The sequence below is a fragment of the Dipodomys spectabilis genome, unplaced genomic scaffold, assembly GCF_019054845.1.
Source record: "Dipodomys spectabilis isolate Male_0828 unplaced genomic scaffold, ASM1905484v1 ptg000019l, whole genome shotgun sequence".
Classification (NCBI taxonomy): domain Eukaryota; kingdom Metazoa; phylum Chordata; class Mammalia; order Rodentia; family Heteromyidae; genus Dipodomys; species Dipodomys spectabilis.
Window position 1 is genome coordinate 25253384 of NW_024870696.1, and position 139932 is coordinate 25393315.

The window sequence follows — 139932 nt, forward strand, 5'->3', positions numbered from 1 at the left end:
GGAAACCATGTAGTGACAGGGAAAATGTGGTCGCTGGGAGGACGGAGGGTAGAGGGAGTGGCCGCCTTCCCCTGCCCTGCACGCAGGAGCACGTATTGTAGGGCGCTTGGCGAACCTTGAGGAGGTCTGGGCATCCATTTCTGAAGTGAGCAGAGGAGCACTATCTACTGTCTCCAGTGAAGACAGCCACAGGGGCGTTTATGGGGCTTGGGATCATAGCCAGGGGTATGCCTGTATACCATCTTGGCCCATGAAGCTCTCTTGTGGTATCTCTTGCTCTGTCTTTTGTTCTCCATCTCTGTCTCTGTCTGCCTGTCCGTCTCTCCTGTGGTTTTGGAATGGGCACGGAGGGATGGGAAGGAGATGGCTACGTATGTCTCAGGGCCTAAGGTCTGGGTCAGCACACTTCAGATGCAGACCTCATTTGGTGGGGACTTCTGTGCCTCTGGTACATTATCTTCACAGCTCACAGTTTCCAGGGGCATTTGTTCAGATGAAATTGATCAGTGGCAGGAGGAAAATAGCCGTTGCCTAGGCAACAAGCTGATGACTCATCCTGCTTTGCAGCAGCCAAAGCCCTGAGACTGCAGTAATTTTCCAGATGCTTAACCTTCCCTCCTCTCTCCCTCCCTCCCTCCCTCTTCCCGTCTTCCGCCCTCCATCTTGTTATTGCTTCCTCTGTACCCGTTTTCCCAGGCCCCATCAATGCTGGATGCTGCCGCCCGGCCCTGTGGCCCCTGGTGGCCGGTATCACAGGCCCCCTCCCTCCAGCGAATCTGTGACTTGATCTGACGCTCACAGATGGGCAGGTGGCACACATGTCCCCCCAGAGACCCTCGGACCCTGCTGCTGGTTCATGGTGAGGAGCGCCCTGACCGAGGCCATTTCTTGTCAGCCGTGGGGCTCAGCGAGCTGCAGTGTGCTCCTTGGAGGACCGGCAGCTACTCCCTGGGCCTCCTCAGGAAAATTCCGCTCGTCAGTGTCCTTTTTTTCCCCCTTCATTTCTGTTTTTTGGTAGTATTTGGATTTGAACTCAGGACCTCTCCCTAGCTAGATAAATGCACGACCACTTACACCAGAAACGGTGTTTCAAGGTCAAAAATGCCCCTTCGGCGCCCCCCCCCTTGCTGGATTTTCACATCCTCTTTCCTGGCTTTGTTTTTTTTCCTCACTCATAGTCCGGGGTCTGATTTTCCAGGCCCTTCTTCATTTTCTGTCATAATCCTCTCTAGAATGCGGAGTGATGGACGCTTCAGACATTTCCTTTCCCAAGACCTTTGCGTTTCCATGAGGGGCTTGCAGAGCCCAAAGCATCTTTAATGAGCCTCACACGCAGGGGCTTGGGTGGCAGCAATGCCGAGTGAAAAGGTGTTTCCTCCACATCTGGTGGAGGAGGGAGGATGGGCGCTGTGTGTGGCATGCTGGGCGCTGTGTGTGGCATGCTGGGCGCTGTGTGTGGCATGCTGGGCGCTGAGGCCCCGTGAGGAGCAGAGCAGCGCTTGCAGCATGAGCTGGAGGCCCCAGCGCCCAGGCCTGACCAATGGGGACGAGGGCTGCGGTGTCAGAGCAGGGACCGGTGACCCTCAGGGGACTCTGGGAGTGGAGGGTGGCCGGCAGAGCTGGCCAGTCCGGAATGGCTTCCCCAGGAAAGGGCTGCGGAGGCCCCGTGGAGTGAGCAGGCAGGAGCCACAGTGGGAGAGGAAGAGCATTCCCGCAGAGGGAATAACAAATGATCTCCAGGGCCCACGGCAGATTGCAGAGAGGGGAAAGAGGCCCGTGGGGCTTGAGAATCCAGAGATAGGGTGACAGGCGGGAGATGTGGCTGGTGGGGCTGACACGCAGATGGGCTTAGCCCTAGGATGCTGCAGTAGAACCGGAGGATCAGCTCGGACTGGGGAGCAAGGAGGGTCTTCTCCTCCCCCTCCTCCCCTCCTCCTCCCCCTCCTCCTCCCCTCCTCCTCCCCCTCCTCCTCCTCCTCCCCCTCCTCCCCCTCCTCCTCTTCCTCCTCCCCCTTCCTCCTCCCCCTCCTCCTCCTCCTCTCCCCCTCCTCCCCCTTCCTCCTCCCCCTCCTCCTCCTCCTCTCCCCCTCCTCCTCCTTCCCCTCCTCCCCCTCCCCCTCCTCCTCCCCCTCCCCCTCCTCCTCCTTTCCCTCTCCTCTTCCTTCTTTTCTATCTGAATGGGGTTTATGAACATATCTTTTTTTTTCAGTAACTGTCTTCTGAGGACTAAAGCTTTCCATTCCAAAGCTACCAAAGTCCCAGGTGTCAAGTGAAAATACAGGTAGTCTTAGTAAATAGAATCGGCTCTGGCTGTGCTTACCTATAGCCCTTCAGGATGACTTCTCTGAGCATTGGGTGGATTCTGACTGACTTGTCATTTGTATCAGAAATGACAAAAGGGGCCTTGGAGTCACATCGTGATAGGGACAGTTTTCTGCCTGGTTTGACCTCTGTCCTGGTGCCCTTCGGCCTTCCTGGATAAGCTCTCTGCCCTTGCTGCTCGTCCTGGTCTGCTGCTTCTGTGCTCAGCAGCCAGGTTCCCTCCCTTTCCTCCTGGAGTGGGTGAAGAACCTTGCAGCTTTGCCTGGAATCACCGATCCTGGCTGCCGCTCCTGTCGGGTACACGGGCTGACCTGCACTTGAGTGCCCTCTGGGCCTGTAATGAAGGAAGAAGCTGGTGTCCCCGCTCTGCTCCTATTCATCCCGCAGCTCCTGGCTCTCCCAAGGTGCTCTCGCTGGATAAGACTGTGTGCAGGTTCACAAGGATGGATACATAGTCTGTCTTCTACCACAGAGCGCAGGAAGGGCGCCTGCCTACTGCGTTGGGAGTCTTGATTCTGCATTCATCCAAAAGGGAAGATAAAAATTCAAAAAGAAAAGAAATCCTCTCCTGCACACCAGTAGCTTGCTGCAAAACTCCATTTTGGTAAAAGATCTGAATAGAAATGCTTCATCACATCCTCGTTCCATTTCCCCTTTACAATCCCATTTCTTTGAGCAGATGGCTGCCTTCGGCCACCTAGGGAGAAAATGGCTTTTTGGGGAAGGCAAAAGAGAAAGCATATAGAGTGTGTGTATGCTCCAAAAGATGCCTGTTACTGTACTATAATAAGGACTTGGGGTGTTTTTCCCAAAGCACCGGGAAGTCATTGAAGTATTGCTAGCAAGGGAGTGATAGATGCAGATTTGCATGCTGATAAAGGTCACTCGCACCCCTGGTGAGAACAGTTGGGTGGAGCAGGCTGCGGGCCCCAGTTCTTCCAGCTGCTACTTAGGGTACAAAGGAGGCAAAGGAGGGTTGACAATACTGTGAGTTCAGCGGGATGGGATGGAAATACAAACTCCCAGGAACCCTAGAGCCGAGCCCATTGTGTTATTCCAGGACACACTACAATTCTTTCTATTTTTTAATTGTGAAAATACTGTACAGAGGGGTTACAATTACATGGGCAAGATAATGAGGACATGTCTTATCAAGCATTGTTGCCTCCTCCTTTGTTTCCCCTTCCCATCCCTTCCCAGCCTCCCCCCACCCCCCCCACCCAATCCTCCCCCCTCTCCCCCCCACCAAAGTTGTAAAGTGCAATTCTTGAGGCCATCCCAGAATCTCCTGACTCAAGTCTTGCCTGATGCTGTGCACAGAGGCGGTGACCAGTGCCTACCTCGGGAAGGATCTTCTAAACCACATTAATAGCAGTCTTCCAGAAGAGCAGCGCCCTTTCATCTTGAAGCGGTAGCTGAAGTGAATCTGTGCTGGACTCACTTTTAAAATAAGGTCTAACAGATCCCTGCAGGTCTCGGAATACTCTCATCCAACTGCGGAAGAAAGCAGGACAGGGGACTACAGATCTGTAGAGTGTCAGTTTTCAGTTGTGAAAACCAGGCTGTTTTCTACAGCACTTTCTCCTTCTGGGTAGCAGGGCGGCGTTAGGGCAAAGTTTTACTTTTGTCCAGGTGGTACCTCAGGCACCTTGCAGCTGGCTTTGTGGGGTTGCTGCTTTGACTATTATTATACTTTGTCTTAGGGTATCAGAGGTACTGCCGTCTATTTCAACAAGAAAAAAGAACAACAAAACCCAAATTTCTAAGCACTCAGTATCAATGGAGTAGAGCTCCACCAAGGCTCACTCATTGTGCTACGTGCACTTTGGCAAAATGATTAGTGAAGAAACTAAAACAACTAAAAGTGTAAACGTGAGGCTCACAAGGTAGACTCCCAGTGTTGGATGCCCAGAGTATTACAGTTGCATACTACCATGCACCTGAGTGAGCATGTGTCAATTCCTTAACTGAGCCTCAGTTTCCTTTACAGGAAAACACTTCTTAGACAGGATGGTTTTATCATAAAAGGCATTATACATGAATAGCACTTAGCACAGCATCTAGTATGCATTAAATATCCAGTAAAAGATGATCGATAATATTATTATTGAAGGCAATATTTAGGTATGTCATTAAGAAGATCGGGAGCTGATTTGATCAATAAACTCCTAAAAAGCCAGCAAGTCAGCACTCTTCTTCTTGGGCACTCTACCTCCCTCTCCATGGCATATGGTCTCCATGGCCGGGTACGATCTGGAGATTATCTACAATGAACTACATCTGCCTGCAGAGGGAGGAACAGAAAAACAAGCCACTGATCACGCTGAAGAAACGCACATTCACTTTTACAATGCATTCACTTAGACGAACCTGGACTCTGATTCAAGACAGGTGTCAATCAATGGAAGGGTTTAGAGGTGCCAACAAAAACAACCACTTGTCTATCTGTCAGAAGTGTCATTCTGATTAAGTTTATTGTCATTGTTATTTAGTACTAAAAGGTTCCTCTGGAAGGAATGAAATTATATTATAGGATAAATGTTAAAACGCTACCGGCTTACCAATCTTCTTAATGATATAATTAAATATTGCTTTCAATAATTATATTAGTTATTATCCTTTATTGGATATTTAAGGCATGTTAAATGTTATGCTATGTGCTATTCATATATAACCTATTTTCTATGTGTAAAACAATCTTATAAGAGAAGAAGTACTTACCCAGTTTTACGGTGAAGGAAACCGAGGATCAGCTGAGAATCTTCACCCAGGTGCATGGTAGTATGCCACTGTAATACTCTGGATACCCAACACTGGAGCTTCACATCTACACTTTTAGTTGTTTTGGTTGTTTCTTCACTCATCATTTTGTCCAAGTGTGAGGCTGGGTGGAGCTCTACTCCGTTGCTACTGAGTGCTTAGGAACTGGTTTTATGTATGTGTGTTTTGTTTGGTTGGTTTGGCTTTGGTTTTGGTTGTTGTAGGCTGATGAAGATGCCAGGGCACTGAGTATCAGGCAAAAGCTATAAAACCACGTTATTTGGTAAAGTTGGTGGGACAGCACTATACAATCTTTGAGGCAATGTAAATTCAAGATATCGGTAGGATTTAGGAAGTATGGAGATAAATTTATCCATGAGGTTGGGCGATGCAGGCCAGGATTCTTATGGCTAGTGCCTTTTCTTTTGTCCTTCTTTTGCAAGGTTCACATCTTTCCAAGTCCTAAGAGGTATCATCATCAATTGCACCGAGCAAGGTGGCACGTGGTCCATCCTGCCATTCTGGTACTTCTCTCTCCCAGGTTCCGAAGGGTTTGTGGAGGGGGAAGGAAGTAGTGTCTGCTGTTTATAGGCCTGGTGTCTCGCCCTGATTGGGCTATGAATTAGCTATGATATTTTGGAGAATTCAATTCATTTGTCTGGGCCTCAGTTCCTTGATCTGGAAACTGAAGGCATTTAATCCCTGGCTGTTGTAAGAGAACATTTTATAGGACGTGAAGACAGTCAGATGGAGAAAACCATTAAGCTCTGGCAGTGAACATGCAAGTAGAGACTGTTGGATGAATGGAGTACAGTTATGAACCACTGCACTAATTCCTGTGTTCCTATCATTTGAATCTGCTGCCTTCTGTTCAGGTGTCAAAAGCATGGGAGATGAGGGACTTGGGGCATGGATTGGCCATGGACTATTACTTATTGCTGATTGTTTCATCTGCAGGACAAGTGCATTGCCAATGACTTGAGGAGTGAGGGTCTCAAGTGGAAAGTGCATTCGCTTTCCTTATTAAACTTTATCGCCACTGCACAGGCTGTGGACTTCCATTGATTTTCCTTAAGTTTAGAGAAAAGTTAGACTGTAGATTAATTGCAGCATGATTCTTCCCGACATCTCTCATTTAAAAGGTGCTAAAAGTCTAAAAGGAACAAAAACAAAAATGTCTGCTTTACTCAAGGGGAACATTGCCTCTTTCCAGAAATGCTTTGTAAAGAATATTGACTTTTAATTTGATTAAGATGTTTGTCTGGACTTGCTTTTTTTCCCTCCAGGTATTTCTTCATACACATCTTCATTCTTTTCTCCTGTCAAAGGAAAAGATGACTTCCTTCATTTCCAAGGACCACCTCCTTTGACTGCACTCTTTTTAGAAGTGATATGTATGTATTATGGAAGAGTTGGAAAATGTGGAGATAGATATAATAGAAGGAGACAAATCACTCACAATCCCGCTGCTTAGAGAAAGCTACTGATAACGTTTAGAAGACTTTGTTTTCTGATTTTTTTCCAGTCATACATTTATGAAAGACAGAAATTGGGATCCATTATATGATAAAAAAAATGAATGGTTCTTTAAAAACTAAGATTATATCAAGCACTATTTTTTCTCCCACCAAATATTATGTGAGAACTTTGTTTTAATGCCCGCACCACAGTTTTACCGAGAGATGGGTTAATCCTTTGCTGATCATTCTTGTTTCAGTTGGTATTTAGGTTTGTCAGTTGCACTCTTATTCCTTTCAAGTCTTAGCATCCCAGATCTTTCCATGATACCTTCAGTCACCCATTTTCACACAGGTACATCTCTTTCCTTTTCTACAATACTCTTCCATATTTTCATATTTGGGGGGTTATCTCCATTTCAGTCGTTTTTTCTCTTAGTACTACAGCGCTATGCACAGAATGTTTCATGCCCCTACCTCCCAAATCTTACATTGAGATCCTAACCTCCCATGTAACCGTATTTGGAGATGGAGATTCAGGAGGTAATTAGGTGTTGAAGGCTGGCTCACTCGTGAATGGGATTATGCCCTTTTAAGAAGAGAGGGAGGAGAGTGTTATCTCAGATCTTAGGAAAAAACTTTCACTTGTTGCTCATTTATTACATGAACTGAGGGTGTATCTTATATTGCCTTAATTATGTTGATCAACATGCTTTCTGTAATTGGTTGGTTGGGAATTGTTGTTGTCGTTGTTGTTTTGGCCAGTCCTGGGGCTTGAACACAGGGCTTGGGCGCCTTCCCTGAGCTTATTTTGCTCAAGGCTAGCTCTCTACCACTTGAGCCACAGCTCCACTTCTGGCTTTTTCTGTTTTATGTGGTACTGAGGACTCAAACCCAAGGCTTCATGTATGCTAGTCATACTCTACCACCAAGCCACATTCCCAGTTGGGAGTTTTGTGGGGGGTTTTGTTTTTTTTTTCTTTTTAATCATGGGTGATGTTGAATTTTGTCAAAATGGCAGGGAATGTATGTTGATTTTGTGTCCCGTTCCTTTACTCAATTTGTTCATCAGGTCTAATAGTCTTACAGCAGAGTCTTTAGGCTTTTCTTTATGTAAGACCTTGCCAGCTAACTCTTAGAAAGAAACAATTTTACTTCTTCCTTTCCAATTTGGTGTGCTTTGTTTTTTATTTCTCTGGCTAGGATTAAAGTATTATGTTGAATAAGAATAGTGAAAATGAACCTTTTTAGCCAAGTGTGATGTTATGCACCTGTGTATGAGTTCTAGTTTACACTGGCTCATATAGTGAAACCTTGTGGCAAAGGTAAGCAAAATACTAAAAGAGGGGCTGGGAAGGTGGCTCAGTGATGGAGTGCTTGCCTTGCATGCATGAGGCCCTGGGTTCGGTTCCTCAGCATCACATAAGCAGAAAAAGCTGGAAGTGGTGCTGTGGCTTAAGTGGTAGAGTGCTTGCCTTGAGCTGAAGAGCTCAGGGACAGCGCCCAGGCCCAGAGTTCAGGCCACATGACCAACAACAACAAAAAAAAAATACTAAAAGAAAGTAGACATTCTTATCTTATATTAGATCTTAGAGGAAAAACTTTCAACTTTATTCATTTACTATATTAACTGTGCCTTTGTCATAAATTATCTTAACTATGTTGATGAACATACTTTCTGTATGTACATGAGTGATGTGGAATTTTATCAAAATGACTTCTGCACCAATTGAAATAATCATATGTATTTTATCATTCATTCTCACAATTGACTTGAGTATGTCAAACCATCCTTGCATTTTTCAAATGAATCCCACTTCTAATCTTTTAAGTATATTAGTTATAAGGACTTTCCTTTTTAAAGATTTTTTTTATCTCAAATGCAGTCATATCTGAGGTATTGATGGTTGTAACTTCAATATAAATTTTAGGTAGACACAATTCAGCCCTTAGCAAAATTTAGTATTTTAAAATTGTGCTCCCTTTACCAAAAAGTTCCTTACCACTGGAAAAAAATGAAAGTTATATTATTATTGTTACTGTTATTATTTCCAGTATTGGTGTGATTGAGCTCAGAGACTTGTACTTAGGGGAGCATTCTACCAATTGAGCCATGACCTCAGATCAAACTATATGTTTTTCATTCTTATTTTATGTCTTTGGGTAAAAGTATGAACTTAAGATCCTTGTTAAACAAGTCAAGGTATTTATCCCTGTTGCAAGTATGTCCTTGAAGGATGCTATGTAACCTAGAGAAATCTCTAGAAAAGTTTCTTTAAGTGGATTTTTTTTTTAGTGGTACTAGGTATTGAACTCAGGACCTCATACTTCTAGGTAAGCATTCTACCACTTGACGAGTCATACCCTCAGCCCTAGTAGATGTGTTACTCTTCCTCTCTTCCCCCAACTTTTGTCTCCCCACTCATCACACATATTGACATCTTATTGTTGTAACCCTTCTATCAAAACTTGTGCCAGTGTCTACAACTTATTCACACTGTAGTGTAAGGTAAGCACTTGAGTTATTTTCTTTTCTATATTTCATTTTTTTTAGAGAACCAAACCCTCAGCCAAAGGAATCATGCTTTAAAGGAATTCAGGAACCAGGCAAAGGATGAAGAGAGTATTTTCTGAAGTCCCTTTTATGTGGCTGTGGGTATAGGCCTACCTAGACAATTATCAGTACATCTATTCACAATGTCAGTCAGTCCCGACAGGAAGTCAAGATGAAAGATATGCTTAATTAGAAATAAAATACAACTCCTGAGTCAGATATTTTGCAATTTTTTTCAAGCCCTAATTTTACTTATATCTGTTGTTACTGCTAATATATCTTGTTTATTTGTGATTTGCTTGACTGTGATTCACAGGTAATGTGTTTTTACAAACTGAAGGTCTATAGTTTTTGGTGGGGGGGGGGTTGCAACAATTCAGATGGTCATTTGAATTTTTAGCAATAAACTATTTTTTGATTTATTAAAGTTTATAGAGTTCTGAAGGCACTATGGTATTTTATACTTATTAGACAACTGTATAGCAAAAACATGAATTTATGTACACTTGGAATCCAAAATATTCATGACTTGTTTTCTTGTGATAGTGTCTCTATTGTGATGGTTTGGGATTAAACACACTATCTCTAAGGCATGCCTATAAGGATGATGTAATCATTAATGTGGCGCTATAAACTGGCTCCCATTTTCAGCTTTCCTAGGTTTTTTTTTTATCTCCTACTATATTTTCAAGACCATTTCCACCTCCACAAAAGCCAAAACAGGAACAAAAACAAAAAAGAAAAAGAAACAGGCTTAAGATCACCTAAGTATTGGTTCTGTAAAACTGAGGATTATTTGGGGACATGGAAGGAGTGGGACCAAGAGTGGCCTTCATGTCGGTTTCCTGTCAGTGTCAATCATGTAATCTGCAAATTCCAACTTCAAAGGTGCCTGAAAAGTCATTCACATGAGCAGAGAGCACGCACACTGAGAATCAATGCAAAACAGTAGCCAAGGATGGGAGCATGGGTGTGTTTAATCCTATAGATTCCCTTTCTACTTGCTGAAAAGGTTGCTAATTCCCTCAAAATCCAGAATAAAATGATTTGTCAGAACTTCCTGATTGTATACAAAAGCCATGTTTAGTGTTACAACAAGAAAATCAGAATCTTCCTATTATAGTCTGGGAAACATTCTCAGAAATATAACAATTTAGAAGGGACAATGGATAAAATAGCTTCAGAACTTTCTAGTCTCAGGTAAATTAAATTTAGGCCTAGAAAGTGGAGTCTGGTAAAGAGTAGGTTTATGATGAAATTATTTTCTTCCCCAGGTATAGAGATGACTTAGAGTAAAAGGCTAAGAATCATTTAACCAGAGGTCTAAACCTCCATGGATTTTAGATTCAGAATCCTCATCCATAAAAGGAGGTCAATATCTCACTTGTTGTTGCAAGAAAAAATAATATGATAGAGAAAAGATCTGTTAAAAGCCTGAGACATAAATATTACATTGCTTTCCCATGCCTTGCTCCCCAGACTCTTAAAAACCTCTTTAGGAGGAACATTTTGAAAAGTAGAAAGAGAACAGTAAAATCAGCACTTGTTTATTTGTCATCTAAACTTAACAATTATTAACATTTTGCCACGTTTACCTAATTTCTTTTAGTTTTCCTTTTTGCTAAAGAATTTGAAGTTGCAAATATAACCTTATTTTAACTCTAAAATATTAAGCCCATGTCTTTACAAAAAAAGAACTTAAGGTACTTTATGAATAGTATCATTTTAATCTAACAAGGTAATTAGTCATTTTTGAATCTCAGCTAACACTTTGTATGCAGATTTTTCCAGTGGTTTGCAAAAGCCTTTCCAAGCTGGTTTATTCAAACAAGAGGCAAACATGTGCCTGCCATTGGGGAACCCTATTTTTCTCACTGCTTACCCACGTTAGGGGCCAGCCTGGCTTTGCTGCCAGCCAGTCAGCAGATTTTTAATTCCCCTGAAAGTCCCCATAGAATGCACTTTATGCTAACTCAGTGTGTAAACTTAGATCAGTGATTCACAGCAGTTGATTTCTCTCATTTTTTGGGGGGGATTGGCTCAGGATTTGAAGTGTCCTTTTTGGTACATCTCAGCGCACGCTCACAGATGGTTAGTTACTGGAAGGAGGGGAAGATAATTAGTGATAGCTGATCTAGCTTGAAGCAAAGAAGATGAAAGCTCATTAGATGGTGGTTGCCAGGGGCCAGGGGAGGGGAAGGGTGGGGGGAAGATTCATCAAATGATACAAAGCTTTAGTTATGTGGAATAAATAATGACTAGAGATTGAATGCATAACATGACGATGATAATAATGAACAGAACTATATTTTATGCTTGCGTGCTGCTGGTGGCACTAGGGCTTGAAAGCAGGCCTCTCACTTGATGTGCAGATACCTTTCCCCTCAAGTCATGCTCCAGCCCTTTCTGGCTTTAGTTATTTTTCAGAGTCTGTCTGTTTGCTTGTCTATCTGTCTGTCTGATTGTCTGGCTGTCTCTATCTCTTTGCCTGGGGCCAGCCTTGGATTCACCTGATTTCTACCTCCTGTGTAGCTGTGATTATAGGAATGGGTCACTAGGCCCGGCCTTCATTTTATTTTTGATTGGCAGACAGTGAGAGTGATATTTTGCATATGTACATTGTAAGGAATGATCCAATCAAAGTAATGAGCATATCCATCACTTCAAATATTTACTGTTTCTTTGGGATGAAAGAAGTAAGAATCTTCTTTCTCAGCTATTCAGAAACAGCACAATATATTAAGTCATCGTGGTTAATCTGGATTGAGGGATGTGCACATTTAAAGACCCCTTCTGGGTGTGTTTGTGAGGCAGGGTATTCCCAGAGGTGATTGACTTATAGCAGAACAACTGAGGGCGGAACCTACCCTGAATGTAGGCAGCACCAGCCAATCAGTGAGGGGCCCAGGTGGAACCAAGTGGAATGAATGAAGCTCTCGCAAGCACCTGTTCCATGGTGAGGGGTAAGCAAGCCCGCCATGCTGAGCAGCAACGCTGTTTGGGATACTCTCTTGTCTTGTATTTTTCATGGTGTAAGTCACCAGGCCTCACATTATAGACTTGCAAAGAGGAGCAAAGCAGACAGGGATGATCCGAGAGCCTGTAACTTATGAGAACCTACCAGAAGCCTTTGAGCAGAGAGCTGAGAGATGGGAGAAGGCGTTTGAGGAAGATGGATTTTGCGAGGCGGGCAAAGGTGCTGTACCCAAAACAGAATCAGACTCATATTGAAGCGGTCAGCTGAGAGTTTATTGGGCTGATTCGGGTACAATGGGAATAGAGATCAGGCTTTTTGAGAGAAGAGCTGTTGTAGTGACACCAATGGAAAGTTTAATCGTACGTTTCATTATTCTCCTGAATCTTCACTTTATTTATATTATTTGTGAGCATGTGTTATGCAGACCCTCCCTAGACTTTGCATTCTTATTCATGAAATCCCTAAGTAGAATCTTGTACATGGTAAATGCCCAATATTTTTTATTTGTATTCACGATGCAGACAGGGCTTCTTTATAAAGGGAATGCTTCTTCAGTATTTCTTGGTGATGAAGGTTAATATTCCCATTGGTATACAATCTGAAAACAAGCTGTATGGAGTATGAGAAGCGACCAAGAATAAAAACGAAAAACCTCCACACGCATGCATTCAGGGGAGATTAGAACTGGGGACCCAGAGAGACTGTTCCAAAGGCTCTGAATCCTCATTATCTAGGAAAGCAAAGAAACAGAATTCTGTCTGGATCTTGGGCCGACTACGAAGGCAGAGGATCTCAAGTAGGAAGGGGAGAAGCTAGAATTGGGGAAGCCTCTTCGAGGAGGTGGTTTTTCAAGGAGGATGTGCTCCAGCTACGATTACCTCATTATGTAAGTCTGACTTACCACATGTCACAGGTTGTTCGAAAGCTGCCTTCGCATCCCAGCTCCACCGCTGTAGCTGTATTGACTTCGGGACAATTACTAAACTTCACAAACTTTCCTTTTTTTCCCTTATAAGTAATAGTAGGAATTCCATTTGATTTTCACGAATATTGAAGAGATTGTAGCTCCTGAACCCAGAATTCTAGGTGCATAGTAACAACACCAATTGCTTCCTATAGTGGACAGTCTTCTACCTCCCAGTGGAAGTGTGCTCCAGAGGCCAGTGTGCTAGAATACTGAAACAGGTATTGGACTCCTGGATCTTTATTGAGGCATAGGGATTTAATGTCACTGCTACACACAGAATCTTGAGAGGCCCTTCCTCCGGGGGCCTCACATCCCAAGGTCAACCCTGGCTCTACCCCATAGGCAGAGGGGTTCTAAACGACAGCACTCTCAGTTCAGCTCTCATGAAAGAATGATTTCCCTCAATTTCCTTGAGACCCACACGATCTGTTTCCAAAGGAAATGTATTCCTACGGGATGTCTGTTTTCTTCCTTCCACTGAAAGGTTTTCGCCAAGGTGTATGGCAAGTGAAGGTTGACCCAAGTGATATGCAAATCATGGGTGTCTACTCTTGGAACCAAGTTCTGCATTCCAATTTTAGCCGACATGCAGATCACTTGGGTGTTTGAATGTCAGGTTTCTTGCTTCCTAAATCTGGGACAATGTCTTAGATAAGCATTCTGGATGATGGAAATGCAGGTGACTCAGGGGCTTAGAGAAACATGAAAGCAAGCCAGATAATAAAAAAAAAATCAATCTATGGATTTGACTTTCTAGGAATTGACCAGGATTTTCCATGACTTGACCAGGAGCTGAGAACCCTCTAAAGGAACCAGGGTTTCTTTTCAGCTCTGAGAACAAAGGTCTCCATAGCCACCATTGGTGCTAGATTATTCTCCTTCCCTTCCTTCTTCCCTCCTTAACTCTCTCCCTCCATCCCTCCCTCCCTCCCTCTTTTCTTTCTTTTGTTCTCTCTTCTTTCTTTCCTTCTTTCTTTCTCTTTCTTTTTTCCCTCCTTCTCTCCCTCCCTCCCTCCATTACTCCCTCCCTCCCTCCAAACACTCCTTTTGTATATTTATTCATTCATTAAATACTTGTATGAAAACTAGTTGTGTGACAGGAATTATAGCCGACGTGGGTTATACTTTCTGCAGATTACAGTGCTTATAGAGTTATTAAGTTTCTACAGAATCTTTCAGTATTAGTAGAAGCATTTATTAATCAGATCGCTATCAACAAGCAGGAAATTGGAAAGAAGATTGGAACAATGGAAATTCCAGAGAAACAGGATCACCGACTGATATTCAGGTAGCCAGTGGAAGGAAGGAGGTGCTTTCTAGGCTGTGGAACCGCCCGTGAAAGGCCTGCCGATGGAGAGCTGAGGGGTCTGAGACGGCAAATTGATAAGGTTTGAGATTACCTTGGATATAGGAGGTGAATTGATAGGGTTTGAGATTACCTTGGACAGAGGAGGCAGTAGAGAGAGGAGGAGGTTAAGGTTTTGAAGTTTACATTGGTGCCATATCTGTTATCATTCAGGAAGTAGGTCACACTAGAAGAAAGTCTTGTCCTTTTGTTTGTCTTGTTTGGTTTTGATTTTGTCTGAGAGATTGGGAAATGAGAAAGCAATTTGGTTCTGGTCCTAGCAAACCTGCGGTGCGTCTGAGCTTTTCAACAAAGGTTTTGGTAGCCGCTGAGCCAACGGGCACAGAGCCCAGCGGAATGTGGGCTCCAGAACAACAACAAAGAGAGTGGCGTGGGCCTTGTGGGAAGTGGAAGTGGTGGGTGAGCGTCTTCCAGGCGCAGAGTGGACAGAGACTCGTGAGAGTCTGGCGATGAGCCCTGAGGGGCCTCACATTGACAGGGCAGGGTGGAAAAGGAGCCAGCAAGACAAAGGAGGAGTCAAGTTCATTTTTTTCTCCACGTTTAGATATTAATGGGGAGAAAGCAGCTGTCAGAAGGAGGTTGCTATACAAGAAAGTGAAATGTGCCCAGCAAAGTAGGCAGGGTTGGGATCCAACATCCAGTGTCCCTGAAATGGTCATGGTGAAGCTGTCACGAAGCACTCGACTGAGTCTGTGGCAGGTAGCAGGGATCAGCAGGCTTTCCCCAGCGTGCTGGCTCTCTGCTTGGCCTTGGCTTCCCTCTTGATTGTACTTAGCAGAGGAGGAAGATGGTCTGTCCACACACAGAGCGAGGCAGGGACGGAGGCGCGTTGCAAGATGAGGAAAGGTTTTATCCTGAGGCTGTTTCTCTCCAGTATTCCCTTCATGCCGATCCTGTGTCCTGACACGGCTTCAGAACGAAGGAGCTGAGGAGGCCGAGGTTTGCTTTTCCTTCTTGTTGTTCTGTTTTCCACCGCAGAACCATTCGGGCAGCCACATAGCATTTCTGGTGGACTCTCCCGCGTCAGCCCTCCCCAGCATGGGATGCCACGTGGGGGGCAGCTTTTGTGGACGCGTTCTGTGGCATGGGAAGTGGCAGCTGCGTCTCATCAGACCCCCGGATACCAGCTACACGGGCAATGTGGGGCCCAGAAACTTATGAGACGGGACAGAGCCATGCTATAGACAGCAAATGACCAGGAAATCCAGTTCCACGCAAATCGCATGTCGATCCCGTGATAATGCTAGAGAAATTAGACCTAATTTCAGCCGTGGTTATTGGGGGTGGGGTAACCTGTTTCCAGAGTTTTATTCTCCCACTTGTACTTTTTGGTGTCAATAACCAACTTAACAGCTATCATGAAAGCACTTATGAGCTCTGACCTCCCGTGAGAGGCAGAGATAAACAGGACAGCGTCCACAGTATCAACATGCCGGGGATGGATGGGTACCCAGAAATCCCATGATACTGGGAAAACAAAGCAGTAATAGGGAAGCAGAGAAGGTGAGGAAGGTGACAGTATGTCTATCTGTCTGTCTGTCTGTCTGCATGTCTTTGTTAGGATGAGGTTGGGAGTCTGGGCAAAGGCTGTGATTGGCAGGTAGCCATATGCTAGATGAATAACAGATCGGCTCTTGACGCATGGGTAGGGCTTCACCCAGCAGAGATGGGGGTTGATGGGAAGGCTGAGGGAACAGCACAGGACATGTTTGGATGTCAGGCTATCTGTCAACCGGGCCAGGGTTGGGCAGTCCATGTGCAGAACTGGGCTTTATCACATAGGCCACGGAAGCTGTGGGAGGGTTCAGACCGGAGCAGCCCAAGGTAACTGCTCTGTTCAGCCAGGTTACCCAGACCGCCTGGTGAGAGGAGAATCGTAAAGAAGAGAGGTGGGATGCTGTTCTCAAATCCCAAATCATATGCCGAAAGAGAAGAAGAAGAGGAAGAAGGAGAAGAGGAAGAAGGAGAAGGAGAAGAAGGAGAAGAAGAAGGAGGGAGGAGGAGGAGGAGGAGGGAGGATGAGGAGGGGGGGAGGAGGGGGAGGAGGCGGAAGAAAGGGCTGTTAGCGAGGCAATGGCAGCTGTGCAGCTGTGGAGAGGGATGCTGAAAATAAGGGAGAAGTCCAAAGTGCAATTTAAGCCGCAGGCGAGGACTGAGTTTGGCCCAGATGACCTCTGAGGTCATTTATCTCAGTTCCGACGCTGTCTCTGTATCTCTCATCATCTAGCTCTACAGCTTGGTAGAAATGATCGCCTCAGCCAAAGCTGGCTCTGCCGCCTCCTGGGTGCGCTGACCCTCCCGGGCAAGCCAGCCCGGAACAGCGCGTTTCCAGTCACTTCTTCCCCAGTAGGCCAAGGGCTGCGAGCACGGCACGGCCGGGCAGCCTGGCCATAGCGCAGACACTGTGCCCTGGTCCCGAATTACGTTTGGAGCCCCAGGGCGGCCAAATACACTGCTGTACCATGTGAGGAAAGGGAAAAGTAGGGAGGGAACCACACAGATGGAGCCTAAAAATGGGTCAGCCTATAGAGGGGGAGACAGCCCCCCCCCAGTCCTCTGGAATTCTGGTCCTGGTGGGCCTTCAGGCTGCTCAGCTTCCTGGCAGGGGCGGAGCCAGCCGCAGCACACTGCTGAGAAGACAAATGCTTCTCTGCAGGTGGAAGGAAGGGCACTGCGGCAGGGAGAGCCCTGGAGCTTCCAGCAGAGGGGGAAAGGCTGGCGCTGCCCCCCCACCAGAGCAGCCACACGCCCACACCGCGGGCCTGGGGACGCTCTCAGACCCCGGGGCACTGGAGAGAACGCGGCCCGGTCTCTCCCTTGGCCTCTCTCTGTCTCTGGGTCTCTGTCTCTCGGTTTCTTTGTCTCTGTCTTTCTCTGTCTCTCTTTCTCTGTCTGTCTGTCTGTGATTCTGTGTGTTAGAGTTGAGGCCTTCTGCTTTTATGAACTCATGAGGCATGAGCACAATTTGGTACAACTTATTTTATTTTTAGCATGAAATTAATCCAACTCGAACTCTGGCTTTGCCTCTTAGCCGTGTGAACCTAGCCCACATAGACCTCAATTGTCTTGCCTGAAAAATGGGGCTGACACTATTAAAGCTAAATAAAACAGGTATGTGGCTGGGAAGGTGGCTCAGTGGTACAGCGCTTGCCTTGCATGCATGAGGCCCTGGGTTCAATTCCTTACTACCACATATACAGAGAAAGCCAGAATTGGCACTGTGGCTCAAGTGGTAGAGTGCTAGCCTGGAGCCAAAGAAGCTCAGAGACAGTGCCTAGGCCCTGAGTTCAAGCCCCAGGACTGGCAAACAACAACAAAATTGGTACCCATAGTGTCCTGGCTCTATGGAAGAGGCTCTCTGTCAGCCCCTTTCCTGGGGAAAGGGGTACACACGGTTTGGTAGTGAAATGGCAGCAGCTCTAGCAAGTTGCCTGAACATCTCTTTGCCAGGTGAATGTCACTGGGACGGAGAGAACCGGCCAGCTGGACACTCCCCACGGCCTGCATCATTGCGAGGCACAGCCTGGCGGGCCTTTACCGAGTGAGAACCCACATCCCAACCACACCTGCTACTGGTGAGGCTCGCAGCCACGCCCAGCTCTGGGTGAGCACCGGGAAGGATGCAGTGCTGTTCAGCAAAAGTCCTCCTCAGGCCTGGTGCTCTGGCTGTGAACGCTAGCCCGACACTTGCCAGATGATCAATGCTGAAGCCCGGGTATCGACAGACTGCGCCACGCACCGCTCGCTTCGCCAAGTTCCTGAAGGACTATGACATCCTGAGACTCAAATTTGCTTCTTTTCTCCATGCAGAAAAGATGGCAATGTCTCCATATGGCAGAAACAGCTCATGCGGAGTTAAATGGGTTGAGGACGGGAAAGGACAAATCAAAGTTAGCATTTCGTATTGCTGTTATGTAGCATTACTTGGTACCAGGTACGGTACCACATGCTGGACTGCAGTAACTTTCATTATGACCGGACAAGGTGCAAGTACCATTAGCCATCGTTTATAGGAGAGGAGAGGAATGACTTGGGAGAGAATCCAAGGTCACACGGGAAGGCCAGGTTCACATCCAAGGCCTTCCTGACAAAGCCCAATGAGCTTTGGGCCATGCGCTGCCTTTTATGAGGCTCCAAGCATGGAATGTTGTCTCTAAGAACTCCTTGACAGATGTCAGAGTAAGGAGTGCTAGTACACTGGTAGAAATTGGTGCCTGGCAAACCACAGCATCACAGAGTGGAGAGAGATGAACATCATTGCCAGCTGAGAAGCCCCTCGGCCAGGCCAGTTTGCTGGTTCCAGCTGCAGACAGGCCATGTCTTCACCTGTGATGCAGTAAGCCAGCAAACGCTCTTGTCCTTAGCTACCCTCCTGGCTTGCTCCTCTCTCTGAGGGCGGAGACTGTCTGCTGCCCTCTGCTACCTCTTTTCTCCTGCGGTCCCTGGACCGATGCTATCAAGAAAGGACAGGTGCGGGATGGACAAGAGAAAGGATTCAGGCAGCATTTTAGACCCTGGGTGCATGTGCCAATTCTTGCCTTCCCTGTACCTCCTAGGTCTGAAAGTGATTGGTTTTGACCCTCCACCTTTCAGGGGTTTGAGAGAGTGAACTAGAATCCCAGGGCAAGAGCTTTGCACAGTGCTGCGTGCATGCCAGGTAGCGTTTGACACGTCCCTCTATCCCGGGTGATGTATAGTTCTTCATTCTTTTTCAGATCCATAGCCTTAAAAATTCCCTTAAGAAAACAAGCCCAATACTGCAGTGTTGGCCGAATATCAAAGGACTGACTATAGTCTCCATAAAACGGCACCCAGAGGGCTGCTGGCTGCAAGGAGAGGCCCAAACTGAGGGGAAGGGCTGAGGGAATGTCCTCATCACCTTGTGGATGATTTGGGAGGGAGGGAGAGACCCCCCTGCCCCCCCCCCGCACCTCCCGCATCCGGGCCCAGAGCAGCGGCTCTTGTCTGTTCTTTGCTCTCCCTACTGCTGTCCTCATTCCCAGCTCAGCAAGGGGCTGCTCTAGTCATGTGCCCATCTCCCCAGTGAGGGTCACGGGGCTGCACCCACGCCCGAAGATTGACTGTCTGGAGTAGCAAAGGGGAACAGAAGGAGAGTGGGAAGAAGGGGAAAAGAAATCCAGCTGAGGGCTATCCTACCATGGAATGGCGGACCCTCCCCCTAGGTCCCCGGTTCACTGTCCCCCGTTCTCAAGGGAGACAATGGATGTTTTCGATCCTGTCACTGGCAGAAGCACGTGATCTGCCAACCTGGATAAAGCAGCTGCTACCTCTCCCCCATCCACTCGGATGGGCGGTGTGGAGGGTACCCACGGGACACCCATTGGGCTGACCCAGTTTGGATCTGGTTGGCCCTGGTTGGGCTTGGGACTCTGCAGCCTTGTCAGTCTTTGTGTTCTGTGGGGATCGGAGCCTCTTGTCTTGATCTCCTTGGTGGCTCACAGATGAGAAGATGCTGTGGCTTCAGAGCTTCACATCCTGCCGGTCAGAAGAGCTCCAGCTAACACCATGAGAACTTGGCTAGATATGGTATTTTCATCCCAACCCTTAGCCAACTAAGCAGAGTCTGGCCCTCTCTGAAAGAATCTGAGTCTGAAACATGGAGGGCAAAGGAGAGGTGCTCCTGCGACTCCTCTCAATCACGCGACTGTGCTAGCTATTGCTGGACAGTTGTGACACTTTCCCAGATCCAACCCAGAGACTCAGCATTAGGGATTTCTCTTTTCAGTGAAGAGATTTATGAAAGTGCTGCATTCGTCAGGAGCAGTCACCTGAAAATTTATGTGTTCATACAACAAATAGTTATTGAGCACAGGCTTTATGTCAGCCATTGTAGTAGGTACCTGGATTAAAAAGCTGAGAAAAATCAAAAACCCTGTCTGTTCCCCAAACTTTACGTGCAGTGGGAGAGCTAGTTTACTCAAATAGCCATGCCAGGAAACGGAAAATGACAATGGCCACCAAGTAAGTGTCAATGGAAGTAACGGTTAGTGCTCGAACAGGATGAGCCGGCTGGAGGTATCAGCGGGGAGGAGGAAGCTGGCTGAGATTTGAAGGATGAGTCGAAAGGAATTAACCAGGCTGGGGCAGGGGAGGAAGAGCGTCTTCGGCAGAGGGAAGACCTGTGCCAGCTTCTGGGGTCCAGGGAAGGGGGCTGGGCCAGGCGAGGACAGAAAGGCAGGTGTGAGCGCACAGAATACGTTAGAGGAACTTACCAGGAAGGCACGTAGACCAGGGTCATGGTGTCCTTGTATCTCATATTGTGGATGATGGTCAGAAAAGCATGCAAATGACCCTTCCAGAGACTTCCAAGCAAGCAGGTGTGTACTGGTGTTCTGAGCCCCTGTGAAGGGACTCAGTACCGAATGGGAAGGGTGTGACAATTATCAGAAGACCCTTGAATCATTTCCTCTATCCTTGGGATCTTGGCCAGGGATGGCCAAGAATGTTCTAGGGTTCACATCTCTGGCCTCAAGACCAGGAAGCTTCTGATGGTATCTAATCCAATGTCGGAGCCAGGATTGAAATCAATCCCAAATCCTATCCCTACTATTTGCTGCAAGGGAGGGGATAACAAGAAGACATGTTTGTTTTTGACAGCTCCTGACAGCTATGCTGGTTCATAAGTACAGAGCATGTTTGCATCCAAAGGCATGATGGGTTAGCAATGGCTGCATGGAGCCTAAGGCTTTCTTTTGCCTCTGTAAAACATTTCTCTTAAGTCCTCCCAGGCCAGTGAAGATCTAACCAATTTCTAAAGATTTCAATGAATAAAGCCCTTCGGAATTGTGCCTTTCCTACCCTTCCTGTGAGTAGAAGCAGATCAAGCTGGGAATCCAGGGCCCCGAAACATGAGAGCTCAGGCATTTGGGATGCTGAATGCGTTGCAGGCACCCTGTATTTAGAGGTCTGACGAGGACTGATGAGCAGAGCTGTGGAGAGCTGGCTCCTTCGGTTGCCACAGAAACGAAACTGAGCTGGATTTAGCATTAAATTATAGGGTACACACAGAGATGGAGTTAAACATTTGTCTACCGCAACTTTTTTCTCTCTTTTCTTTTCAAATTGAACCTGCCAAACAAGTGGCAGCAACACCTGTGAGTCTGAATAGGATGGCAGAATGTGTGTGCCACAGGCAGTGGGGTTCGGAGGGCTTTGTAAATAGCAAGGGCCTGGATTCCCATCAGAGGCAGGGTCATTGCCTAGGCCTCTCCCTCCCAGGCTCCAACTCCTGCCAATCAGAGGAGGAGGATGGAGAGAATAGGACAGAATTTAGAGCTATGGTTGCCAAGAGAGATGCTCCTAGCTGCATGCGGCCGGTGAACACTTGCAGTATGGCGTGCTCAACTTGAGATGATGTGTTGTACACAAAAAACCATGCCAGATTACAGACGTACAAAGATGTGACCCGTGTAAGAGATCTCATTAGTTATATATGAAATGGGTAATAGTTTGGCTATATTGGGTTAGGTAAGATATAGCATTAAAATGGATTTTAACTACTTCTTTTTATTATTTTTAATATTGTTACAAGAAAACTTGAAGTTACCTATGTGGCCCACTGTCTATTTTATTGGCCAGTTCTGGTTCAGAGACTGTTGTTCTCAGGTAGGATGGTGGGTTCTTCAAGGACTTTCCAGATTCTTCTTTTGAAGTCAAATATTTCTCCAACTGCCAAGGTGTGTTGACTGCTGATAACCCGCAGCTGGGTTGCTTTTCAGACATTGCCATGTCTGCAGGAAGCTACGGGTCTGAGCTGAATTCTTTCAGATAAATCTGTAAAATGGTTTATTCAGTGTCAGACACACTCAGGGCCAGAGAACACAAGGCAGCCACGTGAGCAAGTGGCTCACGCCTGCATTCCACCACTATTGTGTGTTCTCCTATAGCAGACGCCAGTGTCCGTGAACAGGTTATAGAGGAAGACAAGGTCAGGTTTGAGTCACAGATGGTCAGGTTTGAGTCCATGTTCCATTGCTGTAACAAAATACCTGGAGACTTTATAGAGGAAAGAGGTTTATTTCCACGTACAGTCCAAACTTGGACGCTTGAAGTCCAAACAATATGGGGCTAGCTCTTAGTTAAGGATCCCCGGCTACATGGCTTCATGGTGGACATCTTCATGACAGGTGCATGAGCAAGAAGGAGAGATCCTTGGGAAGACAGGAGCTCAAGAGATCGAGGAGGGGCCAATACTGCTCTTTAAAAAATAACCCTTGTCGTTAGAAAAGGTAGAGTCTCAGGAGAATGGCATTCATTCCTTCTGGGAGGTGGAGGGACTCGCGTTCAGGGTTAAGCTGAGCTGGAGGAAGAGGCACAGTGGCCTGAGTAGATGCAGGAAGAATTCAGCACGGGCCAGAGGCCAGGCTCACACAGCCATGGGGAGAATCCCTGGGGCCTTACCAAGAGGTTGTGAGTGGACCAAACAATCCCAAGGTAGAGTGAGATAGGTAGTTTCTTATGCATTTCCTAGGTAGTTCTAATTCTCCTCGTGACCAAGGAGCCTTGTGCCTCTCTCAAAGTGAGGGACGCCCACAGCTGCTTGTGATTCACACAGGAAACCATGTGGTGGTAAACCTGAGGTGGAAAGGGTGGACTCAGGCGCCGAGGGTCTTGAGTCAAAGCCTTGTTTGATGCCCTGGCTTCATTTCAGAGCTTGTGTGAGCTGCCGCCCAGGGGTCTTCAGCAATGTGCTACATGGCTACCTTAGCCTATTTAGAGTGGACTCCTCCGAGATGGAGTTCAGGGAAAAACAGACTGAGCTCCCCTAACCTTCTCTAGTTGGCTCATTTGCTACCCCCCTCCTCCCTCCTGCTTAGTACCAGCCGCCTGGCTAAGAGTCATCCCGGATGCCTGGCGCCGCAGGTTCTGATGCCCTGTGTGTAAGGTGGCCAGGCATGAGGCCCAGGGATGGACTGTCTCCACGCAGTTACCATCCCTGGCACACGTGCCCTCTGGCCACCTTTGCTGCCTCATCAGAAGAAAATAGGATGAACCACCCACCGGGACCACAGGGCTGTCACCACAGTTACCAGGGCCGGGTGACCAGGGTGACAGGTGCCTCTTCCTATAGTGCTTCTCTGTGCCAGGGGCTTTCTACTGCAGACAGAGGGGGGAAAAAGATCTGAAATGCATTAATTTTTTTACTCAGCCTTAACTTGGTCGGGGGAAATATCTGTTTCAGAATGAAGTGTCACCCCTGTGTGACCTTGGTCATTTCTCTGCACATGAAGCAGATGAGCCTCCGAAGGCCTCTTTCCTTTCTAAAGAGCACACACGGTGAGGAAGGAGAAAAGACATGTGTTGTGCAGGCTGGGCCAGGGCTTTCTTGGGAGGGTCTCTGGTTTGCAGTTGACTTGGGACTCAGTACTGATTTTACTGGCACCATCTTGGGGCACAGAGCAGCCTGGTCCTGCGGGCTGTCAATGTCTGTCTACGGACAGCAGGTGGCGCTCCTTCTCCTGAGACGCTGGGGTCTGCCGGGCACAGACACAGCAGAATCAGATCTCTGCGGTGTGTGGCATCCGAGGAGACCAGGTTAAACCAGCTGGTTGGCACGCGCTTCCACCTAAACTGCCTTTCACCTGGCCGTGCCTTGGGGGCTCCTGCTGGGCTGGGGCTGCAGCCCTGATGGAGGTGAATAGGCAGAGACCTTAGCATAAAGTAACGCATTGGCAAAGGAAAATTCCTCATGGTACAAACATGGACGGTACCTCTTAAAGCTTTGGCTTGTGACAGAGTAGAGTCACACCACCTCCAGGCACAATAAGCGTCCTTACCAGTGATCAGAGGACAGAGGGGCGGCGTCCTAAGATAGTGTCCCCCAAAGGGAGGGGGAGTAGAAGGAAGGGAGGATCTGGGATCAGCTCTGACTTGGAGGAGCTGGGTTGACTGGGAGATGTGCAACGTCTCAGACAGGAAGCCTCTGACATGGGGTCTGCTTGGAGGGAATGTTAAAGAGAAGGAAGCATCCCCCAAGAGACCAAGACCCCCAACACTTTCGTAATGAGGTAAAAAGATCACCTGGCCCAGGAAGGATCGAGGAGTACAATGTTGAACTCCTCGGCAAGGGCGTAGTCACGTAGGGGCCACAGTCATCCGTTATGACAGTGTGTTAGGCAAGTGTGCTCCCAGGGGGGCTCCTGGGGGTCCCAGATCCACGCCCCAGCCCCAGCCCTGCCACCCACTTCTTCAGGCTTGGCGGGGCGCAGTCATGAGCAGGCCGCCCTGCGTTCTGGAGGGTGGACATGCTGCTCTGTGGAGCGCTCTGCGTGGCAGGAACGTGCTCTGATTCCACAGCGGAAGGCTTTGGGGACCAGCCATGGCTAACAGCTTGAAGGCAGTTGAAGGCCAGCGGCCTGTCCCCACACCCATCAGCATCAGGGGAGGACCTCAAGCTGCAGTGAAGCTGGTACCCGCGACGGATGCAGGGCTCTGGTGGATGCTGCTGAGGACCCTGCGCAGAGCCAGGGCCCCTCCCTCCCTCCCCCCCCTCACACGCGCACACACACACACACACACACACACACACGCACGCACGCACACACACACTCAGCACAGTGGGTCTGGGCTACACTGAGGCTGCAGCTGCGGGGAGAGCTGCTGACTCACATCTGCGGCCATGTTGCCTTTGGTAGCCGGAACAGCACAGAGAAGGCTCTCTTGTTTTAAAGGATGCAGAGAGAGAGCAAAGGAGATCGTAAGGAGCAGCTATGAGGAGGCATTTTCCATCGCTGTTCTCAGGCAGAAATCCTCTTCAGCCCTGGAGGAGATAGCTACCCTGGCAGAGCCAATCAGTCAGTGTGTGAGCCTGTAAATGTCTATCTCAGACCCTTTCCTGGAGGAAGGAGGAAGGGCAGATGGAAGGGCTGCTATACAGCACTCAGTGTCTCCCTTGTCTGCCAGGCACAGCCAGTCATGGCACTAGTTTATCTCACAGGGACATTGAAACACAGAGCTACTATTTTAGTTTTATTCTGCTTTAAGCGAAGGGGAGGGCTGGGATTTGAACCCATGCCTGGTCAGTGTCAGAGCTCTTCTACCCCCCCCCCCCATATCCTGTAGCTTGGGAAGCAGAACTGATGGAGAATAATCCAGGATGACGAAGGTCAGGGGCAGAGCCATGCTGTTAATGTAAGCCTTTCTGACAGGTTCAGATTAAATCTACAGCTCTTGGTCAGTGATGTGTGTAGATACGCTTATGTATTTATGCCTGTCCTGGGGTTTGAACTCAGGGCCTGGGCCCTGTCTCTGAGCGTTTTTACTCAAGGCTCACACTCCACTACAAGTGGAGATAGGAGTCTCATGGACCTTTCTGTCTGGGCTAGCTTCAAGCTGTGAGCCTCAGATCTCAGTCTCGTGTGGAGCTAGGATTGTAGATATGAGCCAACGGCACTTATATTTAAGTAACCCCTGAGCCTGGGGATCAATTGTCAGAGAAGGTCAAGCTGAGGGTGGGCTCACAGGAACAAGGCCTAGGAAATCCTTTTGTCTCAGGCCACAATGTGCCTAGAACGGCTCCGGAGAAAAGACAGTGAGTTAAACATATTTACATTTGTTCTTTGGATATTCGATCTGGCTGTAGCACAGAACCAATTAACCACTTTAGGGACTACTGGTAAAATGGGAGGGGGAAGAGAGTCCGTCCTGCTCAGCTCTTCGTGGCTGGACATACGGGTTCTCAAGGAGACCCTGGGCCTTGTCATGAAATGATACTGACAAGACCCCTCCGTAGCTGGGATTCCCATCCAGAGGCTGGCTGTTGGCCTGCGGCGGGGCGGGGGAGGAGCCCCTCGGGTCTCAAGGACGGTGGACAGTCTTGGGCAGCTGTGAGGACGTCTCCTGTGAAGCTGGCGCCGTGTCTTTGCCCCAGTGGATGCTGGACTTGATGCTTCCTGGGCTATTGGTGCCTAGAGCTCGCACCCAGGTCCCGACGTTTCAAATGCTCTGGGGTGGCGCCTCTGGGCTTTCGCGTATACAGTGTCTCCTTTGCTGTACATATTTTTCTAGGTAAGGATTGATATTATTTATTGCATTCCACCTCTGTTTTGCCCAGGGTTATGAATTGCTTTTAAATATCTCTATCAGGGACCCTATCACCTTCATCCAGGTGGCTGAGAGATAATGAGGGTTTTAGAAGCTTACATATGGAAAGGAAGACAGGAGGTGAATGAGAGCTGGTGAAGATGCCTTTTGGGGTAAAATTCCTTGGCCTGAGTACCAGAAAGGAGCCCAGGAGCCCAGGAAGATGCCAGCGGCAGGCCAAGTCTGGGTTGAGAGCAGTATAAACTGCAGCCAGGAAGAAAGACATCTCCTGCCTCATTCCTGGAAGAAACAGCTCTGGTGGGGTTTCATGGGGATAGAGTAATCGCGGGTTAAAGGAGGATGAGGAAGAGCGGCTCAAGGACTGGACTGGGGCCAGGACTCGGGGTTGTACGCTCTCCTTCTTTTCTTCTCAAGGCTGGTGTTCTATCACTTGAGTCACACCTCCACTTCTAGCTTTTGGCTGATTAATTGGAGATAAGAGTCTCAGATTACCTGCCCCACTGGGTTTCAAACCTGGATCCTCAGACCTCAGTCTCCTGACTAGTAGGATTACAAGCATGTGCACCACCAGCGCTTGACTCCACGCGATAGCTCTGAAACTCAGGAAAGGCTGGTTTTGAATTCTGCACACCTGGCTGCTTTTCTCCATGGAGGCAGTCTGCCACAGACTGTCACGGGGGAGGCAGGAGGCTCAATAGCCCGCGACTTCCAAGAGAAGCCGACTCCGCTTATGCATTAGAGATGCTGTGGCATTCTCTCCACCCCATTAGATTTGCTGAGAAGCCGTCTCTTTCCAGGTGTGTTGAGCCTATCTCTGGGTGCAGCCAGAGACAGAGTGAGATCAGTTCAGCTAAGAACTGGCCTGGGCTGCAAATGGAGACCTTACGAAACTGTAATTTCTCCACAGCAGGATTGTGACTCATTTCCAAACAGCCCACCACATCCTATACAGTATGTCAATAATAGATAGTAACTGAGCCATTTAAAAAAATCCTGGGGAATGGAAGTGTGCAAGATGTAAGATCTAAGAAAGCAGTGCTTGCTTTAGTTCTGTTGCTCTACTTCCGATGGCCAAATATCAACAGATTTGTGGTGATTCTCAAGGAACTTAAGCTGGAAAATACAAGTGGTGAGCCAGCCCAGAAATAGGAGAGAAAGTCCCTTTGGAAGAACATATAAAGGTCTTGCTTTCTCCAAGAACTGCAAGGCGTGATGAGGAGAATTCTTGGGACAAGGTTTGCAGCTGTCTCAAGGGTGAGGCGGAGGTCAGGCAGATAAAGACCACGTGTGCAGGGCAGAGCTGGTGAGATGAGGCCCCCCAGGGCCTGCAGAGGGCAGGGAGTGGAGCTTGGCATAGCAGGGCTCAGGTGGAAGGTGGAGAGGAGGCGATGGAGTGGTATGACTCCATGTTTCTTCCCCTCCCCCCGCCACGTTTCTTTTAGGACAACCATCTCATATAGAGTGTGGGAGAAAGGGAGGCTAGCCAGCGATGGACTGCTAGAGTAAGATACTGTAAGAACTGAGCAGGGACAATGTTCAGGTGCTGCAAGAGGAACATGGTTTCACTCGGGGTGGGCAGCAAGGGAGAAAGAGGAGTCTAAAGGCGGTGACTCTTCAGGGGTTGAAGTCTTGTTGCAAGTCACAACACTCTGAAGTATTTGTTTCCCCTGTATTTGTTGTAAAGGTGATGTACAGAGGGGTCAGGTAGTGCATCACTTTTTGAACAGTATCACTCTCTCTCTCATTTTCTCCCTGTTTTTCCCCCTCCCTTTCCCTCCCCCCCACAAGTTGTATAGTGTCTAGTTACTTACTAGACACGGATGAATTGGTTCACCCTTTCTGTGCTTTGAAGTATTTTTATCTTCAAAATTCATACACTATGTATCTTTTACATGACAAAACACCAACATTTCTATTTGTGTGAAATAATCTACAAAACTGGTGGAAAGGCTGAACCCTCCTTCCGGAGGTACCAGAGAAACGTGTTGCTGGACTGTGGAGAAGAAATGCCCACTGGCTGTGTGTTAGGTAGGACTTGATGTTCCCAGCCCGTCCAGCTGTCTAGGAGCTCGGGTGTCACCCACGATCCAGCTGTGCCCTCCGCCATCACTGTGGCTGCCCTGGTCTCTGCCAGCCTCCCATCCTTGCGATAAGCTTCTGCTTCTCTGTCTCCGTGTGCTGAAGATTCTCTCCCACTGCGCTCCTCCTTCTTCGTGCTCCACCATCCCCCTCCCCTTCCATCCTTCCATGACTGTCTCTCCTTCATCTCTGAACTTCTACAAACTGATTGAAGTTGTATTGAAACGGGGAGGCTGGGACTAGCTGGTGGAAAGGGCATTGGGTTTAACTGGAGCCATCTTGTCTGCATGGTGGAGGAGGTGAAGTCCCACCTCCCACCTGATAGGTGTGCTTGCATTCCTAGAGGTAGGGGCGGGGACTCGGAAGATAGGTTACTGGACCTGTCAGTCTTGTGCCTTGAACTTGGGAGACTCTCAAGTTTCCTGCCCCCTGCCCCCTGCCACTATTTAGGCCCAGATCCACTCAGGTGCCATTACACCATGCCTCGTGTCTCCTGTGTCTCCCGGGGCTCCATGGTGTCCCACCTCAGCTCTCCATTGAGGTTGATCTGCTTTGTTGGAATTGTTTTTCTGCTCTGTCTTTGCTTTACTACTGGCATGGCTCAGTTTTCCAACAGTGTTAAGAGTACCCAAGGGCTGCCGGCCTTTGTGACAACAGTCCGCCTGGAGTCTTCCAATGAAGACTCCCACTTTGACCTCTCAGAGTGTGGCTGCTCTGTTTCTCACAACTGAGTTACCGTGTAACAGTATGCTTTGGCTTTTACCATGCAGATTATAAATCCGAAGTGTTCAAGCGTCAGGTTATTGTTTCCACCCATTCAGCACTCAGATCCACAAATGCCTTGGGAAAGATGCGTTCTTGTATAGAAAACAAACTTGGAGCCAAATGAAAGAAACGGGTGGTAGCTTTTTTTTTCTCTCCAGAATATGTTTGTGACTTTAAACTGAACATCTGTTTCCCTTCGGTGAATTCTTTTATGTCATCCATAAAGCAGACTTAAATATCAGAATGCCAGCATTTTACTCATCTGCTCCCGTGTGTCAGCTCCTTTCTGGCTGTAAGAGGTAACTGAAAAAACATTTTCCTTGCTGAGTTCTGTAAAGACCCCAAATCTGTATCTGTGCCTCTTCATCTAAACTATGTCTGCTGCAGCCACCTTGGGCTCCAGGAAAAAGAAGATTCACTGATAAACGTGTGTGGAGGGCAATGCTTTATTTTTCTTACCATCTTAAAGAAAATAATCCAGAATTCAGGAGATCACCTGTTCTGGTTCTGCTCCGGCAATAAAATGATAACGATGATCTGGAACTCCTCAAAAGGCAAAGACAGATAATGGCCAACCAGGCCGCACGCACCTGTGAGCAACTTAGGACTGTTTAACTACACATACCTTCCTTACCCCCCCCCCCCCGACTCTCTCCATGTACACGGAAGCCAACGTCTGTACCTCAGAAGATAACTGAAGATGTACTGCAGTGCTGTCTTCCCATGGGATACATCTCCTTTCTCTGCCCTTCACCAGGCCCCTTAATTTGGCAGATGGTTGTACTGGCTGGGCCTTGCTTGGGACTCCTGGCCAGGACTTTGGGCCTGGGCCTAAAGACCCAGCTTCATGCCGGGGTCTGTCATGGGCTGTGACAGTGTCAGCAGTGTTTTAGTCAGGCCTACGTAAGCCCAGGCAGGTCTTTTACTCAGACATGTGACCGCCTGCAGAACCAGAAAGGTAGCAAGTTAGAAGCATGATGAGGATGCTCTCCAAACAGAGAAGCATAGAGGTGTGCTTTCCTGAAGGCCTCCTCCCTCCCTTCCTCAGGAGGTAAGGTGATGTCAGTGCTTCTCGCCTGTGCTCTTCAGAAAGATCTGCAGATCCCGAGGAACACCCCATCTCGGTGCACACAGAAGAGAATGGGGGCATAGCCCTAGGAGGGAGGAGACAGGACCACGTGATATTTATTTGTTCATGAATGTACTGATCACCAGATCATGGAATAAGAAAAAGAATAAGGGGGAAAAGGGTGCTGAGAATTTCTGGTGAGGATGTCGGTGGAAGTCCAGTAAGAAAAGACAGAAACGTTGGAGAAAATGGGTGGAGCCCATCTATGCATTTAGAGAGCCCAAGCATGACACTTTGGTTACGTGACCTTAGGATCAGAGTATGAAATGAGGATTTTCTTTGCATTCTTTTTGATTCCTTTCATATCATCCTGGAACGATTCCAGCTCCAGTTGGTAGAGTACTGCTAGTTGCTCAGTGCATCTCTAAGTCCTGTGAATTTTCCCTCCAAAGTGAGCTTTACATTGATGGTTTTTCTATTGCTGCCGCTCGATTTCTTACAGATCTAGTAGCTTACAATAGCACAACTCTAGTCTCATCTAGATCTATAGGTGAGAAGTCTGAGGTAGTTCACTGAGCTAAAAGTTCAAGGACTTGGCAGGACTACGTATTTCTTTCCGGAGGTTTTTTGGAAAGAATATGTTTCTTCGTCTTTTCCAGCTCAAGGCCCCTTGTGTTCCTTGGCTAATGGTCCCTTCCTAATCAAAGCCAGAAATGTTACTCTTCTCAGCTCTGCTATTACGTCATCACATTTCTTATATGTCTTGTATTTGCTTATATGGAGATGACAAATGTTTTTATACAACCTCTGCATACCCTCCCATGAACTTGAAACCATCTCTAAATTGCTGTTCATGCCTAATGCAATGCAAACACTATGTAAAAAGCTAGTGCCCTGGATTATTCCAGTGAGCAATGGTCTGTGCATCTTCAATACAGACACATTCATTTCTGACTATTTTCTACTTGGTGGGTACAAAACCCATGAGGACAAAGGACCGGCTGTGGTTTTTCCCATACTGCTTTCACATCTATGTATTCACTCAAGGAAGGGACAAAAATGCCTTGCTCGCTCCTCCACCCATCTCTTACCATTACCTCCTTCTGTGCCCGATTCTGCCACGGTTCTCTTGGAAGTACTCAGAATTACGCACACAGAAAAATCAGCGTCCTCCCCATGGTCCGTCCCCCAGATTCCACATTGCACACATGGCGTCCACCTTGCTCATCTGTACTCACCGCCAGCCTTCGGTGCTCCTTGAGCAGCCTCAATGGCTGAGCCCTTCCTTCTTCAGGGAACACCATCAGTTGCCTTACCTGTTGTATCTAAACTCGAATCTCTTACACTAATTATTCCCGTCAAAGCATTCATCCACTTGGCAGTTTATTATTAGTCGATGCTCTGCAGACTTCTATATAAAAGAGAATTTATCAAAGGCAAGAACTTTGTGGGGTTTTTTTTTTTTGTGTTTTTTATTGGTTGTGGGGCTTGAACTCTGGGCCTGGGCGCTGTCCCTCAGCTCGTCAGCTCAAAGAAAGCGCTCTACCACTTGAGCCACAGCACCACTTCCGGTTTTCTGTGATTTATTGGAGATAAGAGTTTCACGAACTTTCCTGCCCGGGCTGGCTTTGAACTGCGATCCTCAGATCTCAGTCTCCTGAGTAGCTAGGATTACAGGCGTGAGCCACTGGCACCCGGCAAGAACTTTGTTTTGACCCCTGACATATTCTAAGAAGATGAGTCCAGGTCAGGCATCTAACAAGAATTCTTTGCGGTCTCATCCTCCCCTAAAACTACAAAATCTATTTTCAAGCCAATGTGCATGAGATCAAAACCTGTGAGACAGTAATAACAAGAAAAAGGAAATTTGTACATTTTTTAGGTAAAGATCAAGTTTACAGTGAGCCAATAAACCCCTGAAAATTGCCGAGAAATCTTCTTCAAAAATCTTAATATACCTTTTATCCCTTTTTAATTAAACATGTTTTCCCTCAAAGACTAACACTCAAAATGAACATGGCTAAATTTAATTTTTTGCTTAATCTGTGTGGCATTCCACCAGAATGATATTCAGGTACCTACTTCAAATGTACTCTGTGTCAGCTGTAGTTTGAGCTATACCAAGCTAAGAACTTGATTGCTGATAAATATGCTATTTATATTTTTTTGTAGTCCTGGGGATTGGATCTAGGGCCTCTACTACTTGACTTATACCCCCAGAAAAGTACATGTAAATATTCCTTCTGAGTTCCAAACAACCAACCTGCAAAACATCTCTTTAATTTCAATGCTTCTGTGGACCAGGAACATGTTTAGATGCTTGTAAATATTCAGAAACCCAGTTAATCTTGCTGCAAACGTTTCCCTTCTTCAGCAAAAGGAAACCTGAAATAAAAATATCAGATACAACAAGAAGGAATATACATGCCCCCACATAAGCTGTTCATTCCTAACAAAATGAGTTTCAGAAGTGACCTTAGTAGTTATAGCTTCTTCATTTGTAGACAGATGGAAGCCAGCCATTCTTCCGTTGGAGACTTAGGATGACAATAAGATGCCTCAGATGTGTACAAGGAGACCTTCTGCAAGGCCATATCTAACATCATATGGGGAATTTCTACCCTCCGGGGAATTTCTCCTAGCCCAGTCCACATAACACTGTGGAAGCAGAGCGCTAAACTTGCCTGTTACTCAGCCACCAATTGCATTTCTAATGGAAAGGAGACTACTGTATCTGCTTCCATTGTGTATGTTTATGCTGGTATCTGTTCGGTCTTTCTAACCACTTCTCGTAGATCTAACTAAGATGTTGTCTGGATCTATGCGCATCCCTCTGGTTGCATGGAAGAGGAGAGCCGTGAGGGAAAGAAACGATGAGGGAGCCAATGAAAAGCATTTCAGAAACTCTATTCCCATCACAATGTTCTGGCTACCAACGTATAGAGCTCCAGGAAGTGCAATGCCATAGCAATGCCCCCAGGGGGCGCTGTCAGGCTGAGGGGACATACAGGGGAAGAAGAATTGAGCTGGTGATCAGTTCTGCTCTGGCTGCTGCAGAGTTGGGCCTGAAGGAGGACTGGAGTTGGGCAGCCAGTCTAAAGGGAGGTGGGAGTCCAAGGAGAGGGAATACCAGGCAAAGACACAGAGAGGGGCACGGCCTGTCTGTCATGCACAGCGCTCTCAATAGTTCTCAGCATAGGTGACGGGATGTGAGAAAAATGGAACACAAGGGCAGAGGGCAAGACCCAGAGCCTGAGGGACTTCCTGCCACGGCTGGACAGAGGGGGCATGGTTAGCGTGTGTGTAAGTTTGTGTGTAGTGGACAGAGAGGGTTGAAGGTGGAGGCTGTGCGACGAGAGAGTGATTTTAACAATAAGGACAGTAGCTAACGTTTACAGAGTCCGCTCTGTTCCAGGTGCGTGTTTAATCCTCACCACAGCACAAGAGAGGCACCAGCCACGTCTCCCCATTACACATGGATCTTAAGATACACCGCAAGCTTGGCTGCTTTATGTGTTTTCAGGGATGTGCTGAATGCTGTCCATCTTTGCAGCCCCACAAACCAAATTCAGACCATTCCCCGCCTCTGCCTCTCCAGGACGGCTGCTGTGGGTCTGGTGAGCTTGGTGGATGAGGGCAGTTTGAGTAGGACATCAGCTTCTGTCAGCAGGCCCGGCTGCCGGTCGGCTCTTGCCGGTAGGAAGCTGCTCTGCCTCTTACCCTGCTCCGTTCACTTTGTTTGTGTGATGCACTGCACTTGAGCAGTGTTCAGTGACAACAGCTGGGTGGCTCTTTCTAGAACACTTTTTACTTAACACGTGCTGATGACTGGTGGGGAGAACACTTCTAAAAAGCTCACAGGGAACTTGTGATGGGCCCTCAGCCTCTGTAGCCTACAGAAAGCAGCTCAATTTCAGTGACTCTTTTCTTTCTCCTTTTCTGATCTACAGATGCCCCCCACCCCCATCCCACCTCCCTCCCTCCCATCCCCCCAGGAATGGGGCTTGAACACGGGTCTTCTCTTGCCAGCTGGTACTCTACCGCTTGGGCCATGCCCATAGTCCTTTACATGAGCTATTTTCCAGGTAGGCCTTGCTCTCTGCTAGGCTGGCCGGGGCGGGGACCGCCTCCTTGTGCTTTCCTGTGTTGCAGAGGATGACAGGCAGGTCTACGTGCACCCAGCCATCCTGCGTGCCCTGTAGCTGAGCACCGCCAGGCCCAGACATTGTTTCAGCTTGACTTTCCTTTTGCCTTGGCTATCTTGTTTTTCTTAAGTTTTTTTTTTTTTTTTTGTGAAAATACCGTACAGAGGGGTTACAAGTACATGGGCAAGGTAATGAGTACATTTCTTATCAAGCATTGTTGCCTCCCTCCTTTGTTTCCCCATCCCATCTCCCTCCCCACCTCCCCCCACCCCCAGAGTTGTAAAGTTCGTTTTGGACATAACGTCTTGTACATCTCATTGTTGCAATGGGTCCACCTGTAACCCCATTTAAATAATTGGTTTTTTTCCCTTCCGCTCCACAAATTATACCAACATCAAATACAGTCAAAGCAGGGGTTATACTGTTGGGGAGGGACATACAAAACAACAAAGAAATCATCTTATAAATATGTTAGAAACAATAGCAAGAAAGAAAAACCACTTGAGTCCTTATCTTGGGGTTCATTTCACCTAACATCAATTTATCTGACCGTTTCTGCTTGTCTCAGACATATACTAGTTATTGCAAATAAGGGAAACCATGGGACCTATGTTTCCTTGGGCCTGGCTTACTTCACTTAATATAATTTTTTTCAAGTCTTTCCATTTCCTAACAAATGAGGCAATGTCATTCTTTCTGATGGAGGCATAGAATTCCATTATGTATATATACCACATTTTCTTAATCCATTCATCTACTGAGGGGCATCTGGGTTGGTTCCATATCTTAGCTATGGTAAATAACGCTGCAGTAAACATAGTCGTGCTGGTAGCTTTAGTGTGGTCTTGTTTGTGACCATTTGGGTAAATGCCCAAAAGTGGGATTGCTGAGTCATAGGGGAGCTCTATGTGGAGTCTTTTGAGGAACCTCCATACTGCTTTCCAAAGTGGCTGAACAAGTTTATACTCCCACCAACAATGCAGTAGGGTTCCCTTCTGTCCAAATCCCCTCCAGCATCTGTTGTTATTAGAGTTCTTGATTATAGCCATTCTAACTAGGGTGAGGTGGTATCTCAATGTTATGATTTGCATTTCTTTTATGGCTAGGGAGGTTGAGCATTTCTGCATATGTCTATTGGCCATCCTTCTTTCTTCTTCAGAGAAGTTTCTCTGTAAGTCTTTAGCCCACTTATTTATTGGGCAGTTATTTCTTTAAAGATTTGTTGTTAGGAGATTTAATTTTTTGAGTTCCAAGTATATTTTAGATATGAGACCCTTGTCCGTTGTATGGCTAATGAAGATCTTCTCCCAATCCGTGGGCTTTCTTTGATCTTGCTAGCTATGTCCTTTGCCATGCAGAAGCTCTGCAATTTCAAGCAATCCCATTTGTTCAACCTTTCTTTGATTTGTTGTGTTTCTGGGTCTCTATTAAGAAAATTTCGGCCTGTGCCATGCCTTGGCTATCTTAAAGCCCTGATCTACTTCATCTTTACCTCCCAGGAGCTAGGATTATAAGCTTAAATTACTGAGCCTGGATTACTATATCTTTTTGGGTGTGTGACTAGGCAGACCTGTGAATAACATAAATGGGCAGGGGCTCAGAGTGGTGGCGTTCTAACGCACAAGGGTTCCACAGACCTTGGTGATGACTTAACCACCACCATCCACTTGATGGCCATCCTCATTTCATGAATTCCACCATCTCACTGTTACTTGGCTTTCCCATAGGAATAAGCCAAAGTAGGGACCTGGATGGCACCTAAGTCAAGTTTGCTACAACTCGGCCATTCAACAAAGCAGATGCTTGAAAAAGAAGAGGCTGAAATCGACGATGAGGATGTTGACTTCGCGTCATTACCAGCATTCCCCATTCCTTGGGCTGGAGAATTCTGAGATGTTACCTCTTGGACTGTGCATATACTCATTCAGTGGAAGCCGAGGGTGTGGGCAGAGGAGAGCTGTTATGTCACTGTGGGAGTAGTCGCACACATCACCTAATTTTTATTTTTATGTTGGCAACTTCCTTGTCTTTGCAAGGTCATGAGAATGGCAAGGTCTGAAAAGCCTGAAAACACAGCTCTGGCCTCATGCCTGGTTTTCTCCCTCCGCCTCCTCCCTTCCCATCTATGGGATGTGTGTGATGACTCCGCAATACAGGATGCAAACGAAAATTGATCTAAGACGGCTTTGTTTAGTGAGGGCTTGGCTGTAACTGTAGCTTTGCACTAGCGACGGTTTGCGTTAGGGCGGCAAAGCTGGCGGTGCGTGTCCTGCTTAGCTCCATCCAATCACTGTCTACCACCAGCTCCTTCCCCGTTAGCTTTGGAAATGGAAAAGCTCCTCCCTCTAAGGTAGTTTTTGAACACATCAGAAAACTCACAGAAGTTGGAGCTACACTTCCTGCCCTCACGATGCTGCCCATTGGGGAAATGAGACCTTTTCATAGCGGAAGAATATTCCCTAACTTTGCAAAGTGATTTTGAAATGCGAAAATCCTAGCAGCAAATTCTCCATCTCTACTAGGCATTGCCACCACCAGCCAGGACCTGGCTGCGTAAAGGTGTGGATCAATGGCACAAAGGAAAATCCGAGGCAGAGAGAGCCTGAGCATCATCAGGAGAGGCTCCCAGAAGAAAAGTGATTGTGGCTGTGCTTGTGTTGCGGCCGCTGTGAAAAGGAAGGAGGCTTCCTTCATTCCTCTCTGTCTCACACAGCATTAACCTGCCTGGTCCTGGAAGCCTCAGCTGCTCTTGCTAATGGAGAACTTGATTCTTGCTGCTTCTAAGAAATGGACCATGGCCAAGATTCCACATCCTACTCCTGCTGGGGCTTATGAGGAGGTCCATTAGCTCCGGTACACTTGTCACGGGCGTTAGGTTTGGTAGAGAAAAGAAGAGATGCAAAGAAGAAGGCAAAAGACCGCAGAGGATTCTGGGAGGAGAGGGGCCATGGTAGGGTGCTGCCCTTGGCTACCTTCTTGCCACACCTCTGTCTTTGCTGTGCTTCTGGGGCAAGTGTTTGCCTTGACCTTCTTCCTGCCCTGAGCCTGGGAGGAGGCAGCTCCTTCTCCTGAGGAGCATTTTAGGCAAGCACTCAGCATGCGGTGCCTAGACAGGCCTCACGCTGGGATGGTTTGTTTATCCGCATCCTTTCCTGTATCTCCTCTCTACTCATTTTTTTCTTTCTCCTCTGTGCTGGGCATCAAGGATAAGAGAGGAGACAGACGATAAAGAAGGCAATGCACAGAAGGCAGCCTGTGCATACTTATGCCACATTTTTCTCTTGGGTGTTTGTTGTTCTACTGAGAAAAATGGCTCTTCCTGTGAACAGCTTCAAGGTCGTGGCCGCTAAGCATTCTGGTAGGAGACTGACATTTACTTTCTACCTTTTTGGTACTCCTGGGGTTGAACTCAAAGCCTCATACCCACGAAGGCAGGTCCTCTACCATTTTAGTCATATCCCCATCTCTTCTCTGCTTTAGTTATTTTTCAGACGCTGGCCTTGGGCCAATCTTCCTGCCTATGTCTCTCCAAGGACAGCCATGTCCCCTGTGCCTGGCTTGTTTGTTAAGAAAGAACCTCCTACTAACTTTTTTTTCTCCTGGGCTAGCACTGAAGTGTGATCTTCTCTATCTCTTCCTGTGGAGTAGCTGGGATTATAGACATGCACTACCACGTCTGGCTGAGTTCGCCTTTTATTTAAAAGAGTCCCGGCTTTTGTTTCAATTTTACTGAGGTGTTTAGAGTTTACTTACTTGGCATACAAACCTGATGGGAAGAGATAAATCAAAAAAAGAGGAAGGCAGAGACCAAGAGCTTGGTGTCCTTGCTGATAGGTCAACTGTGTCCTGATTACTTTCCCTGGAGGCTCCACCCTTCCCATCCCCAGAGTGGTGACGGGAGAGTCGAGGAGAGTTCAGCTAGCCTTCCCTAAATTGAGAATGAGAACTGAAGCCCTTCTCAGAGCAAGGATATAGTTTGGCCATGATGAACCAATGCCTTATCGTTGCATCCACAAGAAATCGGCACTCAAAGTAGGCATGTGGAGGGGTTTTATGGAGGGCAAGGGGAGGCTGAGCGCAGAGCATGTGAAACTCAAGGTGCTGGCAGCGGCGCTGCGTCTCGGGCCACACACTAGGGCCGGGCAGGGAGGGGTGCACCTGGCATCCTCAGTCCCCGTGTGGCTGTCAGTCTGCCGGCTCCCGGGGCCTTGCCGGCTCCCAGGACAAAAGAGAACTCGCATTTCCCACTGGATCTGGGGTCACCATGTCTTGGAAAGTATGAAGGGAGGGGAAACGCAACGGGAAGGAAGGCAACACGGAGCAGAGGGGCGGAAAGTGCTTTCCACCGTGGTCAGAATGGGCAGGAAGCGCACAAGGTGTCAACCGGCTCAGAAAGGATTGCTCTGGCTGTAAGGGTGCTGACCTAGCCCCTGGGTGCTGCCTGCAGTCCCAGCCGCTCCACAGCAGGGGTGAGCATCCTGGGCCTGCTTCCCCAGACCACAGTGCACGCAGCCCATGGCCTGACCGTACCTGTGGGTGCATCCCAGTTTTTCCTTCAGAACAAACACATTCGAGTTTCTTGCTCATACTCATGTTTTCAGACAACTTTCCCCTTGAGAGAGCGCCATGAAATATTTCCACTTCCTTAAGTTTGTCCCTTTGGCTAGGGTTGGGGGAGGTCGCCGCCGCCTAGAGCCTTTTGGATTTCCCGAAGGGAAGGAGGGACTTTATAAGAGACGCCAGCGAGGGCTTCCCGGCCCACGGAGCCACGGCTCTTCTCCAGGTCCTTCACCTCCCTAGTTATCCGTGCTCTTGGGCCATCATGATGATCCTGGAGCCTCAGCTGGCTTTCCCATCTCACTCCATCCCCTGCTTCTCTTCGTATTTACAACGGACCAGGCTCAGAGCAAGTGTCAGTTCCCCCCTCCGGCTTCCCTGCTTTCTCCCAGGGAAGTGGCAAGGTCTCTTGCTGGTTTGTATGGGAGAAAGAGAATGGGACAAAGCCAAATGAGAGGCCTTACCAAGCTTTGTTTATTGTTTGCTTACAGCTGGCACGCTATCACCTGAGCCAGGCCTCCAGTTCTGGCTTTTTGCTGCTTAACTGGACGTAAAAGACTTTTGGAGTTGTTCGCCTTGGCTGGCTTTGAACTGAGGTCCTCAGATCTCAACCTCCCAAGTAGCTAGGGTTACAGGTGTGAGCTACAACCAAGTCAACGCTGACCTTTGATTTCGGACTCAATTTTAGGTGCTCTGCCCTTATTCATGATGGTGAGACTTGCCTCCTCCTCTCTTCTCTCCTTTCTAAAGTACAAACTAGAGGGGAAAAGTGAGGTAGGGAAATTGGCAAGGAACCTGTGAATTCTCAAGAACTACGTTAAATTCTTTCCCACTATTTAAACTAATATTTCAACTAACCATATGATGTAAGTGCTGTTGTAGTACCATTTTCTCAATGTGGAGACTGTTTTACAGAGATCAACTCATATGTTTAAGATTATTCAGCCATAAAGCAATGGATCAGAATTCAAATCTTGCTCTGTAAACAATCCTATGTCCCTCATCTTTCCACAAATGCCTTTGTAGGGTAAGTACATGTCCATTTCATAGCTTCTTAAAGAAATGAACTCTTAGAGTCTTTTTTTTTTTTTTTACTGTTAGTCTAATCTAACAGGAAATAGTCCATTTTGTACCTGAAAACCAGTTCTTGCGAATAAGACCATAGGCCTTGACTTGGTGCAGGAAATATTGTGGTTGTGCATTCTCAGGAAACTGACCAGAAGTTTGAAAGATTTTGCACTCTGATCAAATGATAGTTGAGAATAAAGGTTCTGGGGAAATACCCAAACACCTTTGCATGCAACTAAATATTTTCCTAATTTCTTTTAAATGTCTGTATAATATTCCATGGCAGAGCGGTTAGGTCTTGGGTCACATGAATTCTGGGCAGTAGGAAAGTTAGAAGGAGCAAATTGTTTTTCTAAAAAGAGGAGTTGGAGATGCGGTTCTTAGTAGCCTCCCTTTTCTCAGCTTCAGCTGCTTTGTCGGGGGTTAACGCAGGCCTCCTCTGACAGTGAGGGGAGAGAGCCAGGGCCCTTGGCCACCTTTACCCAGTAGCCTCTGTAACAGCCATCCGCCTCAATCGTGTCGTCTGAGAGAAGGTCAGAGCCTCAGATTCTAGTTCTCTGAAGCCACCTGCAGAGAATATAAACCTCCTGGCCCCGTGAGGTCATGCCTATTTGTAACTTAGACCCGCTGAAGCTTCTAGTAAGTGAAGAAGTTGAAAACCTAACCCCATTCCTGAATGCCAGGCATGAGAAGAATGGCCACAATGTGATCCTTTCCCTTGGCAAAGTTTGAAAGAACAGCATGTTCCGACAGGAAACATGATGTTGATTCATCTGATCTTACCTACTTAAGAGAGGCACGGGGATCATCTTTCCCAAGTCGGAGAAGCTATTGGTCCCAATCATGTTCTAGAACTTGGCCTGTGCGTCTCGTCAAACGATTTCTTATTCTGTTTCAGGTCCAAGATTATCACTGTGCAGAGACCATTAACAATGTTTAATCTGTGTCCCTTTATTTACACTTGATGGTGGTGGCATCTTCCAGGCTGAAGCAGAATACTGGACAAAGGAACCATGTAACTCTTAACTCCATGACCAGCTCAGAGACCAGAACGTCTTACCACCAAATCTTAGCACAGCACCTGCTACACCATAGGGGATGCTTGAAAACCAGATGAGCATGGCTTATCCACGAACAGTACTTAGTGTATAGTGGAAAGTATGGCGGAGGAGGGAGTGAGGTGGGGGCCTGGGCCCTCCTCTGATTTTTCAGCTTTCTACGTTAGCCATTTCCCAAGAGATCATTTTACTTTGGTTCTCCCAGAAAGAGGAGTGACTAAAGAAGAGACAGTGGGCAGACGGAACAGAAGAGAAAGCAGAGGGAAGGGATATCCCTCCACTCTGAGGGGATAATGGAACCTGACAATCGGCAGCGCTCTGAGCTCTGGCTGGGAGCCCCAGGAGGCTGAGCAACAGATGACCTGGTTGACCTTGATTATTGACCAGGCTATTACAATGGAATGGCTGAGGCCCCATAACTTAGCCACAGAGCGTCTCTGTGTAGTAAGGGAGAGGAACACTATACAGGTGGGTTTGTTTTGTTTTTGTTTTTTCCCCTGAGTATATAGAAAGCTCTTTGTCAAAATGAAGATGTCTTAGTGGTACATTTGCCTACAAGAAACTAGATTCATGAATTCTGCTTTCTGCTTTTTAGTGGAACAAGTCAAATAAGCCAGGGAAAAGAGAGTCTCCATTTCCCTTCTATAAAACCAAGTTGGCCAATTCATATTTCTCCTTTCTCTGGCCTCTTCTGTGATAAACGATCACCAGAAAGTCTCCTTAGGCCGAGAAGAAAGAGAATCCTTTGCAAATGAAGGTACTTGAACCATATTTTCTGGGAAACTAAATAGGAGAGGACTCAGGATTTTGTCAGGGTATTTCTGTACTAGTTTGCCATTAAGCTGCGGAGCTCCCTTCTGAAGCTATTAATAATCCAAATTACACTTACTGCTTCTAAATTAGGGAACCCAGGGATGACTCCCCAGACAGACAAATGTCAAAATTGCCTTTGGATCCAGCAGGAGCCGGTCCTCAGAGGTTGCTCTTGGCTAGAAGGTGTGAGGAGGAAGCAGTGGCCTCCCTGCAACTTGACCTGCAGAGACCGTCTGGGTGACATGAGTCATCCCAGGCCCTATCTGAGCCCTCATCTCAGCACCTTGTGTGTGGACAGGCAGAGTTGGGCAATTGTTCCGGACAGAGACTCTGGAGCCAGACTCCCCGGATGAGCTGATTAACTATTCTGTTCCTTTGTTTTCTCATCTGGCAAGGGGGCGGACACCTGTCTCCTGGCATTGTGCTACAGATGAAATGTGTTCATGTATGTTAAGCATGTAGAACCATGGTTGGAATATTTGGTAAGTGTTCAGTATTATTATGTGGCTTGAGTTTGTACCTTTAGTACAGTATTTTATGAATCTGTGATCTGAGAAACTTGGTGCTAAGGCAAATATTTTCCAGAGTGGCAAGCAATTTGTAAATGAAACAAGGATAATCACTTCAGTTACTACTTTTACCTAATATTTGGTTCCTTGCATACACATTTTCCTCTCCTCTTCCTCCTCCTCCTTATAATAATAATAATAATAGGTAGTTGGGCACTGGTGGCTCACACCTGTAATCCTAGCTACATAGGAAGCTGAGATCTGAGGATCACACTTTGAAGCCAGTCCAGGGAGAAAAGTCTGTCAGACTCTTATCTCCAATTAACCACCAAAAAGCAGGAAGTGGTTCCAGTGGAAGTGCACTAGCCTTAAGCAAAACAGCTCAGAGACAGCACCTAGGCCCTGAGTTCAAGCCTCAGGACCAGCAGAAAACATCAACAAGGTTAATACAGAGATTGAACATACAGAGAAATGATCACTCTTTAATGTTGCCAGATAATCCACTATCTTTCCATAGTATATTTTTTTTCTGAGAAGAAAATAAAAATAATTAGAGCTCTTTCTATTGCGGATCCTACGTACCTTCTACTCTAGGTACCAACTGTCATCTAACAAAAGTTCTGCAGAGAAAGGGAAAACAGACATCCTTAATGGTCCACTTACACTGACCTCATACATCCTAATGCAAGGTGCAGAATAGCATTGTGCTGTAATGCAGATGCCTTAGCAATACTGACATACCATTGTATTTGCTGGTTTCCCACTTCAAGAATTGTCTCTGTTTTAGCCCATCTCATAGGATATTCTTCCATGTGCCTGACTTAAATAAGCTAATGGCTCTTCCAAAGGAGGATAGGGTGTGTGTGTGTGGTGTGTGTGTGTATGTGTGTGTGGGTGTGTGTGCGTGCACATGCATAAATGAAAATATTAGGTAAAAATGTAACTGCAATAGTGATTTGGTGCTTTGGAATAAATGTTGATGTCCTTTAACAGTGCATGTTGATGCCACCATCAACCATTTTTTAAAAAGTGTTCATCTATTTTAACCAGAAAATATCTCAAGGGCCTGAGTGCTAAAATGACCCCAAAACCAATTCTAATTTCAAGGCTCCAAGAAAGTCTCATGTAGAATAACTCAAAAAGAAATGTAGGACCAGCTGGGGAGGCTTGGGGGATGGGTGAGCGTGATTTGAATGAGAATGAAAGGAAAACTTCCCAAGGCTGACACAGGGCCTCAACCAATTTAACAGCAGAATTGACTTCAGGCTCCATATGTCGCCTCGCTTTAAAGTAAATGATGCAGTGCTCCTCATCACTGAACAACCTTCTGCTGATGAGTTATCTTCCACAATTTGATCCAGCCTATCCTTTTCCTCCAGAATACTCTTTCTTTCTTTCTTTCCTTTCTTTTTGCTTGCTTGCTTGCTTTCTCTTTCTTTTTTCCTTTCCTTCCTTCCCTAACTCCCTTCCTCCTTCCCTACCTCCTTCCCTCCCTCCCTCTCTCCCTTCCTTCCTTCCTTCCTTCTTCCCTTCCTCCCTCCCTCCCTCCCTCCCTCTCTTGCTTGCTTGCTTGCTTGCTTGCTTGCTTCCTTCCTTCCTTCCTTCTTTTCTGGTCTCATGGAGTTCCAGGCTACTGACCCACATAACAAAGCAAAACTAGAACTAGTTGGAATTCTCACTGGTGACACAGAGCCCAGGGACAGTTTGAAGTGCTCCTTTAGGGGTTTTCGACAGTGCTAGTTCGTGTTCTACTTTCCAGGTCTAAAACCCAAGTTCCAAATTGTCTCTGAACCTTGAAGCGTATTTATTACACTGCTTGAGAATTCCTCCCAAAGCACACATTCCCAGCCTTGGTTCCTTTGTTTACCCCTAGCCTACAGCCCTTCCTGTGTGATGGATGCCAGGAGTGATGCCAGTCCTCATGCAGTCCCGGGGCTGCGTTATGTGGGTGGTCCTCGCTGCCTCCCTCCTCATCCTCTGACAAGTCACCTGTCAGCCTGCATTCCTTCCCAGACTCTTCAGACCAAGGGACTGTGAATCTGAAAGTCTGGGAGGGCAAGGAGTATTGGCAGAGGCTACAGTATGGGGAGGGGAGATAATCTCTTAATCCTGGATCTGTCACTCCAATCCTCCTTTCTCACCCAGATTAGTTTTAATCTTGTCTTCCTCCATAAATTGGTGTTTGAGTAGTATGCATTTTCTTTTCTAAAAAAAAAACAGCTTGACAAATAAAGGTTATGTACACTCAAGGCACACAGTGTGACGATTTAAATTATGCATACCTTGTAGAATGATTACAACAATCAAATTAAGTAGCACATCCATCACCACCGTGCTGTGCTTTAGGCTGCAGGATTTACTCATCTTATAAAAGAAGTTTGTGCCTGGTTCGGTTTGAGTAAATGTCTCCCAAAGGCCTATGTGTTAAAAGCTTTATTGTCAAACCATGGCTACTCAGGAGGCTGAGATTGAGGATTGAGATTTGAAGCCAGCCAGGGCAGGAAAGTACATGAGACATCTCCAATTAACCGGCAAAGAGCTGTAGCTCAAGTGGCAGAGCACCGGCCTTGAGCAAAAAAGCTAAGAGACACACCCAAGCTCTGAATTCAAACCCCAGTACTGGCAAGAAAAAAAAAATCCATGACAGCCTGTGACTATTTTAAGTTTCTTTACTAACTTTTTTTTTCCAGTCCTGTGGCTTAAACTCAGAGCCTCGGTGCCTGTCTCTGAGCCTCTTTTTCTTCAAGGCTAACGCTCTACCATTTGAGCCACAGCGCCACTTCTGGCTTTTTGTGAGTAGGTTTATTGGAGATAAGAGTCTCATGGACTTTCCTGCCCAGGCTGGCTTTGAACTGCGATCCTCATGTGACAGGTGTGAGCCACCAGCTCTGGTTCAAGTTTCTTTTTTATTGTGTGAACTTCACATTGCTATATTAGTCTGTGTGCAGAACAATTCCTTCCTCCTCTTTCAGGATGACCCCTTTCTCCTTGCGCTTTATTAGACCTCCTTGGTCCAGGTCTAAGCAGAGCTGATGCTGGGCCCACTGCTTCTCTGAAGGAGACTCACACTCTGAGACCCCAGGAAAAGCAGCAAGCAAGCTGTGAACCAGGGGAAGGATGCGGCCTTCCCTAGCGCCTCTGCCCTGCCCTCCTTTGTCCCCTCAGGAGTGGCTGGCCTCTCCGTGCGTTCACTCCCAGCCGGGCCAGGCTGCTGTCACTCTGATCCTTTGCTGGCTTTCCCCAGTTCCCCCACCTGGCACATTTCTTCTTCCTCTCGATTCTCAGCCTACACCAGCCCGAGATCCCTGTCTAGTTGCACAGACGGCTGGCAGGCCGGCGTGTTCTAACTTTGTAGCTGGCTGTCTATTGAAAAGCCGTCTCTGCGGCTGTCACACCCTCCAGGTATTTTTAAGCTGTGGGTATAATCCAGTGGGTAACGTCAAGTTTCAGTTTGTTTGTTTTTAACTGGTGGCAATACTGGGGCTTGAAGTGAGGGTTTCCTGCTTTCTAGGAAGGTGTTCTACCTCTGGGGACAGTGTCGCCAGCCCTTTGGCCCTGATGGTTTTTGAGATGGGGTGTCACTTTTTTTGTCCAGGACAGCCTGGAGCGTGACCTTCCCATTGATAGCTGCGGCACCACTGGGATGACAGGCAGGACCGTCACACTCATCTCTTCCTGTTGAGATCTGAGTCTCACTAGCTTCTTGTGAGTGCTGGCCTGGCAGTACGATCCTTCTCGTCTCCACCTTCGGAGTAGCTAGGATGGCATATGTGAGCAACCAGCGCCAGGCCAAATTTCAGGAATCTAGAGGAAATCTCTCCATTGAATCGGTTCTGTATGGTTTTGGGAGAACTTTGGATTTTTTTTTTTTTTTTTGCAACTAGGGTAAGAGAAAAATATTTTAAAATAAACCTCTCCCCTCTCCACAACACTAGACAGAGTAGATTTTGTTGTTTGTCGTTCAGAATTGTAGATGATATCGCTATGTAAATTTCAAGGAAGTCAAGACTGGTCTCCTGGACTGTGTCTCTTCTCTGAAATCCTAACAGCAGTGACTATCTCTGACACGGCTATAGTAACCCTGGGAAGCAGGTATCATGCATAAAGCTTTTGCTCATGGCTGTGGAAGGTGCATTATGGGAAACCGGAGGACTGGCTGGATCCCTTCCCAAATGCCTTGGGTCTAGCAGCAGCCCTGTTTTGCCTGCAGTTCCTCCTGCCTTGTTCTCCAAGACCGGGGAACATGCCATTGTTTTGTCATCTCGCATTTCCAGAGGTTCCTGATAGGGACCAGAACTTGTTTGTGTCTTGAAATGTTTTACACCCCTTCCCTGGGGAAGGAGATTTATATAACATTTGTATTTGTCGGATCCCGTGAAGCCAAACAGGCCAGCACGTCCAAGCGCTGTCTTCCATGACAAGATGGGAGGCATACCGAGCCCATCTGGAGCTTTTCTGTAGACATGGGTGGGTATTTTCAAAAGAGACCAGGAGCCAAAAAGGACGTGTGAATACTTCTGGGTTGGAGGTGGAGCTTGAGGAGCAAGTTAAGTCTAACCCTGGTTATGACCACAGGGCCGGGTAGGAGAACCGAGCTGAGGGCTTCGGAGAGGCTCTGACACACTGGAAGGGAGGAGAAACACTTCTTCCCGCGTGGATGGCGATGTGTACACTGGACTCTGTACACCGAGGAATACCTGTAAGCCATGTAGAAAGACACTGCCCATTCTCACGCTGCTTCACAAATCATGGCATCGGTATAACTTTGTAAGAGTCAGCAGAGCAAAATATTCTCATCTTGATAGGGCTGCAGATACTTTCGAGGGGCTTGTGATTCCAGTCACAGTGGTTGCTCTTGGGGAGGTGAATTCACCAGGTTTTCTCGAGGTGCTGGCTGTGTGCAAGGTGGAGCTGGTCCTCTGGATGGTTCCAGAAAGATCCCTGGGTAAGATGGACACGCAGGAGGCATGGGGAGCCCATCAGAGGGAACAAGAGGAGCAGGCTGAAGGACAGCAAAACAGAACATCCCAAATAACAGGAGGACATGTCCGTGATTTGCCTCTAACTGTGCTAGAAACTCATTTGACATTTCAGTGAGATGCTCCTGCTCCGAAATTATAGAGTTCCCCGTGGCTTTTCTGTCTTTTTCTCATTGTGTATATCTAAAGAATTCTGATTTAGAGTGAAGACAGAACCTGAAAATCACAATTCCTTCCTTCCTTCCTTCCTTCCTTCCTTCCTTCCTTCCTTCCTTCCTTCCTTCCTTCCCTCCTTCCTTCCTTCCTTCCTTCCTTCCTTCCCTCCTTCCTTCCCTCCTTCCTTCCCTCCTTCCTTCCTTTCTTCCTTCCTTCCTTCCCTCCTTCCTTCCTTCCTTCCTTCCTTCCTTCCTTCTTCTCTGTCTTTCTTTCTTTCTCTCTCTTTCTTTTTTTCTTTCTTCTTTATTATCTGTGCATCTTCTAGCCTATTTGTTTACATCTAAAAAAGTCACCTGTACAAATAGGAGAGTAGTACTCATCTTACTGCTAAGGGGGGCGTATGCGATGAAATTGGAGAATTCTTGATTGTTGGCTATAATAAGGGTAAATTATGTATTGCTCGCTGTTGATTACGTTGCTTCAGTTACAGAAGGACACAGATGTACAGACTATGTTTGTTTTGTAAAATCCAGGAGAGAACCTCTCTACTTCTGTGTCTGTTTGGAAGCTTCTATAATGAAAGACTCAGAGCAAACCTGTTCCTTATTTATCTCCCAGGACTGCTATGGGATCAGGGGAGGAGCTAGGTAGAAAGTGGTTCCTGAGTGACAAAGCACTTCATGACTGTGGGCTGTTGTCCTTTTCTCTGTTCCCAAGAAAAGCAAAAAGATAAGCCAGCCCTGCTCTGGTCTAGCCGGGCGCTGGGCTCTCCCTGTTGTAAGTTGCTAGGGATATATGGGGGGAACTGGACAGAGTAGGAGAGTCAGAAGCCCAGGGAAGTTAAGTTTTAAATACAGTGGATGCTGAAAAGGTGATACTTGAGGGAACAAATGAAGGTGGTAAGAGTCTAGGAATGAAGCTTCCTGGGGTAAAGGTCCTTGTGTTCGAGAGCTCTAACCTAGAGTAATGCTAGGAAGTGACCTGGAAGATGGGGATGGAGATGTGTGGGGACAAAAAGGACTTGGTGACTATTCAGGGATTTGGGCTTTTAACTGAAGAAGAGAACGCTTGAGGTTAGAGGAATAATGGTCTAACACATGATTAGGAAGAACATGAGGTTTATCATCGGCTAGTGCGGTCAAGGGAAGAAGCCAAGAGCTGTTTCAACAACCTGCGATCAGATGGTGGTGGCTGGGACCAATCTAGGAACGAATGGCAGTGGAGAGGCGTGGTCAGATTCTGGGGGATATGAAGATAGAACCTGCTGGGAATTCCTCCTGGGTTGAACGTGCCTTGCAACAGAGCAAGAAGTGACCCTAACATCGCCTGGTCTGCTCTAGAAGGAGAGAGCAGCCAGCGACAGAGAGGAACATTAGAAGGAGGACAAGGAGAAGGCATCATATGGAGACCGAGAGAGGCAGGGTCACTGCTGGATCACTGCTATGCAGAAGGTGGAGCCTTAGAACCCTCGGAGTTGACCTGGGGGAGTGGGAAACGAGGGGTCTAGAACGACCCGTGAGGTTTCTAGGATCAGCTTCTGCTGAGCGAAAGTCAGACGTTTAAAGAATTAACTTGTGGCTATTAGATTTTACTGACATCTACAATTGTTGCCAAAGATTGCAAGGATTAGAAAGTAAAAAGTAGAACCAGGCACCGGTGGCTCACACCTGTAATCCTAGCTTCTCAGTAGGCTGACATCTGAGGATCATTGTTTGAAGCCAGTCTGGACACAGATAAATTTGAGAGACTCTCTAATTAAGTGACCAAAAGCCAGAAGTAGATCTGTGGCTCAAGTGATAGAGCATCAACCTTGAGTGAAAAAGCAACAGTGCGTAGGCCCTGAGTTGAAGGCCATGACCCAGAACAACAACCCTGGCTGGCTTCTCTAATTTCCACAGAAAGGGAGTTGATATTCAGTGGCTCCACCTGCAGCTAGTAGCATTTCCTCAAATACATGTTTGTTCTGAAAATGTATACCTCCTGGATTATTTCTTATGTCAGACACATTAGATTAATTGGCGCAAAACAGGAAGCAACTGTTCGTTAGTTACATCTCAAATGACTTCATTTCTAGCTAATAATCCAATTTCCCCAAATTCCATTCATCATTGCTTCAACATTTCACATATGTGATGATGAAAGAATGTTATTAATTTATTACCGTTGGGATAGTTGTTGTAGTCGTGATTTGAAGCTGTATTAACTTCCATTATCAGAATCTTTGGAGAATATGGTCTCTCAGCTCATAGAGCTTTCTGATAGAATGGAAAATCCCAACGTATTTTCCAGTTTCCTAAATGGTGTCCTAGAGAATATGAGCAATCTGTGAGATGTAAACAAATACCTTGTCAAAAGAGAAGAAAGAGGAAAATGAGAAAGAAGCAAAGAACGCTGAGTTGAGAGATACTTTCCACGCTCAAATTAATTTGAGGAGTATATTTAATTGCCATACCGGGCAGTAGTAGAACACTAGCCTTGAGCAGAAGAGCTCTGGGACAGTGCCCAATCAAGCCCCATGTTCGATTTTTTTTAAGTTTTCTGATATTTACTAAAAAAAGACTTCAAGCCATTTTACCAATCTTGTCATTAGTATAGTATATTGAGTTTGTTGTTCTAAAAGAACCAGTTTGGCTAAGGAAAGCCAATCACCTGTTTCCCTCTGCACTAACATCCCAAGCAACACAAAACTTCTGTGCCCCCGAAAGGTGTAAGCATGTCTCTCCACCGGCAAGCCAGCCAGCAATTCTGCAGTGGACACTAGCAGGTGTCCACTAAGTCAAGTTGATTCTGGTACCGTCTACGTGAAGTTAGCATCTGACCCCGCAGACCTCAGCCCCAGAGCTGCTTCTTGCCTTTCCCGCGCCAGTCAAATGTTCCAGATTGTTTTAAATTTACGACCAACTACAAATCAGAGTTGCCATCATCCTCTCCCCTACGATCAATTTGTTCAAGCAACCCACAGAAGTCATGGGAGTACTGACACTTGTCTATAATGAAGGATCTTATAGTAATATAACAAAGGATAGACAAGAAGCCAAGTGTTGAGTGGGTGTGTTGAGCTGAGGTGTGCTGGATTCTGATGCTCTCTCTGGGCACCTGTCCCCTAGTACCTTCTGCTGCCCAGAAGTTCTGCCAACCCCGCCCTTTGGGTTTTTATGGAGAGCTCAGTGCATAGACATGATTGCTAATAGACTGGTGGAGAAACCCAGCAAGGCCCGTGTATTCAGAACCTTCCAGACATCACTCTGATCTCCGGGGGGTAGGGTCAGAACCCATCTGGAGCCAGGAGGGTCTTAGGATCTACTCTCAGACAAGAGTGATCAGAGAGCTTCTTTATGGTCAAATTCAAGGTAGAAAGGAGAAGGAAGGTGTGAATTTTGATGACCACACTGGGGAGGAAAACACAAACCAAAACATATATACATATAGATAGATACGTAATAGGTCATACATATCACAGGATGGCAAAAGCCAATGCAACTTAATACCAATTATGCTAGGTACTTAATTTGCAGAGGACAAAACAGAAATGTGAATATTATGTATCTGCACAATATATCACCCAGAGGTCTTCTGATTGAAAAGATTTCCTATTATTACTTTTCATAGGATATCTCCTCTCAATGGCCAAGGTGCTTTGTAAACATCCTTCCCATTAATCATATCTCCAAGGAAAGAAATAGGTTGCAACACATCATTGCTCATTTCACAAAGACAGAGAAATAAGTTGCAGAAGCAAAGCCATTTGTTCAAGGTTACCTACGGTCCCACGGTGCTCGTAGTTTCGAAAGAGAGAGGCTTGGCTTCCAGCCAGCCTAGAGAATCTGTTCCCTCCAATTTAAGGTTTTACTCAAAGTACAAAAGAGCAAGCAATTTAATATCTGGGGTCACCAACATATCAAGCATGTGATGGATGGTAGAGAAGTATTAATATGCAAATAGATGAATATAAAATAGCTTGTCTCCCACGCAGTGCCTACCACTCAGAAAAATTTATGTCTATGGAAAGAGATACAATTGTAAAGGATAGCATGTTGCTTGGTGAGTTATTTCCATTAACATACCAATGAGCACATGTAGCTAACGTACACTCTTAGGAATGATCCTTGGGGTTTGGGGAGAAGGCAGGAGAGGCCGAATGCCTCTTGAGGTATATTACTAAAACACTTTCCCCAAGTACTATGTTTCTAAAAGGAGTTACATTTCTAAGGAAATATAAATGGCTAATGGCGAAAAGAGAATCAGTAATGAACTCTGCCTTGTGTTTTTCTTTCTCTTGCATTGAACACGTTATTAGAACTGACCCCGTGTCTCTCTCTGGAAGCCTGGGAGGGACTGGAGAGGGGAATGGACCTGGGGTACCAATTACTTGAAATCACGAGCAGCTGGAGGCCACTTCCGAGGTACGGATGGAAATGGAGGCCTGCCTTGTTTTCCCCAGTGCTCCATGTGCACTTTGCTGCCTCTTTCCTGCTCAGTGAAAGATCATGAGCAAACACCCGTGTGCTCACAGGAAGCTTCTTTAGTGCTCCACTCATCCTGCCATCAAAGTCCAACTGGCTGGCGGGACTTTGGCCACATAAGATACAAACTGTATAACATCCGGGATCCGTGTCTCCGTGTCTGGTGTTTCTTGGATCCACTGGCTTTTGTTGGATTGTAACTGATGGTCAGCCCGATTAATTTATAAATAGAGTTTGATTCATGTCTCTGCTTGTTGGCGGTTTTTCTTTGTGCTTTTTTTTTCTCTCTGTGCAGAGATACACAAAGAACATCTGCAGTTTCTCCCCACAGCTTAGCGTTTTTCATGAAAATCATCTAGTGCCCTTGACAATGAGGAGACTTCAGTGTGGACTTCCCATCCATGATACGTAGAGCCATGGTGAGTACCATGCACCAGCCCCAGCCCCAAACAGCACTTTGAGAAAGACTCGCATTTCTCTGCTAATTGCTTCCCATTCCTAAGCTGGCTTCTTACACCCGGCCTCATTAAAACCATCTTTAGAGTTACAATACTGAAAGTCCTTTAGAGTCTAAATCAGGTGTGTTTCCACATTCCCACCTAAGTCTTCTATCTTTTCCAATAGATCTGGTAGAATATAGGCATGAAATGATGATGATGATGATAATGATGATGATGATGATGATGATGAAGATGATGATGATGATGACAATGATGATATATTAATACACTGAATAAACATAGTTTATAATATTTAGTGGAAAGATATGGGCTTTGTAGCAAACAGATGAAGATGTGAACTCTTCTCAATATTTACAAGCCGTGCGCAGCGTCGCCTCTCATAGTCTACTTTCTGTCATTCTCCAAAGGGTGGCTGGACCAGCTCCCAGCTTACTGACTCGTGTCAGGGGAGCAATCATCATGGAGAGCCCAGGACGCTGTCCTGCTCCTGTGGGTTCTGTTCCCTCTCGTGTTTTCCTTAGACTCTCTTTCTGTGATCTCCATCACCTCTTTGCACTTACTCTAGGGACTAGAATTCACTGTGGAAAAGAAAATTCTTGCCCTTATTTTAGAGATGGCGACAAAACGTAAGTTCAAGGAAAGAAGCACAAATAAATGTGCAATACCAGATACTGGTATGCACTAAGAATAGCCAACAGGAAGCACTGAGGAGGGGAGAGGGAGCTGGGACGGGAGAGGGGAAAATGCTAACAGTGAGAAGGTAGCAAAGGAGCGACCTCCATCCATGTGTTGTGTCTCTAGACGACTGTTCTCTTTGAAGATGCTAGTGTAGCCAGCCTTCCCGTTTCTCCAGCTTTGGGATGTGGATGGGAGGCACACAGGTCGGGAGAGGCCCGGTTCTTTAGAGTTGATCTCCTGTGAAAGGAGCCTTGGTTAATGTCCAAACCACGGTGGCTATTTGTATGAATAAGCACCTCTGGGCTTTTATGATTGAATTTAGCTCATAATTTTCATCCCCGACAGACATCCTTTCACACCTCTGCCATCAACCTCCAGATGCGACCACCTTGAATCTCCTGAGACACTGCGGAAGCCTGCCTGGTCTGTGCATATCTATTCTCCCCACCCCACCCCACCCCCGTCCTTCTATCTTAAAGGTTTTTCTATAGCATCGTTTTCTGTGCTCAGACTCCTTAGACTGTTCAGGTAGAAACAGCTGCGAAATCTGACCTGGTTGTCAGCTTTAAGAGTGTGAAGGGCAATTGTTTAGACGGCTTCCAGAGGCTTGACATCCTGACTTGTATCTAGGAGCTCCTGAGTACCACACTTCCAGGGTCTCAAGGGAGTAGGTACCCTAGAGAATCTCTTCTGGGCCCCTCTGGGCCTCCCTAGGCCAGGATACAGCCTCTTCATTACTTGTTGTGGAATACAGTGTTCCTACCCAAAACACCAACAAGTGAAACTTGTCCCCTTCCATGTCAGCAGCTTTTTTTTTTTCTCTTGAAGGGAGGTTTATTTCTTCTTTACCATTCTCCTCCTTTACAAAACACAAGACAACCCCTTTTTATTCATAAATTAAACAAAACCCACCTCCATGGAGTTGTCCTCGACTTCTTTTCTGCTTTTCTATGAACCCAACAGATTCCCAAATTTACCTTCTGAGAACATCTCTTATTATTACCTCGCTTACCTTTCAGAGTCTCAGTGATCCTACTGTGTGCTGACTAATGAAGAAGTTTTTGAAAATGAAGGACAAAGGGGCTTTGCAGAGACGATTTTTCTCTTCCTTGGTCTTTCTCCATCCCCTTGGTAGTGCAATTATCCTGAAAATGAATGATCAGCGAGAAACACATGGAAGCAGGTCCATCTAAATCAACACTCAAAATGGCTATTTGGAAGAGCATTCCTGGTAAACTTCGCTAGAATAGTTCTGAAATATAGGTCAGGTCTGCTATATAGTACCTAGGATGATACTGTCAGGCATTAAATGCTACTCATAAAACATTAAGAGGGATTTGGAGTGGTTTTAAAATTTTGTACAAATGACAAAGTGAAAAATAAGCCAAATGGCAATATAAATTTAATTTCTATATTTAACATTGGAAAAAAATCACAGAAATCAGCACTGAGGGTGTGGCTCACATGGCAGAGTGCCTGCCTAGCAAACATGAAGCCTGGTGTGGCAACACCTCCATCTCCCAAAGAAAAAGAATTTACAGAAATCCCTTGGTCAGTGATTGTGGAAAATTTAGGTCTAGGGACACAAATGTTGATGTTCCAATAGTATTCACTTACTCAAATGAAGAAAAGAATTGCCTAAAATCATCATATGTATAATGCTACTACCTGATTTTAATACAGTATTAGAATGGGTGATTTCAGGTATTTAATCTGTTAATTATTTTCTTTCCTTCATATAACTTCATAAGTTAGAAAGTTTTTCATTTGACCAACTTGTCTTGTTAGAATGAAGTCAACGAGGTTGTATAATGTGATGCTTTATCTTTTATCTTCTCAGTGTGTATAAGATCAGGAGGAAGGGGTTTAAAATGTTAGTGATGATAAACTGAGATCCTTTGGAGCAGGAATTGCTTTTTTAAAAAACGCTACTGCATTATTTGCAGAATTAGCATGGAAAATTAGATTGGGAGTAATGACTAGTTTAAGAGAAAATACATTTTCAGTGTCTTAGTATGTAAATAGTGATTTGCTAATTGCAAAATTATCCCCGTTTATTCAATTTCCCTAAAGAAATTGTATTACATTTTATCAACCTCATTTGTTCTTGTATATGTACAAGAAGTGAAAACAGTAAAACTCTACTCCGTTCAAAGAATATTTTATCCTTCAGGTTACTTCTGAACCTTGGGTCTTCTCCTGGTTTAGTGTAATTTGAAGATTAGGTTCTGGAAAATATCCATGTTTATGACAGTCACACCATGTCAGTGTCTGTGGCTTCTAGAAGAAAAGAAAGCAAACACCCCGATGGAGCCAACACTGATTTCACCTCCACAGGCTTGGGAGGGAGGCAGCGTGAGTGTGTCACAGGGAGGGAGGCAGTGTGAGTGTGTCACAGGGAGGGAGGCAGCGTGAGTGTGTCACAGGGAAGGAGGCAGTATGAGTGTGACACAGGGAAGGAGGCAGCATGGGTGTGTCACAGGGAAGGAGGCAGCGTGAGTGTGTCACAGGGAAGGAGGCAGTGTGAGTGTGTCACAGGGAAGGAGGCAGTGTGAGTGTGTCACAGGGAAGGAGGCAGTGTGGGTGTGTCACAGGGAAGGAGGCAGCGTGAGTGTGTCACAGGGAAGGAGGCAGCGTGAGTGTGTCACAGGGAAAGAGGCAGTGTGAGTGTGTCACAGGGAAGGAGGCAGCGTGAGTGTGTCACAGGGAGGGAGGCAGTGTGAGTGTGTCACAGGGAAGGAGGCAGTGTGAGTGTGTCACAGGGAAGGAGGCAATGTGAGTGTGACACAGGGAAGGAGGCAGTGTGAGTGTGTCACAGGGAAGGAGGCAGTGTGGGTGTGTCACAGGGAAGGAGGGAGTGTGGGTGTGTCACAGGGAAGGAGGCAGTGTGAGTGTGTCACAGGGAAGGAGGCAGTGTGAGTGTGTCACAGGGAAGGAGGCAGTGTGAGTGTGTCACAGGGAAGGAGGCAATGTGAGTGTGACAGGGAAGGAGGCAGTGTGAGTGTGTCACAGGGAAGGAGGCAGTGTGGGTGTGTCACAGGGAAGGAGGCAGTGTGGGTGTGTCACAGGGAGGGAAGCAGTGTGAGTGTGTCACAGGGAGGGAGGCAGCGTGAGTGTGTCACAGGGGGGAGGCAGCGTGAGTGTGTCACAGGGAAGGAGGCAATGTGAGTGTGTCACAGGGAAGGAGGCAGTGTGAGTGTGTCACAGGGAAGGAGGGAGTGTGGGTGTGTCACAGGGAAGGAGGCAATGTGAGTGTGTCACAGGGAAGGAGGCAGTGTGAGTGTGTCACAGGGAAGGAGGCAGTGTGAGTGTGTCACAGGGAGGGAGGCAGTGTGGGTGTGTCACAGGGAAGGAGGCAATGTGAGTGTGTCACAGGGAAGAAGGCAGTGTGAGTGTGTCACAGGGAAGGAGGCAGTGTGGGTGTGTCACAGGGAAGGAGGCAGCGTGAGTGTGTCACAGGGAAGGAGGCAGCGTGAGTGTTTCACAGGGAAGGAGGCAGTGTGAGTGTGTCACAGGGAAGGAGGCAGTGTGGGTGTGTCACAGGGAAGGAGGCAGCGTGAGTGTGTCACAGGGAAGGAGGTAGCGTGAGTGTGTCACAGGGAAGGAGGCAGTGTGAGTGTTTCACAGGCAAGGAGGCAGTGTGAGTGTGTCACAGGGAGGGAGGCAGTGTGAGTGTGTCACAGGGAAGGAGGCAGTGTGAGTGTGTCACAGGGAAGGAGGCAATGTGAGTGTGTCACAGGGAAGGAGGCAGTGTGAGTGTGTCACAGGGAAGGAGGCAGTGTGGGTGTGTCACAGGGAAGGAGGCAGTGTGGGTGTGTCACAGGGAAGGAGGCAGTGTGAGTGTGTCACAGGGAAGGAGGCAGTGTGAGTGTGTCACAGGGAAGGAGGCAGTGTGAGTGTGTCACAGGGAAGGAGGCAATGTGAGTGTGTCACAGGGAAGGAGGCAGCGTGAGTGTGTCACAGGGAAGGAGGCAGTGTGGGTGTGTCACAGGAAGGGAGGCAGCGTGAGTGTGTCACAGGGAAGGAGGCAGCATGAGTGTGTCACAGGGAGGGAGGCAGTGTGAGTGTGTCACAGGGTGGGAGGCAGTGTGAGTGTGTCACAGGGAAGGAGGCAGCGTGAGTGTGTCACAGGGAAGGAGGCAGTGTGAGTGTGTCACAGGGAAGGAGGCAGTGTGGGTGTGTCACAGGGAAGGAGGCAGTGTCAGTGTGTCACAGGGAGGGAGGCAGCGTGAGTTTGTCACAGGGGGGAGGCAGCGTGAGTGTGTCTCAGGGAAGGAGACAGTGTGAGTGTGTCACAGGGAAGGAGGCAGCGTGAGTGTGTCACAGGGAGGGAGGCAGTGTGAGTGTGTCACAGGGAAGGAGGCAGCGTGAGTGTGTCACAGGGAAGGAGGCAGTGTGGGTGTGTCACAGGGAAGTAGGCAGTGTGAGTGTGTCACAGGGAGGGAGGCAGTGTGAGTGTGTCACAGGGAAGGAGGCAGCGTGAGTGTGTCACAGGGAAGGAGGCAGTGTGGGTGTGTCACAGGGAAGGAGGCAGTGTGAGTGTGTCACAGGGAGGGAGGCAGCGTGAGTTTGTCACAGGGAGGGAGGCAGTGTGGGTGTGTCACAGGGAAGGAGACAGTGTGAGTGTGTCACAGGGAAGGAGGCAGCGTGAGTGTGTCACAGGGAAGGAGGCAGTGTGGGTGTGTCACAGGGAGGGAGGCAGTGTGGGTGTGTCACAGGGAGGGAGGCAGTATGGGTGTGTCACAGGGAAGGAGGCAGTGTGAGTGTGTCACAGGGAGGTAGGCAGTGTGGGTGTGTCACAGGAAGGAGGCAGTGTGAGTGTGTCACAGAGAAGGAGGCAGTGTGAGTGTGTCACAGGGAAGGAGGCAGCGTGAGTGTGTCACAGGGAAGGAGGCAGTGTGAGTGTGTCACAGGGAGGGAGGCAGTGTGGGTGTGTCACAGGGAAGGAGGCAGTGTGAGTGTGTCACAGGGAAGGAGGCAGCGTGAGTGTGTCACAGGGAAGGAGGCAGTGTGGGTGTGTCACAGGGAGGGAGGCAGTGTGAGTGTGTCACAGGGAGGGAGGCAGTGTGGGTGTGTCACAGGGAAGGAGGCAATGTGAGTGTGTCACAGGGAAGGAGGCAATGTGAGTGTGTCACAGGGCAGGAGGCAGTGTGAGTGTGTCACAGGAAGGGAGGCAGTGTGAGTGTGTCATAGGCTTGGGAGGGAGGCAGCGTGAGTGTGTCAAAGAGAAGGAGGCAGTGTGGGTGTCATGGGGAAGGAGGCAATGTGAGAGTGTCACAGGGAAGGAGGCAGTGAGTGTGTCACAGGGAGGGAGGCAGTGTGAGTGTGTCACAGGGTGGGAGGCTGTGTGAGTGTGTCACAGGGAAGGAGGCAGTGTGAGTGTGTCTCAGGGAAGGAGACAGTGTGAGTGTGTCACAGGGAAGAAGGCAATGTGAGTGTGTCACAGGGAAGGAGGCAGTGTGGGTGTGTCACAGGGAAGGAGGCAGTGTGGGTGTCACGAGGAAGGAGGCAGTGTGGGTGTGTCACAGGGAAGGAGGCAGTGTGAGTGTGTCACAGGGAAGGAGGCAGTGTGAGTGTGTCACAGGGAAGGAGGCAGCGTGAGTGTGTCACAGGGTGGGAGGCTGTGTGGGTGTGTCACAGGAAAGGAGGCAGTGTGAGTGTGTCACAGGGAAGGAGGCAGCATGAGTGTGTCACAGGGAAGGAGGCAGTGTGGGTGTGTCACAGGGAGGGAGGCAGTGTGGGTGTGTCACAGGGAGGGAGGCAGTATGAGTGTGTCACAGGGAAGGAGGCAGTGTGAGTGTGTCACAGGGAGGTAGGCAGTGTGGGTGTGTCACAGGAAGGAGGCAGTGTGAGTGTGTCACAGGGAAGGAGGCAGTGTGAGTGTGTCACAGGGAAGGAGGCAGCGTGAGTGTGTCACAGGGAAGGAGGCAGTGTGAGTGTGTCACAGGGAAGGAGGCAGCGTGAGTGTGTCACAGGGAAGGAGGCAGCGTGGGTGTGTCACAGGGAAGGAGGCAGCGTGGGTGTGTCACAGGGAAGGAGGCAGTGTGGGTGTGTCACAGGAAGGGAGGCAGTGTGTGTGTGTGTCACAGGGAGGGAGGCAGTGTGGGTGTGTCACAGGGAAGGAGGCAGTGTGGGTGTGTCACAGGGAGGGAGGCAGTGTGTGTGTGTCACAGGGAGGGAGGCAGTGTGGGTGTGTCACAGGGAAGGAGGCAGTGTGGGTGTGTCACAGGAAGGGAGGCAGCGTGAGTGTGTCACAGGGAAGGAGGCAGCATGAGTGTGTCACAGGGAGGGAGGCAGTGTGAGTGTGTCACAGGGTGGGAGGCAGTGTGAGTGTGTCACAGGGAAGGAGGCAGCGTGAGTGTGTCACAGGGAAGGAGGCAGTGTGAGTGTGTCACAGGGAAGGAGGCAGTGTGAGTGTGTCACAGGGAAGGAGGCAGCGTGAGTGTGTCACAGGGAAGGAGGCAGCGTGAGTGTGTCACAGGGAAGGAGGCAGTGTGGGTGTGTCACAGGGAAGGAGGCAGTGTGAGTGTGTCACAGGGAAGGAGGCAGTGTGAGTGTGTCACAGGAAGGGAGGCAGCGTGAGTGTGTCACAGGGAAGGAGGCAGCATGAGTGTGTCACAGGGAGGGAGGCAGTGTGGGTGTGTCACAGGGAAGGAGGCAGTGTGAGTGTGTCACAGGGAAGGAGGCAGTGTGGGTGTGTCATAGGGAAGGATGCAGTGTGGGTGTGTCACAGGGAAGGAGGCAGTGTGAGTGGGTCACAGGGAAGGAGGCAGTGTGAGTGTGTCACAGGAAGGGAGGCAGCGTGAGTGTGTCACAGGGAAGGAGGCAGCGTGAGTGTGTCACAGGGAGGGAGGCAGTGTGGGTGTGTCACAGGGAAGGAGGCAGTGTGAGTGTGTCACAGGGTGGGAGGCAGTGTGAGTGTGTCAAAGGGAAGGAGGCAGCGTGAGTGTGTCACAGGAAAGGAGGCAGTGTGAGTGTGTCACAGGAAGGGAGGCAGTGAGTGTGTCACAGGGAAGGAGGCAATGTGGGTGTGTCACATGGAAGGAGGCAGCGTGAGTGTGTCACAGGGAAGGAGGCAGCGTGAGTGTGTCACAGGGAAGGAGGCAGCGTGAGTGTGTCACAGGGAAGGAGGCAGTGTGGGTGTGTCACAGGGAGGGAGGCAGTGTGGGTGTGTCACAGGGAGGGAGGCGGTATGAGTGTGTCACAGGGAAGGAGGCAGTGTGAGTGTGTCACAGGGAGGTAGGCAGTGTGGGTGTGTCACAGGAAGGAGGCAGTGTGAGTGTGTCACAGGGAAGGAGGCAGTGTGAGTGTGTCACAGGGAAGGAGGCAGTGTGGGTGTGTCACAGGGAAGGAGGCAGTGTGGGTGTGTCACAGGGAGGGAAGCAGTGTGAGTGTGTCACAGGGAGGGAGGCAGCGTGAGTGTGTCACAGGGGGGAGGCAGCGTGAGTGTGTCACAGGGAAGGAGGCAGTGTAGGTGTGTCACATGGAAGGAGGCAGCGTGAGTGTGTCACAGGGAAGGAGGCAGCATCAGTGTGTCACAGGGAGGGAGGCAGTGTGAGTGTGTCACAGGGTGGGAGGCAGTGTGAGTGTGTCACAGGGAAGGAGGCAGCGTGAGTGTGTCACAGGGAAGGAGGCAGTGAGTGTGTCACAGGGAAGGAGGCAGCGTGGGTGTGTCACGGGGAAGGAGGCAGTGTAGCTGTGTCACAGGGAGGGAGGCAGTGTGGGTGTGTCACAGGGAAGGAGGCAGTGTGAGTGTGTCACAGGGAAGGAGGCAGCGTGAGTGTGTCACAGGGAAGGAGGCAGAGTGAGTGTGTCACAGGGAGGGAGGCAGTGTGGGTGTGTCACAAGGAGGGAGGCAGTGTGAGTGTGTCACAAGGAAGGAGGCAGCGTGAGTGTGTCACAGGGAAGGAGGCAGTGTGTGTGTGTCACAGGGAGGGAGGCAGTGTGAGTGTGTCACAGGGAGGGAGACAGCGTGAGTTTGTCACAGGGGGGAGGCAGCGTGAGTGTGTCACAGGGAGGGAGGCAGTGTGGGTGTGTCACAGGGAAGGAGGCAGTGTGGGTGTGTCACAGGGAAGGAAACAGTATGAGTGTGTCACAGGGAAGGAGGCAGCGTGAGTGTGTCACAGGGAAGGAGGCAGCATCAGTGTGTCACAGGAAGGGAGGCAGTGTGAGTGTGTCATAGGCTTGGGAGGGAGGCAGCGTGAGTGTGTCAAAGAGAAGGAGGCAGCGTGAGTGTGTCACAGGGAAGGAGGCAGCGTGAGTGTGTCACAGGGAAGGAGGCAGTGTGGGTGTGTCACAGGGAAGGAGGCAGTGTGGGTGTGTCACAGGGAAGGAGGCAGTGTGAGTGTGTCACAGGGAAGGAGGCAGTGTGAGTGTGTCACAGGGAAGGAGGCAGTGTGAGTGTGTCACAGGGAAGAAGGCAATGTGAGTGTGTCACAGGGAAGGAGTCATTGTGAGTGTGTCACAGGGAAGGAGGCAGTGTGGGTGTGTCACAGGGAAGGAGGCAGTGTGGGTGTGTCACAGGGAAGGAGGCAGCGTGAGTGTGTCACAGGGAAGGAGGCAGTGTGAGTGTGTCACAGGGAAGGAGGCAGCGTGAGTGTGTCACAGGGAGGGAGGCAGTGTGGGTGTGTCACAGGAAAGGAGGCAGTGTGAGTGTGTCACAGGGAAGGAGGCAGCATGAGTGTGCCACAGGGAAGGAGGCAGTGTGGGTGTGTCACAGGGAGGGAGGCAGTGTGAGTGTGTCACAGGGAGGGAGGCAGCGTGAGTGTGTCACGGGGGAGGCAGTGTGAGTGTGTCACAGGGAGGGAGGCAGTGTGGGTGTGTCACAAGGAAGGAGGCAATGTGAGTGTGTCACAGGGAAGGAGGCAATGTGAGTGTGTCACAGGGAAGGAGGCAGTGTGAGTGTGTCACAGGGAAGGAGGCAGTGTGGGTGTGTCACAGGGAAGGAGGCAGTGTGAGTGTGTCACAGGGAAGGAGGCAGTGTGAGTGTGTCACAGGGAAGGAGGCAGCGTGAGTGTGTCACAGGGAAGGAGGCAGTGTGGGTGTGTCACAGGAAGGGAGGCAGTGTGTGTGTGTGTCACAGGGAGGGAGGCAGTGTGGGTGTGTCACAGGGAAGGAGGCAGTGTGGGTGTGTCACAGGGAGGGAGGCAGTGTGTGTGTGTCACAGGGAGGGAGGCAGTGTGGGTGTGTCACAGGGAAGGAGGCAGTGTGGGTGTGTCACAGGAAGGGAGGCAGCGTGAGTGTGTCACAGGGAAGGAGGCAGCATGAGTGTGTCACAGGGAGGGAGGCAGTGTGAGTGTGTCACAGGGTGGGAGGCAGTGTGAGTGTGTCACAGGGAAGGAGGCAGCGTGAGTGTGTCACAGGGAAGGAGGCAGTGTGAGTGTGTCACAGGGAAGGAGGCAGTGTGAGTGTGTCACAGGGAAGGAGGCAGCGTGAGTGTGTCACAGGGAAGGAGGCAGCGTGAGTGTGTCACAGGGAAGGAGGCAGTGTGGGTGTGTCACAGGGAAGGAGGCAGTGTGAGTGTGTCACAGGGAAGGAGGCAGTGTGAGTGTGTCACAGGAAGGGAGGCAGCGTGAGTGTGTCACAGGGAAGGAGGCAGCATGAGTGTGTCACAGGGAGGGAGGCAGTGTGGGTGTGTCACAGGGAAGGAGGCAGTGTGAGTGTGTCACAGGGAAGGAGGCAGTGTGGGTGTGTCATAGGGAAGGATGCAGTGTGGGTGTGTCACAGGGAAGGAGGCAGTGTGAGTGGGTCACAGGGAAGGAGGCAGTGTGAGTGTGTCACAGGAAGGGAGGCAGCGTGAGTGTGTCACAGGGAAGGAGGCAGCATGAGTGTGTCACAGGGAGGGAGGCAGTGTGGGTGTGTCACAGGGAAGGAGGCAGTGTGAGTGTGTCACAGGGTGGGAGGCAGTGTGAGTGTGTCAAAGGGAAGGAGGCAGCGTGAGTGTGTCACAGGAAAGGAGGCAGTGTGAGTGTGTCACAGGAAGGGAGGCAGTGAGTGTGTCACAGGGAAGGAGGCAATGTGGGTGTGTCACATGGAAGGAGGCAGCGTGAGTGTGTCACAGGGAAGGAGGCAGCGTGAGTGTGTCACAGGGAAGGAGGCAGCGTGAGTGTGTCACAGGGAAGGAGGCAGTGTGGGTGTGTCACAGGGAGGGAGGCAGTGTGGGTGTGTCACAGGGAGGGAGGCGGTATGAGTGTGTCACAGGGAAGGAGGCAGTGTGAGTGTGTCACAGGGAGGTAGGCAGTGTGGGTGTGTCACAGGAAGGAGGCAGTGTGAGTGTGTCACAGGGAAGGAGGCAGTGTGAGTGTGTCACAGGGAAGGAGGCAGTGTGGGTGTGTCACAGGGAAGGAGGCAGTGTGGGTGTGTCACAGGGAGGGAAGCAGTGTGAGTGTGTCACAGGGAGGGAGGCAGCGTGAGTGTGTCACAGGGGGGAGGCAGCGTGAGTGTGTCACAGGGAAGGAGGCAGTGTGAGTGTGTCACAGGGAGGTAGGCAGTGTGGGTGTGTCACAGGAAGGAGGCAGTGTGAGTGTGTCACAGGGAAGGAGGCAGTGTGAGTGTGTCACAGGGAAGGAGGCAGTGTGGGTGTGTCACAGGGAAGGAGGCAGTGTGGGTGTGTCACAGGGAGGGAAGCAGTGTGAGTGTGTCACAGGGAGGGAGGCAGCTTGAGTGTGTCACAGGGAGGGAGGCAGTGTGAGTGTGTCACAGGGAAGGAGGGAGTGTGGGTGTGTCACAGGGAAGGAGGCAATGTGAGTGTGTCACAGGGAAGGAGGCAATGTGAGTGTGTCACAGGGAAGGAGGCAGTGTGAGTGTGTCACAGGGAGGGAGGCAGTGTGGGTGTGTCACAGGGAAGGCGGCAATGTGAGTGTGTCACAGGGAAGAAGGCAGTGTGAGTGTGTCAGGGAAGGAGGCAGTGTGGGTGTGTCACAGGGAAGGAGGCAGCGTGAGTGTTTCACAGGGAAGGAGGCAGTATGAGTGTGTCACAGGGAAGGAGGCAGTGTGGGTGTGTCACAGGGAAGGAGGCAGCGTGAGTGTGTCACAGGGAAGGAGGTAGCGTGAGTGTGTCACAGGGAAGGAGGCAGTGTGAGTGTTTCACAGGCAAGGAGGCAGTGTGAGTGTGTCACAGGGAGGGAGGCAGTGTGAGTGTGTCACAGGGAAGGAGGCAGTGTGTGTGTGTCACAGGGAAGGAGGCAATGTGAGTGTGTCACAGGGAAGGAGGCAGTGTGAGTGTGTCACAGGGAAGGAGGCAGTGTGGGTGTGTCACAGGGAAGGAGGCAGTGTGGGTGTGTCACAGGGAAGGAGGCAGTGTGAGTGTGTCACAGGGAAGGAGGCAGTGTGAGTGTGTCACAGGGAAGGAGGCAGTGTGAGTGTGTCACAGGGAAGGAGGCAATGTGAGTGTGTCACAGGGAAGGAGTCAGTGTGAGTGTGTCACAGGGAAGGAGGCAGTGTGGGTGTGTCACAGGGAAGGAGGCAGTGTGGGTGTGTCACAGGGAAGGAGGCAGCGTGAGTGTGTCACAGGGAAGGAGGCAGTGTGAGTGTGTCACAGGGAAGGAGGCAGCGTGAGTGTGTCACAGGGAGGGAGGCAGTGTGGGTGTGTCACAGGAAAGGAGGCAGTGTGAGTGTGTCACAGGGAAGGAGGCAGCGTGAGTGTGCCACAGGGAAGGAGGCAGTGTGGGTGTGTCACAGGGAGGGAGGCAGTGTGAGTGTGTCACAGGGAGGGAGGCAGCGTGAGTGTGTCACGGGGGAGGCAGTGTGAGTGTGTCACAGGGAGGGAGGCAGTGTGGGTGTGTCACAGGGAAGGAGGCAATGTGAGTGTGTCACAGGGAAGGAGGCAATGTGAGTGTGTCACAGGGAAGGAGGCAGTGTGAGTGTGTCACAGGGAAGGAGGCAGTGTGGGTGTGTCACAGGGAAGGAGGCAGTGTGAGTGTGTCACAGGGAAGGAGGCAGTGTGAGTGTGTCACAGGGAAGGAGGCAGCGTGAGTGTGTCACAGGGAAGGAGGCAGTGTGGGTGTGTCACAGGAAGGGAGGCAGTGTGTGTGTGTCACAGGGAGGGAGGCAGTGTGGGTGTGTCACAGGGAAGGAGGCAGTGTGGGTGTGTCACAGGGAGGGAGGCAGTGTGTGTGTGTCACAGGGAGGGAGGCAGTGTGGGTGTGTCACAGGGAAGGAGGCAGTGTGGGTGTGTCACAGGAAGGGAGGCAGCGTGAGTGTGTCACAGGGAAGGAGGCAGTGTGGGTGTGTCACAGGGAGGGAGGCAGCGTGAGTTTGTCACAGGGGGGAGGCAGCGTGAGTGTGTCTCAGGGAAGGAGACAGTGTGAGTGTGTCACAGGGAAGGAGGCAGCGTGAGTGTGTCACAGGGAGGGAGGCAGTGTGAGTGTGTCACAGGGAAGGAGGCAGCGTGGGTGTGTCACAGGGAAGGAGGCAGTGTGGGTGTGTCACAGGGAAGTAGGCAGTGTGAGTGTGTCACAGGGAGGGAGGCAGTGTGAGTGTGTCACAGGGAAGGAGGCAGCGTGAGTGTGTCACAGGGAAGGAGGCAGTGTGGGTGTGTCACAGGGAAGGAGGCAGTGTGAGTGTGTCACAGGGAAGGAGGCAGTGTGGTTGTGTCACAGGGAAGGAGACAGTGTGAGTGTGTCACAGGGAAGGAGGCAGCGTGAGTGTGTCACAGGGAAGGAGGCAGTGTGGGTGTGTCACAGGGAGGGAGGCAGTGTGGGTGTGTCACAGGGAGGGAGGCAGTATGGGTGTGTCACAGGGAAGGAGGCAGTGTGAGTGTGTCACAGGGAGGTAGGCAGTGTGGGTGTGTCACAGGAAGGAGGCAGTGTGAGTGTGTCACAGAGAAGGAGGCAGTGTGAGTGTGTCACAGGGAAGGAGGCAGCGTGAGTGTGTCACAGGGAAGGAGGCAGTGTGAGTGTGTCACAGGGAGGGAGGCAGTGTGGGTGTGTCACAGGGAAGGAGGCAGTGTGAGTGTGTCACAGGGAAGGAGGCAACGTGAGTGTGTCACAGGGAAGGAGGCAGTGTGGGTGTGTCACAGGGAGGGAGGCAGTGTGAGTGTGTCACAGGGAGGGAGACAGTGTGGGTGTGTCACAGGGAAGGAGGCAATGTGAGTGTGTCACAGGGAAGGAGGCAACGTGAGTGTGTCACAGGGCAGGAGGCAGTGTGAGTGTGTCACAGGGAAGGAGGCAGTGTGGGTGTGTCACAGGGAAGGAGGCAGTGTGGGTGTGTCACAGGGAAGGAGGCAGTGTGGGTGTCACGGGGAAGGAGGCAATGTGAGAGTGTCACAGGGAAGGAGGCAGTGAGTGTGTCACAGGGAGGGAGGCAGTGTGAGTGTGTCAGAGGGTGGGAGGCTGTGTGAGTGTGTCACAGGGAAGGAGGCAGTGTGAGTGTGTCACAGCGAGGGAGGCAGTGTGAGTGTGTCACAGGGAGGGAGGCAGTGTGGTGTGTCACAGGAAAGGAGGCAGTGTGAGTGTGTCACAGGGAAGGAGTCAGTGTGAGTGTGTCACAGGGAGGGAGGCAGTGTGAGTGTGTCACAGGGAGGGAGGCAGTGTAAGTGTGTCACAGGGAAGGAGGCAGCGTGAGTGTGTCACAGGGAAGGAGGCAGTGTGGGTGTGTCACAGGGAAGCAGGCAGTGTGAGTGTGTCACAGGGAGGGAGGCAGCGTGAGTTTGTCACAGGGGGGAGGCAGCGTGAGTGTGTCACAGGGAGGGAGGCAGTGTGGGTGTGTCACAGGGAAGGAGGCAGCGTGAGTGTGTCACAGGGAAGGAGGCAGTGTGGGTGTGTCACAGGGAGGGAGGCAGTGTGGGTGTGTCACAGGGAGGGAGGCGGTATGAGTGTGTCACAGGGAAGGAGGCAGTGTGAGTGTGTCACAGGGAGGTAGGCAGTGTGGGTGTGTCACAGGAAGGAGGCAGTGTGAGTGTGTCACAGGGAAGGAGGCAGTGTGAGTGTGTCACAGGGAAGGAGGCAGTGTGGGTGTGTCACAGGGAAGGAGGCAGAGTGGGTGTGTCACAGGGAGGGAAGCAGTGTGAGTGTGTCACAGGGAGGGAGGCAGCGTGAGTGTGTCACAGGGGGGAGGCAGCGTGAGTGTGTCACAGGGAAGGAGGCAGTGTGAGTGTGTCACAGGGAGGTAGGCAGTGTGGGTGTGTCACAGGAAGGAGGCAGTGTGAGTGTGTCACAGGGAAGGAGGCAGTGTGAGTGTGTCACAGGGAAGGAGGCAGTGTGGGTGTGTCACAGGGAAGGAGGCAGTGTGGGTGTGTCACAGGGAGGGAAGCAGTGTGAGTGTGTCACAGGGAGGGAGGCAGCTTGAGTGTGTCACAGGGAGGGAGGCAGTGTGAGTGTGTCACAGGGAAGGAGGGAGTGTGGGTGTGTCACAGGGAAGGAGGCAATGTGAGTGTGTCACAGGGAAGGAGGCAGTGTGAGTGTGTCACAGGGAAGGAGGCAGTGTGAGTGTGTCACAGGGAGGGAGGCAGTGTGGGTGTGTCACAGGGAAGGCGGCAATGTGAGTGTGTCACAGGGAAGAAGGCAGTGTGAGTGTGTCACAGGGAAGGAGGCAGTGTGGGTGTGTCACAGGGAAGGAGGCAGCGTGAGTGTTTCACAGGGAAGGAGGCAGTATGAGTGTGTCACAGGGAAGGAGGCAGTGTGGGTGTGTCACAGGGAAGGAGGCAGCGTGAGTGTGTCACAGGGAAGGAGGTAGCGTGAGTGTGTCACAGGGAAGGAGGCAGTGTGAGTGTTTCACAGGCAAGGAGGCAGTGTGAGTGTGTCACAGGGTGGGAGGCAGTGTGAGTGTGTCACAGGGAAGGAGGCAGTGTGTGTGTGTCACAGGGAAGGAGGCAATGTGAGTGTGTCACAGGGAAGGAGGCAGTGTGAGTGTGTCACAGGGAAGGAGGCAGTGTGGGTGTGTCACAGGGAAGGAGGCAGTGTGGGTGTGTCACAGGGAAGGAGGCAGTGTGAGTGTGTCACAGGGAAGGAGGCAGTGTGAGTGTGTCACAGGGAAGGAGGCAGTGTGAGTGTGTCACAGGGAAGGAGGCAATGTGAGTGTGTCACAGGGAAGGAGTCAGTGTGAGTGTGTCACAGGGAAGGAGGCAGTGTGGGTGTGTCACAGGGAAGGAGGCAGTGTGGGTGTGTCACAGGGAAGGAGGCAGCGTGAGTGTGTCACAGGGAAGGAGGCAGTGTGAGTGTGTCACAGGGAAGGAGGCAGCGTGAGTGTGTCACAGGGAGGGAGGCAGTGTGGGTGTGTCACAGGAAAGGAGGCAGTGTGAGTGTGTCACAGGGAAGGAGGCAGCGTGAGTGTGCCACAGGGAAGGAGGCAGTGTGGGTGTGTCACAGGGAGGGAGGCAGTGTGAGTGTGTCACAGGGAGGGAGGCAGCGTGAGTGTGTCACGGGGGAGGCAGTGTGAGTGTGTCACAGGGAGGGAGGCAGTGTGGGTGTGTCACAGGGATGGAGGCAATGTGAGTGTGTCACAGGGAAGGAGGCAATGTGAGTGTGTCACAGGGAAGGAGGCAGTGTGAGTGTGTCACAGGGAAGGAGGCAGTGTGGGTGTGTCACAGGGAAGGAGGCAGTGTGAGTGTGTCACAGGGAAGGAGGCAGTGTGAGTGTGTCACAAGGAAGGAGGCAGGGTGAGTGTGTCACAGGGAAGGAGGCAGTGTGGGTGTGTCACAGGAAGGGAGGCAGTGTGTGTGTGTCACAGGGAGGGAGGCAGTGTGGGTGTGTCACAGGGAAGGAGGCAGTGTGGGTGTGTCACAGGGAGGGAGGCAGTGTGTGTGTGTCACAGGGAGGGAGGCAGTGTGGGTGTGTCACAGGGAAGGAGGCAGTGTGGGTGTGTCACAGGAAGGGAGGCAGCGTGAGTGTGTCACAGGGAAGGCGGCAGCATGAGTGTGTCACAGGGAGGGAGGCAGTGTGAGTGTGTCACAGGGTGGGAGGCAGTGTGAGTGTGTCACAGGGAAGGAGGCAGCGTGAGTGTGTCACAGGGAAGGAGGCAGTGTGAGTGTGTCACAGGGAAGGAGGCAGTGTGGGTGTGTCACAGGGAAGGAGGCAGTGTCAGTGTGTCACAGGGAGGGAGGCAGCGTGAGTTTGTCACAGGGGGGAGGCAGCGTGAGTGTGTCTCAGGGAAGGAGACAGTGAGTGTGTCACAGGGAAGGAGGCAGCGTGAGTGTGTCACAGGGAGGGAGGCAGTGTGAGTGTGTCACAGGGAAGGAGGCAGCGTGAGTGTGTCACAGGGAAGGAGGCAGTGTGGGTGTGTCACAGGGAAGTAGGCATTGTGAGTGTGTCACAGGGAGGGAGGCAGTGTGAGTGTGTCACAGGGAAGGAGGCAGCGTGAGTGTGTCACAGGGAAGGAGGCAGTGTGGGTGTGTCACAGGGAAGGAGGCAGTGTGAGTGTGTCACAGGGAGGGAGGCAGCGTGAGTTTGTCACAGGGAGGGAGGCAGTGTGGGTGTGTCACAGGGAAGGAGACAGTGTGAGTGTGTCACAGGGAAGGAGGCAGCCTGAGTGTGTCACAGGGAAGGAGGCAGTGTGGGTGTGTCACAGGGAGGGAGGCAGTGTGGGTGTGTCACAGGGAGGGAGGCAGTATGGGTGTGTCACAGGGAAGGAGGCAGTGTGAGTGTGTCACAGGGAGGTAGGCAGTGTGGGTGTGTCACAGGATGGAGGCAGTGTGAGTGTGTCACAGGGAGGGAGGCAGCGTGAGTTTGTCACAGGGGGGAGGCAGCGTGAGTGTGTCACAGTTAGGGAGGCAGTGTGGGTGTGTCACAGGGAAGGAGGCAGTGTGGGTGTGTCACAGGGAAGGAGGCAGTGTGAGTGTGTCACAGGGAAGGAGGCAGCGTGAGTGTGTCACAGGGAAGGAGGCAGTGTGGGTGTGTCACAGGGAGGGAGGCAGTGTGAGTGTGTCACAGGGAGGGAGGCAGTGTGGGTGTGTCACAGGGAAGGAGGCAATGTGAGTGTGTCACAGGGAAGGAGGCAATGTGAGTGTGTCACAGGGCAGGAGGCAGTGTGAGTGTGTCACAGGGAAGGAGGCAGTGTGGGTGTGTCACAGGGAAGGAGGCAGTGTGGGTGTGTCACAGGGAAGGAGGCAGTGTGGGTGTGTCACAGGGAAGGAGGCAATGTGAGTGTGTCACAGGGAGGGAGGCAGTGTGAGTGTGTCACAGGGAGCGAGGCAGTGTGGGTGTGTCACAGAGAAGGAGGCAGTGTGAGTGTGTCACAGGGAAGGAGTCAGTGTGAGTGTGTCACAGGGAGGGAGGCTGTGTGAGTGTGTCACAGGGAAGGAGGCAGTGTGGATGTGTCACAGGGAAGGAGGCAGCATGAGTGTGTCACAGGGAAGGAGGCAGTGTGAGTGTGTCACAGGGAAGGAGGCAGTGAGTGTGTCACAGGGAAGGAGGCAGTGTGTGTGTGTCACATGGAGGGAGGCAGTGTGGGTGTGTCACAGGGAAGGAGGCAATGTGAGTGTGTCACAGGGAAGGAGGCAGTGTGAGTGTGTCACAGGGAGGGAGGCAGTGTGTGTGTGTCACAGGGAGGGAGGCAGTGTGGGTGTGTCACGGGGAAGGAGGCAGTGTGAGTGTGTCACAGGGAGGGAGGCAGTGAGTGTGTCACAGGGAAGGAGGCAGTGTAGGTGTGTCACATGGAAGGAGGCAGCATCAGTGTGTCACAGGGAGGGAGGCAGTGTGAGTGTGTCACAGGGTGGGAGGCAGTGTGAGTGTGTCACAGGGAAGGAGGCAGCGTGAGTGTGTCACAGGGAAGGAGGCAGTGTGAGTGTGTCACAGGGAAGGAGGCAGCATCAGTGTGTCACAGGGAGGGAGGCAGTGTGAGTGTGTCACAGGGTGGGAGGCAGTGTGAGTGTGTCACAGGGAAGGAGGCAGCGTGAGTGTGTCACAGGGAAGGAGGCAGTGTGAGTGTGTCACAGGGAGGGAGGCAGTGAGTGTGTCACAGGGAAGGAGGCAGTGTGGGTGTGTCACAGGGAAGGAGGCAGCGTGAGTGTGTCACAGGGAAGGAGGCAGCGTGGGTGTGTCACGGGGAAGGAGGCAGTGTAGCTGTGTCACAGGGAGGGAGGCAGTGTGGGTGTGTCACAGGGAAGGAGGCAGTGTGAGTGTGTCACAGGGAAGGAGGCAGCGTGAGTGTGTCACAGGGAAGGAGGCAGAGTGAGTGTGTCTCAGGGAAGTTGGCAGTGTGTGTGTGTCACATGGAGGGAGGCAGTGTGGGTGTGTCACAGGGAAGGAGGCAGTGTGAGTGTGTCACAGGGAGGGAGGCAGTGTGTGTGTGTCACAGGGAGGGAGGCAGTGTGGGTGTGTCACGGGGAAGGAGGCAGTGTGAGTGTGTCACAGGGAGGGAGGCAGTGTGGGTGTGTCACAAGGAGGGAGGCAGTGTGGGTGTGTCACAAGGAAGGAGGCAGCGTGAGTGTGTCACAGGGAAGGAGGCAGTGTGTGTGTCACAGGGAGGGAGGCAGCGTGAGTGTGTCACAGGGAAGGAGGCAGCATGAGTGTGTCACAGGGAGGGAGGCAGTGTGGGTGTGTCACAGAGAAGGAGGCAGTGTGAGTGTGTCACAGGGTGGGAGGCAGTGTGAGTGTGTCAAAGGGAAGTAGGCAGCGTGAGTGTGTCACAGGGAAGGAGGCAGTGTGAGTGTGTCACAGGGAGGGAGGCAGTGAGTGTGTCACAGGGAAGGAGGCAATGTGGGTGTGTCACATCGAAGGAGGCAGCGTGAGTGTGTCACAGGGTGGGAGGCAGTGTGAGTGTGTCAAAGGGAAGTAGGCAGCGTGAGTGTGTCACAGGGAAGGAGGCGGTGTGAGTGTGTCACAGGGAGGGAGGCAGTGAGTGTGTCACAGGGAAGGAGGCAGTGTGAGTGTGTCACAGGGAAGGAGGCAGTGTGAGTGTGTCACAGGGAGGGAGGCAGCGTGAGTTTGTCACAGGGGGGAGGCAGCGTGAGTGTGTCACAGGGAGGGAGGCAGTGTGGGTGTGTCACAGGGAAGGAGGCAGTGTGGGTGTGTCACAGGGAAGCAGACAGTATGAGTGTGTCACAGTGAAGGAGGCAGCGTGAGTGTGTCACAGGGAAGGAGGCAGCATCAGTGTGTCACAGGAAGGGAGGCAGTGTGAGTGTGTCTCAGGGAAGTTGGCAGTGTGTGTGTGTCACATGGAGGGAGGCAGTGTGGGTGTGTCACAGGGAAGGAGGCAATGTGAGTGTGTCACAGGGAAGGAGGCAGTGTGAGTGTGTCACAGGGAGGGAGGCAGTGTGAGTGTGTCACAGGGAGGGAGGCAGTGTGTGTGTGTCACAGGGAGGGAGGCAGTGTGGGTGTGTCACGGGGAAGGAGGCAGTGTGAGTGTGTCACAGGGAGGGAGGCAGTGAGTGTGTCACAGAGAAGGAGGCAGTGTAGGTGTGTCACATGGAAGGAGGCAACGTGAGTGTGTCACAGGGAAGGAGGCAGCATCAGTGTGTCACAGGGAGGGAGGCAGTGTGAGTGTGTCACAGGGTGGGAGGCAGTGTGAGTGTGTCACAGGGAAGGAGGCAGCGTGAGTGTGTCACAGGGAAGGAGGCAGTGTGAGTGTGTCACAGGGAGGGAGGCAGTGAGTGTGTCACAGGGAAGGAGGCAGTGTGGGTGTGTCACAGGGAAGGAGGCAGCGTGAGTGTGTCACAGGGAAGGAGGCAGTGTGAGTGTGTAACAGGGAAGGAGGCAGTGTGAGTGTGTCACAGGGAGGGAGGCAGTGTGAGTGTGTCACAGGGAGGGAGGCAGTGTGGGTGTGTCACAGGGAAGGAGGCAGTGTGAGTGTGTCACAGGGAAGGAGGCAGTGTGGGTGTGTCACGGGGAAGGAGGCAATGTGAGAGTGTCACTTGGAAGGAGGCAGTGAGTGTGTCACAGGGAGGGAGGCAGTGTGAGTGTGTCACAGGGTGGGAGGCTGTGTGAGTGTGTAACAGGGAAGGAGGCAGTGTGAGTGTGTCACAGGGAGGGAGGCAGTGTGAGTGTGTCACAGGGAGCGAGGCAGTGTGGGTGTGTCACAGAGAAGGAGGCAGTGTGAGTGTGTCACAGGGAAGGAGTCAGTGTGAGTGTGTCACAGGGAGGGAGGCTGTGTGAGTGTGTCACAGGGAAGGAGGCAGTGTGGATGTGTCACAGGGAAGGAGGCAGCATGAGTGTGTCACAGGGAAGGAGGCAGTGTGAGTGTGTCACAGGGAAGGAGGCAGTGAGTGTGTCACAGGGAGGGAGGCAGTGTGAGTGTGTCACAGGGAAGGAGGCAGTGTGGGTGTGTCACGGGGAAGGAGGCAGTGTGAGTGTGTCACAGGAAGGGAGGCAGTGTGAGTGTGTCACAGGCTTGGGAGGGAGGCAGCGTGAGTGTGTCAAAGAGAAGGAGGCAGCGTGAGTGTGTCACAGGGAAGGAGGCAGCGTGAGTGTGTCACAGGGAAGGAGGCAGCGTGAGTGTGTCACAGGGAAGTAGGCAGTGTGAGTGTGTCTCAGGGAAGTTGGCAGTGTGTGTGTGTCACATGGAGGGAGGCAGTGTGGGTGTGTCACAGGGAAGGAGGCAATGTGAGTGTGTCACAGGGAAGGAGGCAGTGTGAGTGTGTCACAGGGAGGGAGGCAGTGTGAGTGTGTCACAGGGAGGGAGGCAGTGTGTGTGTGTCACAGGGAGGGAGGCAGTGTGGGTGTGTCACGGGGAAGGAGGCAGTGTGAGTGTGTCACAGGGAGGGAGGCAGTGAGTGTGTCACAGGGAAGGAGGCAGTGTAGGTGTGTCACATGGAAGGAGGCAGCGTGAGTGTGTCACAGGGAAGGAGGCAGTATCAGTGTGTCACAGGGAGGGAGGCAGTGTGAGTGTGTCACAGGGTGGGAGGCAGTGTGAGTGTGTCACAGGGAAGGAGGCAGCGTGAGTGTGTCACAGGGAAGGAGGCAGTGTGAGTGTGTCACAGGGAGGGAGGCAGTGAGTGTGTCACAGGGAAGGAGGCAGTGTGGGTGTGTCACAGGGAAGGAGGCAGCGTGAGTGTGTCACAGGGAAGGAGGCAGCGTGGGTGTGTCACGGGGAAGGAGGCAGTGTAGCTGTGTCACAGGGAGGGAGGCAGTGTGGGTGTGTCACAGGGAAGGAGGCAGTGTGAGTGTGTCACAGGGAAGGAGGCAGCGTGAGTGTGTCACAGGGAAGGAGGCAGAGTGAGTGTGTCACAGGGAGGGAGGCAGTGTGGGTGTGTCACAAGGAGGGAGGCAGTGTGGGTGTGTCACAAGGAAGGAGGCAGCGTGAGTGTGTCACAGGGAAGGAGGCAGTGTGTGTGTGTCACAGGGAGGGAGGCAGTGTGAGTGTGTCACAGGGAGGGAGGCAGTGTGGGTGTGTCACAGGGAGGGAGGCAGCGTGAGTGTGTCACAGGGAAGGAGGCAGCGTGAGTGTGTCACAGGGAAGGAGGCACCGTGAGTGTGTCACAGGGAAGGAGGCAGTGTGGGTGTGTCATAGGGAAGGATGTAGTGTGTGTGTGTCACAGGGAAGGAGGCAGTGTGAGTGGGTCACAGGGAAGGAGGCAGTGTGAGTGTGTCACAGGAAGGGAGGCAGCGTGAGTGTGTCACAGGGAAGGAGGCAGCATGAGTGTGTCACAGGGAGGGAGGCAGTGTGGGTGTGTCACAGAGAAGGAGGCAGTGTGAGTGTGTCACAGGGTGGGAGGCAGTGTGAGTGTGTCAAAGGGAAGTAGGCAGCGTGAGTGTGTCACAGGGAAGGAGGCAGTGTGAGTGTGTCACAGGGAAGGAGGCAGTGTGAGTGTGTCACAGGGAGGGAGGCAGCGTGAGTTTGTCACAGGGGGGAGGCAGCGTGAGTGTGTCACAGTTAGGGAGGCAGTGTGGGTGTGTCACAGGGAAGGAGGCAGTGTGGGTGTGTCACAGGGAAGGAGACAGTATGAGTGTGTCACAGTGAAGGAGGCAGCGTGAGTGTGTCACAGGGAAGGAGGCAGCATCAGTGTGTCACAGGAAGGGAGGCAGTGTGAGTGTGTCACAGGCTTGGGAGGGAGGCAGCGTGAGTGTGTCAAAGAGAAGGAGGCAGCGTGAGTGTGTCACAGGGAAGGAGGCAGCGTGAGTGTGTCACAGGGAAGGAGGCAGCGTGAGTGTGTCACAGGGAACGGGGCAGTGTGTGTGTGTCATAGGGAAGGATGTAGTGTGGGTGTGTCACAGGGAGGGAGGCAGTGTGAGTGTGTCACAGGAAGGGAGGCCGCGTGAGTGTGTCACAGGGAAGGAGGCAGCATGAGTGTGTCACAGGGAGGGAGGCAGTGTGGGTGTGTCACAGGGAAGGAGGCAGTGTGAGTGTGTCACAGGGTGGGAGGCAGTGTGAGTGTGTCAAAGGGAAGTAGGCAGCGTGAATGTGTCACAGCGAAGGAGGCAGTGTGAGTGTGTCACAGGGAGGGAGGCAGTGAGTGTGTCACAGCGAAGGAGGCAATGTGGGTGTGTCACATGGAAGGAGGCAGCGTGAGTGTGTCACAGGGAAGGAGGCAGCGTGAGTGTGTCACAGGGAAGGAGGCACCGTGAGTGTGTCACAGGGAAGGAGGCAGTGTGGGTGTGTCATAGGGAAGGATGCAGTGTGTGTGTGTCACAGGGAAGGAGGCAGTGTGAGTGGGTCACAGGGAAGGAGGCAGTGTGAGTGTGTCACAGGAAGGGAGGCAGCGTGAGTGTGTCACAGGGAAGGAGGCAGCGTGAGTGTGTCACAGGGAAGGAGGCAGAGTGTGTGTGTCACAGGGAGGGAGGCAGTGTGGGTGTGTCACAAGGAGGGAGGCAGTGTGGGTGTGTCACAAGGAAGGAGGCACCGTGAGTGTGTCATAGGGAAGGATGTAGTGTGTGTGTGTCACAGGGAAGGAGGCAGTGTGGGTGTGTCACAGGGAGGGAGGCAGTGTGAGTGTGTCACAGGGAGGGAGGCAGTGTGAGTGTGTCACAGGGAGGGAGGCAGTGTGGGTGTGCCACAGGGAAGGAGGCAGCGTGAGTGTGTCACAGGGAAGGAGGCAGCGTGAGTGTGTCACAGGGAAGGAGGCACCGTGAGTGTGTCACAGGGAAGGAGGCAGTGTGGGTGTGTCATAGGGAAGGATGCAGTGTGTGTGTGTCACAGGGAAGGAGGCAGTGTGAGTGGGTCACAGGGAAGGAGGCAGTGTGAGTGTGTCACAGGAAGGGAGGCAGCGTGAGTGTGTCACAGGGAAGGAGGCAGCATGAGTGTGTCACAGGGAGGGAGGCAGTGTGGGTGTGTCACAGGGAAGGAGGCAGTGTGAGTGTGTCACAGGGTGGGAGGCAGTGTGAGTGTGTCAAAGGGAAGTAGGCAGCGTGAGTGTGTCACAGGGAAGGAGGCAGTGTGAGTGTGTCACAGGGAGGGAGGCAGTGAGTGTGTCACAGCGAAGGAGGCAATGTGGGTGTGTCACATGGAAGGAGGCAGCGTGAGTGTGTCACAGGGAAGGAGGCAGCGTGAGTGTGTCACAGGGAAGGAGGCAGAGTGTGTGTGTCACAGGGAGGGAGGCAGTGTGGGTGTGTCACAAGGAGGGAGGCAGTGTGGGTGTGTCACAAGGAAGGAGGCAGCGTGAGTGTGTCACAGGGAAGGAGGCAGTGTGTGTGTGTCACAGGGAGGGAGGCAGTGTGAGTGTGTCACAGGGAGGGAGGCAGTGTGGGTGTGTCACAGGGAAGGAGGCAGCGTGAGTGTGTAACAGGGAATGAGGCAGCGTGAGTGTGTCACAGGGAGGGAGGCAGTGTGAGTGTGTCACAGGGAGGGAGGCAGTGTGGGTGTGTCACAGGGAAGGAGGCAGTGTGAGTGTGTCACAGGGAAGGAGGCAGTGTGGGTGTCACGGGGAAGGAGGCAATGTGAGAGTGTCACTTGGAAGGAGGCAGTGAGTGTGTCACAGGGAGGGAGGCAGTGTGAGTGTGTCACAGGGTGGGAGGCTGTGTGAGTGTGTAACAGGGAAGGAGGCAGTGTGAGTGTGTCACAGGGAGGGAGGCAGTGTGAGTGTGTCACAGGGAGCGAGGCAGTGTGGGTGTGTCACAGAGAAGGGGGCAGTGTGAGTGTGTCACAGGGAAGGAGTCAGTGTGAGTGTGTCACAGGGAGGGAGGCTGTGTGAGTGTGTCACAGGGAAGGAGGCAGTGTGGATGTGTCACAGGGAAGGAGGCAGCATGAGTGTGTCACAGGGAAGGAGGCAGTGTGAGTGTGTCACAGGGAAGGAGGCAGTGAGTGTGTCACAGGGAGGGAGGCAGTGTGAGTGTGTCACAGGGAAGGAGGCAGTGTGGGTGTGTCACGGGGAAGGAGGCAGTGTGAGTGTGTCACAGGAAGGGAGGCAGTGTGAGTGTGTCACAGGCTTGGGAGGGAGGCAGCGTGAGTGTGTCAAAGAGAAGGAGGCAGCGTGAGTGTGTCACAGGGAAGGAGGCAGCGTGAGTGTGTCACAGGGAAGGAGGCAGCGTGAGTGTGTCACAGGGAAGTAGGCAGTGTGAGTGTGTCTCAGGGAAGTTGGCAGTGTGTGTGTGTCACATGGAGGGAGGCAGTGTGGGTGTGTCACAGGGAAGGAGGCAATGTGAGTGTGTCACAGGGAAGGAGGCAGTGTGAGTGTGTCACAGGGAGGGAGGCAGTGTGAGTGTGTCACAGGGAGGGAGGCAGTGTGTGTGTGTCACAGGGAGGGAGGCAGTGTGGGTGTGTCACGGGGAAGGAGGCAGTGTGAGTGTGTCACAGGGAGGGAGGCAGTGAGTGTGTCACAGGGAAGGAGGCAGTGTAGGTGTGTCACATGGAAGGAGGCAGCGTGAGTGTGTCACAGGGAAGGAGGCAGCATCAGTGTGTCACAGGGAGGGAGGCAGTGTGAGTGTGTCACAGGGTGGGAGGCAGTGTGAGTGTGTCACAGGGAAGGAGGCAGCGTGAGTGTGTCACAGGGAAGGAGGCAGTGTGAGTGTGTCACAGGGAGGGAGGCAGTGAGTGTGTCACAGGGAAGGAGGCAGTGTGGGTGTGTCACAGGGAAGGAGGCAGCGTGAGTGTGTCACAGGGAAGGAGGCAGCGTGGGTGTGTCACGGGGAAGGAGGCAGTGTAGCTGTGTCACAGGGAGGGAGGCAGTGTGGGTGTGTCACAGGGAAGGAGGCAGTGTGAGTGTGTCACAGGGAAGGAGGCAGCGTGAGTGTGTCACAGGGAAGGAGGCAGAGTGAGTGTGTCACAGGGAGGGAGGCAGTGTGGGTGTGTCACAAGGAGGGAGGCAGTGTGGGTGTGTCACAAGGAAGGAGGCAGCGTGAGTGTGTCACAGGGAAGGAGGCAGTGTGTGTGTGTCACAGGGAGGGAGGCAGTGTGAGTGTGTCACAGGGAGGGAGGCAGTGTGGGTGTGTCACAGGGAGGGAGGCAGCGTGAGTGTGTCACAGGGAAGGAGGCAGCGTGAGTGTGTCACAGGGAAGGAGGCACCGTGAGTGTGTCACAGGGAAGGAGGCAGTGTGGGTGTGTCACAGGGAGGGAGGCAGTGTGAGTGTGTCATAGGGAAGGATGTAGTGTGTGTGTGTCACAGGGAAGGAGGCAGTGTGAGTGGGTCACAGGGAAGGAGGCAGTGTGAGTGTGTCACAGGAAGGGAGGCCGCGTGAGTGTGTCAAAGGGAAGTAGGCAGCGTGAGTGTGTCACAGGGAAGGAGGCAGCATGAGTGTGTCACAGGGAGGGAGGCAGTGTGGGTGTGTCACAGAGAAGGAGGCAGTGTGAGTGTGTCACAGGGTGGGAGGCAGTGTGAGTGTGTCAAAGGGAAGTAGGCAGCGTGAGTGTGTCACAGGGAAGGAGGCAGTGTGAGTGTGTCACAGGGAGGGAGGCAGTGAGTGTGTCACAGGGAAGGAGGCAATGTGGGTGTGTCACATGGAAGGAGGCAGCGTGAGTGTGTCACAGGGTGGGAGGCAGTGTGAGTGTGTCAAAGGGAAGTAGGCAGCGTGAGTGTGTCACAGGGAAGGAGGCAGTGTGAGTGTGTCACAGGGAGGGAGGCAGTGAGTGTGTCACAGGGAAGGAGGCAGTGTGAGTGTGTCACAGGGAAGGAGGCAGTGTGAGTGTGTCACAGGGAGGGAGGCAGCGTGAGTTTGTCACAGGGGGGAGGCAGCGTGAGTGTGTCACAGTTAGGGAGGCAGTGTGGGTGTGTCACAGGGAAGGAGGCAGTGTGGGTGTGTCACAGGGAAGGAGACAGTATGAGTGTGTCACAGTGAAGGAGGCAGCGTGAGTGTGTCACAGGGAAGGAGGCAGCATCAGTGTGTCACAGGAAGGGAGGCAGTGTGAGTGTGTCACAGGCTTGGGAGGGAGGCAGCGTGAGTGTGTCAAAGAGAAGGAGGCAGCGTGAGTGTGTCACAGGGAAGGAGGCAGCGTGAGTGTGTCACAGGGAAGGAGGCAGCGTGAGTGTGTCACAGGGAACGGGGCAGTGTGTGTGTGTCATAGGGAAGGATGTAGTGTGGGTGTGTCACAGGGAGGGAGGCAGTGTGAGTGTGTCACAGGAAGGGAGGCAGCGTGAGTGTGTCACAGGGAAGGAGGCAGCATGAGTGTGTCACAGGGAAGGAGGCAGTGTGAGTGTGTCACAGGGAAGGAGGCAGTGTGAGTGTGTCACAGGGTGGGAGGCAGTGTGAGTGTGTCAAAGGGAAGTAGGCAGCGTGAATGTGTCACAGCGAAGGAGGCAGTGTGAGTGTGTCACAGGGAGGGAGGCAGTGAGTGTGTCACAGCGAAGGAGGCAATGTGGGTGTGTCACATGGAAGGAGGCAGCGTGAGTGTGTCACAGGGAAGGAGGCAGCGTGAGTGTGTCACAGGGAAGGAGGCACCGTGAGTGTGTCACAGGGAAGGAGGCAGTGTGGGTGTGTCATAGGGAAGGATGCAGTGTGTGTGTGTCACAGGGAAGGAGGCAGTGTGAGTGGGTCACAGGGAAGGAGGCAGTGTGAGTGTGTCACAGGAAGGGAGGCAGCGTGAGTGTGTCACAGGGAAGGAGGCAGCGTGAGTGTGTCACAGGGAAGGAGGCAGAGTGTGTGTGTCACAGGGAGGGAGGCAGTGTGGGTGTGTCACAAGGAGGGAGGCAGTGTGGGTGTGTCACAAGGAAGGAGGCACCGTGAGTGTGTCATAGGGAAGGATGTAGTGTGTGTGTGTCACAGGGAAGGAGGCAGTGTGGGTGTGTCACAGGGAGGGAGGCAGTGTGAGTGTGTCACAGGGAGGGAGGCAGTGTGAGTGTGTCACAGGGAGGGAGGCAGTGTGGGTGTGTCACAGGGAAGGAGGCAGCGTGAGTGTGTCACAGGGAAGGAGGCAGCGTGAGTGTGTCACAGGGAAGGAGGCACCGTGAGTGTGTCACAGGGAAGGAGGCAGTGTGGGTGTGTCATAGGGAAGGATGCAGTGTGTGTGTGTCACAGGGAAGGAGGCAGTGTGAGTGGGTCACAGGGAAGGAGGCAGTGTGAGTGTGTCACAGGAAGGGAGGCAGCGTGAGTGTGTCACAGGAAGGGAGGCAACGTGAGTGTGTCACAGGGAAGGAGGCAGCATGAGTGTGTCACAGGGAGGGAGGCAGTGTGGGTGTGTCACAGGGAAGGAGGCAGTGTGAGTGTGTCACAGGGTGGGAGGCAGTGTGAGTGTGTCAAAGGGAAGTAGGCAGCGTGAGTGTGTCACAGGGAAGGAGGCAGTGTGAGTGTGTCACAGGGAGGGAGGCAGTGAGTGTGTCACAGCGAAGGAGGCAATGTGGGTGTGTCACATGGAAGGAGGCAGCGTGAGTGTGTCACAGGGAAGGAGGCAGCGTGAGTGTGTCACAGGGAAGGAGGCAGAGTGTGTGTGTCACAGGGAGGGAGGCAGTGTGGGTGTGTCACAAGGAGGGAGGCAGTGTGGGTGTGTCACAAGGAAGGAGGCAGCGTGAGTGTGTCACAGGGAAGGAGGCAGTGTGTGTGTGTCACAGGGAGGGAGGCAGTGTGAGTGTGTCACAGGGAGGGAGGCAGTGTGGGTGTGTCACAGGGAAGGAGGCAGCGTGAGTGTGTCACAGGGAAGGAGGCAGCGTGAGTGTGTCACAGGGAAGGAGGCACCGTGAGTGTGTCACAGGGAAGGAGGCAGTGTGGGTGTGTCATAGGGAAGGATGCAGTGTGGGTGTGTCACAGGGAAGGAGGCAGTGTGAGTGGGTCACAGGGAAGGAGGCAGTGTGAGTGTGTCACAGGAAGGGAGGCAGCGTGAGTGTGTCACAGGGAAGGAGGCAGCATGAGTGTGTCACAGGGAGGGAGGCAGTGTGGGTGTGTCACAGGGAAGGAGGCAGTGTGAGTGTGTCACAGGGAAGGAGGCAGTGTGGGTGTGTCATAGGGAAGGATGCAGTGTGGGTGTGTCACAGGGAAGGAGGCAGTGTGAGTGGGTCACAGGGAAGGAGGCAGTGTGAGTGTGTCACAGGAAGGGAGGCAGCGTGAGTGTGTCACAGGGAAGGAGGCAGCGTGAGTGTGTCACGGGGGAGGAGGCAGTGTGAGTGTGTCACAGGGTGGGAGGCAGTGTGAGTGTGTCAAAGGGAAGGAGGCAGCGTGAGTGTGTCACAGGAAAGGAGGCAGTGTGAGTGTGTCACAGGGAGGGAGGCAGTGAGTGTGTCACAGGGAAGGAGGCAATGTGGGTGTGTCACATGGAAGGAGGCAGCGTGAGTGTGTCACAGGGAAGGAGGCAGCGTGAGTGTGTCACAGGGAAGGAGGCACCGTGAGTGTGTCACAGGGAAGGAGGCAGCGTGAGTGTGTCAAAGGGAAGGAGGCACCGTGAGTGTGTCACAGGGAAGGAGGCAGTGTGAGTGTGTCACAGGGAAGGAGGCAGTGTGAGTGTGTCACAGGGAGGGAGGCAGCGTGAGTTTGTCACAGGGGGAGGCAGCGTGAGTGTGTCACAGGGAAGGAGGCAGTGTGAGTGTGTCACAGGGAAGGAGGCAGTGTGGGTGTGTCACAGGGAAGGAGGCAGTGTGAGTGTGTCACAGGGAGGGAGGCAGTATGGGTGTGTCACGGGGAAGGAGACAGTGTGAGTGTGTCACAGGGAAGGAGGCAGTGTGAGTGTGTCACAGGGAAGGAGGCAGTGTGAGTGTGTCTCAGGGAAGTTGGCAGTGTGTGTGTGTCACATGGAGGGAGGCAGTGTGGGTGTGTCACAGGGAAGGAGGCAGTGTGGGTGTGTCACAGGGAGGGAGGCAGTGTGGGTGTGTCACAGGGAGGGAGGCAGTATGAGTGTGTCACAGGGAAGGAGGCAGTGTGAGTGTGTCACAGGGAGGTAGGCAGTGTGGGTGTGTCACAGGAAGGAGGCAGTGTGAGTGTGTCACAGGGAAGGAGGCAGTGTGAGTGTGTCACAGGGAAGGAGGCAGCGTGAGTGTGTCACAGGGAAGGAGGCAGTGTGAGTGTGTCACAGGGAAGGAGGCAGCGTGAGTGTGTCACAGGGAAGGAGGCAGCGTGAGTGTGTCACAGGGAAGGAGGCAGCGTGGGTGTGTCACAGGGAAGGAGGCAGCGTGGGTGTGTCACAGGGAAGGAGGCAGCGTGGGTGTGTCACAGGGAAGGAGGCAGTGTGGGTGTGTCACAGGGAGGGAGGCAGTGTGAGTGTGTCACAGGGAGGGAGGCAGTGTGAGTGTGTCACAGGGAGGGAGGCAGTGTGGGTGTGTCACAGGGAAGGAGGCAGTGTGAGTGTGTCACAGGGAAGGAGGCAGTGTGGGTGTCACGGGGAAGGAGGCAATGTGAGTGTGTCACAGGGAAGGAGGCAGTGAGTGTGTCACAGGGAGGGAGGCAGTGTGAGTGTGTCACAGGGTGGGAGGCTGTGTGAGTGTGTCACAGGGAAGGAGTCAGTGTGAGTGTGTCACAGGGAGGGAGGCAGTGTGAGTGTGTCACAGGGAAGGAGGCAGTGTGGGTGTGTCACGGGGAAGGAGGCAGTGTGAGTGTGTCACAGGGAGGGAGGCAGTGTGGGTGTGTCACAGGGAAGGAGGCAGTGTGAGTGTGTCACAGGGAAGGAGGCAGCGTGAGTGTGTCACAGGGAAGGAGGCAGAGTGAGTGTGTCACAGGGAGGGAGGCAGTGTGGGTGTGTCACAAGGAGGGAGGCAGTGTGGGTGTGTCACAAGGAAGGAGGCAGCGTGAGTGTGTCACAGGGAAGGAGGCAGTGTGTGTGTGTCACAGAGAGGGAGGCAGTGTGCGTGTGTCACAGGGAGGGAGGCAGTGTGGGTGTGTCACAGGGAGGGAGGCAGCGTGAGTGTGTCACAGGGAAGGAGGCAGCGTGAGTGTGTCACAGGGAAGGAGGCACCGTGAGTGTGTCACAGGGAAGGAGGCAGTGTGGGTGTGTCACAGGGAGGGAGGCAGTGTGAGTGTGTCACAGGGAGGGAGGCAGTGTGAGTGTGTCACAGGGAGGGAGGCAGTGTGAGTGTGTCACAGGGAGGGAGGCAGCGTGAGTGTGTCACAGGAAGGAGGCAGTGTGAGTGTGTCACAGGGAAGGAGGCAGTGTGGGTGTGTCATAGGGAAGGATGTAGTGTGTGTGTGTCACAGGGAAGGAGGCAGTGTGAGTGGGTCACAGGGAAGGAGGCAGTGTGAGTGTGTCACAGGAAGGGAGGCAGCGTGAGTGTGTCACAGGGAAGGAGGCAGCATGAGTGTGTCACAGGGAGGGAGGCAGTGAGTGTGTCACAGGGAAGGAGGCAATGTGGGTGTGTCACATGGAAGGAGGCAGCGTGAGTGTGTCACAGGGTGGGAGGCAGTGTGAGTGTGTCAAAGGGAAGTAGGCAGCGTGAGTGTGTCACAGGGAAGGAGGCAGTGTGAGTGTGTCACAGGGAGGGAGGCAGTGAGTGTGTCACAGGGAAGGAGGCAGTGTGAGTGTGTCACAGGGAAGGAGGCAGTGTGAGTGTGTCACAGGGAGGGAGGCAGCGTGAGTTTGTCACAGGGGGGAGGCAGCGTGAGTGTGTCACAGGGAGGGAGGCAGTGTGGGTGTGTCACAGGGAAGGAGGCAGTGTGGGTGTGTCACAGGGAAGGAGACAGTATGAGTGTGTCACAGTGAAGGAGGCAGCGTGAGTGTGTCACAGGGAAGGAGGCAGCATCAGTGTGTCACAGGAAGGGAGGCAGTGTGAGTGTGTCACAGGCTTGGGAGGGAGGCAGCGTGAGTGTGTCAAAGAGAAGGAGGCAGCGTGAGTGTGTCACAGGGAAGGAGGCAGCGTGAGTGTGTCACAGGGAAGGAGGCAGCGTGAGTGTGTCACAGGGAAGTAGGCAGTGTGAGTGTGTCTCAGGGAAGTTGGCAGTGTGTGTGTGTCACATGGAGGGAGGCAGTGTGGGTGTGTCACAGGGAAGGAGGCAATGTGAGTGTGTCACAGGGAAGGAGGCAGTGTGAGTGTGTCACAGGGAGGGAGGCAGTGTGAGTGTGTCACAGGGAGGGAGGCAGTGTGTGTGTGTCACAGGGAGGGAGGCAGTGTGGGTGTGTCACGGGGAAGGAGGCAGTGTGAGTGTGTCACAGGGAGGGAGGCAGTGAGTGTGTCACAGGGAAGGAGGCAGTGTAGGTGTGTCACATGGAAGGAGGCAACGTGAGTGTGTCACAGGGAAGGAGGCAGCATCAGTGTGTCACAGGGAGGGAGGCAGTGTGAGTGTGTCACAGGGTGGGAGGCAGTGTGAGTGTGTCACAGGGAAGGAGGCAGCGTGAGTGTGTCACAGGGAAGGAGGCAGTGTGAGTGTGTCACAGGGAGGGAGGCAGTGAGTGTGTCACAGGGAAGGAGGCAGTGTGGGTGTGTCACAGGGAAGGAGGCAGCGTGAGTGTGTCACAGGGAAGGAGGCAGTGTGAGTGTGTAACAGGGAAGGAGGCAGTGTGAGTGTGTCACAGGGAGGGAGGCAGTGTGAGTGTGTCACAGGGAGGGAGGCAGTGTGGGTGTGTCACAGGGAAGGAGGCAGTGTGAGTGTGTCACAGGGAAGGAGGCAGTGTGGGTGTCACGGGGAAGGAGGCAATGTGAGAGTGTCACAGGGAAGGAGGCAGTGAGTGTGTCACAGGGAGGGAGGCAGTGTGAGTGTGTCACAGGGTGGGAGGCTGTGTGAGTGTGTAACAGGGAAGGAGGCAGTGTGAGTGTGTCACAGGGAGGGAGGCAGTGTGAGTGTGTCACAGGGAGCGAGGCAGTGTGGGTGTGTCACAGAGAAGGAGGCAGTGTGAGTGTGTCACAGGGAAGGAGTCAGTGTGAGTGTGTCACAGGGAGGGAGGCTGTGTGAGTGTGTCACAGGGAAGGAGGCAGTGTGGATGTGTCACAGGAAAGGAGGCAGCATGAGTGTGTCACCGGGAAGGAGGCAGTGTGAGTGTGTCACAGGGAAGGAGGCAGTGAGTGTGTCACAGGGAGGGAGGCAGTGTGAGTGTGTCACAGGGAAGGAGGCAGTGTGGGTGTGTCACAGGGAAGGAGGCAGTGTGAGTGTGTCACAGGAAGGGAGGCAGTGTGAGTGTGTCACAGTCTTGGGAGGGAGGCAGCGTGAGTGTGTCAAAGAGAAGGAGGCAGCGTGAGTGTGTCACAGGGAAGGAGGCAGCGTGAGTGTGTCACAGGGAAGGAGGCAGCGTGAGTGTGTCACAGGGAAGTAGGCAGTGTGAGTGTGTCTCAGGAAAGTTGGCAGTGTGTGTGTGTCACATGGAGGGAGGCAGTGTGGGTGTGTCACAGGGAAGGAGGCAATGTGAGTGTGTCACAGGGAAGGAGGCAGTGTGAGTGTGTCACAGGGAGGGAGGCAGTGTGAGTGTGTCACAGGGAGGGAGGCAGTGTGTGTGTGTCACAGGGAGGGAGGCAGTGTGGGTGTGTCACGGGGAAGGAGGCAGTGTGAGTGTGTCACAGGGAGGGAGGCAGTGAGTGTGTCACAGGGAAGGAGGCAGTGTAGGTGTGTCACATGGAAGGAGGCAGCGTGAGTGTGTCACAGGGAAGGAGGCAGCATCAGTGTGTCACAGGGAGGGAGGCAGTGTGAGTGTGTCACAGGGTGGGAGGCAGTGTGAGTGTGTCACAGGGAAGGAGGCAGCGTGAGTGTGTCACAGGGAAGGAGGCAGTGTGAGTGTGTCACAGGGAGGGAGGCAGTGAGTGTGTCACAGGGAAGGAGGCAGTGTGGGTGTGTCACAGGGAAGGAGGCAGCGTGAGTGTGTCACAGGGAAGGAGGCAGCGTGGGTGTGTCACGGGGAAGGAGGCAGTGTAGCTGTGTCACAGGGAGGGAGGCAGTGTGGGTGTGTCACAGGGAAGGAGGCAGTGTGAGTGTGTCACAGGGAAGGAGGCAGCGTGAGTGTGTCACAGGGAAGGAGGCAGAGTGAGTGTGTCACAGGGAGGGAGGCAGTGTGGGTGTGTCACAAGGAGGGAGGCAGTGTGGGTGTGTCACAAGGAAGGAGGCAGCGTGAGTGTGTCACAGGGAAGGAGGCAGTGTGTGTGTGTCACAGGGAGGGAGGCAGTGTGAGTGTGTCACAGGGAGGGAGGCAGTGTGGGTGTGTCACAGGGAGGGACGCAGCGTGAGTGTGTCACAGGGAAGGAGGCAGCGTGAGTGTGTCACAGGGAAGGAGGCACCGTGAGTGTGTCACAGGGAAGGAGGCAGTGTGGGTGTGTCATAGGGAAGGATGTAGTGTGTGTGTGTCACAGGGAAGGAGGCAGTGTGAGTGGGTCACAGGGAAGGAGGCAGTGTGAGTGTGTCACAGGAAGGGAGGCAGCATGAGTGTGTCACAGGGAAGGAGGCAGCATGAGTGTGTCACAGGGAGGGAGGCAGTGTGGGTGTGTCACAGAGAAGGAGGCAGTGTGAGTGTGTCACAGGGTGGGAGGCAGTGTGAGTGTGTCAAAGGGAAGTAGGCAGCGTGAGTGTGTCACAGGGAAGGAGGCAGTGTGAGTGTGTCACAGGGAGGGAGGCAGTGAGTGTGTCACAGGGAAGGAGGCAATGTGGGTGTGTCACATGGAAGGAGGCAGCGTGAGTGTGTCACAGGGTGGGAGGCAGTGTGAGTGTGTCAAAGGGAAGTAGGCAGCGTGAGTGTGTCACAGGGAAGGAGGCAGTGTGACTGTGTCACAGGGAGGGAGGCAGTGAGTGTGTCACAGGGAAGGAGGCAGTGTGAGTGTGTCACAGGGAAGGAGGCAGTGTGAGTGTGTCACAGGGAGGGAGGCAGCGTGAGTTTGTCACAGGGGGGAGGCAGCGTGAGTGTGTCACAGGGAGGGAGGCAGTGTGGGTGTGTCACAGGGAAGGAGGCACTGTGGGTGTGTCACAGGGAAGGAGACAGTATGAGTGTGTCACAGTGAAGGAGGCAGCGTGAGTGTGTCACAGGGAAGGAGGCAGCATCAGTGTGTCACAGGAAGGGAGGCAGTGTGAGTGTGTCACAGGCTTGGGAGGGAGGCAGCGTGAGTGTGTCAAAGAGAAGGAGGCAGCGTGAGTGTGTCACAGGGAAGGAGGCAGCGTGAGTGTGTCACAGGGAAGGAGGAAGCGTGAGTGTGTCACAGGGAAGTAGGCAGTGTGAGTGTGTCTCAGGGAAGTTGGCAGTGTGTGTGTGTCACATGGAGGGAGGCAGTGTGGGTGTGTCACAGGGAAGGAGGCAATGTGAGTGTGTCACAGGGAAGGAGGCAGTGTGAGTGTGTCACAGGGAGGGAGGCAGTGTGAGTGTGTCACAGGGAGGGAGGCAGTGTGTGTGTGTCACAGGGAGGGAGGCAGTGTGGGTGTGTCACGGGGAAGGAGGCAGTGTGAGTGTGTCACAGGGAGGGAGGCAGTGAGTGTCACAGGGAAGGAGGCAGTGTAGGTGTGTCACATGGAAGGAGGCAACGTGAGTGTGTCACAGGGAAGGAGGCAGCATCAGTGTGTCACAGGGAGGGAGGCAGTGTGAGTGTGTCACAGGGTGGGAGGCAGTGTGAGTGTGTCACAGGGAAGGAGGCAGCGTGAGTGTGTCACAGGGAAGGAGGCAGTGTGAGTGTGTCACAGGAAGGGAGGCAGTGAGTGTGTCACAGGGAAGGAGGCAGTGTGGGTGTGTCACAGGGAAGGAGGCAGCGTGAGTGTGTCACAGGGAAGGAGGCAGTGTGAGTGTGTCACAGGGAGGGAGGCAGTGTGAGTGTGTCACATGGAAGGAGGCAGTGAGTGTGTAACAGGGAGGGAGGCAGTGTGAGTGTGTCACAGGGAAGGAGGCAGTGTGGGTGTGTCACATGGAAGGAGGCAGCGTGAGTGTGTCACAGGGAAGGAGGCAGCGTGGGTGTGTCACGGGGAAGGAGGCAGTGTAGCTGTGTCACAGGGAGGGAGGCAGTGTGGGTGTGTCACAGGGAAGGAGGCAGTGTGAGTGTGTCACAGGGAAGGAGGCAGCGTTAGTGTGTCACAGGGAAGGAGGCAGAGTGAGTGTGTCACAGGGAGGGAGGCAGTGTGGGTGTGTCACAAGGAGGGAGGCAGTGTGGGTGTGTCACAAGGAAGGAGGCAGCGTGAGTGTGTCACAGGGGAGGAGGCAGTGTGTGTGTGTCACAGGGAGGGAGGCAGTGTGAGTGTGTCACAGGGAGGGAGGCAGTGTGGGTGTGTCACAGGGAGGGAGGCAGCGTGAGTGTGTCACAGGGAAGGAGGCAGCGTGAGTGTGTCACAGGAAGGGAGGCAGTGTGAGTGTGTCACAGGCTTGGGAGGGAGGCAGCGTGAGTGTGTCAAAGAGAAGGAGGCAGCGTGAGTGTGTCACAGGGAAGGAGGCAGCGTGAGTGTGTCACAGGGAAGGAGGCAGCGTGAGTGTGTCACAGGGAAGTAGGCAGTGTGAGTGTGTCTCAGGGAAGTTGGCAGTGTGTGTGTGTCACATGGAGGGAGGCAGTGTGGGTGTGTCACAGGGAAGGAGGCAATGTGAGTGTGTCACAGGGAAGGAGGCAGTGTGAGTGTGTCACAGGGAGGGAGGCAGTGTGAGTGTGTCACAGGGAGGGAGGCAGTGTGTGTGTGTCACAGGGAGGGAGGCAGTGTGGGTGTGTCACGGGGAAGGAGGCAGTGTGAGTGTGTCACAGGGAGGGAGGCAGTGAGTGTGTCACAGAGAAGGAGGCAGTGTAGGTGTGTCACATGGAAGGAGGCAACGTGAGTGTGTCACAGGGAAGGAGGCAGCATCAGTGTGTCACAGGGAGGGAGGCAGTGTGAGTGTGTCACAGGGTGGGAGGCAGTGTGAGTGTGTCACAGGGAAGGAGGCAGCGTGAGTGTGTCACAGGGAAGGAGGCAGTGTGAGTGTGTCACAGGGAGGGAGGCAGTGAGTGTGTCACAGGGAAGGAGGCAGTGTGGGTGTGTCACAGGGAAGGAGGCAGCGTGAGTGTGTCACAGGGAAGGAGGCAGTGTGAGTGTGTAACAGGGAAGGAGGCAGTGTGAGTGTGTCACAGGGAGGGAGGCAGTGTGAGTGTGTCACAGGGAGGGAGGCAGTGTGGGTGTGTCACAGGGAAGGAGGCAGTGTGAGTGTGTCACAGGGAAGGAGGCAGTGTGCGTGTGTCACGGGGAAGGAGGCAATGTGAGAGTGTCACTTGGAAGGAGGCAGTGAGTGTGTCACAGGGAGGGAGGCAGTGTGAGTGTGTCACAGGGTGGGAGGCTGTGTGAGTGTGTAACAGGGAAGGAGGCAGTGTGAGTGTGTCACAGGGAGGGAGGCAGTGTGAGTGTGTCACAGGGAGCGAGGCAGTGTGGGTGTGTCACAGAGAAGGAGGCAGTGTGAGTGTGTCACAGGGAAGGAGTCAGTGTGAGTGTGTCACAGGGAGGGAGGCTGTGTGAGTGTGTCACAGGGAAGGAGGCAGTGTGGATGTGTCACAGGGAAGGAGGCAGCATGAGTGTGTCACAGGGAAGGAGGCAGTGTGAGTGTGTCACAGGGAAGGAGGCAGTGAGTGTGTCACAGGGAGGGAGGCAGTGTGAGTGTGTCACAGGGAAGGAGGCAGTGTGGGTGTGTCACGGGGAAGGAGGCAGTGTGAGTGTGTCACAGGAAGGGAGGCAGTGTGAGTGTGTCACAGGCTTGGGAGGGAGGCAGCGTGAGTGTGTCAAAGAGAAGGAGGCAGCGTGAGTGTGTCACAGGGAAGGAGGCAGCGTGAGTGTGTCACAGGGAAGGAGGCAGCGTGAGTGTGTCACAGGGAAGTAGGCAGTGTGAGTGTGTCTCAGGGAAGTTGGCAGTGTGTGTGTGTCACATGGAGGGAGGCAGTGTGGGTGTGTCACAGGGAAGGAGGCAATGTGAGTGTGTCACAGGGAAGGAGGCAGTGTGAGTGTGTCACAGGGAGGGAGGCAGTGTGAGTGTGTCACAGGGAGGGAGGCAGTGTGTGTGTGTCACAGGGAGGGAGGCAGTGTGGGTGTGTCACGGGGAAGGAGGCAGTGTGAGTGTGTCACAGGGAGGGAGGCAGTGAGTGTGTCACAGGGAAGGAGGCAGTGTAGGTGTGTCACATGGAAGGAGGCAGCGTGAGTGTGTCACAGGGAAGGAGGCAGTATCAGTGTGTCACAGGGAGGGAGGCAGTGTGAGTGTGTCACAGGGTGGGAGGCAGTGTGAGTGTGTCACAGGGAAGGAGGCAGCGTGAGTGTGTCACAGGGAAGGAGGCAGTGTGAGTGTGTCACAGGGAGGGAGGCAGTGAGTGTGTCACAGGGAAGGAGGCAGTGTGGGTGTGTCACAGGGAAGGAGGCAGCGTGAGTGTGTCACAGGGAAGGAGGCAGCGTGGGTGTGTCACGGGGAAGGAGGCAGTGTAGCTGTGTCACAGGGAGGGAGGCAGTGTGGGTGTGTCACAGGGAAGGAGGCAGTGTGAGTGTGTCACAGGGAAGGAGGCAGCGTGAGTGTGTCACAGGGAAGGAGGCAGAGTGAGTGTGTCACAGGGAGGGAGGCAGTGTGGGTGTGTCACAAGGAGGGAGGCAGTGTGGGTGTGTCACAAGGAAGGAGGCAGCGTGAGTGTGTCACAGTGAAGGAGGCAGTGTGTGTGTGTCACAGGGAGGGAGGCAGTGTGAGTGTGTCACAGGGAGGGAGGCAGTGTGAGTGTGTCACAGGGAGGGAGGCAGTGTGGGTGTGTCACAGGGAGGGAGGCAGTGTGGGTGTGTCACAGGGAAGGAGGCAGTGTGGGTGTGTCACAGGGAGGGAGGCAGCGTGAGTGTGTCACAGGGAAGGAGGCAGCGTGAGTGTGTCACAGGGAAGGAGGCACCGTGAGTGTGTCACAGGGAAGGAGACAGTGTGGGTGTGTCATAGGGAAGGATGTAGTGTGTGTGTGTCACAGGGAAGGAGGCAGTGTGAGTGGGTCACAGGGAAGGAGGCAGTGTGAGTGTGTCACAGGAAGGGAGGCAGCGTGAGTGTGTCACAGGGAAGGAGGCAGCATGAGTGTGTCACAGGGAGGGAGGCAGTGTGGGTGTGTCACAGAGAAGGAGGCAGTGTGAGTGTGTCACAGGGTGGGAGGCAGTGTGAGTGTGTCAAAGGGAAGTAGGCAGCGTGTGTCACAGGGAAGGAGGCAGTGTGAGTGTGTCACAGGGAGGGAGGCAGTGAGTGTGTCACAGGGAAGGAGGCAATGTGTGTGTGTCACATGGAAGGAGGCAGCGTGAGTGTGTCACAGGGTGGGAGGCAGTGTGAGTGTGTCAAAGGGAAGTAGGCAGCGTGAGTGTGTCACAGGGAAGGAGGCAGTGTGAGTGTGTCACAGGGAGGGAGGCAGTGAGTGTGTCACAGGGAAGGAGGCAGTGTGAGTGTGTCACAGGGAAGGAGGCAGTGTGAGTGTGTCACAGGGAGGGAGGCAGCGTGAGTTTGTCACAGGGGGGAGGCAGCGTGAGTGTGTCACAGTTAGGGAGGCAGTGTGGGTGTGTCACAGGGAAGGAGGCAGTGTGGGTGTGTCACAGGGAAGGAGACAGTATGAGTGTGTCACAGTGAAGGAGGCAGCGTGAGTGTGTCACAGGGAAGGAGGCAGCATCAGTGTGTCACAGGAAGGGAGGCAGTGTGAGTGTGTCACAGGCTTGGGAGGGAGGCAGCGTGAGTGTGTCAAAGAGAAGGAGGCAGCGTGAGTGTGTCACAGGGAAGGAGGCAGCGTGAGTGTGTCACAGGGAAGGAGGCAGCGTGAGTGTGTCACAGGGAACGGGGCAGTGTGTGTGTGTCATAGGGAAGGATGTAGTGTGGGTGTGTCACAGGGAGGGAGGCAGTGTGAGTGTGTCACAGGAAGGGAGGCCGCGTGAGTGTGTCACAGGGAAGGAGGCAGCATGAGTGTGTCACAGGGAGGGAGGCAGTGTGGGTGTGTCACAGGGAAGGAGGCAGTGTGAGTGTGTCACAGGGTGGGAGGCAGTGTGAGTGTGTCAAAGGGAAGTAGGCAGCGTGAATGTGTCACAGCGAAGGAGGCAGTGTGAGTGTGTCACAGGGAGGGAGGCAGTGAGTGTGTCACAGCGAAGGAGGCAATGTGGGTGTGTCACATGGAAGGAGGCAGCGTGAGTGTGTCACAGGGAAGGAGGCAGCGTGAGTGTGTCACAGGGAAGGAGGCACCGTGAGTGTGTCACAGGGAAGGAGGCAGTGTGGTTGTGTCATAGGGAAGGATGCAGTGTGTGTGTGTCACAGGGAAGGAGGCAGTGTGAGTGGGTCACAGGGAAGGAGGCAGTGTGAGTGTGTCACAGGAAGGGAGGCAGCGTGAGTGTGTCACAGGGAAGGAGGCAGCGTGAGTGTGTCACAGGGAAGGAGGCAGAGTGTGTGTGTCCCAGGGAGGGAGGCAGTGTGGGTGTGTCACAAGGAGGGAGGCAGTGTGGGTGTGTCACAAGGAAGGAGGCACCGTGAGTGTGTCATAGGGAAGGATGTAGTGTGTGTGTGTCACAGGGAAGGAGGCAGTGTGGGTGTGTCACAGGGAGGGAGGCAGTGTGAGTGTGTCACAGGGAGGGAGGCAGTGTGAGTGTGTCACAGGGAGGGAGGCAGTGTGGGTGTGCCACAGGGAAGGAGGCAGCGTGAGTGTGTCACAGGGAAGGAGGCAGCGTGAGTGTGTCACAGGGAAGGAGGCACCGTGAGTGTGTCACAGGGAAGGAGGCAGTGTGGGTGTGTCATAGGGAAGGATGCAGTGTGTGTGTGTCACAGGGAAGGAGGCAGTGTGAGTGGGTCACAGGGAAGGAGGCAGTGTGAGTGTGTCACAGGAAGGGAGGCAGCGTGAGTGTGTCACAGGGAAGGAGGCAGCATGAGTGTGTCACAGGGAGGGAGGCAGTGTGGGTGTGTCACAGGGAAGGAGGCAGTGTGAGTGTGTCACAGGGTGGGAGGCAGTGTGAGTGTGTCAAAGGGAAGTAGGCAGCGTGAGTGTGTCACAGGGAAGGAGGCAGTGTGAGTGTGTCACAGGGAGGGAGGCAGTGAGTGTGTCACAGCGAAGGAGGCAATGTGGGTGTGTCACATGGAAGGAGGCAGCGTGAGTGTGTCACAGGGAAGGAGGCAGCGTGAGTGTGTCACAGGGAAGGAGGCAGAGGGTGTGTGTCACAGGGAGGGAGGCAGTGTGGGTGTGTCACAAGGAGGGAGGCAGTGTGGGTGTGTCACAAGGAAGGAGGCAGCGTGAGTGTGTCACAGGGAAGGAGGCAGTGTGTGTGTGTCACAGGGAGGGAGGCAGTGTGAGTGTGTCACAGGGAGGGAGGCAGTGTGGGTGTGTCACAGGGAAGGAGGCAGCGTGAGTGTGTAACAGGGAATGAGGCAGCGTGAGTGTGTCACAGGGAGGGAGGCAGTGTGAGTGTGTCACAGGGAGGGAGGCAGTGTGGGTGTGTCACAGGGAAGGAGGCAGTGTGAGTGTGTCACAGGGAAGGAGGCAGTGTGGGTGTCACGGGGAAGGAGGCAATGTGAGAGTGTCACTTGGAAGGAGGCAGTGAGTGTGTCACAGGGAGGGAGGCAGTGTGAGTGTGTCACAGGGTGGGAGGCTGTGTGAGTGTGTAACAGGGAAGGAGGCAGTGTGAGTGTGTCACAGGGAGGGAGGCAGTGTGAGTGTGTCACAGGGAGCGAGGCAGTGTGGGTGTGTCACAGAGAAGGAGGCAGTGTGAGTGTGTCACAGGGAAGGAGTCAGTGTGAGTGTGTCACAGGGAGGGAGGCTGTGTGAGTGTGTCACAGGGAAGGAGGCAGTGTGGATGTGTCACAGGGAAGGAGGCAGCATGAGTGTGTCACAGGGAAGGAGGCAGTGTGAGTGTGTCACAGGGAAGGAGGCAGTGAGTGTGTCACAGGGAGGGAGGCAGTGTGAGTGTGTCACAGGGAAGGAGGCAGTGTGGGTGTGTCACGGGGAAGGAGGCAGTGTGAGTGTGTCACAGGAAGGGAGGCAGTGTGAGTGTGTCACAGGCTTGGGAGGGAGGCAGCGTGAGTGTGTCAAAGAGAAGGAGGCAGCGTGAGTGTGTCACAGGGAAGGAGGCAGCGTGAGTGTGTCACAGGGAAGGAGGCAGCGTGAGTGTGTCACAGGGAAGTAGGCAGTGTGAGTGTGTCTCAGGGAAGTTGGCAGTGTGTGTGTGTCACATGGAGGGAGGCAGTGTGGGTGTGTCACAGGGAAGGAGGCAATGTGAGTGTGTCACAGGGAAGGAGGCAGTGTGAGTGTGTCACAGGGAGGGAGGCAGTGTGAGTGTGTCACAGGGAGGGAGGCAGTGTGTGTGTGTCACAGGGAGGGAGGCAGTGTGGGTGTGTCACGGGGAAGGAGGCAGTGTGAGTGTGTCACAGGGAGGGAGGCAGTGAGTGTGTCACAGGGAAGGAGGCAGTGTAGGTGTGTCACATGGAAGGAGGCAGCGTGAGTGTGTCACAGGGAAGGAGGCAGCATCAGTGTGTCACAGGGAGGGAGGCAGTGTGAGTGTGTCACAGGGTGGGAGGCAGTGTGAGTGTGTCACAGGGAAGGAGGCAGCGTGAGTGTGTCACAGGGAAGGAGGCAGTGTGAGTGTGTCACAGGGAGGGAGGCAGTGAGTGTGTCACAGGGAAGGAGGCAGTGTGGGTGTGTCACAGGGAAGGAGGCAGCGTGAGTGTGTCACAGGGAAGGAGGCAGCGTGGGTGTGTCACGGGGAAGGAGGCAGTGTAGCTGTGTCACAGGGAGGGAGGCAGTGTGGGTGTGTCACAGGGAAGGAGGCAGTGTGAGTGTGTCACAGGGAAGGAGGCAGCGTGAGTGTGTCACAGGGAAGGAGGCAGAGTGAGTGTGTCACAGGGAGGGAGGCAGTGTGGGTGTGTCACAAGGAGGGAGGCAGTGTGGGTGTGTCACAAGGAAGGAGGCAGCGTGAGTGTGTCACAGGGAAGGAGGCAGTGTGTGTGTGTCACAGGGAGGGAGGCAGTGTGAGTGTGTCACAGGGAGGGAGGCAGTGTGGGTGTGTCACAGGGAGGGAGGCAGCGTGAGTGTGTCACAGGGAAGGAGGCAGCGTGAGTGTGTCACAGGGAAGGAGGCACCGTGAGTGTGTCACAGGGAAGGAGGCAGTGTGGGTGTGTCACAGGGAGGGAGGCAGTGTGAGTGTGTCATAGGGAAGGATGTAGTGTGTGTGTGTCACAGGGAAGGAGGCAGTGTGAGTGGGTCACAGGGAAGGAGGCAGTGTGAGTGTGTCACAGGAAGGGAGGCAGCGTGAGTGTGTCACAGGGAAGGAGGCAGCATGAGTGTGTCACAGGGAGGGAGGCAGTGTGGGTGTGTCACAGAGAAGGAGGCAGTGTGAGTGTGTCACAGGGTGGGAGGCAGTGTGAGTGTGTCAAAGGGAAGTAGGCAGCGTGAGTGTGTCACAGGGAAGGAGGCAGTGTGAGTGTGTCACAGGGAGGGAGGCAGTGAGTGTGTCACAGGGAAGGAGGCAATGTGGGTGTGTCACATGGAAGGAGGCAGCGTGAGTGTGTCACAGGGTGGGAGGCAGTGTGAGTGTGTCAAAGGGAAGTAGGCAGCGTGAGTGTGTCACAGGGAAGGAGGCAGTGTGAGTGTGTCACAGGGAGGGAGGCAGTGAGTGTGTCACAGGGAAGGAGGCAGTGTGAGTGTGTCACAGGGAAGGAGGCAGTGTGAGTGTGTCACAGGGAGGGAGGCAGCGTGAGTTTGTCACAGGGGGGAGGCAGCGTGAGTGTGTCACAGTTAGGGAGGCAGTGTGGGTGTGTCACAGGGAAGGAGGCAGTGTGGGTGTGTCACAGGGAAGGAGACAGTATGAGTGTGTCACAGTGAAGGAGGCAGCGTGAGTGTGTCACAGGGAAGGAGGCAGCATCAGTGTGTCACAGGAAGGGAGGCAGTGTGAGTGTGTCACAGGCTTGGGAGGGAGGCAGCGTGAGTGTGTCAAAGAGAAGGAGGCAGCGTGAGTGTGTCACAGGGAAGGAGGCAGCGTGAGTGTGTCACAGGGAAGGAGGCAGCGTGAGTGTGTCACAGGGAACGGGGCAGTGTGTGTGTGTCATAGGGAAGGATGTAGTGTGGGTGTGTCACAGGGAGGGAGGCAGTGTGAGTGTGTCACAGGAAGGGAGGCAGCGTGAGTGTGTCACAGGGAAGGAGGCAGCATGAGTGTGTCACAGGGAGGGAGGCAGTGTGGGTGTGTCACAGGGAAGGAGGCAGTGTGAGTGTGTCACAGGGTGGGAGGCAGTGTGAGTGTGTCAAAGGGAAGTAGGCAGCGTGAATGTGTCACAGCGAAGGAGGCAGTGTGAGTGTGTCACAGGGAGGGAGGCAGTGAGTGTGTCACAGCGAAGGAGGCAATGTGGGTGTGTCACATGGAAGGAGGCAGCGTGAGTGTGTCACAGGGAAGGAGGCAGCGTGAGTGTGTCACAGGGAAGGAGGCACCGTGAGTGTGTCACAGGGAAGGAGGCAGTGTGGGTGTGTCATAGGGAAGGATGCAGTGTGTGTGTGTCACAGGGAAGGAGGCAGTGTGAGTGGGTCACAGGGAAGGAGGCAGTGTGAGTGTGTCACAGGAAGGGAGGCAGCGTGAGTGTGTCACAGGGAAGGAGGCAGCGTGAGTGTGTCACAGGGAAGGAGGCAGAGTGTGTGTGTCACAGGGAGGGAGGCAGTGTGGGTGTGTCACAAGGAGGGAGGCAGTGTGGGTGTGTCACAAGGAAGGAGGCACCGTGAGTGTGTCATAGGGAAGGATGTAGTGTGTGTGTGTCACAGGGAAGGAGGCAGTGTGGGTGTGTCACAGGGAGGGAGGCAGTGTGAGTGTGTCACAGGGAGGGAGGCAGTGTGAGTGTGTCACAGGGAGGGAGGCAGTGTGGGTGTGTCACAGGGAAGGAGGCAGCGTGAGTGTGTCACAGGGAAGGAGGCAGCGTGAGTGTGTCACAGGGAAGGAGGCACCGTGAGTGTGTCACAGGGAAGGAGGCAGTGTGGGTGTGTCATAGGGAAGGATGCAGTGTGTGTGTGTCACAGGGAAGGAGGCAGTGTGAGTGGGTCACAGGGAAGGAGGCAGTGTGAGTGTGTCACAGGCTAGGGAAGGAGGCAGTGTGAGTGTGTCACAGGAAGGGAGGCAACGTGAGTGTGTCACAGGGAAGGAGGCAGCATGAGTGTGTCACAGGGAGGGAGGCAGTGTGGGTGTGTCACAGGGAAGGAGGCAGTGTGAGTGTGTCACAGGGTGGGAGGCAGTGTGAGTGTGTCAAAGGGAAGTAGGCAGCGTGAGTGTGTCACAGGGAAGGAGGCAGTGTGAGTGTGTCACAGGGAGGGAGGCAGTGAGTGTGTCACAGCGAAGGAGGCAATGTGGGTGTGTCACATGGAAGGAGGCAGCGTGAGTGTGTCACAGGGAAGGAGGCAGCGTGAGTGTGTCACAGGGAAGGAGGCAGAGTGTGTGTGTCACAGGGAGGGAGGCAGTGTGGGTGTGTCACAAGGAGGGAGGCAGTGTGGGTGTGTCACAAGGAAGGAGGCAGCGTGAGTGTGTCACAGGGAAGGAGGCAGTGTGTGTGTGTCACAGGGAGGGAGGCAGTGTGAGTGTGTCACAGGGAGGGAGGCAGTGTGGGTGTGTCACAGGGAAGGAGGCAGCGTGAGTGTGTCACAGGGAAGGAGGCAGCGTGAGTGTGTCACAGGGAAGGAGGCACCGTGAGTGTGTCACAGGGAAGGAGGCAGTGTGGGTGTGTCATAGGGAAGGATGCAGTGTGGGTGTGTCACAGGGAAGGAGGCAGTGTGGGTGTGTCACAGGGAAGGAGGCAGTGTGAGTGTGTCACAGGGAAGGAGGCAGTGTGAGTGTGTCACAGGAAGGGAGGCAGCGTGAGTGTGTCACAGGGAAGGAGGCAGCATGAGTGTGTCACAGGGAGGGAGGCAGTGTGGGTGTGTCACAGGGAAGGAGGCAGTGTGAGTGTGTCACAGGGAAGGAGGCAGTGTGGGTGTGTCATAGGGAAGGATGCAGTGTGGGTGTGTCACAGGGAAGGAGGCAGTGTGAGTGGGTCACAGGGAAGGAGGCAGTGTGAGTGTGTCACAGGAAGGGAGGCAGCGTGAGTGTGTCACAGGGAAGGAGGCAGCATGAGTGTGTCACAGGGAGGGAGGCAGTGTGGGTGTGTCACAGGGAAGGAGGCAGTGTGAGTGTGTCACAGGGTGGGAGGCAGTGTGAGTGTGTCAAAGGGAAGGAGGCAGCGTGAGTGTGTCACAGGAAAGGAGGCAGTGTGAGTGTGTCACAGGAAGGGAGGCAGTGAGTGTGTCACAGGGAAGGAGGCAATGTGGGTGTGTCACATGGAAGGAGGCAGCGTGAGTGTGTCACAGGGAAGGAGGCAGCGTGAGTGTGTCACAGGGAAGGAGGCACCGTGAGTGTGTCACAGGGAAGGAGGCAGCGTGAGTGTGTCAAAGGGAAGGAGGCACCGTGAGTGTGTCACAGGGAAGGAGGCAGTGTGAGTGTGTCACAGGGAAGGAGGCAGTGTGAGTGTGTCACAGGGAGGGAGGCAGCGTGAGTTTGTCACAGGGGGAGGCAGCGTGAGTGTGTCACAGGGAAGGAGGCAGTGTGAGTGTGTCACAGGGAAGGAGGCAGTGTGGGTGTGTCACAGGGAAGGAGGCAGTGTGAGTGTGTCACAGGGAGGGAGGCAGTATGGGTGTGTCACGGGGAAGGAGACAGTGTGAGTGTGTCACAGGGAAGGAGGCAGTGTGAGTGTGTCACAGGGAAGGAGGCAGTGTGAGTGTGTCTCAGGGAAGTTGGCAGTGTGTGTGTGTCACATGGAGGGAGGCAGTGTGGGTGTGTCACAGGGAAGGAGGCAGTGTGGGTGTGTCACAGGGAGGGAGGCAGTGTGGGTGTGTCACAGGGAGGGAGGCAGTATGAGTGTGTCACAGGGAAGGAGGCAGTGTGAGTGTGTCACAGGGAGGTAGGCAGTGTGGGTGTGTCACAGGAAGGAGGCAGTGTGAGTGTGTCACAGGGAAGGAGGCAGTGTGAGTGTGTCACAGGGAAGGAGGCAGCGTGAGTGTGTCACAGGGAAGGAGGCAGTGTGAGTGTGTCACAGGGAAGGAGGCAGCGTGAGTGTGTCACAGGGAAGGAGGCAGCGTGAGTGTGTCACAGGGAAGGAGGCAGCGTGGGTGTGTCACAGGGAAGGAGGCAGCGTGGGTGTGTCACAGGGAAGGAGGCAGCGTGGGTGTGTCACAGGGAAGGAGGCAGTGTGGGTGTGTCACAGGGAGGGAGGCAGTGTGAGTGTGTCACAGGGAGGGAGGCAGTGTGAGTGTGTCACAGGGAGGGAGGCAGTGTGGGTGTGTCACAGGGAAGGAGGCAGTGTGAGTGTGTCACAGGGAAGGAGGCAGTGTGGGTGTCACGGGGAAGGAGGCAATGTGAGAGTGTCACAGGGAAGGAGGCAGTGAGTGTGTCACAGGGAGGGAGGCAGTGTGAGTGTGTCACAGGGTGGGAGGCTGTGTGAGTGTGTCACAGGGAAGGAGTCAGTGTCAGTGTGTCACAGGGAGGGAGGCAGTGTGTGTGTGTCACAGGGAAGGAGGCAGTGTGGGTGTGTCACGGGGAAGGAGGCAGTGTGAGTGTGTCACAGGGAGGGAGGCAGTGTGGGTGTGTCACAGGGAAGGAGGCAGTGTGAGTGTGTCACAGGGAAGGAGGCAGCGTGAGTGTGTCACAGGGAAGGAGGCAGAGTGAGTGTGTCACAGGGAGGGAGGCAGTGTGGGTGTGTCACAAGGAGGGAGGCAGTGTGGGTGTGTCACAAGGAAGGAGGCAGCGTGAGTGTGTCACAGGGAAGGAGGCAGTGTGTGTGTGTCACAGGGAGGGAGGCAGTGTGCGTGTGTCACAGGGAGGGAGGCAGTGTGGGTGTGTCACAGGGAGGGAGGCAGTGTGAGTGTGTCACAGGGAAGGAGGCAGTGTGGGTGTGTCACAAGGAGGGAGGCAGTGTGGGTGTGTCACAAGGAAGGAGGCAGCGTGAGTGTGTCACAGGGAAGGAGGCAGTGTGTGTGTGTCACAGGGAGGGAGGCAGTGTGAGTGTGTCACAGGGAGGGAGGCAGTGTGGGTGTGTCACAGGGAGGGAGGCAGCGTGAGTGTGTCACAGGGAAGGAGGCAGCGTGAGTGTGTCACAGGGAAGGAGGCAGAGTGAGTGTGTCACAGGGAGGGAGGCAGTGTGGGTGTGTCACAAGGAGGGAGGCAGTGTGGGTGTGTCACAAGGAAGGAGGCAGCGTGAGTGTGTCACAGGGAAGGAGGCAGTGTGTGTGTGTCACAGGGAGGGAGGCAGTGTGAGTGTGTCACAGGGAGGGAGGCAGTGTGGGTGTGTCACAGGGAGGGAGGCAGTGTGAGTGTGTCACAGGGAGGGAGGCAGCGTGAGTGTGTCACAGGAAGGAGGCAGTGTGAGTGTGTCACAGGGAAGGAGGCAGTGTGGGTGTGTCATAGGGAAGGATGTAGTGTGTGTGTGTCACAGGGAAGGAGGCAGTGTGAGTGGGTCACAGGGAAGGAGGCAGTGTGAGTGTGTCACAGGAAGGGAGGCAGCGTGAGTGTGTCACAGGGAAGGAGGCAGCATGAGTGTGTCACAGGGAGGGAGGCAGTGTGGGTGTGTCACAGAGAAGGAGGCAGTGTGAGTGTGTCACAGGGTGGGAGGCAGTGTGAGTGTGTCAAAGGGAAGTAGGCAGCGTGAGTGTGTCACAGGGAAGGAGGCAGTGTGAGTGTGTCACAGGGAGGGAGGCAGTGAGTGTGTCACAGGGAAGGAGGCAATGTGGGTGTGTCACATGGAAGGAGGCAGCGTGAGTGTGTCACAGGGTGGGAGGCAGTGTGAGTGTGTCAAAGGGAAGTAGGCAGCGTGAGTGTGTCACAGGGAAGGAGGCAGTGTGAGTGTGTCACAGGGAGGGAGGCAGTGAGTGTGTCACAGGGAAGGAGGCAGTGTGAGTGTGTCACAGGGAAGGAGGCAGTGTGAGTGTGTCACAGGGAGGGAGGCAGCGTGAGTTTGTCACAGGGGGGAGGCAGCGTGAGTGTGTCACAGGGAGGGAGGCAGTGTGGGTGTGTCACAGGGAAGGAGGCAGTGTGGGTGTGTCACAGGGAAGGAGACAGTATGAGTGTGTCACAGGGAGGGAGGCAGCGTGAGTGTGTCACAGGGAAGGAGGCAGCGTGAGTGTGTCACAGGAAGGGAGGCAGTGTGAGTGTGTCACAGGCTTGGGAGGGAGGCAGCGTGAGTGTGTCAAAGAGAAGGAGGCAGCGTGAGTGTGTCACAGGGAAGGAGGCAGCGTGAGTGTGTCACAGGGAAGGAGGCAGCGTGAGTGTGTCACAGGGAAGTAGGCAGTGTGAGTGTGTCTCAGGGAAGTTGGCAGTGTGTGTGTGTCACATGGAGGGAGGCAGTGTGGGTGTGTCACAGGGAAGGAGGCAATGTGAGTGTGTCACAGGGAAGGAGGCAGTGTGAGTGTGTCACAGGGAGGGAGGCAGTGTGAGTGTGTCACAGGGAGGGAGGCAGTGTGTGTGTGTCACAGGGAGGGAGGCAGTGTGGGTGTGTCACGGGGAAGGAGGCAGTGTGAGTGTGTCACAGGGAGGGAGGCAGTGAGTGTGTCACAGGGAAGGAGGCAGTGTGAGTGTGTCACAGGGAAGGAGGCAACGTGAGTGTGTCACAGGGAAGGAGGCAGCATCAGTGTGTCACAGGGAGGGAGGCAGTGTGAGTGTGTCACATGGAAGGAGGCAACGTGAGTGTGTCACAGGGAAGGAGGCAGCATCAGTGTGTCACAGGGAGGGAGGCAGTGTGAGTGTGTCACATGGAAGGAGGCAACGTGAGTGTGTCACAGGGAAGGAGGCAGCATCAGTGTGTCACAGGGAAGGAGGCAGTGTGAGTGTGTCACATGGAAGGAGGCAACGTGAGTGTGTCACAGGGAAGGAGGCAGCATCAGTGTGTCACAGGGAGGGAGGCAGTGTGAGTGTGTCACAGGGTGGGAGGCAGTGTGAGTGTGTCACAGGGAAGGAGGCAGCGTGAGTGTGTCACAGGGAAGGAGGCAGTGTGAGTGTGTCACAGGGAGGGAGGCAGTGAGTGTGTCACAGGGAAGGAGGCAGTGTGGGTGTGTCACAGGGAAGGAGGCAGCGTGAGTGTGTCACAGGGAAGGAGGCAGTGTGAGTGTGTAACAGGGAAGGAGGCAGTGTGAGTGTGTCACAGGGAGGGAGGCAGTGTGAGTGTGTCACAGGGAGGGAGGCAGTGTGGGTGTGTCACAGGGAAGGAGGCAGTGTGAGTGTGTCACAGGGAAGGAGGCAGTGTGGGTGTCACGGGGAAGGAGGCAATGTGAGAGTGTCACAGGGAAGGAGGCAGTGAGTGTGTCACAGGGAGGGAGGCAGTGTGAGTGTGTCACAGGGTGGGAGGCTGTGTGAGTGTGTAACAGGGAAGGAGGCAGTGTGAGTGTGTCACAGGGAGGGAGGCAGTGTGAGTGTGTCACAGGGAGCGAGGCAGTGTGGGTGTGTCACAGAGAAGGAGGCAGTGTGAGTGTGTCACAGGGAAGGAGTCAGTGTGAGTGTGTCACAGGGAGGGAGGCTGTGTGAGTGTGTCACAGGGAAGGAGGCAGTGTGGATGTGTCACAGGAAAGGAGGCAGCATGAGTGTGTCACCGGGAAGGAGGCAGTGTGAGTGTGTCACAGGGAAGGAGGCAGTGAGTGTGTCACAGGGAGGGAGGCAGTGTGAGTGTGTCACAGGGAAGGAGGCAGTGTGGGTGTGTCACGGGGAAGGAGGCAGTGTGAGTGTGTCACAGGAAGGGAGGCAGTGTGAGTGTGTCACAGTCTTGGGAGGGAGGCAGCGTGAGTGTGTCAAAGAGAAGGAGGCAGCGTGAGTGTGTCACAGGGAAGGAGGCAGCGTGAGTGTGTCACAGGGAAGGAGGCAGCGTGAGTGTGTCACAGGGAAGTAGGCAGTGTGAGTGTGTCTCAGGGAAGTTGGCAGTGTGTGTGTGTCACATGGAGGGAGGCAGTGTGGGTGTGTCACAGGGAAGGAGGCAATGTGAGTGTGTCACAGGGAAGGAGGCAGTGTGAGTGTGTCACAGGGAGGGAGGCAGTGTGAGTGTGTCACAGGGAGGGAGGCAGTGTGTGTGTGTCACAGGGAGGGAGGCAGTGTGGGTGTGTCACGGGGAAGGAGGCAGTGTGAGTGTGTCACAGGGAGGGAGGCAGTGAGTGTGTCACAGGGAAGGAGGCAGTGTAGGTGTGTCACATGGAAGGAGGCAACGTGAGTGTGTCACAGGGAAGGAGGCAGCATCAGTGTGTCACAGGGAGGGAGGCAGTGTGAGTGTGTCACAGGGTGGGAGGCAGTGTGAGTGTGTCACAGGGAAGGAGGCAGCGTGAGTGTGTCACAGGGAAGGAGGCAGTGTGAGTGTGTCACAGGGAGGGAGGCAGTGAGTGTGTCACAGGGAAGGAGGCAGTGTGGGTGTGTCACAGGGAAGGAGGCAGCGTGAGTGTGTCACAGGGAAGGAGGCAGCGTGGGTGTGTCACGGGGAAGGAGGCAGTGTAGCTGTGTCACAGGGAGGGAGGCAGTGTGGGTGTGTCACAGGGAAGGAGGCAGTGTGAGTGTGTCACAGGGAAGGAGGCAGCGTGAGTGTGTCACAGGGAAGGAGGCAGAGTGAGTGTGTCACAGGGAGGGAGGCAGTGTGGGTGTGTCACAAGGAGGGAGGCAGTGTGGGTGTGTCACAAGGAAGGAGGCAGCGTGAGTGTGTCACAGGGAAGGAGGCAGTGTGTGTGTGTCACAGGGAGGGAGGCAGTGTGAGTGTGTCACAGGGAGGGAGGCAGTGTGGGTGTGTCACAGGGAGGGACGCAGCGTGAGTGTGTCACAGGGAAGGAGGCAGCGTGAGTGTGTCACAGGGAAGGAGGCACCGTGAGTGTGTCACAGGGAAGGAGGCAGTGTGGGTGTGTCATAGGGAAGGATGTAGTGTGTGTGTGTCACAGGGAAGGAGGCAGTGTGAGTGGGTCACAGGGAAGGAGGCAGTGTGAGTGTGTCACAGGAAGGGAGGCAGCGTGAGTGTGTCACAGGGAAGGAGGCAGCATGAGTGTGTCACAGGGAGGGAGGCAGTGTGGGTGTGTCACAGAGAAGGAGGCAGTGTGAGTGTGTCACAGGGTGGGAGGCAGTGTGAGTGTGTCAAAGGGAAGTAGGCAGCGTGAGTGTGTCACAGGGAAGGAGGCAGTGTGAGTGTGTCACAGGGAGGGAGGCAGTGAGTGTGTCACAGGGAAGGAGGCAATGTGGGTGTGTCACATGGAAGGAGGCAGCGTGAGTGTGTCACAGGGTGGGAGGCAGTGTGAGTGTGTCAAAGGGAAGTAGGCAGCGTGAGTGTGTCACAGGGAAGGAGGCAGTGTGACTGTGTCACAGGGAGGGAGGCAGTGAGTGTGTCACAGGGAAGGAGGCAGTGTGAGTGTGTCACAGGGAAGGAGGCAGTGTGAGTGTGTCACAGGGAGGGAGGCAGCGTGAGTTTGTCACAGGGGGGAGGCAGCGTGAGTGTGTCACAGGGAGGGAGGCAGTGTGGGTGTGTCACAGGGAAGGAGGCACTGTGGGTGTGTCACAGGGAAGGAGACAGTATGAGTGTGTCACAGTGAAGGAGGCAGCGTGAGTGTGTCACAGGGAAGGAGGCAGCATCAGTGTGTCACAGGAAGGGAGGCAGTGTGAGTGTGTCACAGGCTTGGGAGGGAGGCAGCGTGAGTGTGTCAAAGAGAAGGAGGCAGCGTGAGTGTGTCACAGGGAAGGAGGCAGCGTGAGTGTGTCACAGGGAAGGAGGAAGCGTGAGTGTGTCACAGGGAAGTAGGCAGTGTGAGTGTGTCTCAGGGAAGTTGGCAGTGTGTGTGTGTCACATGGAGGGAGGCAGTGTGGGTGTGTCACAGGGAAGGAGGCAATGTGAGTGTGTCACAGGGAAGGAGGCAGTGTGAGTGTGTCACAGGGAGGGAGGCAGTGTGAGTGTGTCACAGGGAGGGAGGCAGTGTGTGTGTGTCACAGGGAGGGAGGCAGTGTGGGTGTGTCACGGGGAAGGAGGCAGTGTGAGTGTGTCACAGGGAGGGAGGCAGTGAGTGTGTCACAGGGAAGGAGGCAGTGTAGGTGTGTCACATGGAAGGAGGCAACGTGAGTGTGTCACAGGGAAGGAGGCAGCATCAGTGTGTCACAGGGAGGGAGGCAGTGTGAGTGTGTCACAGGGTGGGAGGCAGTGTGAGTGTGTCACAGGGAAGGAGGCAGCGTGAGTGTGTCACAGGGAAGGAGGCAGTGTGAGTGTGTCACAGGAAGGGAGGCAGTGAGTGTGTCACAGGGAAGGAGGCAGTGTGGGTGTGTCACAGGGAAGGAGGCAGCGTGAGTGTGTCACAGGGAAGGAGGCAGTGTGAGTGTGTCACAGGGAGGGAGGCAGTGTGAGTGTGTCACATGGAAGGAGGCAGTGAGTGTGTAACAGGGAGGGAGGCAGTGTGAGTGTGTCACAGGGAAGGAGGCAGTGTGGGTGTGTCACATGGAAGGAGGCAGCGTGAGTGTGTCACAGGGAAGGAGGCAGCGTGGGTGTGTCACGGGGAAGGAGGCAGTGTAGCTGTGTCACAGGGAGGGAGGCAGTGTGGGTGTGTCACAGGGAAGGAGGCAGTGTGAGTGTGTCACAGGGAAGGAGGCAGCGTGAGTGTGTCACAGGGAAGGAGGCAGAGTGAGTGTGTCACAGGGAGGGAGGCAGTGTGAGTGTGTCACAGGGAGGGAGGCAGCGTGAGTGTGTCACAGGGAAGGAGGCACCGTGAGTGTGTCACAGGGAAGGAGGCAGCGTGAGTGTGTCACAGGGAAGGAGGCAGAGTGTGTGTGTCACAGGGAGGGAGGCAGTGTGGGTGTGTCACAAGGAGGGAGGCAGTGTGGGTGTGTCACAAGGAAGGAGGCACCGTGAGTGTGTCATAGGGAAGGATGTAGTGTGTGTGTGTCACAGGGAAGGAGGCAGTGTGGGTGTGTCACAGGGAGGGAGGCAGTGTGAGTGTGTCACAGGGAGGGAGGCAGTGTGAGTGTGTCACAGGGAGGGAGGCAGTGTGGGTGTGTCACAGGGAAGGAGGCAGCGTGAGTGTGTCACAGGGAAGGAGGCAGCGTGAGTGTGTCACAGGGAAGGAGGCACCGTGAGTGTGTCACAGGGAAGGAGGCAGTGTGGGTGTGTCATAGGGAAGGATGCAGTGTGTGTGTGTCACAGGGAAGGAGGCAGTGTGAGTGGGTCACAGGGAAGGAGGCAGTGTGAGTGTGTCACAGGAAGGGAGGCAGCGTGAGTGTGTCACAGGGAAGGAGGCAGCATGACTGTGTCACAGGGAGGGAGGCAGTGTGGGTGTGTCACAGGGAAGGAGGCAGTGTGAGTGTGTCACAGGGTGGGAGGCAGTGTGAGTGTGTCAAAGGGAAGTAGGCAGCGTGAGTGTGTCACAGGGAAGGAGGCAGTGTGAGTGTGTCACAGGGAGGGAGGCAGTGAGTGTGTCACAGCGAAGGAGGCAATGTGGGTGTGTCACATGGAAGGAGGCAGCGTGAGTGTGTCACAGGGAAGGAGGCAGCGTGAGTGTGTCACAGGGAAGGAGGCAGAGTGTGTGTGTCACAGGGAGGGAGGCAGTGTGGGTGTGTCACAAGGAGGGAGGCAGTGTGGGTGTGTCACAAGGAAGGAGGCAGCGTGAGTGTGTCACAGGGAAGGAGGCAGTGTGTGTGTGTCACAGGGAGGGAGGCAGTGTGAGTGTGTCACAGGGAGGGAGGCAGTGTGGGTGTGTCACAGGGAAGGAGGCAGCGTGAGTGTGTCACAGGGAAGGAGGCAGCGTGAGTGTGTCACAGGGAAGGAGGCACCGTGAGTGTGTCACAGGGAAGGAGGCAGTGTGGGTGTGTCATAGGGAAGGATGCAGTGTGTGTGTGTCACAGGGAAGGAGGCAGTGTGAGTGTGTCACAGGGAGGGAGGCAGTGTGAGTGGGTCACAGGGAAGGAGGCAGTGTGAGTGTGTCACAGGAAGGGAGGCAGCGTGAGTGTGTCACAGGGAAGGAGGCAGCATGAGTGTGTCACAGGGAGGGAGGCAGTGTGGGTGTGTCACAGGGAAGGAGGCAGTGTGAGTGTGTCACAGGGTGGGAGGCAGTGTGAGTGTGTCAAAGGGAAGTAGGCAGCGTGAGTGTGTCACAGGAAAGGAGGCAGTGTGAGTGTGTCACAGGGAGGGAGGCAGTGAGTGTGTCACAGGGAAGGAGGCAATGTGGGTGTGTCACATGGAAGGAGGCAGCGTGAGTGTGTCACAGGGAAGGAGACAGCGTGAGTGTGTCACAGGGAAGGAGGCACCGTGAGTGTGTCACAGGGAAGGAGGCAGCGTGAGTGTGTCAAAGGGAAGGAGGCACCGTGAGTGTGTCACAGGGAAGGAGGCAGTGTGAGTGTGTCACAGGGAAGGAGGCAGTGTGAGTGTGTCACAGGGAGGGAGGCAGCGTGAGTTTGTCACAAGGGGAGGCAGCGTGAGTGTGTCACAGGGAAGGAGGCAGTGTGAGTGTGTCACAGGGAAGGAGGCAGTGTGGGTGTGTCACAGGGAAGGAGGCAGTGTGAGTGTGTCACAGGGAGGGAGGCAGTATGGGTGTGTCACGGGGAAGGAGACAGTGTGAGTGTGTCACAGGGAAGGAGGCAGTGTGAGTGTGTCACAGGGAAGGAGGCAGTGTGAGTGTGTCTCAGGGAAGTTGGCAGTGTGTGTGTGTCACATGGAGGGAGGCAGTGTGGGTGTGTCACAGGGAAGGAGGCAGTGTGGGTGTGTCACAGGGAGGGAGGCAGTGTGGGTGTGTCACAGGGAGGGAGGCAGTATGAGTGTGTCACAGGGAAGGAGGCAGTGTGAGTGTGTCACAGGGAGGTAGGCAGTGTGGGTGTGTCACAGGAAGGAGGCAGTGTGAGTGTGTCACAGGGAAGGAGGCAGTGTGAGTGTGTCACAGGGAAGGAGGCAGCGTGAGTGTGTCACAGGGAAGGAGGCAGCGTGAGTGTGTCACAGGGAAGGAGGCAGCGTGAGTGTGTCACAGGGAAGGAGGCAGCGTGAGTGTGTCACAGGGAAGGAGGCAGCGTGGGTGTGTCACAGGGAAGGAGGCAGCGTGAGTGTGTCACAGGGAAGGAGGCAGCGTGAGTGTGTCACAGGGAGGGAGGCAGTGTGGGTGTGTCACAGGGAAGGAGGCAGTGTGAGTGTGTCACAGGGAAGGAGGCAGTGTGGGTGTCACGGGGAAGGAGGCAATGTGAGAGTGTCACAGGGAAGGAGGCAGTGAGTGTGTCACAGGGAGGGAGGCAGTGTGAGTGTGTCACAGGGTGGGAGGCTGTGTGAGTGTGTCACAGGGAAGGAGTCAGTGTGAGTGTGTCACAGGGAGGGAGGCAGTGTGAGTGTGTCACAGGGAAGGAGGCAGTGTGGGTGTGTCACGGGGAAGGAGGCAGTGTGAGTGTGTCACAGGAAGGGAGGCAGTGTGAGTGTGTCACAGGCTTGGGAGGGAGGCAGCGTGAGTGTGTCAAAGAGAAGGAGGCAGCGTGAGTGTGTCACAGGGAAGGAGGCAGCGTGAGTGTGTCACAGGGAAGGAGGCAGCGTGAGTGTGTCACAGGGAAGTAGGCAGTGTGAGTGTGTCTCAGGGAAGTTGGCAGTGTGTGTGTGTCACATGGAGGGAGGCAGTGTGGGTGTGTCACAGGGAAGGAGGCAATGTGAGTGTGTCACAGGGAAGGAGGCAGTGTGAGTGTGTCACAGGGAGGGAGGCAGTGTGAGTGTGTCACAGGGAGGGAGGCAGTGTGTGTGTGTCACAGGGAGGGAGGCAGTGTGGGTGTGTCACGGGGAAGGAGGCAGTGTGAGTGTGTCACAGGGAGGGAGGCAGTGAGTGTGTCACAGGGAAGGAGGCAGTGTAGGTGTGTCACATGGAAGGAGGCAGCGTGAGTGTGTCACAGGGAAGGAGGCAGCATCAGTGTGTCACAGGGAGGGAGGCAGTGTGAGTGTGTCACAGGGTGGGAGGCAGTGTGAGTGTGTCACAGGGAAGGAGGCAGCGTGAGTGTGTCACAGGGAAGGAGGCAGTGTGAGTGTGTCACAGGGAGGGAGGCAGTGAGTGTGTCACAGGGAAGGAGGCAGTGTGGGTGTGTCACAGGGAAGGAGGCAGCGTGAGTGTGTCACAGGGAAGGAGGCAGCGTGGGTGTGTCACGGTGAAGGAGGCAGTGTAGCTGTGTCACAGGGAGGGAGGCAGTGTGGGTGTGTCACAGGGAAGGAGGCAGTGTGAGTGTGTCACAGGGAAGGAGGCAGCGTGAGTGTGTCACAGGGAAGGAGGCAGAGTGAGTGTGTCACAGGGAGGGAGGCAGTGTGGGTGTGTCACAAGGAGGGAGGCAGTGTGGGTGTGTCACAAGGAAGGAGGCAGCGTGAGTGTGTCACAGGGAAGGAGGCAGTGTGTGTGTGTCACAGGGAGGGAGGCAGTGTGAGTGTGTCACAGGGAGTGAGGCAGTGTGGGTGTGTCACAGGGAGGGAGGCAGCGTGAGTGTGTCACAGGGAAGGAGGCAGCGTGAGTGTGTCACAGGGAAGGAGGCACCGTGAGTGTGTCACAGGGAAGGAGACAGTGTGGGTGTGTCATAGGGAAGGATGTAGTGTGTGTGTGTCACAGGGAAGGAGGCAGTGTGAGTGGGTCACAGGGAAGGAGGCAGTGTGAGTGTGTCACAGGAAGGGAGGCAGCGTGAGTGTGTCACAGGGAAGGAGGCAGCATGAGTGTGTCACAGGGAGGGAGGCAGTGTGGGTGTGTCACAGAGAAGGAGGCAGTGTGAGTGTGTCACAGGGTGGGAGGCAGTGTGAGTGTGTCAAAGGGAAGTAGGCAGCGTGAGTGTGTCACAGGGAAGGAGGCAGTGTGAGTGTGTCACAGGGAGGGAGGCAGTGAGTGTGTCACAGGGAAGGAGGCAATGTGGGTGTGTCACATCGAAGGAGGCAGCGTGAGTGTGTCACAGGGTGGGAGGCAGTGTGAGTGTGTCAAAGGGAAGTAGGCAGCGTGAGTGTGTCACAGGGAAGGAGGCAGTGTGAGTGTGTCACAGGGAGGGAGGCAGTGAGTGTGTCACAGGGAAGGAGGCAGTGTGAGTGTGTCACAGGGAAGGAGGCAGTGTGAGTGTGTCACAGGGAGGGAGGCAGCGTGAGTTTGTCACAGGGGGGAGGCAGCGTGAGTGTGTCACAGGGAGGGAGGCAGTGTGGGTGTGTCACAGGGAAGGAGGCAGTGTGGGTGTGTCACAGGGAAGGAGACAGTATGAGTGTGTCACAGGGAAGGAGGCAGCGTGAGTGTGTCACAGGGAAGGAGGCAGCATCAGTGTGTCACAGGAAGGGAGGCAGTGTGAGTGTGTCACAGGCTTGGGAGGGAGGCAGCGTGAGTGTGTCAAAGAGAAGGAGGCAGCGTGAGTGTGTCACAGGGAAGGAGGCAGCGTGAGTGTGTCACAGGGAAGGAGGCAGTGTGAGTGTGTCTCAGGGAAGTTGGCAGTGTGTGTGTGTCACATGGAGGGAGGCAGTGTGGGTGTGTCACAGGGAAGGAGGCAATGTGAGTGTGTCACAGGGAAGGAGGCAGTGTGAGTGTGTCACAGGGAGGGAGGCAGTGTGAGTGTGTCACAGGGAGGGAGGCAGTGTGTGTGTGTCACAGGGAGGGAGGCAGTGTGGGTGTGTCACGGGGAAGGAGGCAGTGTGAGTGTGTCACAGGGAGGGAGGCAGTGAGTGTGTCACAGGGAAGGAGGCAGTGTAGGTGTGTCACATGGAAGGAGGCAACGTGAGTGTGTCACAGGGAAGGAGGCAGCATCAGTGTGTCACAGGGAGGGAGGCAGTGTGAGTGTGTCACAGGGTGGGAGGCAGTGTGAGTGTGTCACAGGGAAGGAGGCAGCGTGAGTGTGTCACAGGGAAGGAGGCAGTGTGAGTGTGTCACAGGGAGGGAGGCAGTGAGTGTGTCACAGGGAAGGAGGCAGTGTGGGTGTGTCACAGGGAAGGAGGCAGCGTGAGTGTGTCACAGGGAAGGAGGCAGTGTGAGTGTGTCACAGGGAGGGAGGCAGTGTGAGTGTGTCACATGGAAGGAGGCAGTGAGTGTGTAACAGGGAGGGAGGCAGTGTGAGTGTGTCACAGGGAAGGAGGCAGTGTGGGTGTGTCAAATGGAAGGAGGCAGCGTGAGTGTGTCACAGGGAAGGAGGCAGCGTGGGTGTGTCACGGGGAAGGAGGCAGTGTAGCTGTGTCACAGGGAGGGAGGCAGTGTGGGTGTGTCACAGGGAAGGAGGCAGTGTGAGTGTGTCACAGGGAAGGAGGCAGCGTGAGTGTGTCACAGGGAAGGAGGCAGAGTGAGTGTGTCACAGGGAGGGAGGCAGTGTGGGTGTGTCACAAGGAGGGAGGCAGTGTGGGTGTGTCACAAGGAAGGAGGCAGCGTGAGTGTGTCACAGGGAAGGAGGCAGTGTGTGTGTGTCACAGGGAGGGAGGCAGTGTGAGTGTGTCACAGGGAGGGAGGCAGTGTGGGTGTGTCACAGGGAGGGAGGCAGCGTGAGTGTGTCACAGGGAAGGAGGCAGCGTGAGTGTGTCACAGGGAAGGAGGCACCGTGAGTGTGTCACAGGGAAGGGGGCAGTGTGGGTGTGTCACAGGGTGGGAGGCAGTGTGAGTGTGTCAAAGGGAAGTAGGCAGCGTGAGTGTGTCACAGCGAAGGAGGCAGTGTGAGTGTGTCACAGGTAGGGAGGCAGTGAGTGTGTCACAGCGAAGGAGGCAATGTGGGTGTGTCACATGGAAGGAGGCAGCGTGAGTGTGTCACAGGGAAGGAGGCAGCGTGAGTGTGTCACAGGGAAGGAGGCACCGTGAGTGTGTCACAGGGAAGGAGGCAGTGTGGGTGTGTCATAGGGAAGGATGCAGTGTGTGTGTGTCACAGGGAAGGAGGCAGTGTGAGTGGGTCACAGGGAAGGAGGCAGTGTGAGTGTGTCACAGGAAGGGAGGCAGCGTGAGTGTGTCACAGGGAAGGAGGCAGCGTGAGTGTGTCACAGGGAAGGAGGCAGAGTGTGTGTGTCACAGGGAAGGAGGCAGCGTGAGTGTGTCACAGGGAAGGAGGCAGTGTGGGTGTGTCACAAGGAGGGAGGCAGTGTGGGTGTGTCACAAGGAAGGAGGCACCGTGAGTGTGTCATAGGGAAGGATGTAGTGTGTGTGTGTCACAGGGAAGGAGGCAGTGTGGGTGTGTCACAGGGAGGGAGGCAGTGTGAGTGTGTCACAGGGAGGGAGGCAGTGTGAGTGTGTCACAGGGAGGGAGGCAGTGTGGGTGTGTCACAGGGAAGGAGGCAGCGTGAGTGTGTCACAGGGAAGGAGGCAGCGTGAGTGTGTCACAGGGAAGGAGGCACCGTGAGTGTGTCACAGGGAAGGAGGCAGTGTGGGTGTGTCATAGGGAAGGATGCAGTGTGGGTGTGTCACAGGGAAGGAGGCAGTGTGAGTGGGTCACAGGGAAGGAGGCAGTGTGAGTGTGTCACAGGAAGGGAGGCAGCGTGAGTGTGTCACAGGGAAGGAGGCAGCATGAGTGTGTCACAGGGAGGGAGGCAGTGTGGGTGTGTCACAGGGAAGGAGGCAGTGTGAGTGTGTCACAGGGTGGGAGGCAGTGTGAGTGTGTCAAAGGGAAGGAGGCAGCGTGAGTGTGTCACAGGAATGGAGGCAGTGTGAGTGTGTCACAGGGAGGGAGGCAGTGAGTGTGTCACAGGGAAGGAGGCAATGTGGGTGTGTCACATGGAAGGAGGCAGCGTGAGTGTGTCACAGGGAAGGAGGCAGCGTGAGTGTGTCACAGGGAAGGAGGCACCGTGAGTGTGTCACAGGGAAGGAGGCAGCGTGAGTGTGTCAAAGGGAAGGAGGCACCGTGAGTGTGTCACAGGGAAGGAGGCAGTGTGAGTGTGTCACAGGGAAGGAGGCAGTGTGAGTGTGTCACAGGGAGGGAGGCAGCGTGAGTTTGTCACAGGGGGAGGCAGCGTGAGTGTGTCACAGGGAAGGAGGCAGTGTGAGTGTGTCACAGGGAAGGAGGCAGTGTGGGTGTGTCACAGGGAAGGAGGCAGTGTGGGTGTGTCACAGGGAAGGAGTCAGTGTGAGTGTGTCACAGGGAGGGAGGCAGTATGGGTGTGTCACGGGGAAGGAGACAGTGTGAGTGTGTCACAGGGAAGGAGGCAGTGTGAGTGTGTCACAGGGAAGGAGGCAGTGTGAGTGTGTCTCAGGGAAGTTGGCAGTGTGTGTGTGTCACATGGAGGGAGGCAGTGTGGGTGTGTCACAGGGAAGGAGGCAGTGTGAGTGTGTCACAGGGAGGGAGGCAGTGTGTGTGTGTCACAGGGAGGGAGGCAGTGTGGGTGTGTCACGGGGAAGGAGGCAGTGTGAGTGTGTCACAGGGAGGGAGGCAGTGAGTGTGTCACAGGGAAGGAGGCAGTGTGGGTGTGTCACATGGAAGGAGGCAGCGTGAGTGTGTCACAGGGAAGGAGGCAGCATCAGTGTGTCACAGGTAGGGAGGCAGTGTGAGTGTGTCACAGGGTGGGAGGCAGTGTGAGTGTGTCACAGGGAAGGAGGCAGCGTGAGTGTGTCACAGGGAAGGAGGCAGTGTGAGTGTGTCACAGGGAGGGAGGCAGTGAGTGTGTCACAGGGAAGGAGGCAGTGTGGGTGTGTCACATGGAAGGAGGCAGTGTGGGTGTCACGGGGAAGGAGGCAATGTGAGTGTGTCACAGGGAAGGAGGCAGTGAGTGTGTCACACGGAGGGAGGCAGTGTGAGTGTGTCACAGGGTGGGAGGCTGTGTGAGTGTGTCACAGGGAAGGAGGCAGTGTGAGTGTGTCACAGGGAGCGAGGCAGTGAGTGTGTCACAGGGAAGGAGGCAGTGTGGGTGTGTCACAGGGAGGGAGGCAGTGTGAGTGTGTCACAGGGAGGGAGGCAGCGTGGGTGTGTCACAGGGAAGGAGGCAGTGTGGGTGTGTCACAGGGAAGGAGTCAGTGTGAGTGTGTCACAGGGAGGGAGGCAGTGTGAGTGTGTCACAGGGAAGGAGGCAGTGTGGGTGTGTCACAGGGAAGGAGGCAGCATGAGTGTGTCACAGGGAAGGAGGCAGTGTGAGTGTGTCACAGGGAAGGAGGCAGTGAGTGTGTCACAGGGAGGGAGGCAGTGTCAGTGTGTCACAGGGAAGGAGGCAGTGTGAGTGTGTCACGGGGAAGGAGGCAGTGTGAGTGTGTCACAGGAAGGGAGGCAGTGTGAGTGTGTCACAGGCTTGGGAGGGAGGCAGCGTGAGTGTGTCAATGGGAAGGAGGCAGCGTGAGTGTGTCACAGGGAAGGAGGCAGTCTGAGTGTGTCACAGGGAAGGAGGCAGCGTGAGTGTGTCACAGGGAAGTAGGCAGTGTGAGTGTGTCTCAGGGAAGTTGGCAGTGTGTGTGTGTCACATGGAGGGAGGCAGTGTGGGTGTGTCACAGGGAAGGAGGCAGTGTGGGTGTGTCACATGGAAGGAGGCAGCGTGAGTGTGTCACAGGGAAGGAGGCAGCGTGAGTGTGTCACAGGGAAGGAGGCAGTGTGAGTGTGTCACAGGGAGGGAGGCAGTGTGAGTGTGTCACATGGAAGGAGGCAGTGAGTGTGTAACAGGGAGGGAGGCAGTGTGAGTGTGTCACAGGGAAGGAGGCAGTGTGGGTGTGTCACATGGAAGGAGGCAGCATGAGTGTGTCACAGGGAAGGAGGCAGTGTGAGTGTGTCACAGGGAAGGAGGCAGTGTGAGTGTGTCACAGGGAGGGAGGCAGTGTGAGTGTGTCACAGGGAGGGAGGCAGTGTGAGTGTGTCACAGGAAGGGAGGCAGTGTGAGTGTGTCACAGGGAAGGAGGCAGTGTGGGTGTGTCACAGGGAGGGAGGCAGTGTGGGTGTGTCACAGGGAGGGAGGCAGTATGAGTGTGTCACAGGGAAGGAGGCAGTGTGAGTGTGTCACAGGGAGGTAGGCAGTGTGGGTGTGTCACAGGAAGGAGGCAGTGTGAGTGTGTCACAGGGAAGGAGGCAGTGTGAGTGTGTCACAGGGAAGGAGGCAGCGTGAGTGTGTCACAGGGAAGGAGGCAGTGTGAGTGTGTCACAGGGAAGGAGGCAGCGTGAGTGTGTCACAGGGAAGTAGGCAGCGTGGGTGTGTCACAGGGAAGGAGGCAGGGTGGGTGTGTCACAGGGAAGGAGGCAGCGTGGGTGTGTCACAGGGAAGGAGGCAGTGTGGGTGTGTCACAGGGAGGGAGGCAGTGTGAGTGTGTCACAGGGAGGGAGGCAGTGTGAGTGTGTCACAGGGAGGGAGGCAGTGTGGGTGTGTCACAGGGAAGGAGGCAGTGTGAGTGTGTCACAGGGAAGGAGGCAGTGTGAGTGTGTCACAGGGAAGGAGGCAGTGAGTGTGTCACAGGGAGGGAGGCAGTGTCAGTGTGTCACAGGGAAGGAGGCAGTGTGAGTGTGTCACAGGGAAGGAGGCAGTGTGGGTGTGTCACAGGGAAGGAGGCAATGTGAGTGTGTCACAGGGAGGGAGGCAGTGTGAGTGTGTCACAGGGTGGGAGGCTGTGTGAGTGTGTCACAGGGTGGGAGGCTGTGTGAGTGTGTAACAGGGAAGGAGGCAGTGTGAGTGTGTCACAGGGAGGGAGGCAGTGAGTGTGTCACAGGGAGGGAGGCAGTGTGAGTGTGTCACAGGGTGGGAGGCTGTGTGAGTGTGTAACAGGGAAGGAGGCAGTGTGAGTGTGTCACAGGGAGGGAGGCAGTGTGAGTGTGTCACAGGGAAGGAGTCAGTGTGAGTGTGTCACAGGGAGGGAGGCTGTGTGAGTGTGTCACAGGGAAGGAGGCAGTGTGGATGTGTCACAGGGAAGGAGGCAGTGAGTGTGTCACAGGGAAGGAGGCAGTGTGAGTGTGTCACAGGGAAGGAGGCAGTGAGTGTGTCACAGGGAAGGAGGCAGTGTGGGTGTGTCACAGGGAAGGAGGCAGTGTGGGTGTCACGGGGAAGGAGGCAATGTGAGAGTGTCACAGGGAAGGAGGCAGTGTGAGTGTGTCACAGGGAAGGAGGCAGTGAGTGTGTCACAGGGAGGGAGGCAGTGTGAGTGTGTCACAGGGTGGGAGGCTGTGTGAGTGTGTAACAGGGAAGGAGGCAGTGTGAGTGTGTCACAGGGAGGGAGGCAGTGTGAGTGTGTCACAGGGAGGGAGGCAGTGTGGGTGTGTCACAGAGAAGGAGGCAGTGTGAGTGTGTCACAGGGAAGGAGTCAGTGTGAGTGTGTCACAGGGAGGGAGGCTGTGTGAGTGTGTCACAGGGAAGGAGGCAGTGTGGGTGTGTCACAGGGAAGGAGGCAGCATGAGTGTGTCACAGGGAAGGAGGCAGTGTGAGTGTGTCACAGGGAAGGAGGCAGTGAGTGTGTCACAGGGAGGGAGGCAGTGTCAGTGTGTCACAGGGAAGGAGGCTGTGTGAGTGTGTAACAGGGAAGGAGGCAGTGTGAGTGTGTCACAGGGAGGGAGGCAGTGTGAGTGTGTCACAGGGAGGGAGGCAGTGTGGGTGTGTCACAGAGAAGGAGGCAGTGTGAGTGTGTCACAGGGAAGGAGGCAGTGTGAGTGTGTCACAGGGAGGGAGGCAGTGTGAGTGTGTCACAGGGAAGGAGGCAGTGTGGGTGTGTCACAGGGATGGAGGCAGCATGGGTGTGTCACAGGGAAGGAGGCAGTGTGAGTGTGTCACAGGGAAGGAGGCAGTGAGTGTGTCACAGGGAGGGAGGCAGTGTCAGTGTGTCACAGGGAAGGAGGCAGTGTGAGTGTGTCACGGGGAAGGAGGCAGTGTGAGTGTGTCACAGGAAGGGAGGCAGTGTGAGTGTGTCACAGGCTTGGGAGGGAGGCAGCGTGAGTGTGTCAATGGGAAGGAGGCAGCGTGAGTGTGTCACAGGGAAGGAGGCAGTGTGAGTGTGTCACAGGGAAGGAGGCAGCGTGAGTGTGTCACAGGGAAGTAGGCAGTGTGAGTGTGTCTCAGGGAAGTTGGCAGTGTGTGTGTGTCACATGGAGGGAGGCAGTGTGGGTGTGTCACAGGGAAGTAGGCAGTGTGGGTGTGTCACATGGAAGGAGGCAGCGTGAGTGTGTCACAGGGAAGGAGGCAGCATGAGTGTGTCACAGGGAAGGAGGCAGTGTGAGTGTGTCACAGGGAAGGAGGCAGCGTGAGTGTGTCACAGGGAAGGAGGCAGTGTCAGTGTGTCACAGGGAAGGAGGCAGTGTGAGTGTGTCACGGGGAAGGAGGCAGTGTGAGTGTGTCACAGGAAGGGAGGCAGTGTGAGTGTGTCACAGGCTTGGGAGGGAGGCAGCGTGAGTGTGTCAATGGGAAGGAGGCAGCGTGAATGTGTCACAGTGAAGGAGGCAGTGTGAGTGTGTCACAGGGAAGGAGGCAGCGTGAGTGTGTCACAGGGAAGTAGGCAGTGTGAGTGTGTCTCAGGGAAGTTGGCAGTGTGTGTGTCACATGGAGGGAGGCAGTGTGGGTGTGTCACAGGGAAGGAGGCAGTGTGAGTGTGTCACAGGGAGGGAGGCAGTGTGGGTGTGTCACGGGGAAGGAGACATTGTGAGTGTGTCACAGGGAAGCAGGCAGTGTGAGTGTGTCACAGGGAGGGAGGCAGTGTGTGTGTGTCACAGGGAGGGAGGCAGCGTGGGTGTGTCACAGGGAAGGAGGCAGTGTGAGTGTGTCACAGGGAAGGAGGCAGTGTGAGTGTGTCACAGGGAAGGAGGCAGTGTGAGTGTGTCTCAGGGAAGTTGGCAGTGTGTGTCACATGGAGGGAGGCAGTGTGGGTGTGTCACAGGGAAGGAGGCAGTGTGAGTGTGTCACAGGGAGGGAGGCAGTGTGGGTGTGTCACGGGGAAGGAGACATTGTGAGTGTGTCACAGGGAAGCAGGCAGTGTGAGTGTGTCACAGGGAAGGAGGCAGTGTGGGTGTCTCACAGGGAAGGAGGCAGCATCAGTGTGTCACAGGGAGGGAGGCAGTGTGAGTGTGTCACAGGGTGGGAGGCAGTGTGAGTGTGTCACAGGGAAGGAGGCAGCGTGAGTGTGTCACAGGGAAGGAGGCAGTGTTAGTGTGTCACAGGGAGGGAGGCAGTGAGTGTGTCACATGGAAGGAGGCAGTGTGGGTGTGTCACAGGGAGGGAGGCAGTGTGAGTGTGTCACAGGGAGGGAGGCAGTGTGGGTGTGTCACAGGGAAGGAGGCAGTGTGAGTGTGTCACAGGGAGGGAGGCAGTGTGAGTGTGTCACAGGGAAGGAGGCAGTGTGGGTGTGTCACAGGGAAGGAGGCAGCATGAGTGTGTCACAGGGAAGGAGGCAGTGTGAGTGTGTCACAGGGAGGGAGGCAGCGTGAGTGTGTCACAGGGAAGGAGGCAGTGAGTGTGTCACAGGGAGGGAGGCAGTGTGAGTGTGTCACAGGGATGGAGGCAGCGTGAGTGTGTCACGGGGAAGGAGGCAGTGTGAGTGTGTCACAGGGAAGGAGGCAGTGTGAGTGTGTCACAGGGAAGGAGGCAGTGTGGGTGTGTCACAGGGAAGGAGGCAGTGTGAGTGTGTCACAGGGAAGGAGGCAGTGTGAGTGTGTCAAAGGGAAGGAGGCAGTGTGAGTGTGTCACAGGGAGGGAGGCAGTGTGAGTGTGTCACAGGGAAGGAGGCAGTGTGGGTGTGTCACAGCAAAGGAGGCAGTGTGAGTGTGTCACAGGGAAGGAGGCAGCGTGAGTGTGTCACAGGGAAGGAGGCAGCGTGAGTGTGTCACAGGGAAGGAGGCAGCGTGAGTGTGTAACAGGGAAGGAGGCAGTGTGAGTGTGTCACAGGGAGGGAGGCAGTGTGAGTGTGTCACAGGGAAGGAGGCAGTGTGGGTGTGTCACAGGGAAGGAGGCAGCATGGGTGTGTCACAGGGAAGGAGGCAGTGTGAGTGTGTCACAGGGAAGGAGGCAGTGAGTGTGTCACAGGGAGGGAGGCAGTGTCAGTGTGTCACAGGGAAGGAGGCAGTGTGAGTGTGTCACGGGGAAGGAGGCAGTGTGAGTGTGTCACAGGAAGGGAGGCAGTGTGAGTGTGTCACAGGCTTGGGAGGGAGGCAGCGTGAGTGTGTCAATGGGAAGGAGGCAGCGTGAGTGTGTCACAGGGAAGGAGGCAGTGTGAGTGTGTCACAGGGAAGGAGGCAGCGTGAGTGTGTCACAGGGAAGTAGGCAGTGTGAGTGTGTCTCAGGGAAGTTGGCAGTGTGTGTGTGTCACATGGAGGGAGGCAGTGTGGGTGTGTCACAGGGAAGGAGGCAGTGTGGGTGTGTCACATGGAAGGAGGCAGCGTGAGTGTGTCACAGGGAAGGAGGCAGCATGAGTGTGTCACAGGGAAGGAGGCAGTGTGAGTGTGTCACAGGGAAGGAGGCAGCGTGAGTGTGTCACAGGGAAGGAGGCAGTGTCAGTGTGTCACAGGGAAGGAGGCAGTGTGAGTGTGTCACAGGAAGGGAGGCAGTGTGAGTGTGTCACAGGCTTGGGAGGGAGGCAGCGTGAGTGTGTCAATGGGAAGGAGGCAGCGTGAATGTGTCACAGTGAAGGAGGCAGTGTGAGTGTGTCACAGGGAAGGAGGCAGCGTGAGTGTGTCACAGGGAAGTAGGCAGTGTGAGTGTGTCTCAGGGAAGTTGGCAGTGTGTGTGTGTCACATGGAGGGAGGCAGTGTGGGTGTGTCACAGGGAAGGAGGCAGTGTGAGTGTGTCACAGGGAGGGAGGCAGTGTGGGTGTGTCACAGGGAAGGAGGCAGTGTGAGTGTGTCACAGGGAGGGAGGCAGTGTGTGTGTGTCACAGGGAGGGAGGCAGCGTGGGTGTGTCACAGGGAAGGAGGCAGTGTGAGTGTGTCACAGGGAAGGAGGCAGTGTGGGTGTCTCACAGGGAAGGAGGCAGCATCAGTGTGTCACAGGGAGGGAGGCAGTGTGAGTGTGTCACAGTGTGGGAGGCAGTGTGAGTGTGTCACAGGGAGGGAGGCAGTGTGAGTGTGTCACAGGGATGGAGGCAGTGTGAGTGTGTCACAGGGAAGGAGGCAGTGTGAGTGTGTCACAGGGAAGGAGGCAGTGTGGGTGTGTCACAGGGAAGGAGGCAGTGTGAGTGTGTCAAAGGGAAGGAGGCAGTGTGAGTGTGTCACAGGGAGGGAGGCAGTGTGAGTGTGTCACAGGGAAGGAGGCAGTGTGGGTGTGTCACAGCAAAGGAGGCAGTGTGAGTGTGTCACAGGGAAGGAGGCAGCGTGAGTGTGTCACAGGGAAGGAGGCAGCGTGAGTGTGTCACAGGGAAGGAGGCAGTGTGTGTGTGTCACAGGGAAGGAGCCAGTGTGGGTGTGTCACAGGGAAGGAGGCAGCGTGAGTGTGTCACAGGGAAGGAGGCAGTGTGAGTGTGTCTCAGGGAAGGTGGCAGTGTGTGTGTGTCACAGGGAGGGAGGCAGTGTGAGTGTGTCACAGGGAAGGAGGCAGTGTGGGTGTGTCACAGGGAAGGAGGCAGCGTGAGTGTGTCACAGGGAGGGAGGCAGTGAGTGTGTCACAGGGAAGGAGGCAGTGTGAGTGTGTCACAGGGAAGGAGGCAGTGTGGGTGTGTCACAGGGAAGGAGGCAGCGTGAGTGTGTCACAGGGAGGGAGGCAGTGAGTGTGTCACAGGGAAGGAGGCAGTGTGGGTGTGTCACAGGGAAGGAGGCAGCGTGGGTGTGTCACATTGTGGGAGGCAGTGTGAGTGTGTCACAGGGAAGGAGGCAGTGTGAGTGTGTCACAGGGAAGGAGGCAGCGTGAGTGTGTCACAGGGAAGTAGGCAGCGTGGGTGTGTCACAGGGAAGGAGGCAGGGTGGGTGTGTCACAGGGAAGGAGGCAGCGTGGGTGTGTCACAGGGAAGGAGGCAGTGTGGGTGTGTCACAGGGAGGGAGGCAGTGTGAGTGTGTCACAGGGAGGGAGGCAGCGTGAGTGTGTCACAGGGAAGGAGGCAGCATGAGTGTGTCACAGGGAAGGAGGCAGCATGAGTGTGTCACATGGAGGGAGGCAGTGTGAGTGTGTCACAGGGTGGGAGGCAGTGTGAGTGTGTCACAGGGAAGGAGGCAGCGTGAGTGTGTCACAGGGAAGGAGGCAGTGTGAGTGTGTCACAGGGAGGGAGGCAGTGAGTGTGTCACAGGGAAGGAGGCAGTGTGAGTGTGTCACAGGGAAGGAGGCAGTGTGGGTGTGTCACAGGGAAGGAGGCAGTGTGGGTGTGTCACATGGAAGGAGGCAGCGTGAGTGTGTCACAGGGAGGGAGGCAGTGTGAGTGTGTCACAGGGAGGGAGGCAGCGTGAGTGTGTCACAGGGAAGGAGGCAGCGTGAGTGTGTCACAGGGAAGGAGGCAGTGTGGGTGTGTCACAGGGAAGGAGGCAGCGTGGGTGTGTCACATTGTGGGAGGCAGTGTGAGTGTGTCACAGGGAAGGAGGCAGTGTGAGTGTGTCACTGGGAAGGAGGCATTGTGAGTGTGTCACAGGAAGGGAGGCAGCGTGAGTGTGTCACAGGGAAGGAGGCAGCATGAGTGTGTCACAGGGAGGGAGGCAGTGTGAGTGTGTCACAGGGAGGGAGGCAGTGAGTGTGTCACAGGGAAGGAGGCAGTGTGGGTGTGTCACAGGGAAGGAGGCAGTGTGAGTGTCACAGCGTGGGAGGCAGTGTGAGTGTGTCACAGGGAAGGAGGCAGCATGAGTGTGTCACAGGGAAGGAGGCAGTGTGAGTGTGTCACAGGGAGGGAGGCAGTGAGTGTGTCACAGGGAAGGAGGCAGTGTGGGTGTGTCACATGGAAGGAGGCAGCGTGAGTGTGTCACAGGGAAGGAGGCAGCGTGAGTGTGTCACAGGGAAGGAGGCACCGTGAGTGTGTCACAGGGAAGGAGGCAGTGTGTGTGTGTCACAGGGAAGGAGGCAGTGAGTGTGTCACAGGGAAGGAGGCAGTGTGAGTGTGTCACAGGGAAGGAGGCAGCGTGGGTGTGTCACAGGGAAGGAGGCAGCGTGAGTGTGTCACAGGGAAGGAGGCAGTGTGAGTGTGTCACAGGGAAGGAGGCAATGAGTGTGTCACAGGGAGGGAGGCAGTGTGAGTGTGTCACAGGGAAGGAGGCAGTGTGAGTTTGTCACAGGGAGGGAGGCAGTGAGTGTGTCACAGGGAAGGAGGCAGTGTGGGTGTGTCACAGGGAGGGAGGCAGTGTGAGTGTGTCACAGGGAAGGTGGCAGTGTGTGTGTGTCACAGGGAGGGAGGCAGTGTGAGTGTGTCACAGGGAAGGAGGCAGTGTGGGTGTGTCACAGGGAAGGTGGCAGCGTGAGTGTGTCACAGGGAAGGAGGCAGTGTGAGTGTGTCACAGGGAGGGAGGCAGTGTGAGTGTGTCACAGGGAAGGAGGCACCGTGAGTGTGTCACAGGGAAGGAGGCAGTGTGAGTGTGTCACAGGGAAGGAGGCAGTGTGGGTGTGTCACATGGAAGGAGGCAGTGTGGGTGTGTCACAGGGAAGGAGGCAGTGAGTGTGTCACAGGGAGGGAGGCAGTGTGAGTGTGTCACAGGGAAGGAGGCAGTGTGAGTGTGTCACGGGGAAGGAGGCAGTGTGAGTGTGTCACAGGAAGGGAGGCAGTGTGAGTGTGTCACAGGCTTGGGAGGGAGGCAGCGTGAGTGTGTCACAGGGAAGGAGGCAGTGTGGGTGTGTCACAGTGAAGGAGGCAGTGTGTGTGTGTCACAGGGAAGGAGGCAGCGTGAGTGTGTCACAGGGAAGGAGGCAGTGTGAGTGTGTCTCAGGGAAGGTGGCAGTGTGTGTGTGTCACAGGGAGGGTGGCAGTGTGGGTGTGTCACAGGGAAGGAGGCAGTGTGAGTGTGTCACAGGGAGGTTGGCAGTGTGGGTGTGTCACAGGGAAGGAGGCAGTGTGAGTGTGTCACAGGGAAGGAGGCAGTGTGGGTGTGTCACAGGGAAGGAGGCAGCGTGAGTGTGTCACAGGGAAGGAGGCAGTGTGAGTGTGTCACAGGGAGGGAGGCAGTGTGTGTGTGTCACAGGGAGGGAGGCAGTGTGGGTGTGTCACAGGGAAGGAGGCAGTGTGGGTGTGTCACAGGGAAGGAGGCAGTGTGGGTGTGTACAGGGAAGGAGGCAGTGTGAGTGTGTCACAGGGAAGGAGGCAGTGTGAGTGTGTCACAGGGAAGGAGGCAGTGTGGGTGTGTACAGGGAAGGAGGCAGTGTGAGTGTGTCACAGGGAAGGAGGCAGTGTGAATGTGTCACACGGAGAGACGCAGCATGAGTGTGTCACAGTGAGGGACGCAGCATGAGTGTGTCACAGGGAGGGACGCAGCGTGAGTGTGTCACAGGGAAGGAGGCAGTGTGGGTGTGTCACAGGGAAGGAGGCAGTGTGGGTGTGTCACAGGGAAGGAGGCAGTGTGAGTGTGTCACAGGGAAGGAGGCAGTGTGGGTGTGTCACAGGGAGGGAGGCAGTGTAAGTGTGTAACAGGCTTGGGAGGGAGGCAGCGTGAGTGTGTCACAGGCTTGGGATGGAGGCAGTGTGTGTGTCACAGGGAGGGAGGCAGTGTGAGTGTGTCACAGGGAAGGAGGCAGTGTGAGTGTGTCACAGGGAAGGAGGCAGTGTGAGTGTGTCACAGGGAAGGAGGCAGTGTGAGTGTGTCTCAGGGAAGGTGGCAGTGTGTGTGTGTCACAGGGAAGGAGGCAGTGTGTGTGTGTCACAGGGAAGGAGGCAGTGTGAGTGTGTCACAGGGAAGGAGGCAGTGTGGGTGTGTCACAGGGAAGGAGGCAGTGTGAGTGTGTCACAGGGAAGGAGGCAGTGTGAGTGTGTCACAGGGAGGGAGGCAGTGTGAGTGTGTCACAGGGAAAGAGGCAGTGTGGGTGTCTCAGGCTTCTGTGTCATTTTCTGTCTAATGCCACCTGTGTGGAGATTATTTTCTTCCTGAATGTGTCTTTCAACCAAAGAAAGGAAAATGACATGTAACCTGCTTTTAAAAATCTATACGGCAACACCAAATACAGTGAAAGCAGGGGTTATACTGTGGGGGAGGGACGTACAAAGCAACATAGAAATCATCTTGTAAATACGTTAGAAACAATTGCATGAAAGGAAAAAAAAAACATTTGAACACTTATCTTGGGGTTCATTCCCCTAACATCAACTTATCTGACCTTTTCTGCCTGACTCAGACATATACAAGTTATTGCAAATAAGGGAAACCATGGGACCTATGTTTCTTTGGGCCTGGCTTACTTCACTTAATATAATTTTTTCCAAGTCTTTCCATTTCCTAACAAATGGGTTGGTATAATTTGTAGAGGGGAATGGAAAAAACAAATCGTTCAACCAGGGATACAGGTGGACCCATTGCAACAATGAGATGTACAAGACGTTATGTCGAAAAACGAACTTTACAACTTTGGTTGGGGGGGGGAATCCGTTTGGGGGGGAGTATGGGAAGGGATGGGAAGGGGAAACAAAGAGGAGGCAACAATGCTTGATAAGAAATGTACTTGTTATCTTGCCCATGTAATTGTAACCCCTCTGTATGGTATTCTCACAATAAAAATAAATAGATAAATAAATAAAAATTGTAAATATGTGAATAAAAAATCTGTACTGCTCCTTTTATTGCTGTGTCCTTGAAAACAGAGCCCATAATTTAATGCCTCAGCAAAGACCAAGTTGTTTGAATCTGACTTTCTGTTCTTTATGTGTCTGAGAAAGGCAGGCATTGGAGAAATTACAGTGATTACAGATCCGGAGAAAGGATGAGGTTGGAGGTGTAGCTCAGTGGTAGAGCAGATGCCTAGCATGTGTCGGTTAGCTTTGCTCTTCAACCCACGAGGGCTACAGTTAGTAAGAGATGGGGGGGCCGTTTAGAGAGTGAGAGAAGAAGTTGGTAGGGTCATCTGAGCATCTCTTAGTAAAACAATCAAGCTTTTCTTCCTCCACCACAGAGGAATGTGGTGCTTGAAATCACCTGTCATATAACGCAGCTGCTTTAGGACGACGTTGCTTGCGTTTTCCATTGACTGGTCCTGCTGCTATTTTGAGTTAATGTTGTGCAGAAACCGGGTCTCCTTTGGGATCCCACTGGCTGGCATTAAGGAGGCCAGATCTTGGGCTCAGTGCTGATGAGTTGCTTTTGCCTCGGGAATTTGACTGCTTCCCATGGGCAACACATGCCAGCCCTCTCGGAGCCTCCACACCTGTGCCTTGTCTCTGTGCGATGGCTGCGAGAGTCCCTGAACCCAGAGGAAAAGCCAGGGGTAGTCTCTGTAATAGGAAGGGCAGGTCACCGTGTTCTCACTGACTTCCTGATTCAAGTGAGGAAGCAGGCTTCCGTAGGATGGGCATGTTCAGCTAGCAGTGTGGATCCTGCCCACTCTGGCCTAAGCTCACACTATTGGATGATATCACGTTTATTCTCTTACATGAGCAAACTGGTCATCGGTGTTTCTCTGTCTTCTCGTCCAAATGACCCTTCATAGAAGAATAAACACCCATACCTTAAATGGCCACATCAGCTGGGGATAAATTGGTCACAAGTGCTCTTGGCCTTGGGATGCTGTGAACGCTTGTTCTCCATAGTCAGGGCCGAGTGCTGGCTTGGCTCTGGGGGTCTTTCTGCTTTTCTGGGACATCACCTGCCTCTGCGCGGGCAGCCCTTCACACGCGTTAAGCTCTGCGGCCGTCGCGCTCTGCTTCCTCCTCCTCTCAGCTTGGAGGTGCTGTGGCTTCGCCCCTCTCCTACTCCTGCGCATGCCCTCAGGCCTGCTTCAGAGCCGGTTCCCTAGCAAGTTTTCTTTTGTTATCTCAGAAACAATCCCCTCTTTAGTTTAACCTGTCCCTTGTTGCACAAACTTACTAGCTTTGTTTCTGTATTTGAAACCTCTTCTCTCCTTCTGGTATCAGTACTGGCATTTGAACTAAGGGTCTTGTGCTAGCTAGGCAGGCTCTCGACCGCTAAAACCAAACCAAACCGATACTTCACAGAAAGCCCAACAACTCAAATTATCCAGTTGACGTCATCCAAGCTTTGATTACATAGGTAATCTTTTAAGCTTTGATAATTCCTAAGGTCTTTTTTCGTATATGATTTCATTTCATTCCTACAACAGCCTTTGTGGGTAGCTAAACTGCAGTGTTTTCTGGTATTAACCACTTAAAGGGAATCTGCGCAAATCCAAAAGTTAAGGGTACAGTAAGACTGCCCTCATTTTACTATGCCAATAAATTTCTGGAGATTCCCATAATCGCTGGAGACAGTAATCTTGGTTCTCAGGAATATGTATAACTCACAATCTAGCTTCTAAGAAGTGTGAAGGTTACAGTGACAATGATAATGTGAAATGACTCTGCCTTTTCGGGAATCCATCATAGTTCCATAAAAAGAGACTTGAGTCAGAGATTTCCTAAGAAAGGTGCCCACTGATATTGAGAGCAATGGATTATCAGCCTTGAGTCCAAGAATCCATTGTATGAAGGGTACACATGCTTCCTCAGACTTGGAAGTGGAGGCGCAAGCTAGGGCACGGTCCTGTTTGCTCAACTCTGGAGCAAAGGACACCACTATGAAATGATGAAACCAACAATTCATGGACATCCTAGTTTAGGATCATTAATATCATGAGCAGAGCATTTGTTATCGAAAGGTATTTATCTGTATATTAACTATGTGTCTAATCTATCGGCCTCATCTATACACTTGCTTACATACATATCATCTGAGAAGCTTCCAGAATCCTTGGAAGACTAGGGTAAGGAGAAGTAAGGTTGAAGACTCTAGGCATGTCTTATATATAACTAGATTATTTTTATAGCATTGCTTCTTGTTTTGTTTTTCTGTGTTGGTATTGGGGCTTGAACTCAGAGCCTGGGTACTGTTGCTTAGTTTTTACTCAAGGGTGGCACCCTACCACTTGAGCCACAGAGTCTCTTCTGGATTGTTGGTGGCTAATTGAAGAAAAGAGTCTCATGGACCTTCTTGGCCAGGGTGACCTAAAACCATGATCTTCAGATCTTAGCTTCCTGAGTAGCTAGGATTATAGATATGAGCCACCCACACCTGGGTTAGTTAGCATTGCTTTGTATCCCTTCTTCCCTAATTTCCACCTCCCCTATTTCTTTCTATTCCTTTTCAGTTTATAGAGTGCTTTTCTAACATTTCTTTCCCTGCATGATGATAACACCCTAGTAATAAACACTTGGTAGGCGCCGGGCACAATCTTATGTGCATTATATCTATTGACACAGTTAATCCTTATCAGTCTCGTTTTACACGTGAGGAAATGATGTTCAATGAACGTTCCAGAGTCTCTGCATTGGTTAGTAGCAGGCCTGGGCTCTGCTCTTTACCATGTCACTAAGTTGCCTTTTAAGCACAAATAACTTCATCTCTGTAAACTAAGTCAAATTTCCGGCACTGTTCTTTAAAGCTTGTGTCTCAGTCAAGTTGTATAATCTGCCAAGCCTCAGTGTGTTATCTTTTAAACAAGGGAAAACCACAATAGCAACAGAACCCCAACACAACAACAATAATAACAACCCCCCCTTCCCCCCCCTGCCATTTTCTCCATGTGGTCTCTTAAGGACGGAATAAGCAAACAAGTCTACTGTCATCTGCTCTTACACAGGCTCTTTCTCCCCCCAGGACAGGGCAGGGACTTGCTACATGCTGCCAGAGGAGCTTGCTCACCCTGCTGTGGGAGCGCAGCCAGACTGCAGAGAGACACCCGCAGAAATGACCTTCTGCAAACCCCAGGGAGGCGCCGACTGCCGCTCCTTATCACCGCAGTGCAGCTGTGCCCAAGTCCCTTTAAAGGGGGGTTGGCTCGTTCTGCCTCCAAGAGGAAAGGATGCTGCAGCGCCTGGAAAAATCCATGATGTCAAATCACAGTACGAGAGTCTGCTTTACTCCCCGGGGCCATTTTTCTTTCTGTCTGTTCCGTGACACTGTCAGTGTCTGCAGCGGAGAGATTTGTGGGCCAAGGCCTGTGATGTGGCCTTCTTCAGCTAGATGTGGAGACAGAAATGAGGCTCAGTGCCTTCCACCCTGGCTTTAACTGAACTGCTCGGCTGGGTAACTGGAACATCTCGGGCCATGGCAGAGACGTTGCAGAATGCTCACACTCTAGTTGGAAGTTCAGTCGGCTCTGTGGATTTTCCTTGCCCCTTCCCACACAAGCAATCCTCAGTCTCTTCAATTAACTCCCCTTTGTTCTGGTTGGTTTGTAGTTTTTCATGAAGCATTGTGAAGCAGTAGCAGTAAGCTCTGAGGGCAGGGCTGTTGCCTTTCTTTGTTGGGTGCCTAGATCTTTGCTTGATACTTGGCCAGTAAGTGTCTAATAGATGACTGTTGAAAGGAACATGTGTTTTTCGGCCTTCTCATGATTAGTACTGTTCTAGAACTTTCTACTGTCCATCTAAGCTATTCTTCATTCAGCATTTACATTACAGTTGTTCACTTCATTGGTCCTACGGGGTTTCCTGAACACATCCTTTCCCTCTCAGCCCACCCAATCCCAAGACAGCGTGGTAGGATGGGACGAAAGTGGGATGGGAGCAGACAGACCTGGTTTGTACCAGGACACTTCCTCTGGGGACCCCAGGCACGTGTTTCTCAATCTCCAGTATTAGCTTTCTGGATGTAAAAGGGGGCCGGAGCATCCAGAGATGGTTTTATTTTCCTAGCCCATTTTGTGAATCAGAAAAGTGAAACCCTATTGGCCAAATGACCTTAGATTAAGAAGGTAGAGTGTGGGCTGGACTTACGTTTCTCCCAGCTCCATTGGCTAACATACCTTTTTACAGGACCACTCAGGGCAGCTCTTAAGATGCCTTTACAAAGCTGGCATGAAGCCATATGGGATTGTGTATGTGAAGGGCCCAGCAGGAAGCAGAGCATAAAAGTAAGGAACACAACAGCATGTTACTTCGCTGTACACCCACTTCCCATCCTACCAGGCCCCTCTCCTGCCAGCCTCAAGTCCTCTCTCTGTCCCATAGTCTGAGAACAGTGGGCACTTCACTGAATCACCAGTAAAGTTTGTCTCTAGAGTCTCTCCTTCGTCTTCTCTTTGGCTTTATGTCCCTGCCTGTTACATCCATTTCAAGAATCCTTGCTCCTTTCCCTCCCCAAACACATTTATTTCTGGAAAGAAGTTGATCTCAGGATTTGGAGCCTTAGCTCTGTAATTTTGGATGAATAAACTTTGTTATTGAAGATAGCTCTGACAGCACTAGATCCAAGTGGGAGCTCTTGGGGAAATTCAGACTTGTTCCTGGGTCACACAGTGTTGATCCTTCTGGAAAATGCACTAGAATTGATGGAGGAAGGTTCTTAGAAAGGCTGCTATCTTATTGATTGAACCAGATCCTCTGAGCGAACTTATAAAAACATAACATTTTGATAACCCAATCTACAACAGACGCTGAAACGAACACATAAACTTTAAACCAACCCATGTACCCAGCAACTGCCTCCATTCCCCTGACACCGTCCCAGCACTACACCTTACACAAGCCTCGTTGGCGCTCCTAGCCTCCTGCGTTGCTTTATCATTATTTTTCATCTCCCTTCCCCCAATTTACTCTAAGAAAGTACTTAGGATGGCCTAATCTTTGTCCTTACAGCTGTCATTTGTAGGATATGGGAGACAGTGGGAAGACAGCAGATGCTAACTTCATCCTGGGCCTTCGTGCGTCCTGAATTTCCAACGAGAGCCACACACAAGGACAAGAGTCCCTGCGCCGCACTGGACTCTAGAGCTGGAGGCTGCGAGGGCTGCGCGTGGTCTCGAGGGCTGCGCATGGTCGCGAAGCCTGCAGCACTTCCCGTTCTGGGGACTGACGCAGAGGAGAGGGCCAGAATTTCCGACACCAAGCGTCCCAGGGGAAATGAAAGATGCACGGGCCGTAGATAGTCACTTTTAGATTCAGCTTGGACTGGATTGTTTTGTCAGCTTGATGGAGTAACTAAGTCCTGGCCAGGAAGATGGATGACCGGGATTTGAATCTTGTCTCCTTCAGCTCTCTAGCTGCAAGGACAAGGGCTAATTACATTTCGGTGTCTCAGATGTCTAGTCGGCAAAGTGTGGGTGGCAGTAATGCACAATCAGATTATTAGGCAATAAAATGTGTAGCTGGGTGCTGAGCCGGGCTACCCAGGAGGCTGAGATCTGAGGATCTTGGTTTGAAGCCAGGACAGGCAGGACAGTTTGTAAGATTACCTCCAATTAACTACCAAAAAACAAAACAAAACAAAAGACTCTACAACCAAACCAGGAACAGAGCTGGGGCTCAAGTGGTAGAATGCTGACCTTGAGCAGAGAAGCACAGGGACAGCACCCAGACCCCCAGTTTAAGCTCCAGGACTGACACCCCTGAAAAAGAAATATCAAAGGGCCATGACAAAAATGTCAAGGATATATTGCAAAGGTGCTAATGGCTGTGAGCTGGCCATTCCTACTGGAAATGATAGTGACCTCCAAAAGGATTCTCCTTTAGCCTGAGGAATGCTCATTTAAAATACAATTTCCTGTGACTTGTGTCACTTGGAAGCCTGGAAACCTGTTCCGTGTTCTGTTACACTGTGCAGCGTCCTGTGTGCAATGAACGTGAGACTTGGATGCAGGAATTCGATGTTCGTTCTGATTCTGTTAGATTATAACTTGGGGCACTTCATCTAAGAGAAGTTTGCCTCAGTTTCCTAAACAAAAGTCTTCGAGGCGATTAACTATATGATTCGTTTGGGCTACCAAGCTCTGGAATTCCTTGTTACTACCCGGGATCTCTGGGTAGACTGGGGTCCAGATGAAGGTATGGCTGTTGCTCAGTGGCTGGGTGCTGCTGCTCTCACTTTTGACCGCACATCTTCATTTCAGCAAGTGGAGCTAGTGAAGTCAGAGTTCTGCCAGCATGTACTCCTACATCCTGGCCTGGGAGAATGGCTTTGCAATGGGCTTCTCAGGCAGACAGCCCACTGTTGGCAACTTATTCAAGCAGAGAAGCCAGAGGCACGGGCGGTTTTCTTTACTGCTGAGTAGCCTCTCTTATTTCCTAGCTCTTGGGGAGTGCAACATGTTAGAAAGTCAAATCCAGACATCCAGTCTTGTTCTAAAGCTGCGATCTTCACTTAATATAATTTTTTCCAAGTCTGGACTACAGAACCAGTAGTATTTGATCTCCATTCTAAAGGCTCTGAGAATTTATCTGTTGGGATAAAGTAGTCTACGGGCCAGTAGTCTATGTGAAAATTAGTCTATGTACTATAACTTCCTGTAAAACACAAATAAGATAGTGTATGAGTGAGGAGGGAAAACAGTCTATGAGGCCCAGGGTAATTTGTTGTTAGAAATCTCTCCAGTCTGTAAAGAATGGATGACTACACTTGGACATGTGGTATGGGGATCAGCAGCTTGGGGGCTGGTTTTAGTGCACATAGGCCATTAGGAAGGAAGATTATGCATGTGGCACCGATCTGTGTCACTCCAAACTCCTTCCCCAGGCAATTCCGGTTGATCTCCTCTGTTTGTTTCTTCCCAGAAGAAACTGAGGCGATTAGGCTGCTCTGGCATTGTTACAATGGTCAGACCAGGAAGGACAGAGTAGACTGAAACATAGCAAGGATCGCTTACCTCAGGCTCCTTACCACTAGATATTTTCATAACTCCAGCACTATAGATCTTGGCTTTGAGGATCATGAAGTCTGACAATCACAGTTCAAAGCCAGCCTGGGCAGGAAAGTCCATGAGACTCTTATCTCCAGGTGCTATGGCTCAGGCTCAAAGTGGTAGAGTGCTAGCCTTGAGCAAAAGTGCTCAGGGACAGTTCCCAGGCCTAGAGTTCAAGCCAATGATCCCCCCCAAAAAAGATGTGGTTGCTGGCTGCCCACTGGTGGCTCACACCTGAATCCTAGCTATTCAGGAGGCTGAGATCTGAGGATCGTGGTTCAAAGCCAGCCCGGGCAGAAAAGACCATGAGATTCTTATCTCTAATAAACCACCAGAAAACCAGAAGTGGCGCTGTAGCTCAAGTGGTAGAGCGCTCCCTTTGAGCTGAAGAGCTGAGGAACAGCGCCCAGGCCCAGAGTTGAAGCCCCTCGACCGAGGGGAAAAAAAAAAAATGTGGTTGCTTCTAGAAAACATGAAACATGAATATATGCTTTCTCATGTGTTCATAGTATCCTTCCTGGAATTAGAAATAGTAATGGCACTGTTCAGTGTTGTATCTCCAAACCTGGCATGACTTAATAATTATTTATTTATTGAATGAGTGTATACATTAAATTTAAAAAGCCACTGAGTTCCTGCTGTACACCAGAGCTGAACTAACTGAGGCACATAATGAGTTGGTCTCAGATGACCCTCCAAGTGGCATGCAGGAGCAAGGAAAAACCCCAGAATAGAATGAGCCTTGAGGGGAACAAAGGCAGATTACAGAAGAATGGCAGTAATGCCCGGTGCACAGCTAATAAATTAGCACAGAAGACAATTCCTCACACTTGACAAGGCTTCAGAGTGAGCGTACCTGTGGAGATGAGCACTTCCTTTATGCAGAGGAGAAACAGAGCCAGAGGTGATCTGAGGTTTGTCTACAGTGTGGTTTTCAAGTGTCCCCTAGCATATTGGTTTCTAAATGCTTTTGAGACAGAGCTTGAAGAATGAGATTCTTATTTTGATCTTAAAATATGAGAGAATATCAACCGTCGGACATTGGTGGAAAGAGAACATTCAGGGAGAAGAGAAGAATGTTCCTAAGATCACAGACACTTAAGATTCTCATATCCGGGGATCACAGAACCAAGGATGCCCGAGCTGGAGGGGAATGTGGATCATCTATGACAAGACCTTTATTTTATACAGGAGGATATTGGGGCTCTGAGAAAACTGGGTCTGCTAATCGAGGAATTAGCTAAACCAGGCCTTTAGGCTTTTAGAGCATGATATCTCCTCTAGAGCATTCTGGGAAGTGAGTTCTATTGCTATCTCCAAAGGTTTTTGTGTTTCATCCGAGAATATTTAAATATAGTTCTAAGTAAAAGCAATTTTTGTCTTAGTTGTGAATTTATCAGGTCTAATTACAAAGCCTGTTTGAGTCTTTCACATGCTGAGTTTGAGATAGATGTGTGGAATATTAGGCTTAGGACATGATAAAACATAATAGTAACAATAGTGCCCACTCACACATGCAGCACACCCTGGGTATTCTGGGCTGCAGGGGTGGTGGAGATTAAGTAGATGCCATCTGACCATCTTCTGCTCCGTGAGCCAGTGGACTATTCCTTCCCCTACCTCACACTAGCTTACTTACTTTTCGTTACAACCAAGCATTCACTCTATCTTCTGCTCTTTTCTAATTAGAAAGGTGTTTCAGGCTATTGCTGGCTATACAGCCAAACTTTTCCTCTTCTCTGAAGTTTGAAAAACATCACAGAAGACACAATGAACAGAAGTGGTACCAGAGGAAAGAAAGCATCCTCCGGCAATTGCTGGGCCAAGGGACTTTTCCTTTCATTGTAAGGATTGTATTACTCTTCGGCTCCATTTTTTCTCACCAGTTCATTGTCTCGATACATACAGCGGCAGAGCTGATCTGTACCTCAAACCTTCAGACTGTAAATGGCCACACAGGAACTGCATCTTGAAGTTGTAACTTCCTGTGGCTGCCCACTTTCATTTTCTGCTTCTTAGACAAAGCAAGTTTTGGTGATTACACCCAGGAGGCTTTGGAGAAGAGAGCAATTCAGAAAGAAATACCTGGAAAGAGAGGGATAAAGGGTTGGGGGACAGAAATAAGTCACACAGTAGGACATCCTGCATCTTCCCTCCCTGCCTTTGCCCTTTCTTCCTCTATGGCTTCTCCCCTCTGACCCCCCTGGGACTGTCCTGGGGGCCCCCTTATCACAGCTCCGCCCATCTTTGCTCGCTTGAGTAGGCAGCTGTGGGTGAGGCTGATGAATGGGTACTTGCCTGTGTGTACTGTACATCATCTCTGGGGGGAAAGAACACTAATAATCAGCCACAACTGTGGTGGGTTTCCCTCTCGCCCCACCCAAGCTTTTCTATTTTAATTTGCATCCTCCTAGCCCTGGGGCCCCTGACAAATGTCATCATTTCCTCCCTCTCCGCTCATTGCCTTCGGTGACCTTTTGGGGTGCCCTTTGTATAGGGCTTTTATGGAAGGGCCCGGGGGGATGCTGCAGGACACCTTCCCATCGCATGGTCACGGGTGCCGAGAACTATGCTGAATATTTGCTGAAGAAATTCATTTTTTTCTTTGTCGGTTGTGGGGCTTGGAACTCTGGGCCTGGGCACTGTCCCCACGCTCTTCAGCTCCAGACTAGCCTCTACCACTTGAGCCACGGTGTCACTTCCTGTTTTCTGGTGGTTCATTGGAGATAAGAATCTCAAGGGCTTTCTGGCCAAGGCTGGCTTGGAACTGTGATCCTCAGATCTCAGCCTCCAGAGTAACTAGGATTACAGGTGTGAGCCATAGCACCCAGCAAGAAATTCATTTCTTCATAAATCATTTGACTTCCTAATTTCCCATGCAAATAGCCCAGAAAAAAAAATCTTCTTTTGTGTTCTGTTGTTCATGTTACTATCTGGAAAGGAGAAGCTGTTGGAAGTAAAAGAAGATTGCTTGGAGCTGAGTATTCATGGTTGAGTCCATACACTTCTACTGAGAACTCTTCCACTGTACATGGAGAATTTGTCCCCAAGTCAGTCCCAAATACCAATGCAATGAGTTGAAGAGAAATGTTCACCAATGCGGCTTTTAGAGTGTTGGGAAGAAATACTTAGATAAAGCGCCTGAGTTGAACGGGGAGACTTTAAGTCATGCTCAGGTGAATAAAACTTGCTTTCTAACTTCTAGGCCTGAGATAAAGAGTTGAATTTATTTTGCTTTAATTGGGAGGATGCTCAGAAAGAAAAGGGACAAGAACGTCTTGTGGGTGACCAGGGGCTGTGTGATGGGACACTAGCCTTTCATTCCCCCTGTTCTTAGCTGCTGACCTCTTCAGGTCTACCCTCCCTGCAGTCAGAGGACGGAGGGCCTTGTCCACAGGGGCATGGAGGTGGCACAGGAACAGTATTCTGCACAGAGGGTCCCTTTCCAGTTTGTCTGGCAAGAGAGGACGCTTTCTTTGTCTTATAATTTGCATAAAGGTGGTTGACATAGAGATGAGCTTGCAGCCCAGCCATTCACAACCATTTTTCAATTCAGCGCAGTCCTCAGCGCTCACGTTGACTGCAGAGGTGCCACTCGGGATCAGAAACAAAAGACAACTTTTACTGAGATCCTACTTCAAAGGAGTATACTTCTTATGGATTCTAGCAAGTATTCATCATTTCTTTCCTTTATTCATATCAAAAACCAATTTAACTTGTAGATTTATAGACATATTCTAGTTATTACAAATGAGGGAAACCATGGAGCCTATATTTCTTTGGATCTGGTTTACTTCACTTCATATGATTTTTTTTCCACATTCTTCCATTTCCTTACAAATGGGGTGATGTCATTCTTTCTGATAGAAGCATGGAGCTCCACTGTGTACTATACCACATTTTCTTGATCATTCATCCACTGAAGGGCATCTGGGTTGATTCCACACCTTAGCTATGGTAAATGATGCTGCTATAAACATGGTTGTGCTGGTGGCTGTAGTGAGGGCTGGTGTGTGGTCAGTTGGGTAAATGCCCAGGAGTGGGATTGCTGGGTCTTAGGGAAGTTCTATGTTTAGTCTTTTGAGGAAAGTTTGTATTCCCACCACAGTGTAGTAGTGTTCTCTTTTGGCCACATCCCTGCCAGTAACTGTTATTATTAATTTATTTGATAATGGCTCTTCTAACTAGGATGAGGTGAAATCTCAATGCTGTTTTGATTTGTATTTCTTTTTGGCCAGGGTTGTTGACCATTTCTTCATGTGTCTATTGGCCATTCTTAGTTCATCTTTAGAGAAGTCTCTATAACTATACAAGTTAACCCAATGAATAGTGAAAGACAAATAATTACACTTGGACATGATTAATTAAACAGCAATCTAAGCATTCATACAGTGAGAACAAAGAGGCTATTCTTAGGAGAGGATCACAAGGGCTCAATAGCTATTTCATATAACCATAGAAAATGATGCTTATTGAAATGAATTCCAAGAAGTGGAAACAGGAGTTGTTTTTTTTTTATTGTACTGATTTCAGTTATTTTTTTCCTTGTTTTCCCCCCTCTGGGGTATTCCCTGTTGTCATTTTTTTAAATTTCTTTACCCTTTGACTTGCATATAAATTTATGTGATTTGAGGAAGGCAAGGGGAATCACAGAAAGGGTGGGACAAAGGATGAACCAATTCAACAGAGATACTCACTAGATACTACATTGGAAATGAACTTTACAACTTGGGGGGCAGGAAGGTTGGGAAATGAAAAAGTGGGAGAAAATGAGGGAGGGGTAACACTTCAAAAAGAAATATACTCATTACCTGGCTAATGTAATTGTAACCCCTCTATCTATCACCTTTACAATAAAATTTAAATTAAAAAAGAGCCAATTTAATCACAGAACACATTGCTAATATGATTAGTTTCTGGTGGAAGTAATATGCTTGAATGTATAAGGAATCAGAGTGTATACTGTTTCATTTTTCTGTTTATATACATTAGTTGTAAAAAAGTGGTTTCATTGTGACATTTCCATACATGTGTATTAATCCCCTCTGTCACTCATTTTTTTCTCTACTCATCCCTTAAAACTATTTCAACTGGTTTCTATTTCCATACATGCAAATCTGTAACTTTGACTAATCGTATGGATTTCCATTCACTCTCTTTCATTTCCTTGCCCCTGCGGGTACTGACCCCACCCCAAAAGAGTCCATTACTTAGCTAGGTGCTGGTGGCTCACGCCTGTAATTCTAGCTACTCAGGAGGCTGTGATCTGAGGATCAGGGTTCAAAGACAGCCAAAGTAGGAAAGTCTGTGAGACTCTTACCAATAAACCACTCAGAAAATTGGAAGTGGCACTGTGGTTCAAGAAGTAGAGTGCTAGCCTTGAGCTGAAGAGCTGAGGGATAACATCCAGGCCCAGAGTTCAAGCCCCACCACTGACAAAAAAGATAGAGTCCATTGTTTTCCTATATTCATTTTTAAGTGTGTGTTACTTGAACCAATGGGTTTTACATAACTTGTTTTTCCAAAGGACATGCATTTATGAATTCAAAATGTTATAAGACTACCAAATAGATATGGTTGATGCCCTGGGTATTAACAGCTAAACGTTCACCTGAATCATGCCTCTGTGTAGACAAACCTGCTGTTATTTCTCCCACCTAAAAATAACAATGAATATACAAAACAGTCTCTAATAACCCTCTTTTCATTTTCAGCTACACTCCTTTTGCTTCTACTATGATACATATAAGACAGGTGTGATCTAGATCTATTCCTTTTCAAGAAGGATCTATATTGACTGTCTCCAACTCTTCTGCTAGGGAACCCTCTTTACTAAGGTTTTTACTTTTAGAAATTCTCTAAAACTTCCCCCCTCATGATCATCTGTGATTGCATGTTGATAAATCCAACAGTCATTTCCAAGTCTTGCTTGGGGATATATTTACATCATTTGACTAAGTTCATCACTCTGTTCCAATGCTTTTCCCTCTTGGTTTTGAGGCCACCATTGGAATCTGATTTTCCTCTTATCTTTCTGACTACTTCTTAATTTCTTCTTATCTCCCAAGATGTAGACTTAGAGAATCCTAAGGCTCAATCCTTATACTTCTTCTTTTGTAACATTTCTTATTACTCTAAGTATTTTTTGCCCATTCTCATGGTTTTAAATGCCATGTGAATTCCAATGACTCTAAAAATGTTATTTCCAGCTTCGGCATTCCCTCTGGGCTCCTGATTTATACACCCAGCTACTTTACATTTACATTTGGATGTCCCTTAGGCTTCTCAAAATTAACATGCTCAAAACTAAACTGATATTCTTTCTGAGCCAGCAACTCCCACATTTCCGCACCTCTATTAACAGTAACATTCTTCTCCCAGGGTCTCATAGGAAATGCTTCGATGTCATCCTTTACTCTCTGCATGATCTGCCATTCCACACTCTGTTTATCAGCAAATTGTGCCATCTTAACCTTCAGAATTGAAATATAACTTGATCCTTCTCATCATGCTGGTGTAATCCACCCACATCACCCATCTAGCATTCCTACAGCAACTCCTAACTGGTCTCCCTGTGTTGACGCTAGTCCTCTACCTGCCACAATCTATGAGCAGCCCAGAAGTCCAGAGATCTGCTGAAGCCTAGATCAGATTAGGCTACACTTCCTCACACATACTTCCACTGATCTCAATTCCCATGCAAAGCAAACTCCAACTTCTGGGCAATCATCTAATAAGATCCACAACAGTCTTGCTTTGTCACTTCTCTGGCTTTATCCTCTACTGCTCTCTCATTTGATTTCTGATTTTATTACTGCTTTAATTAAAAATTTCACAGTGATCACAAACAGTTTGATGCGAAACTCTCCATGTGTTTGGTTTACACGTTCTTTGCCATACAACCTCTCCCTGCCTCTGTTATTTTGTATTTTCCTCCGAACTGACCCATACTATCAACATTCAGACCTTCATTGTCTATATCCTTGCGTTTTCCCTTTACTTAGAATGTTCAAGCTTTCTTTCTTCCTTCTTTATCTGACCAATTCCTCCTCAATGTTTGCAACTAGACAGAGTAATCAGTCCTCTGAGATTCCATCTTCTTTGTGTGTGCCAGTCCTGGGCTTGAACACAAGACTTAGATCTGTCCCTGGGATTTTTTTCTCAAGGTTATCACTCTACTGCTTGAGACACAGCTCCACTTTCAGTGTTTTTGGCACTTCCTCCCTGGAGAAAATTCCCCTTGTCTATGCTACCGCAAGCCCTTTAATTTTTGCAGTTACTGCAGAAATATCACTGGACTTGGAATTGTTAGATGCTCAACACATGATCCATTGTATGAATGAGTGAACTATAAGTGAATGGTTGCCAACCATAAGATGACGGTCAGCCCAGCAACATCAGTGTCTATACAGTCTATGATTTTCTTTTTTCCTTTGGTTGGTTGTGGGGTTTGAACTCTGGGCCTGGGCACTGTCCCTCAGCTCTTCAGCTCAAGACTAGCGCTCTACCACTTGAGCCACAGCGCCACTTCCAGTTTTCTGATGGTTCATTGGAGATGAGTCTCACAGACTTTCCTTGCCAGGGCTGGCTTTGAACCACAATCCTCAGATCTCAGCTTCCTGAGTAGTAGCTAGGATTACAGGCATGAGCCACCCATCCCCGGCTTCAGTCTATGATTTCTAAGATAAACTTGACCTATTCTAAATAGATATGTCACCTGGTTGGCCCTCCCGCCCCTTGTGATCTGCAAATGTACAGGATCTCTTGATGTGCTCAGGGAGCATCCCAGCTAGCCTGACTTGGAGCAGGGATGTCCTGAGGAAAGTAACAGCTGCCCAGAGGACATGAAGGCACCACCAGGTAAGAGTTTGCCTTTGCCACACACACCACCCCAAACACAGTACACAGAAGACATGTTGAACAAGAAGGCTGTAAGCTAGCATCAATGATGAACCTTCCCGACCAAAGGTTCACAGTGTGTCCCTGGGAGGTGGTGAATGGGTCAAAGCTCAACTTTTCCACTGGTACAGGAGAGACCCCCAACGAGCCCACTCTGTGTGGAAGCCCCTCCCCTGCCTGCTGGCTATGAACTGTAGTGTCCCCCATGGAAAGTCTCATGAGTAAGGCTTTAAGTCAGTGAGCTGCAA